Source organism: Myotis daubentonii, chromosome 5 (assembly GCF_963259705.1).
Source record: "Myotis daubentonii chromosome 5, mMyoDau2.1, whole genome shotgun sequence".
Taxonomy (NCBI): Eukaryota; Metazoa; Chordata; class Mammalia; order Chiroptera; family Vespertilionidae; genus Myotis; species Myotis daubentonii.
This window is the reverse complement of record NC_081844.1, coordinates 30,451,669-30,593,611: the sequence shown is the minus strand read 5'-3', so window position 1 is coordinate 30,593,611 and position 141,943 is coordinate 30,451,669. Positions and strand designations below refer to the sequence as shown.

At 54.9% G+C, this 141,943-nt stretch overlaps 1 protein-coding gene and 1 pseudogene across 19 annotated transcripts; both read right to left on the bottom strand.

The window, feature by feature from the left end:
* Positions 1–26,127: 26,127 nt before the first annotated feature.
* On the bottom strand, positions 26,128–27,189 carry LOC132236080 (ERBB receptor feedback inhibitor 1-like; annotated as a pseudogene).
* Positions 27,190–31,756: 4,567 nt separating this feature from the next.
* On the bottom strand, positions 31,757–132,637 carry PTPRS (protein tyrosine phosphatase receptor type S). 19 transcript variants are annotated; one of them, XM_059697055.1, is made up of 35 exons: positions 132,407–132,637; positions 92,736–92,932; positions 86,638–86,783; positions 85,955–86,096; positions 82,988–83,176; positions 77,425–77,547; positions 66,305–66,574; positions 64,003–64,584; positions 62,926–63,059; positions 62,310–62,454; positions 54,779–55,084; positions 53,425–53,618; positions 53,244–53,270; positions 51,064–51,181; positions 48,971–49,579; positions 48,459–48,556; positions 47,852–48,105; positions 47,176–47,269; positions 46,653–46,868; positions 46,041–46,198; positions 45,573–45,584; positions 45,251–45,363; positions 43,409–43,456; positions 42,309–42,406; positions 42,105–42,228; positions 41,358–41,533; positions 41,154–41,273; positions 38,145–38,299; positions 37,746–38,031; positions 37,425–37,603; positions 36,332–36,458; positions 36,028–36,153; positions 33,758–33,912; positions 33,467–33,602; positions 31,757–32,920 (listed from the first exon to the last, which is right to left on the bottom strand). In XM_059697055.1, exons 2-35 carry the CDS (start codon positions 92,824–92,826, stop codon positions 32,852–32,854), a joined length of 5,820 nt encoding a protein of 1,939 aa, XP_059553038.1. In that variant the 5' UTR covers positions 92,827–92,932; positions 132,407–132,637; the 3' UTR covers positions 31,757–32,851. The 19 variants fall into 19 exon arrangements, with proteins under 19 accessions (XP_059553038.1, XP_059553040.1, XP_059553039.1 ...); XM_059697057.1 differs by having other exon boundaries at positions 77,437–77,547; XM_059697056.1 differs by lacking the exon at positions 132,407–132,637 and adding an exon at positions 100,007–100,155.
* Between the last annotated feature and the right edge of the window lie 9,306 nt (positions 132,638–141,943).

The window sequence follows — 141,943 nt, the reverse complement described above, 5'->3', positions numbered from 1 at the left end:
TAGAGTATTGTGACCACCCAGATCAAGACACACAATGTAGCGGCATCAGAGGCTCCCTGAAGTCCCCTCCCAGCTGTTTCCCTCTCCTCGCAGTAACCAGCGATCTGATTCAGTGTTTCAGTGTATGCGGAATGAGCCCCTCCCCCCCCCGCAGATGTCTACAGCCTGGTCCCCGAACCTGTGACTGTGTTAGGTTATGTGGCAAAGGGCAATTAGGTTTCAGATGGACTGAAGGTTGCTAGTCAGCTGACCTTAAAATAGAGAGATTGTCGTGGAATATCCAGGTAGACGTAAGGTGATCACCAAGGTTCTTACAGTGGGAAAGGGAGGCAGAGAGAGAGATGAGATTTGAGAAGCACCGGACCCGCCATTGCTGGGTGTGAGGATGGAGGACGGGGCCGTCACCAAGGGATCTGGAGCCCCGAGAAGCCAGAAAAGGCAGGACCCAGAGACTCCCTGAGGGAACCAGCCCTGCAGACACTGTGATTTTAGCTCTGTGAGACCCTCTGACCCTCTGACCCCCAGAATTGTGAAAGAATACATCTGTGCTGTTTTAAGCCACTAAATTTTGGGTAACACATTACAGCAGCAATGAGAAACAAATACAGTGCTACGGCTGAGTTTGTTCTGTTCTTGAACGTTATATAAATGCAATCACAAAGACTGTCACCTTTGGCATCTAGCTTCTTTTAACATAATATTTTGGAAATTCATCCATGTTATGTGAATATTTCATTCCTTTTTATTGAAAGGCGGTGGCTGGAGTGGGGCCACGGTGGGAGGGGCTGGGCAGGGGCGTGGAGGATGGGCTGAGACCTGCCCCTGTGCCTACCATAGCCTTGCAGCCCACAGTTCCTTTCAAGGTGCACAAATTCATGCACTGGGCCCCTAGTTATAAATAAGGCCACTGTAAATACTTGTCTGTTGGTTTTCGTGTAAACACAGGCTTTCATTTCTCTTGGGTAAATACCTAGGAATAGGGTGTCTAGGTCCTAACTAAGCAAATCATGAACTTTATAAGTCTGCTAAGCCAGTTCCAAAGTGGTTTCACCACATTTTGCATATTAGCCTTGTATTATATAGGATTAACCAATGTCACCCCAATATATTCAATAAAAATTTAAACCCCCCAACATATGCAACAAAGATGAGAATAACTGCAAAAAAGAAAGACTATATTTCCCTGTCTCCTCTGCAAGTAGATGTGAACTTTTCACTATATTCTGGCCAACGAGAGCCTAGCAAAAGTTTTGTGTGGGGTTTCTACAAAGTCTCCTGTAAAGGAACCTGTTTCAGCCCTGACCGGTTTGGCTCAGTGGATAGAGAGTTGGCCTGCGGGCTGAAGGGTCCCAGGTTCGACTCCGGTCAGGGGTTAAAAAAAAAAAAAAAAGGAACCTGATTCAGATGAAACACACACCATTTTTATCCTTCCCTCCCTTCTCCTCCTGCTGTCTGGAATGGGGGTGTGATGGCTGGAGCTCTGGCAGCCACCTTGGGTCCTGAGGTGACTCTGAAACCGGCGGAGAGAAGCGGCCTGGGACCCGAATGCCAGCGATGTGCTGACCCTCAGATATGTTGTTTATCTTGTTTGAAGCACCGTTACTTCGACATCTACTGTTTATCTCAGTTTGGGTTCCCCAGAAGGAGATCCTGAAACAAGGACTTGGGGCAAGTGGCTTACATGAGAGGCGATCCTAGGAAGCCATGGGGCAGGGGCGGGGCAAGGCGAGTTGGGAAGGAACGGAGCCGACACAGAATGCGTTTATGAGCAGGTGTGGGTCGTGGGGGCTCAGTCCACCGGGGACAGTGCAAGCACAGCCTGGTGGTCCCACCTGAAGGGTGAGAGCTGGGGTATTTCATCTACCAAATCCTGCCGCCCCGAGTGAGGGGTAAGTGGGCTTCAGGTTGCGGCCAGCAAACCCCCAGCACCCCTGGCTCACTCTGCACAGGCCTGAGCTTGCTCCCGCGGCCAGAAAAAAATCCTCAAGACAGGAGCTGGGGGTTGGCAATCAGCAGCTTGTGGTGTTGAGAGGAGCGTGAGGGTGTGAGCTGTATCTCCTCACTGAACAGTGGCTGAGGCGTCTCCCAGGGCGTCCCCCGGCTCTCAGGACAACCTCTTCACTGCGGGCCTGCGGCCCTTGCTTCCACATCCTGGACCTCACCTCACGCTCCACTTCCCACCCCCACATCCTTAGCATGACCAAGCCCTTCCGCCCACAGGCCCTGCTCAGGCTGCTCCCTAGGCCTAGAGCACCTTTCACCCCTCCTCCTCCTGGCCAACTCCTATTTGTCACACGACCTCCTCCAGGAAGCCTCCCCGGGTGCCATCATGCAGTTTGATGGCTTCCATCGCTCTCCGATTCCCGCCTTTCTGTGCTCACCTTTGGAGAACTCTTCACAGTCAGGTTTATACGATGATTTGTAGAGGATTTAGAGTTTTGTCTCATCCACCTGCTCCCCTAAGGACAGACCACCCACCTGGCTGCATCTAAGGCACCCAGCCAGGGACCCGGCACACAGCCGGTGCTCAGTATCTACCGGGAAACTCAGACTGCAGGCCCCGATCACACAGCACAGCCCTCGCGCGTCCCTCCCGAGGCTTCCACAGCGCCCCCTAGGGGCCGCCTTCGCCCTCTGCCCGGGAACGCCGGTCACTGAAAGCAAATGTTCCTTCCAGAAGTTTCCCCTATCTGTGCTCATCTTCTGTGCGGGCTAATTTTATTAAAGTTCCCCAAAGAGAGAACTGTAAATTCATTAGCACGCATCTTGGACCAGACCGTCCTGTACGCCGGGCAAAAAGAGATTAGAAGTCAGCTGGGCCCGACGATAATGAAACAGAAGACGCCGAGACATAATTCTTAATTAAACTGTAATGAGATAAGAAGTTGTCGCCGGCTTGCGGCCTGGCCCGAGTTGCCCGTGTTCTCGCCATAATGCTGTGATTTACGATTCTCCTCCCTCCAAGATGTAATTAGTTTTTTCTTCCTCCTTAAAAAAAAAAAAAAAAAATCCTAAACATTATTTAGATTATAAAACAACAACAACCAGAAAACCTGGGCAGCTATTGGGGATTGTTTTCATCCTAGTGGAATATTAACTTCGATTTAGAAAAAAATGAGTGTGGGAGGTGGAGGTTCAAGACAAGAAACCAGAAGGCGGTGGCAGGAGACGGTCCGGTTCTGGCCCAAGCCAGCCCACTGCACCTGGGTCATTCAAGGGACCTGCCTCCCTCGGAGCCTCCAGACCAGCCTGGGTTGAGGCCCGTGTTGCACTGAGGCAGGTCTTGGGCCCCGTATTTGGGGTGCAGCTGAGTTCTGTCTCCCGGTCACGGTACCCTGTGCTCAGGACTCGCTTGTATCTCATGGGATTTTCCATTCATTCTCTCACTCACTCCTTCACTTGCTTATTCCTTTGCTTATTCGACAAGTATTTACTGAGCACCTACTATGTGGCCAGGCCTGTGTTGGAAAGTCAGGGGTGACAGAAACGACTTCTAGCTGTCTTGGAGGGGAAGGGATTAAGCGGGAGGATCTGAGGGGTGATGTACAGAATGGAAATGGGGGGACAGTTCGCTTGACGCATGGCCTCCTGCCATCTCCCTCCCCTCATGTCACTTCTATCAGCTTCAAAGCCAGTCTAAAGAGTGACCCAGACTCACCCCTGACTGCCCCTCATGCTGACGGGCATGAGATGAGGGGAGGACCCGTCTCTTCACTAACAGAGGGTGCCATGATACCCCCAAAGCCGCATGCAGTAAGAGCCTCCCTAAAACAGAACCCACATGCGATTGGATGTGTGCTTGGACTCCAAATGGTGGTTGTCTGCTGTAGGACTTAATGTCTGTTTGAAGACAAGGGTGCGTGTGGGGTCTGGGTCCCCCCTAGGACATCTCATTCCTCTGGAGGTGACTCATAACGTCCATCTGGACAGCCTACCCCATGTTAGGAGTGATCAAAACAACTAACATTTGCCAAGCCCCTCTATGCCCCCAACACAGTGGTCAAGCATTGTATCAGTCAGCTATTGCTGCATAACAAGTAATTCCAAAAATGTAACAGCGTCAAACAACAACATTTATTCTTTCACAATTCCTGGGGGCCTGAACTCTGGGTGCAGCTTTGGTGGGCCCCCTGCTTGAAGGTCTCTCAGGCCATAACAAGGTTTTGGCAGGGGCTGCGCCCTCCTTTGAAGGCTCATCTGCTCCCAAGCACACTCCTGTGGCCGTGGGCAGGATTTAGTCCTTGTTGGCTGTTGGCTGGGGTGGGGTGGGGGTACCCTCTTTCCTTATGACATGAACATTCCATGTGGTTGTTTACGAGTGGGCCAGAGAGTGTGAACCAGACAGAAGTCCTAGAAATTTATAACCTCATCTCAGGGTGACATCTCATCACTTTTGTCTTATTCTGTTTGTTTGAAGTCAGTCACCAGGTCTCATCCACACACAAGGGATGGGGATCACATAAAGGCGTGACCAGTAGGAGGCAGAGATGAGGGGCCATGTCGGAAGCTGCCCAGCCATACTACACTGTCCTCTGTGCCGGTACTGTTCACTGCTGTGCCCTCATACCTCGCACAGTGCCTGGCACACATTGGGTGCTCAGTGAACACGTGTTTGTCAAGTCAATGAATGGTCACCAGACTTCCAGATTCACTTACTCCTTCATTTTCCATTTGTTTATTCAACGAATATTTACTGAGCGACAGCTGTGTGCCAGGCCTGTGCTGCGGACTCGGGGGTGACCAAGAGGGAACAGATCCCTGCCTTTGGGGACCTTACAATTAGTGGAAAGAAACCGACATTTAATAAACAACCGCACACGATACAAAACCACAACTGTGATCAACGTTGAGATGGAACAGGGGGCAAGGAGGATGTTTTCAGGGGGCTTGACCCGGGTTGCGGGGGAGGAAGTGCAGTCCCTGAAGACTTCTGGGAGGAGTTTGAGCTGGGACCTGAGGATGGTGGGAAATGCAGGGCCGGGCAGGGCAGGGAAGGTGCTCCTGGCAGAGGGAACAGCCTGGGCACAGGCTGAGCAGTGGGACAGCAGGAGGGGGAGTGGGAGGCAGGCAGTGAGGAGCTTGCCTGGGGAGGCCCTGAAAGGTTAGAAAAGGTTTTAAAATTGAGATAATTTACATAGAATAAAATTCACTACTTTAAAGAATACCGTTCAGTGGCTTGTAGTACATTCACAGGGTTGTGCAACCGTCATTAGTATCTAATTTCAGAACATTCTCATCACCCCACAAGAAACCCCATCCCCCCATTAGCAGTCACCCCCAATTCTCCCCTCCCCAGCCCCTGACACCCACTAACCCACTTCCTGCCCCTGTAGCTGTGCCTGTCCCGGACTTTCACGTGAACGGAATCGCACACCGTGTGGCCTTTGTGTCTGGCTTCTCTCTCTGAGCGTCACGTGTCCAAGGTCCATCCGCCTTGTAGCGAGTGTCAGTGTTCACTCCTTTTCACGGCTGAGCGCTGTCCGGTGTGTGGGTGGGCACATCTGTGTGCACTCGACCTTGATGGACGTTTGGGCTGTTTCCCCGTGCGGGCTATTGCCAGTCGTGCTGCTGTGAGCGTTTGCATACAAGTTCTTGCGCAAACAGGTTTTCAAGGCCCAGGAGTGGCGTTGCCGGTTATGAGTTAATTCTACGGTTAACCCTTTGAGGACCTTTCCAACGGTCCCGAAGCGGCTGCACAGTTTAAACCCTCCAGCAGCAAGCGAGGGCGCAGCGCTCCCGCGTCCCGGTCGGCGCTTGCGGTGGCATTTCTTTCGTAGGTGAGCCGTCCGACTGCACTGAGTGTGCAGGCGCTCGCTGGGGTTCTTGCCGCTTACAAACCTGGAGGGACACGGGTCGGCTCATAGGAAGTCACTGCGGAGAGAGCTCAGACCTGGTGATAGCGAGGGGGCGCCCGCCCGCCCGGGGGGTGCGGCTGACCAGTGCCCAGCTCTCCCACTCTCCTGCCCAGGGCGGGAGGGAGGGGGTTAAGCCAACCCAGTCACTCCAGAACTGGGAACCTTCAGCAGGGCCGCAAGGGAGCAAGGCTGGCTATTCACAGGGTTTATTCAACCGTAGCCCCTCCCACCCCTTCCCAAAGGGCCGCCAAAGAGCTTGGAAGCCGGGGCGCCACTCGGGAACAAAGCTCCCAGACGCGGGGCCCTCCGTAGGGCGGGAGGCCCTGTGGCTTCAGCTGCCCATTGTCTGCCCTGATTGAAATGCAAAGAGAAGATTAGAATTCACCGGCTTCCTCTCTCCTCTTTCTTCTGGATTTTAATGAATTCCGTGGTTACAGGCTGAGCAGGTGAAGAAATGGCTTTTGAGATGTTTTATAAAAGAAGATTTTTCCATTCCAGGCTGGTCCCCCCCCCCCCCCCCCAGGTTGCGCCGTCTGGAGGCTCCCTCTCCACTTCTGGCCGTCCTGCCAGCGTCCTCCACCAGCTCGCTTCCCCTTTGGATCGTCAAGGAGACTTTATAGAGCCACACGTGTCACTTGTGTCCCAGACAGATCGTCAGGAAAGTAAATATCTGGGAGAAGATGTTTGCAAAAGATACACCTGACAAAGGACCGTCGTCCCAAATACACAAAGAACGCGCAAAACTCAACAGCCAGCTCACGTCTGACTCCACCGTGAGACGCTAACGCAGGGCCGCCTCTTCCTGTGGCCAACAGAACAGCAGGCCCACACTCGCCACCTCTATTCAGCGGAGTCCCAGGCTTCCCAGCCGGAGCAGCCAGGCAGGAAGGGAAGTAAAAGCCACCCTCGCCGGAAGGGAAGAAGGAAAACTGTCCGTTTGCCAATGACCTTGATACTCCGATTGGCAAGCTCGGACTCTCCTCACAGGCGCTTGTCCTACGAAGTCCGAAGAATAAAATTCAAGGACTAAAAGATTTTCAGCAAAAGTGTGGAAGTTAATTGTAAGCGTATACACCCCCACCCCCGCCCCCGCCCCCGGAGAGGGGCCCCATAATGGGAGAGCTCTCTCTCCTCTCTAAAAATGGGGGCGGGGTGGGGGAGGGGAGAGTTTCCTTGTCTCCGGGTTTGTAAATGCTGGTAGTTTCTTTGTCTGTTCGTCCCACTTGTAACTGGACCCTTCCTCATCTAATGTCCCCCGTGCTTTCCTAATTGGCTGCTTTCTCCCTTTTCCCTTCGTGGTATCAGTGTCAAAGTTTCCAAGCTCACCTGGTGCCCCCTCTTCTTCTCCCCCTTATTTTTTTTTAAATTACTAGTATTTTCATTGATTTCAGAGAGGAAGGGAGAGGGAGAGATAGATAGAAACATCAATGATGAGAGAGAACCATTGATTGGCTGCCTCCTGCACACCCCCTACCGGGGATTGAGCCCACAACCCAGGCATGTGCCCTTGACTGGAATCGAACCCGGGACCCTTCAGTCCGCAGGCCGACGCTCTAGCCACTGAGCCAATCCAGCTGGGGCTCTTCCCCTCGTCCTGTAAGCTTCTTGTAAACAGTTGGCGGCTTGGCGCTGCCTCTGCCGGCATGTGTGCGCTCCTCTCCACGGACCCTTTCCCTGAAACGACCTCTCCTGTTTCTAAAAATCCTTTCAACACGATACTATACGGTAAAACCCCAAGACCCACCAACATAACCGTTAAAGCTGATGACAAGCGAATGCAGTGCCGCTGTAGGACACAAGCATCAAGATACAGAATCCGTTGTGCTTCTGCACTAGAACACTGCCAATGGGCGCTCTGAATAAGAAGTTGAGAAAACATCCCATTTGCAGTAGCACCAAAAAGAATGAACCGCTTAAGAATAAACTTAACCAAGAAGGTGAAAGACGTGTTCACCGAAAACTATAAACCACTGATGAAAAAACTGAAGAAGACACAAGTCAATGGGAAGATATTTTGTGTTCATGACTTGGGAGAATTAACGTTACTTATATGTCCGTATAACCCAAACTGACCTATAGATTCAAGGCAACGCCTATCCAAATTTCAATGGTGCTTCTCAGAGAAATAGAAAAAAAATCCTAAAATTCATAGGGAGCCAGGACAGACCCTGCTCTGGCTGGTGTGCTCAGTGTTTAGAGAGCCAGCCCCCACACACCCCAAAGGGTTGCAGGTTCGATTCCCAGTCAACAGGGCGTGGCCTCGATTGCAGGTTCGATCCTTGGCCCCAGTCAGGGCATGTGCAGGAGGCAGCCAATCGATGTGTCTCACATGGGTGGTGTGTGGTTGTTTTATTATCTCTCTCTCCCTCCTCCTCTATGCCTCCCTCCCTTCCACTCTCTCTAAAAGGCAATGGGAAAAATATCGTCAGGTGAGGGTTAGCAAAACAACAGAAGACCCTGGATAGTCCAAGCAATCTTGAACAAGAACAAAGCTAAAGCTGTCATCTTCATGATTTCAAACCATATTACAAAGCTACAGTCATCAAAACACCATGGCACGGGCATAGAAACGGCCGGGGGATTTGCTGAGAGAGTAGGTCTTAAGTGTTCTCTCCGCGCGCGCACACAAGGGAGCTGTGTGAGGTGCTGGGTGTGTTCATTTGCTCGACTGCTGTGACTGCTTCGCAGCGTAAGGCATGTCAACCCCAGGTGGCGGCCCTCCGCTGTGTACAGCCTGGATGTGTCCGTTACATCTCAGTCAGGGCGGGGGGACAGTAAGAACACAAACAGCCGACGACCAGACCAGGCCTCCCCACGGAGGGTACACGGGTGGCAAATAAGCACGCGGAGGAGGCCCCACGTCATTCGTCACCAGGGAAAGAGACGCCAACGAAACCGCACTGAGCTTCCACCACGCGCCGTCAGAGCGGCCAGAATCCCCAACCCCCACAGCAGCCAATACCGCGAGGGCTGGAGCCACAGGGACTCGCACTCGTGGCTGCAGGAGGGTGCAGCCCCTTTGGAAGACAGTTTGGTAATTTCTTACAAAACAATCATACTTTCACCAAACGTTCCAGCAGCCGGGCCCGTGGTATTCACCCGGGGGAGTTGAAAACCATGTCCGCGCAAAACCTGCGCATCCACATTCACGGCAGCTCTGCTCGCCATTGTCCACGCCGCGAAGCAACCCCGCGTCCTTCGGCAGGTGGTGGATGGACAGACGGTGGGACCTTCAGACAAAGGGATGTTACTCGGTGCCACGAAGACATGAGCCGAGAGCCGCCAAAAGACATGGAGGAAACTTGTAACTGAGTGAGGCAGCCAGTGTGGAAAAGCTACAGGTTACGTGATTCCAACTCTATGACATTCGGGAAAAGGAGAAGCTATGGAGACAGCAAAGGGATCAGTGCTTGCCAGAGGGAGGGCGGGTGCACAGGCGGAGCACAGAGGAACTTTAGGGCAGAAAAGCTACTCTGTGTGACACTGTCATGGTGGTCACATCACTACACACTTGTCCAAACCCACAGAGTGTACACCACCAAGCGTGAGCCCTGATGTCAGCTACGGACTCTGGGTGATGGCGTGTCTGTGTTCGCTCATCGACTGGAACGAACGCCTCTCTGGTGGGACATGTCAGTTATGGGGGGAGGCTGTGCATGTCTGGGGACAGGGAGCTGGGGGAAATCTGTACCTTCTACTCAATTTTGCTGTGAACCTAAAACTTCTCTAAAAAATCAAATTTATTTAAAAATATATAAAGGAGCCTGGCCAGGGTGGCTCAGTTGGTTGAGCATCGTCCTGTATACTGTTCGATTCCCAGTCAGGGCACAGATCCAGGTTGCAGATCCGATTCCCCATCAGGGCGTGGACAGAAGGCAACAATCGAGGTTTCTCTCTCACATAGATGTTCTTCTCTCTCTATCTTTCCCTTCCTCTCCCTTAAGCATGTCCTATTTTTTCATATGTATATGAAAAAATTACGTTAATAACATTTTTCCCACCCAAGGACTTGACTACCAGAGCTGATGTCCTTAAAAAAAAATAATAAGAGATTGGAGGATACAACAGTCCCACTCCTGGCGGCTCTTTTTCACTGCTGTGTAGTATTCCATCATCTTATGGAGTCCATATTACATGATATTCCACATCTGTGTACAAGAGTGCTCACAGCAGCTTTGGTCCTAAACCAGAGGCAGCCCAATGCTCAGAACAGCAGAGTGGATAATCCAGCCACAGAATATCACGCACGCAGCAACGAGAAAGAGGGAAGCATGTAACAGAAGCGGCACATACCACGTGCGTGAGGGAAGCCCGACCCCAAAGAGAACATGCTTCATGATTTCATTCCTATGAAGCTCAGGAAGAGGGAAGATTGCTGTATCCGGTTTGGCTCAGGGGATAGAGCATCGGCCTGCAGACTGAAGGGTCCCAGGTTTGATTCCGGTCAAGGGCACATGCTGGGGTTGCGGGCTCGGTCCCCAATAGGGGATGTGCAGGAGGCAGCCAATCAGTGATTCTCTTTCGTCATTGATGTTTCTATGTCTCCCTTCCTCTCCCTTCCTCTCTGAAATCAATAAAAATATACTTAAAAAAATAAGAGGGAAGATTAATTTATGGTGATGGAAATCAGAGCTGTGGTTCTCCCTGGGGGGGGGGGGAGGGAGGGGGGCGGCGATGACAACATGGACTAGAAGGGGCACCAGCGAGCTTTTGAGGGGGGCTGCTGTGACAGAATGAGATGAGGAGGCTTATAGACAGCAGACATTAGTTCCCAGAGTTCTGGAGGCTGGAGGCCCAAGATCAAGGTGCAGCAGAGTCCACGTGTGGTTTATAGACGGCACCTTCCCGCCGTGTCCGCACGCGGCAGAGGGGCGAGGGCACCTTCCCGCCGTGTCCGCACGCGGCAGAGGGGCGAGGGCACCTTCCCGCCGTGTCCGCACGCGGCAGAGGGGCGAGGGCACCTTCCCGCCGTGTCCGCACGCGGCAGAGGGGCGAGGGAGTCGCTGGGGTCTTTTATAAGGACACTCCGCCCACTCAAGGGGCTCCACCCTGGCGACCTAATCACCCCCAAACGTGCTACCCCCTGACCAAGCACAGTGGGAAGTGGGGTTTCAATGCACAGTTGGCCCTTGAACGACATGGGTTTGAACTGCGTGAATCCACTCAGACATGTATTCCCCCCCAGTAAACACTCATAAATGTATTTTCTCTGCCTTGTCATTTTCTTTCTTTCTTTTCTTTTCTTTTTTTAAATATATTTTATTGAGTTTTTACAGAGAGGAAAGGAGAGAGATAGAGAGCTAGAAACATCGATGAGAGAGAAACATCAACCAGCTGCCTCCTGCACACTCCCCACTGGGGATGTGCCCGCAACCAAGGTACATGCCCTTGACCGGAATCGAACCCGGGACCTTTCAGTCCGCAGGCCGACGCTCTATCCACTGAGCCAAACCGGTTTCGGCTGCCTTGTCATTTTCTTAATAACGTTTTCTTTTCTCTAGCTCACTTTGTTGTAAGAATACAGTACATAATACATAGAACATACGAAATATGTGTTCACTGACTGTTTATATTATAGGTAACGCTTCCGGTCAACTGTAGGCTATCAGTTTTTGGAGGAGTCAAACGCTATATGTGGGTCTGTGACTGTGCAGGGGTCAGCACCCCAATGCCTGGGCTGTCCAGGGTCCACTGTATACATTTTGGGGAGACACATTCATGGCGTCGCAGGCTGGGAACATGCTATCATCTTCATCCAGTGGGTGAGCAGATGTGAAAGTTCATCCGATTGTTCACAGATATTCGGGCTTTGATGACATGTAAATTATACCTCAATTTTTTTTCAAAGGGGAGGGAGGTTGGCAAGGGTTAGGTGGTTATGAGTTAACACATGACTGAGTCTTTGCGCTGGGCCCACACAGGAGAGTTCTGAGAGATTTGAACGGAACGTCCTCACGTGTGATCCGGAGTTGTCTGGGGCCATCCCTGTGCCGTCTGAAATCATCGACTCCATTTGTCTCCGGTGGTTGGTCCCCAAACTTGGGAAACCCTGTGTGTCGGCTGCCCGGCTGCTGTAAGCAGGGCCACAGGCTGGGCTTGAACAGCAGGCACGTGTCGGCTCCCGTCCAGGAGGCTGGAGGCCACGGTCGGGTGAAGGCAGGGCTGGCTCCCCGTGAGGCCTCCTGGGCGTGGGACGGCCGTCCCCTCCTGTGTCCTCACATGTCGTCCCTCTGCGAGTCCGTGTCCTGGTCCCCTCTTCTAAGAAGGGCACCGGTCGCACTGGGTCAGGACCCCCCTCATGGCCTCCTTTTCACTGGTCACCGTGGCCCAGACCCGATCCCCAAACCCAGTCACCCTCTGAGGTCCTGGGGTTAGGGCTTCAACAGGCGGACTTGGGAGGATACTCAGCCCGTGAGGCCGGGTTAACTCAGTGTAGAACCAGAAGGAAAACTCAGCTCCCGGGCCAAGTCCTGGGCAGGGGGACGTCTCCATGTGGGCGGACGCACTGCGCTGCAGATCTGCCCTCACTGCGGCGCAGTTCATGCAGCAGCCCTCCCCGCAGGTTCGCTTTCTGTGGTGGTAGCCATCCATGGTCGCCGTGGTCCGAAAATATTAAATGGAAAGTTCCAGAAAGAAACAGTTCATGAATTTTTAAAAAATATATTTTTTTATTGATTTTGAGAGAGAGAGAGAGAGAGAAACATCGATGTGAGAGCACAACATCCATTGGCTGCCTCCCGAGACCTTCTGGTGCCTGGGATGTCGCCCAACCAACTGAGGCACATCGGCCAGGGCAGCAGGCGGTCAGCGTTAGGTGGCACACCATCCTGAGTTACGTGATGAAAGCAGTTCCGCCCCAGGCCGGAAGTGAACCTTCCCTTTGTCTGGCGTCTCCACGTGGTGACGCTCCTGGTCCATGAGCCACCGAGTAGCATCTAGGTGACCAGATGGCCCGTTCCGGTGTCGCAGGCTTGTGCTCGAGTCACCCCTATTTTACTCGGTCAGCCACGGTCACATCACGTATAGAACAATCATAGCAGCACCCTGTGATTTTATCATCATTGTTAATATCTCACTGCGCCTCCTTTATACATTAAACCCGCACATAGGTATTATCTGCAGGGAAAACACAGCCTGTACAGCAGTGGTTCTCAACCTTCCGAATGCCGCGACCCTTTAATACAGTTCCTCGTGTTGTGGTGACCCCCAATTTCATTGTTACAAATTGAACATAATTAAAGCATAGTGATTAATCACAAAACAATATGTAATTACATATGTGTTTTCCGATGGTCTTAGGCGACCCCTGTGAAAGGGTCGTTCGACCCCCAGAGGGGTGGCGACCCACAGGTTGAGAACCGCTGCTCTACAGGGTTCAGTACTGTCCATAGTTTCAGGCGTCCACGTGGGTCTTGGGACTTGGGAGAGAGGCGGGCCCCACGGCTCCCCCTTCTCCCAAGGATCAATGTGGTGGAAGAGCCGACCATTTGGGCGGAACAGGGTTGCCGGGACAACAGGTGCCAGCTGGGCACAGCCTGCAGCCTTCTGAGGCTCATGAGCCTCCCCATGTGCAGGGCCCAGCCCCCACTGTCCCACTCTGAGCTGCATGGACATCAAACTGCCCTTCGGAGGGGAGGGCCCACGCCAATCAACACAAGTGAGTTGAATGATGGGGCCAGCAGTTTGCATCTGTCCAGGGTGCCCTCAGGTGCTGGGCTCTCGCTGATCTTTACAGGCACACCCTTCCCCCTCCCCCTCTCCCACCAGGAAGAAATGAAAACCTTAAAATCCTACTTACCCCTCACATGGCTGGGCAGCTTTTCCTGACACCCTTCAGTCTATGTGCCCATGATCCCTTGGGTTCCACCCAGCAGAACAGGGTAGAAATTTCCTGCTTACAGTTCTGTCTCCCCCACTCGTCACAAACCCCATGAGGTGGGGGTGGGCTACGTGTTGTTCGTTCTTGAACATCCAGTGCCTGGCACGGTGCTCACTCAATATTGTGGACACTCTGGGGCCAGAAGGCCCAGGTTCAAATCTTGGCTCTGTCGTTTTCTGGCTGTGTGACCCTGGGCAAGTTACTAAACGTCTCTGTGCTTCACTTTTCTCATTTGCAAAATGAGGATGATAATATTATGTTATCACAGTGTGTGCAATACCACAATGCCCCTCAACCAGCGGGAGGAAGGAAGAGGGAGGGAGAGATAGAAACATCAATGATGAGCCCTAACCAGTTTGGCTCAGTGGATAGAGCAGGGGTGGGCAAACTTTTTGACTCGAGGGCCACAATGGGTTCTTAAACTGGACCAGAGGGCCGGAACAAAAGCATGGATGGAGTGTTTGTGTGAACTAATATAAATTCAAAGTAAACATCAACACTAATAAAAGAGAAAAATGGTAATTGGAGTACGAGCTACCCTTTTCATTGGCTAATCAGGGCTATATGCAAATTAACTGCCAACTAAGATTGGCAGTTAACTGCCAACAAGATGGCGGTTAATTTGCATATGTAGGCACAATGCAGGGAGGCGAAAGGGAAAGCAGGAAGAAGCCCCCTGCCACTGACAGTGATTGGAAACCCAGGGGGGAGCTAAGAGCTGGGGGGCAGGGCAAAGGCGGCCCTGGGGCCGCCTTTGCCCTGCCCCCCAGCCATGATCAGAGAATCAGGTGCCTTTTCTGCCCTGGCCAGTGATAGCAGGAAGTAGGGGTGGAGCCAGTGATGGGAGCTGGGCACGGTAGAAGCTGGCAGTCCCGGGAGCTAGGGGTCCCTTGCCTGGGCCTAAAGCGAAGCCCACGATCGTGGGGCCGCTGCAGCTGCGGGTCCCCGATGCCCGGGCCGAACGCCTCAGCCAGAGGCGTCAGGCCTGGGCAAGGGGCCGATCCTGCGATTGGAGGGTGATGGGGGTCAACGCCTGAGGGCTCCCAGTATGTGAGAGGGGGCAGGCTGGGCTGAGGGACACTCCCCCACACACACACCCAGTGCACGAATTTCGTGCACCGGGCCCCTAGTCATTACATAAAAGGGTATGGTCTTTTTTTTTTTTTTAGTTTTATTCATTTCAAATGGGCCGGATCCGGCCCGCGGGCTGTAGTTTGCCCACGGCTGGGATAGAGCATCGGCCTATGGACTGAAGGGTCCCAGGTTCGATTCCGGTCAAGGGCATGTACCTTGGTTGCGGGCACATCCCCAGTGGGGAGTGTGCAGGAGGCAGCTGGTCGATGTTTCTCTCTCATCAATGTTTCTAACTCTCTATCCCTCTCCCTTCCTCTCTGTAAAAAAATCAATAAAATATATATTTTTAAAAAACACACAAAAATCAATGATGAGAGAGAATCACTGATCAGCTGCCTCCAGCACACCCCACACGGGGGATCGAGCCCGCAACCCAGGCACGTGACTAGGAATCAAACTGTGACCTCCTGGTTCATGGGTCAACGCTCAACCACTGAGCCATGCTGGTTGGGCAAAGAAGCAGCTGTTTTTTTGTGTTTTGTTTTTTTTTTTTATAGTGACAGGGCTCCGGGGAGGTGACATGGCACGATTTACTGTGCCCTCATTTTTGAGGGCTGCTGCTCTCTGCTCACCATGAGCTGATAATGGATGAAAGGGCTTTGTTTTTTAAAATTCATTTTTAATCACACCATTGCTGCATAAATGCATTTCCCATCATACAAACAGAAGAATTACTGTAAGAACGGAAGTTCAGTCATTTCTCATCCTGGTCTCATCTTCGCCCTCTGTCCTAGTGTCCGTTCCACACAACCTTCCCCCAGATTTCAAGCTGTGAGCCCGATCATTTTGTTACGCTCACTCGTGGGCACTGACCCAGCGAGTCGGCACTGGGACCAGGTGCGGTGGGGACACCTGTTTCCATGGGGCGTCAGTGAGGAAGCAGGGACTGCAGACCAGGGCACCGGTGTGTGGCCTCTCCATGTGGCTGGGGCTTCCTCCCCGTATGGCTGGGGCCTGGGAGAGCATCCTGAGGAAGCTGACAGCCTTTTACGACCTCTCCTGGGAGTCACTTAGCTCCACTTCCCCCACTCCTGTGGGTCCTGACAGTCACAGGCCTGCCCAGGTTCAAGGGGAGGGGACACCCCACCTCTCAATGACAGAGTATCAAAGAGTTTGTGGTCAGGTTTTTAAATGGCCATATCTTACCCTGTCTGGGTAGCTCAGTGGGTTGGAACATCATCCCGATATGCCAAGGTTGCAGTTCAATTCCCGGTCAGGGCGCGTATAAGAATGAACCAATGAATGCATGAATAAGTGGAAGAACAAATCTCTCTTTCTCTCTCTTTCCTTCTCTCTCCATGTTTCCCTCTCCCTGTTCCCCCATCTCACCTCCTCTCTCAAATTAATCAGTCAATACAAAAATTAAATAAAAAAATAAATTGGCCATATCTCTCTCACAAGAGGTGTGCTATCAGCTTAGATGTATAGCTTTCCAATATCTTTGTCTTACCTATATATATATAAAAGCCTAAGCAACAGTTAAGACCGGTTGACTGAGCAACTGGTTGCTATGACGTGCACTGACCACTCAGTGCAAGAGATGCTCAATGTGGTCATTGCTCTTCCGCAGCCAACCCCCCATAGCCAGCCAACCTCCGGCGGTCCTTTCTCCTGGCCGGCTGGCCCCAGTCAGCACTGATCGGGGCTGGGCAAGATGGCCCTGATCAGCTTCAATCACCGGCCAGGCAGAGGGACCCCACCTGTGTACGAATTCGTGCACTGTGCCTCTAGTGTGTTTATAATCACACATGTCCCCAAGAAAAGACGTAGTGTCTTTTTTTTTAGGTGGATACTCTTATCATCTTTTTTTGTCTTCTTTTATTGTAAAATACACATAACATTTACCATCTTAACCATTTAAAAAATATATATTGTTATTGATTTCAGAGAGGAAAAGAGAGGGAGAGAGAAACATCAATGATGAGAGAGAATCATTGATCAGCTGCCTCCTGCACACCCCCTACTGGGGATCGAGCCTGCAACCCAAGCATGTGCCCTTGACCGGGAATTGAACCTGGGACCCTTCAGTCTGCAGGCTGACACTCTTATCTACTAAGCCAAACCAGGTAGGGCACCATCATAACCATTTTTAAGTGTATAGTTCAGTGGCATTCAGTACATTCACATTGTTATGCAACCATCACCACCATCCATCCATAGCCCTTTTCATCTTGTCAATCTGGACCCCTCACCCCATTAAGCACCTCTTCCCACCGTCCCCTCCTCCCAGCCCCTGGCCCCCACTATTAGGACCTAGTGTCCTTTATATTTACAGTTTCTCACTGGTTATTGTTGTTACAATGAGCTGATGACTTTAAAAATAATTATAACTTCCTATTTTGAAACCACTTTAGACCCACAGAGAAATTACAAAAATAATACAGAGAGACCCTCATCCAGCCGCTCCCCAGGTGAGCGTCCTGCCTGCACAGGCCCTTCCTGGAGCAGGACTCCGACGTGGTGCCGCACCAGCCACTCACCGACAGGGCTGCCTCCACTCTGGCCCAGGATCCAATCCAGGACCCCCCATCCCAATTCCTCATCACGGTTCCTCCGTCTCCTCTGGTCTGTGACAGAGTCTCATTCTTTGTCCTTTATGGTCTTGACCCCCTAAAGGGCACTGGCCAGTTCAACGTCCCTCAACTTGAGTTTGGTGTTGACTCACAATGAGATTGAGATTGTGCATTTTGTGGCAAGAGAGTCACAGAAGTGAGGCTGTCGTCCTCAGGGCTGTGTCCCAGGAGGCAGGTGCCATTGACATGTGTCACCCCTCCCTGGGGGCGTGTCTCCCTGTACGTTACTACTTTTCTCTTGTAAAAGAAAGAGTACCTTGTGTGGAGAAACCCCAAGGCTGCCAATATCCCATTCTTCCATCCTTTTTTCTATTTTTTTCCTCTACCCCAACCCCTCCCCTCTGGCAGCCATCAGCTTGTTCATATCGATGGGTTTGCTTCTGTTCTGTCTGTTCATTTGTTGTGTTTTAGATTCCACAGAGAAGTAAAACCACACGGTATCTGTCTTTCTCTGAGTAACTATTTTCACTTAGCGTAACACCAGGACCCTCTTGGTCTATGCAGGTTGTTACGAATTCAGATCTCATTCTTTTTCATTGCTGCGTAATATTCCATTGCGTGCATGCTCCACATCTTTACCCATTCATGTGTCAGTGGACGTCTAGATTGCTTTGGTATCTTGGCTAGTGGTGCTGCAAGGAACACAGGGGTGCATATATCCTTTTGAAGTCGTGTTTTTGTTTTCTTCAGATAAATACCCAGACTTGGAATGGCGGGGTCATAGGGCAGTTCCATGTTTAATTTTTTTAGGAACCTCCATACTGTTCTCCACAGTGGCTGCACCAGCTTGCACTCCACCAGCAGTGCACGAGGGTTCCCTCTTCCCCGCATCCTCGCCAGCACTTGCTTGTGGATTTGTTGCTGGTAGCTACTCTGACGCGTGTGGAATGGGCGCTCATGGTGGTTTTATTTTGCTTCTCTCTGATGTTTAATGACACTGCCTATCCTTTCATGTCTGTGGGCCATTTGCGTCTTCCCATTTTCTAATCGATTTGTTTTTATTTTTTTAGTGGTAAGTTATATGAGCTCCTTATATGTTTTGGATATTAACCCCTTATTGCATGTGTCATTGGTGAACATCTCCTCCCACTCAGTAGTTCGTCTTTTAGTTTCGTTGGTGGTTTCCTTCGCTGTATAAGAGCTTTTCTGTGTGATGTGGTCTCATTTGTTTATTTTGTTATCTGTTGCCCTTGCCCAAGGAGACACGTCCAAAAACATGTTGCTAAGGGCAGTGTCAGAGGTTTTACTGCCTATGTTTTCTTCTAGGAGTTTTATGCCTTAAATTTAAATCTTTAATCCATTTTGAGTTTATTTTTGTATATGGGATGAAAAAGTGGTCCAATTGTCTTATTTTTCTCACCTACTAATTTTACTACTATTACTATCAACATCATCATCTCCTTCCTTCTTTACTTATGTCTTTCTTTTATAAAAAAAGATATTTTGTATTGATTTTAGAGAGAGAGGAAGGGAGAAGAAAGGAGAAAGAAACATAGATGTGAGAGAGAAACATCGATCGGTTGCCTCCTGTATGCACCCCAAGTGGGGATCAAACCCGAAACGTGGGTATGTGCCCTGGCTGGGAATCGAACTGGCCAGGGCTTGCTTCGGTCCTCGCTGACACGTTATAGTTCACAGTACCTTGTACCAGGCAACACTGTGCATGTCCTAGTGATACAAACAGTGACTTTCAAAAAAGTCCCTTCTCTTAACTAAGTAATTGAACTCAGAGAGAGAATCACTGCACAGGGGGGTGGGGAAGAGCCAGTGAATGGGGCCCGGCGTTGCCTGGACAGTGAGAGTTGGGATCAAATGCAGTGTGGAAGGGTGGGGGCCTCTCTTTTAGGTGGAAAATTGCATTCTTGTCTGGCCTGTGAGTCCATGATCATAAATCTGAGTGTGCCGAGTGCTTGACAAGAAATTGGATCAGAGCTTTCCATGGCTGGAAATGTTCTCTGTTGAGCTGCTCCAGCTTCAGAAATAGGCCAATGACTTTTTATGGCGGCTTTGCAGCCTATTATATTGGGTTTTCTTATCTCCAGTGCAACTGAAGACAATGCCAGTTGTCTGGGTAGGCACTCGCAGCTTCTGCGACAATGGAAGTTTTGTCTAACTAGTCCAGCTGACTGTTTGCAAGAGACTTGCTGGCCTGCAAAGCCTAAAATACTTACATCTGGTTCTTTGTAGAAAATGTTTGCCAACTTCTAAAGTTCCTGCAGTATCAAGGTAATTTATCAAGCTATGGAACAGTTTATTTTTTTTAATCAAATGCTTTGGAGTGATATTTCTCCCCTTTTCCATTGATAGACATATTATTTTATTCCTCCAGATATGCAAAAGTGGTATAATGGACACCAGGTCCTTCACACCCAACCTAATGAGTAAAACACTGCCCATCTCATTGGATTTAGCTGTGTACTCCTTGCTGATGCATCCCCGCTTCCTCCTGCCCAGAGGAAACACTACCCTGCATTTGTTTGACATAAGTTTTTTTTAGTTTTTTGGTGTTTTTTTTTTTAGAAATAAAAGACAAAGATTTATTCATGGTTCTTAGAATTGGCAAACTGAAAACACATCTGGGAAAAACCCATAAATGTTCCAAAGAAGAAAGAAAATTTAAGAGTTATTATACCATTGCACCAAAAAAAAAAAAATAAGATACCTAGGAATAAACTTAACTAAGGAAGTAAAAGACCTGTACTCAGAAAACTACAGGACACTGAAAAAAGGGATAGAGGAAGACATAAACAAATGGAAGAATATACCGTGTTCATGGATTGGTAGAATCAACATCATTAAAATGTCCATACTATCGAAAGCAATCTACAGATTCAATGCAATCCCCATTAAAATACCAATGGCATATTTCACAGACCTAGAATGAATTCTCCAAAAATTCATCTGGAATAAAAAAAAGACCCTGAATAGCTGCAGCAATCCTGAGAAAGAAGAACAAAGTAGGAGAGATCTCAATACCAGATTTTAAGCTGTATTACAAAGCCACTGTTTTCAAAACTGCCTGGTACTGGCACAAGAACCAATGGAATAAAATAGAGAACCCAGAAATTGACTCAAACCGCTATGCTCAATTAATATTTGACAAAGGAGGCAAGAGCCTACAATGGAATCAAGACGGTCTCTTCAATAAATGGTGTTGGGAAAATTGGACAGATACATGCAAAAAAATGAAACTAGACCACCAACTTACACCATACACAAAACCAAACTCAAAATGGCTAAAGGACTTAAACTTAAGATGGGAAACCATAGAAATCTTAGAGGAATCGACAGGCAGCAAAATCTCAGACATATGCCGAAGCAATGTCTTCTGATACAGCTCCTAGGGCAATGGAAACTAAAGAGAAAATAAACAGATGGGACTACATCAAAATAAAAAGCTTCTGCACAGTAAAAGAAACCATCAACAAAACAACAAGTTCCTATCTCAGTGATGTGTTTTCAGCATAAAACTCACGCTGGACTAGGACTCCTGATAGACTGAAAACTGAGCCAACGGAAGAAAGCACAGCATTTAGAATCATAAAGAATTACTTTTCCCACTGCATGGGAGAACATATTGCCAATGATGTTTCAGATGAGGGTTTAATCTCCAACATTTACAGAGAACTCATACAACTTAACAAAAGGAAGATGAATGATCCAATCAAAAAATGGGCAAAGGAACTAGACACTTTTCGAAAGAGGACATACAGAAGGCAGAGAGACATATGAAACATGCTCAAAGTCACTAAGTATCAGAGACATGCAAATCAAAATGACAATGAGGTACCATCTCACACCTGTCAGAATGGCTGTCATCAACAAATCAAACAACACGTGCTGGTGAGGATGCAGAGAAAAAGGGACCTTCGTGCACTGCTGGTGGGAATGCAGACTGGTGCAGCCACTGTGGAAAACAGTATGGAGTTTCCTCAAAAAGTTAAAAATGGAACTCACATTTGACCCAGTGATCCCACTTCTAGGAATATATCCCAAGAAACTAGAAACACCAATCAGAAAGGATATACGCACCCCTATGCTCATAGCAGCACAATTCACCATAGCTAAGATTTGGAAACAGCCTAAGTGCCCATCAGCAGATGAGTGGATTAGAAAACTGTGGTACATCTACACAGTGGAATACTACGCTGCTGCAAAAAGGAAGGAACTCCTACCATTTGCAACAGCATGGATGGTTCTGGAGAGCATTATGCTAAGCGAAATAAGTCTGCCAGAGAAAGATAAATATCACATGATCACACTCATTTGTGGATTATAATGAACAACATAAACTGATGAACAAAAACAGATCCAGAGACAGAGAAGCATTGATCAGATGCTCAAACCTCAGAGGGAAGGTAGGGGAGGGTGGGGGTAAGGGGGAGAGATCAACCAAAGGACTTGTATGTTTACATATAAGCCTAACCAATGGACACAGACACCAGGGGTGTGAGGGCATGAGCTGGGGGCGAGGGAGGGGGGGGCAATGAGAGGATAAGGACACATATGTAATACCTTAATCAATAAAGAAAGAAAAAAAGTTATTATAGTAAAAAATGCACTCTTGAGAATAATCAGTTCTGTGTTCTTAGCCCTAAGATTGGTCCAGGATGGCTACTAGCCAGCTGTCAGGTGGTCTGGAGGACAGGTGCCAAGCGGTCTGGTCACCTGAGTCCTTTAGGGGGTGGTCAGAGGGTTGTAGGTAAATAGCTGTTCAGGCATTGACAGTACTGGATAGTTCAAAAGCTTAAGTTCCGAGGCTAGTCTGAGACAAGAACAAGAATTGTTTTCTGATGTCTCCGCCGTCCTAATGTTAATAACTTAGCAGCTTGGTTAAAGTCACTCCATTTTGTGTTTTCCCTGTCTTCACTCTTTTACCTCTGAATCAAACATCAACTATTTATTCTCTCACAGTTTATGCAGATCAGGAATCTGAGAACAATTTAGCTGTCTATTCTGGTTCTGTCCTAGGTTTCAGCCAGGAATGGAAGGCTTGGCTGGGGGCTGGGAGACCCACTTCTGAACCCACTCGCATGGCTGTTGGGGGGTGGGGGTGGGGCTTCCACTCCCTGCCAGGTGGGCCACGCCTTGCAGCAGGGCAGCTGGCTTCCCCCAGAGCAGCGGTAGGCAAACTCATTAGTCAACAGAGCCAAGTATCAACAGTACAACGATTGAAATTTCTTTTGAGAGCCAAATTTTTTAAACTTTAACTATATAGGTAGGTACATTGTTATTAACTTAATTAGGGTACTCCTAAGGCTTAGGAAGAGCCACACTCAAGAGGCCAAAGAGCCACATGTGGCTCGGGAGCCGCAGTTTGCCAACCACGGCCCCAGAGTGAGTGATGTGAAGTCCAAGTGAAGAGGGAGCAGATTCTATTGCTCTCAACTTTTGTGTAGAAAGTTGAATTTCTACACAAAAACTTTCCCTTTTTTTAAGTTTAAAAAGGCATTTAGTTATTTGCATTCTTCGTATTGTGAAGCAGCTGATCCATATGTTTATGTCACCACATGTGGGTCCGTTCAGTGAAGACCTCCCTCCCCCGCAGTGACAGGCCTCGAGGCGCCGCCTGGGCCGGCCGCTGAGCTTTCCTGGTCTACAATTTAGCTCTGACGTGTAGGTCTCCGACCCATGTTGAGTTGATTCTCGTAGATGATGTGAGGCAGGGTCCACGTTCATCCTGTGGCCTGTGGTTGTCTGGCAGTCCCAGCGCCATTTGTTGAAGGGACCATTCTGTCTTCATCGAATGGTCGTGGCTCCTGGTAGAAAAATCACTGGTCATGGACGTATGTGTTTGTTTCTGGACTTGCAGTCCTGTTCCATCGACCTGTCTGCCTACCCTTATGCCCATACCACAGTGTTTTTCATTACTGCAAGTTTTGTAATTGGGAAGCGTGAGTCCTCCAACGTTGTTGTTCAGTTTAAAGATTGTACTGTCTGTCCTGGGCCCCTCGCAGTGCCATTTGAACTTGAGGATCAGCTTGACCACTACTGAGAAAAAGATGGTTGTGATTTTTTTTAAAATTATAAATAGGTATTGTAACTTTATTAAAATGAAAATACTCAAAATAATGCAACAAAAATGAATAAAATCCTTTGTCCAATCCTGTACACGTAATGCAGAAATCCGTGCATTTTCCTAAAGCATGTTCTAACCTGCCTTTAGTTCGGACGAGCACATCAGCGTTAAGTAGCTCCATCACTCAGCAGTGGAACTGTAAGCGGCTGGTTTCACTGTTGCGAGGACATCGCGGCCACGCACGGCGCAGGGAGCACCTTCTCCTGGGGGCCTCGCTGCGGGGGGAGCACGCGGAGGCTGGGGGGCAGTGTGAGTGAGGAGCGGCGCGCGGTGGGACTGAAAGCAGCCGGTGCTGATGCGACTCTCCTATAAGACATAGTTGCTCTTGGTCAGAAGGCTTTCCTTCAACAGCAAGCAACGCCTGGAAATACTGGGTGGGAACCAGCAGCACAAGGCCAGCGTGTGTTGTATGTGATTATTAATCGTCTAAAAAAAACCCAAAACACATGTTCCCACACAGTAACTCCAATCACACAGCTGTGTTTCATTCTTGCTTAAAAGGAACCGTTTGCGTTGGGCCTACCACGGCCGCTGTTCCTGTGAGGCAGCGCGACAGTGGCCGTTGTGTGGGTGGGATGAAGCAGGAACTGTAAGGAAAATGTTCTACTACCTCCTTGTTTTTCAAGAAGTGAGACACGTACAGGTGGAAGTATAACTGCTAGTAAACTGCTAGTCCTCCCCGCAGCGAAGGAAGTGAAATCTGCACGTCTTCAGGTCTCGGGCGATTTTTACACCAGGCAGGTACAGCCACAGTAAGGACACACTCCCCACTCCCCATGGAAAAGGCTGCAAAAATGCATCAAACAAAATATAACGACCAAAGAGCCAGGAATCTTCAAACTTACTCAGCAAAATTATTATTTTTTTTATTGCCTAAAGTTTTACATATGTCTCCTTTTTCCCCAAGTGATCCCCCCTGCCGCCCAGCCATTCCCACCCCAGGCAAGCCCCCACTGCTCCAGTGTCTGTGTCCACTGGTTATGCTAATATGCATACAAGTCCTTCGGTTGCTCTCTAACCACACACCCCCGCTCCCCCCGCCATTTGTCTCTGGATCTATTCTTTCTTTTTTTTTTTTTTTTTTTTACTATATTTTATTGATTCTTTACAGAGAGGAAGGGAGAGAGAGAGAGAGTTAGAAACATCGATGAGAGAGAAATATTGATCAGCTGCCTCCTGCACATCTCCTACTGGGGATGTGCCCGCAACCCAGGTACATGCCCTTGACCGGAATCGAACCTGGGACCTTTCAGTCCTCAGGCCAACGCTCTATCCACTGAGCCAAACCGGTTTCGGCTCTGGATCTATTCTTGTTCATCAAATTATGTTGATCATTATATACCACATATGAGTGAGATCATGTGATATTTACCTTTCTCTGACTGGCTTATTTCACTTAGCATAATGCTCTCCAGGACCATCCATGCTGTTGCAAATGGTAAAAATTCCTTCTTTTTTACAGCAGTGTAGTATTCCATTATGTAGATGTACCACAGTTTTCTAATCCATTCATCTGTTTCCAAATCTTAGCTATGGTGAATTGTGCTGCTATGAACATAGGGGTGCATATGTCTTCTCTGATTGGTGTTTCTACTTTCTTGGGATATATTCCTAGAAGTGGGTTCACTGGGTCAAATGGGAGTTCCGTTTTTAGTTTTTTGAGGAAGCTCCATACTGTCTTCCATAGTGGCTGCACCAGTCTGCATTCCCACCAGCAGTGCACAAGGGTTCCTTTTTCTCTGCATCCTCTCCAGCACTTGTCATTTGTTGATTTGTTGATGATAGCCATTCTTACAGGTGTGAGATGGTACCTCATTGTTGTTTTGATTTGCATGTCCCGGATGATTAGTGACTTTGAGCATGTTTTCATATGTCTCTCCACCTTCTGTATGTCCTCTTTTGAAAAGTGTCTATTTAGGTCCTTTGCCCATTGTTTTTAGGATCAGTTATCTTCCTTTTGTTAAGTTGTATGAGTTCTCTGTAAATGTTGGAGATTAAACCCTCATTTGAAACATCATTGGCAATGTGTTCTCCCATGCAGTGGGAAAAGTAATTCTTTATGATTCTAAATGCTGTGCTTTCTTCTGTTGGCTCAGTTTTCAGTCTATCAGGAGTCCTAGTCCAGCGTGAGTTTTATGCTGAAAACACATCACTGAGATAGGAACTACAGTGGGGCTTTGACTTACGAGTGTCCCGACTAATGAGTTTTTCGAGATACGAGCCGTCTCTCGGCCGATTTTTTGCTTTGAGTTGCGAGCTAAAATTCGGGTTACGAGCCAGCTTCAGATACCCCACCGCTAGTTGGCTCAGCGAATGTCACAGTGAGCGCCACAACATCAGCCCAGCATCACGTGTCTCACTCGTTCACTGATTTGACATACGAGTTATTTGAGTTATGAGCTCCTTCATGGAAGGAATTAAACTCGTAAGTCAAGGCCCCACTGTAACTGGTTAACCGCCTACTGCTAGACCGCGAGTTTACCTATCGGTCTATGATGTGGGTCTGTGATGTGGGCGTATATAACTGCGTCCCCCTCACATCTTTATAGACTTGGACAGACTTTTCTCCAGGCCAAGGACATCGGGGGTCCTCCGCATGACAGCACCTCTCACCCTCTCTCTTCAGAGTTCAAGTTTATTCTGCACCTGAAACATTTCCCGCGAACCTCAGCCAAACTGGAAAACTGCTTGAGAACCATTTGCTCCCGTGGACCCTCTGCCGACCGGTGGCCCGCGCTGTGGAGAAACCACTAGGACAAGTGCTTACGCTGCACGAGGCCGCCCACATCCACTTGGTCCCAGGTCCAGCTTCTCTGTGGCCTGGCGATCCTGCCGCCAGCAGGTAAGGGCTGTATTTGGGTGCTGGCCTTCGCTTCCTCTGCTTCCGTGAAAATGTTTCCTATCTGCCCAGGTGCGGCCGTCTCTCAGGGAGTAGGTACCAGTGTGTCGAGCGGACCTGCTGCCCATGCTCAGTGATGGGCAGGATGCCGGGGGCGGGCTGGCAGGGCCTTCGCTGGGCTGTCTTTGCAGAGCTTTGCTGCTGACGTACTTGGGTCCCGGGTAAAGCTCTGCGTGGGGGGCATGACCCCGTGGAGGTAAGAAAGGCTTGCGGGACTCCAGGTGTGGGAGTTGCTCCTTGACAAGGGCTCCCTGGGTGGCACTTCGGGGGACCTGTCTCCGTCGCCGTAGGTGCTGGGAGTGACCTGCGCCGACCACCTTCTGTAATCGGGCTTCCGGGGCGCGGAGGGATGGGGGCCCCGGGGGGACCTCGGGCTTGTCTGCGCCGGGGTGTGGGGAAGCTCTGTGGACGGTGCTGTGCACCTTTATGGCGGCTGTGGGAGGAGCCTCCGTGGCTCTGCGGCGGACGAGGGTCTGAGGGCTGCCCCCCGCGTCCTGCCGGGGTGCGTGGGGTGGGGGTTGGGTGGCTGAGGTTCACCACAGAGACAGTCGGGTTTCGAAATAGGCGGAGTTGATCTGCCTGCATCCACGACGCTGAAGTCGGAGGGCGCATCTCCGGACAGCGAGTCCCTGTCTGTGCAGGTGAGCTCCACCTGCCGTCCGCGCCGTCCAGGCTGGCTCCACCCGGCTGGGGTCCACCGCGCAGGCGCCCGGCTGCACCGCTGCTCCTGCCGGCACTGGGCCTCGGTTGTGATTTTGATGGGTTTGCATCGAATCTGTAGATTGCTCTTGGTAATATTGCCATATAGCTGAGTTACTGTATATTGACTGCTTATCTGTCTAGTCCTCACTCCTACGTATTTGCTTTATGTGTTTGAAGGTATTCTATAACGAAACCACACGACCTTTTCTCCTTGCTGCCTGCTTATTTTGGTCCTTGTTTGAGATCCACTCATGTAGGGCAGAGTCCTAATGGCCTCATGTTCACGGCTGTATAGTATTCCATCACACTGAATTCTTTATACATTTTCCTGCTGGTGGATATTTAAGTTGGTTCCAATTTTTATAAAATTGGTTCCAATTAAAAATTGTTTATTATAAAAATATATTATACTTATATCTTTTTTAAAAAATATATTTTATTGATTTTTTACAGAGAGGAAGGGAGAGGGATAGAGAGTTAGAAACATCGATGAGAGAGAAACATCGACCAGCTGCCTCCTGCACACTCCCTATTGGGGATGTGCCTGCAACCAAGGTACATGCCCTTGACGGGAATCGAACCTGGGACCCTTGAGCCCGCAGGCCGACGCTCTATCCTCTGAGCCAAACCAGTTAGGGCATATACTTATATCTTTTTTAAAAAAAACAACAAATACTCCTACTCTAGATGCACCTGTACGTCTCCTTGGGCATCTGCAAGAGTCCACAGAGTGAGGCAAAGCTTATATACATCTTCAACTTACTAGCTGCTCTCCAGTGTAGCAGTTTAAGTCTCACTTGAGTAGGTTTTCTAATGTTACACTGTTCTTGCATTCCAGAATTCCTTCCCTAGTGTGTTATAACATCCTGTTCTTTTAAGATGCTGGATTTGCATAGTGGGTATTTTCGAAGCCTTTTCGCACCTTGACACGGAAGAGGGATGTGCTACTCGCACCGCAGGTTGTCCCCGTACAGAGTCCTACCTATTTCCCCCCCATAAGCCGACAGTTTATAAAAGATGCAAATCATTTCTTCATTGAAGATTTGGCAAAACTCACCTGGAAAACCATCTGTGAAGGTGTTTTGTGTGGGGGATGAATCCTTGACCATCATTTCAATAATTTCTAAGATTATTCACTTTTTAATGACTTAATTTTGATTTCTTAAATTTTTCTATTTTATCCTTTTACAGCTTTAATGGTATACACACCCTTTAAAATCTCTCCTCTGTAAGAGTAGTTGGTCCCCTCATCCCTAATATTGTTTGTGTCTTCTTTCTTCCGGCCAAAGGTCTGCCTCTTTTATGGGTGTTCCTAAAGATTCAGCTTTTTATGTTATTTTCTTGTGGCTGCCATAGTTTCCCATCTATTGATTTCTGGCTGTCTTACTAATATTTTCCCTTGACTTACCTTGGGTTTGTTCTTTTTGTATACGTTTAGTTGAAAGCTTTAGTTTATTTTCAGGTATTTTCCTCGTAAATTCACATAAGGCTATATATTTGCCTCTGAGTACTTCTGTGGCTGCTTATTTCATTTATATTCTGTGACCTTCCTCCCCCCATAAAAGCAGTTGACTTTATACCTCTGAGTACATCTTTGGTTGCATCGCACTGGTTTTTATTGGCAGCAGACTCCTCATTCAGCTTTAAATACTTTATAACTTACATAATTCATTACTTATTTTAATACTTACAATTATGTGGATTCCAGGAGCTAGATGTCATTGATTTATAATTTTACTAGAGGCCCGATGCAAGAAACTCATGCAAGGGGCTCAGCCCTCGCAGCCCCGGCTGCCTCACGGCCCCGCCCACTGGCCAATCTGCTGTCAAGTCTAATTAGCATATTAGCTCTTTATTATATAGGATTGCATTGTGGCTATTAAGTCTGACTGTTGAGTTTCCCTTTATGACCTAATATATGTTCTGTTTTCATGATGGCTCTGTGTTTGGGCAGAATGTACATTATTTATTTGTTGGGCATAAAGTCCTGTACATACCTGTTTGATCAGGTTTGCTATTACATTATTCATCAAGGTCCTTATTTTGAGGACTTGATCTTTCTGTTCCTGAGTTAGGTTCCATCTCTAGCACCACTGTGACTCTTTCCATTCCTCCTTGTGGATGTTTTTACTTTAAACATTTTTAATTGTTGTTGTTAAAGTGTGTATTTAGGGCATTTGCACCTAACAGAGCACTACAGCGCTGTGGCCCCTGCCAGATCCATGGCGATGGGAGGTGGGCTCCATCCCTCCCAGCCTGGGGCTGTGGTGTGTGTGGCTGATACTGACCGTGGGCAGGCAGAGCTCATAGATGCCTTGAACTCCTTCACTATGACCATGGCAAAAGGGCACACCTTGACCCATGTCCAATTCTACTACTTACCATCTGCATCCTCTTGGGTAAGAGACCTGACCTCTTAGCGCCTGTTTTCTTATCTGTCCATTATCAGAAGGATTTATAACTTTATTGCATAAAGTTATATTGTGGCCAGTATACAATCAGTGCTCAATAAATGGGGATGTATGTTATGGTCTCCTGTGGCAGGGCCAAGATATCTGGAGATATTGTCTTGGTGATTATGCCTGTAGGTTAAGACAATTTCCAAGGGTCCTCCTCTTCCAGGAAGCCCTCAGATAGATTCCTGCCCGCCACCACCTACTTCCAACCGCAGCCATGAGCATCTCAAGGGCTGAACCAGAGAACTGAGGGTCACACACATTAATTTTCCCTGAAGATCCTCTTCGTCCAGTTTCCAGTAAGGAGGGCGAGGTATCTCCTATTTAGACACTTCAGAGTCGTGGGCTCAGGAGACCAGAGGGGCTTTTAAAATGGGGCTTTGAGGATGGAGTGGGAGTTATCTGGGCAGAGTAATCATCTCAGATGATTCGGCTGGGACCAAACTTAGGTTAAGAGTCTGACTTTCCTGTCCATTTTGCCCCACAATCTGTCACTAAGAAGAGTGAATTCAGAAGTCAGGAGCTAAATGTTTTTTGTTAATACAAAAGTACCTCAAAAATTCCCAGTTAATTTTCACTTTTACTTTTATTTTTTTATTAGGATTTTTTTCTATTACTCCCTAGTTATTTGAATTGAAAGCTTGGAACACTGGTTTTTTAAGTTCACTAAGTTTCTGAATTTATTGTTTTCTGAACCATGTGTTCAAGGCTATACATTTTCCTCTGGGCACCTCTTTGGCTGCACTCCAAAGGTTTCATTACATAATACACTCCTTTATGTTCTTTCCTTAAGCCCATGCTTCATTTAGAAATGTTTTAAGATTTCCCACACTGTGTCTTTTGGGGGAGGCAGACTTTAGTTACATAATCTGCTCCTTGGTGCCAAGATCAGGTTATCTTATTTAATATTTGTTTCTTGGAATTTGTAAAGATGTCCACTGTTGCCCTGGCCAGGTGGCTCAGTTGGTTGGAGCACTGTCCGGTATATTGAAAGGTTGCAGGTTCAGATTCCCGGTCAGGGCACATGTCCAGGTTGTGGATTCGATCCCCTGTCGGGGTGCATGCAGGAGGCAGCTAATTGATGTCTCTCTCTCACACTAATATTTCTCTCTTCTTTCCTATCTCTAAAAATATCCTTACCCATGTCCTTGGGCAGTGGTCGGCAAACTTGCGGCTCGGCAAACCTCAGCTCACAAGCCACATGCGGCTCTTCGGCCCCTTGAGTGTGGCGGTATTTTGTGGAAGAGCCACACTCAGGGGGCCAAAGAGCCGCATGTGGCTCGCAAGCTGTGGTTTGCTGACCACGGTCCTTGGGTAAGGATAAAAAAAAAAAAAAGAGTCCACTGCTGGTTTTTCTAAATGCTGATTTTTCATAGATGGTCCATGAATATTTGAGAATTTGGGGAATATAGAATTTGATCCATCTATTCGACTAATTTTATGAATGGTGCTGTCACATCTTTTATATACGTATTTTTGAATACTGGACCTGATGGTTTCTTGAAGGGATGACCCACCCTTTCCTAGCCTGGGCCCGTCCTCACTAAGACCACCCTTCTCATCCCTGGAGCCTGTGTGTGACCAGAGGGGGGAGCGTGTCTTTCATCCCATCTCTGGCTTCTAGTCAAGGTATAGACAGGAAATGGTTCCCCCTGCATCCCCCGGGCCTGACCCTGGCTCTGAGGATGGGCCCACTCACCGGCTAAGAATAGTGCTCCTAACCCAGTGCTGCCTTCCGTGGGCACCGGCCCTTCTGGAGAGGGCAGCGTGGCTGCAGGTGGGACTGACCAGACCCCGGACCCCAGCTCCAGCTTCTGTGTGTGTGACTCTGGGTGAGTGCCTGCCCCTCTCTGAACCTCAGTCTCCCCATCTGTAAACTGGGCTGATGATGCCGATCTCAGAGAACTGGCTCCTGGTAGGTGCTCAATGGTCACACTATAATCAACAAGAATAACTATTATCAAGGAGGCCGCCCTGTAAGACCAGAACGTGGGTTCTAGGTTCAAATCCCAGCCCCTTAGCCACTGTGTCATCTTGGACCAGCAACACCACCTCTCTGGGCCCCGCCCCTCCTTGGACTGTCACACGACGGAATGAGGACACAGCTTCCCAGGCCCCGGCCAGCCCCGGGACAAGGTGGGACAGACCGGGCACGACAGAGATGCCACCCACGGCCAAGTTCAGACGATCTTCCTTTAATACAAAGTCGGTATATCTACATACACAGAGGCGGGAAAACCACCCCGCTGCTTCCGTTTGAATGGACAGCGTCGAGAGCGGCGGCCGATCTGCTCTTGTACAAAGAGGAAAGCTCACCTGCTCAGGGGTGGGGGATACCGTCCTTTCTGCCTTTGCCCCAGAACTGCCCCGTAGTCCCGGGGGGGAAGGCTCCCTGAACGGGGGCAGCACGCAGCCTCCCTGTCCCCGAAAAGGCAGGACCTCCCGTGCTGTTCGTGCCTCCTCCTCAGGGGGAGGGGTGGGAGGTTCGGGCTGCAGTGCCCTCCCCTCCACCGCCCACCCTCAGAACTGTCCTTGATATGTCTGAGAATTTAATCATTAAACAAAAAGAGAGGAAAAAAACGGGAAAAAAACCAGGAGCAAAAGGCCGTCCTATTCTCGAGTGAGGCAGGGCTCCTGATGGCAGGAAAGAGGAAGAAGCCGCCGAGGCCAGCTGTCGGGCGCGCGCTGGCGGACGCAGCCGCCACACAAGAACGTTTCCTACCGTGAAAAAACAGACTGTGACGGTAACAGGAATAAGCAAGGTTTTTCTTTTTAAATTCACTGACTGCGAGTCACTTTTTTTTTTTTTTCAGTTTGTTTCTTCTTTTTAAAAAAAATGGGAAAAAAATACGCTATTTAAAAAAAAAGAAAATGTCGCTGGGTAGTTACACGGAGAAAAGAAAGCTGAATTCTGCCCTCCCGGCCCGGCACCCCCGGAGCGCAGGGCTGGAAGGCTACCTGGGGGGGACGAGGGGTCAAGTTCGTGGCCCCTGCCCTCCTCTGGTTCTGGGGAGAACCCCCATTTGCTTACCACCCCCACCCCCCACCCCGGGACTGCTCATTTTGGAATCGGAAGGAACGAGGAATGTGGCAAGTATCTGAAGGCCGCGGCCGGTGCCAGGGAGGTTGCTGGGGCCGCACGGGGGCTCGAGGGGCCGCGGCGTGCCCAGAGACCGTGTGGAAACGCTGCCGCCGGGGTCCAGGCCTCCCGGGCCCCACCCGGCCCCGGCAGAGGCGTCTGGAGCCGCTGGAGTTCGGCCGGGCGACCATGGCTTTAGGTTGCATAGTGGTCAAAGCTTCCCAGGTACTCCAGGGCGGCCTGGTAACAGAACTGGTACTCGTCCTGCGGGGGGAACGGGCTCAGTCAGGGCTCTCCTGCTCCGACGCCTCCCCGGGCGCCCCAGGGCCGCCACCCTCCTCAGCCTGGCGTGTGTCCCTTGTATGGGCTGACTCTCCACCCGAACGCCCTTCCCCGTCTCCGCCTGAAGGTCATGTACATCCTTTAAGACTTGGTTGCTCAGCTTCCCCCGCCCGTCTCTCCAGAAAGGTTTGGGGACTTTGTGAAAAGGCCCAACGGGAGTGCGGTCACAGGGAAGACCTCCCACTCGGGGCTCAGTCTCCCGGTCGGGAAATGGTGGGATCTCAGAATCCGTGGCCGTCCTGGGGTCCTGGCTGAGCCATAAACTCGCTGCGACTCTGGGACTCGAATGGGCCCCTCTGCGTCCACTCCAGGGGACACTTCTTGGCTCTGGACTTCAATCTGCTCTTGTGTCGAGAGCTGACTAGCCCCTTCCAGCCCAAAGCAGGAGGCACTGAGGGCCGCCCATTCACAACGAGCCCACCTCACAGAGGAGGAAACTGAGGCCTGTCTCCCCCGCCCCTGCCTCACCTCCGTCTGCACCATGGCCGGCCTCTGGGTCCGCAGCATCTTCACCGTCTGGAAGATGTCCACGACGCCCTCGTACCGCATCCGCTCCAGCACGATGCTGAGCGTGATGAAGACGCCGGTCCTGCCCACGCCGGCACTGTGGGGGGAAGGCGGCTCAGCGGCTGGGGCGTGGGGCCCCCGCTCCCCAGGCATGGACATAGCTCAGACTGGACCGCCCGAGGCTGACGGTTACCCTCCTCGGGCCTCAGTTTCCCCGGCCAGAAAGTGGGCTGGGCTCGGGGAGCAGCGCACCTGCAGTGGACGGAGATGGGGCCGTCCTGGCCGAACTGCTCCTTGGTCTTGTGCACTTGGCCGATGAAGTCAATGAAGCCCTCCCCCGACTTGGGCACGCCCTGCTCCGGCCAGTCCGTGAACTGGAACTGCCGGACGGTCCGCGACTGGCCGTCCTGGAAAGGAGAAGAGCCCCACCTCGCTACTGAGGTGCGTGGAGGCAGGGCTGCTTCCCGTCCCATCCCCCACCCGGCCCCGCCCGCCCTGAGGACTCACTCAGGCACCATCTTCCACCGAGATGCTCCAGTCTCATTGCCAGCAACACCTTCCTCCCATCTATGTCACCATCTCCCATGGACACTGTCCACTCCCCACCGCCATCCCAGCCTCCACAACCAGGACATCCAGCACCTCCCCACCCGGCCATCCCCCCTCCCGCACCACCCACCCCCATGTCCTCTGGCTCTGAGCACCTCCCCACACCATCGTCTTTCATCCTTCACCACCCAACGGCGCCTTCCACCATCCACGCTCCAACTCCTCACTTCCTGCCCGAGCCGCCCCCCCCCCCCCCCCCCGGCCCCCACAGATGACAGCAGCCCCTCCCTTATCTGCAGTTTCGGTTTCCACACTTTCAGTTACCCGCAGTCAACTAGGCTCCAAAATAGGAATTGCTTATTTCTGGCATTTCCCAGTTGGTAAGTTTTAGATGGTGTGACACTGAGGAGTGTGACGGAACCTCACGCCCTGCTCTGTCCTGCCTGGTACGGGGCATCCCTTTGCCCGGTGTAGGGGCGCTATATACGCTCCCGCCCGTCAGTCGCTTAGCGGCCGTCTTGGCCATCAGATCGACTGTGGCGACACCGCAGAGCTCACGTTCCAGTGACCCAAGTCTCACTTCACATGGCCCCAAAGCCACTCAATAGCTTTTGTCACAATATCTTGTTATAGCTGTTCTACTTTATCACTAGTGTTTGTTAGCTACTGTTAATCTCTTACTGTGTGTAGCTGGTATGTATGTATAAGGAAACCGTCGTATATCCAGGGCTCAGTACTAGCTACAGGCTCAGGCTTCCACTGTGGTCTTGGAGCACATCCCCCGCAGGTCAGTGGGGCCCCCGTGCTCCCCACCCTCTATCACCTAAGAGCACCACCAACCCCTCCTGTCTTACCCCCACAGGCGACTGTCCATCCCTGACACCAGTGACGTCCCCTTCCACTGCCGTTCCCTCCCCACCCCCAATCCTCCTTCCCTCCAACCGGGCCTCCCCACACCCAGCAGCGCCGTCCGCGTCTTCACTCTCCCAACAGCACCACTTCCCACAGCCCACCCTTCGCGGGGTCACCCTGGAGGGGACCACCTTCCTCTGACCTTCTCTCACCTCCTCACCTGGCACCGGCCTTCTCCAGCCCCGTCCTCCTCCGTCTGTACCCCGCACAGCACTGTCTGCTGCACTGAGCGCTCATCATTCTTGACTTTTAGAGCCATTTCCCATCGATTTTCTTCTCCATCACCACCCGCCCCCAGGCCGGCTGTTCTCCGCTCTCCCTCCGTCCGGTGCTGATAACACGTCACCCTCACGTTCCATCCTCCGGTCCCCTCTTCCTCCCAGCACTGTCCTTGCCTGCCCTCCTCCCCGTCCAACAGTACAACCTTCCACTGACTCTCCAACCACATCCCAGCAACCCACTGGCCCCATCTTCACCACCAGCAGCACCAGCACCAGCACCACGACCAGCGATGCCGCTCCTTCAGTCCGGCTTCGCCAGCCACTGGCAGCCCCCGCCTGCCCTTTCCCAGCCCCCACCCCCACCCCCCACCCCTGCCAACATCCCCTCCGCCTTGTCATTTCTCCCTGCCCGGTGGTGCCAACTCCCAGCACCGAGTCCCGTGGTTCCCCACCCTTCCCCATCCCACAGCCCATTTCCACCCCAGCACCAGCTATGGCAGATCCCCCACCCGGCTCCCAGCCCCTCACTCTCCACAGGCTGCTGCTTCCGGGGGACACCCCCTCCCCCCTTTCACATGACCCCCTGGGCTGTGTTCCCTAGTGAGCGGGTCCCACAGGCTCAAATGGGGACACGATGGGGCCAGCGCAGGGGCACGGTCCTCTTCCACCCTCCTGGCGACAGAAGCGACTGGTCAGCGCACTTTTCCTCCCGCCCCCCGTGCTGACTCCTGTCCCGGGCCTTCGCTTCTACCCCCAACTGGGACGCCGTCTCCAGACCAACCGGGAAACAGTGAGCTCGGCCCGGGGCTGGTCCCTGCCGCCCACCCGTCCCGCACTCACCCGGGCGTCCGTGACCTTGAATTCCCGCAGGATGTACTGTGGCATGTTGTACTCCGCCATCGGGTCCACCACAAAGTACTGGTAGCGGGCGGAGCGCTCGGCCGGCCAGTACTGGTGACACTTTTCCTGCCGAGGGGATGGCGTCCGTGGTCAGCCCTGCCCGGTGCCGCCGGCCCCGCCCGCCCCCCGCGCCCCCCGCCCGCCCCCCGCGCCCCCCGCCCGCCCCCCGCGTACCCGGCCCGCCCCCCGCGCCCCCCCGCGTCCCCCGCCCGCCCCCCGCCCGCCCCCCGCGCCCCCCGCGTACCCGGCCCATCTCCCGCAGCTTGGTGAGCATCACCACGATGGTGGAGTTGTTCTCCCACAGCATGCGCCAGAAGTCCTCCGTGGTCTCCGCCAGCGGCCCCTGCGTGGCGATGTAGGCCTTCTGCTGCCTGTGGGGTCGGGGGGCGGGGGCGGTGAGTCCCGGCTGGTGGGGCCCCGGGCCGAGGCCTGGCACCGGCTTGATGCTCCCGGTGGGTCAGGAGCAAAGCAGGACCTCGGCAGCCGCACCTGCCACGTGCCCGCCTCCTTGGGACGGGCTGACCAGGGGCCGCCTCCCCGTCTGACTCGGCCCTCCCAGTCACCCCGTTTCACACACAGGAAAGCCATCAGCCTCGGGATACATTCCCGCTCGCAGAACTGCCCACGCCACCTCCCTCAAGTGCCAGTAAACTACTTGGGTCGTTGACACAGGCCAAGTCCTCTCTCCCAGCCAGGCCGTGGCACAGTGGTACCTTCTGCCCAGACAACCTCCTTTGGCCACGGTTTCTCAGCGTCAGCGGGACTGACCTTCAAGGCCGGCTCACTCTGTGATGGGCACTCTTCTGGGCAAAATCCCTGGCCCCCACCCACTATATGCCAGTGGTAGCCACCTCTCCCCTCCACACATACTCAAATCATGACAATCAAAAACGTCCTTAGCCCAGCCCGTGTGGCTCAGTGGCTGACCCTCGACCTATGAACCAAGGAGGTCAGGGTTCGATTCCTGGTCAGGGCACATGCCCAGGTTGCAGCTGTGGGCTGGATCCCTGGTGGGGGGCATGCAGGGGGCAGCCAATCAATGATCCTCTCTCATCATCGACGTTTCTCTCTCTCCTAAATCCATACAAGTTTACATGTTTTTAAAAAGTCCCTAGACTTGGCCACATTTCCCCTGGGGGACAGAATTGCTCAGACAGAACCACGGGTGTAAAGGGGAAGACGGACCCCATTATGGACGGCAGCCCTCCCTCCGCCTCAGCTGTGCCTGGCGAGGCAGGCAGTGTCTGTGCCGCTTCGACTCCCAAGCGAGGACGGAGGCCCCTCGGGACCAGGCTGGGACCCTCCGGGGCCCGGTGTCGCCGGGCACAGGCGGGTACCTGTAGCCGTCGATGAAGCTGGCGTTGATGTAGTCGGAGCCCTCCACGCCCCGGATGGGCTGCAGGCAGACCCGCGTGCTCTCGTACGGCATGATGTTGACCAGGCGGTTCTTGAACTTGTTACAAGGCAGATTGGCACTGATGAAGCGGGATGTGTGGGCTTTGGAGTTGGCCAGCCGCTGGGGGGCAAGGAGGCGGGGCTGGCATCAGAACAGCCTCCAGCCCGAGCCCCGAGGGTACCACGGTCGCAGGGATCACCCCCCACACCCTGTCCCCATCGCTGGGGGTGACGTCAGTCTCCGCGCCTCGGCCCTTTCCCACCTTGAACTCGAGCTCCATGCCGGTGACGTGCTCGCCGGGCTCCACCTGGGCCAGCTTCTGGATGTAGGCGTAGAGGCTGCGGGCGGGCACCTCCGTGTTGCCGCAGCCCACGGCCTCCAGCAGGGCCTCGTGGATGAAGCTGTACTGGTCCTCGGTCTGCACCATGTAGTTGCGCTGGGACCGCATGAGCGTCACGTGGCCGTACACGTCCACCGTCTTCTCCGGCTTGATGCGCTCCAGCATGGCGTCGATGACGATGAAGCAGCCCGTGCGGCCCACCCCGGCGCTGCGGGGACAGGGCGGCGACCGGGATCCTCAGGAGGGGGGAGAGCGAGCGGGGCGCGCAGGTGGGAACAGGACACAGGCGGGAGCGGGACGCAGAGACGGGGACCCGCCTACCTGCAGTGGACCACCACGGGGCCGGCATCGGGGGGGTTGCAGGTCTTGACTCTCCGTAGGAAAGCCAGGAATGGGGTGGGGTACTCGGGCACCCCGTGGTCCGGCCACGCCGTGAACTGGAACTGGCGGACTTCACGCTTCTCGCTGGAGCCGTTCTGGGAGCCACAGGGACACACCTGTCACCGCAGCCCACCACCCACACGCCTCCGACCCCTGCGCCCATGTCTGACTCGGGGGGCCAGCTGCCCCGACACAGAGGGGTCCCCACAAGAAAGCTTCATGTCTGTCTCACACGACTGGGCCAACATTGTGCCCCCACTTTCTCCCTCCACCTGCTCCCGCCATCTCAGCTGGTGGTGGTCCCATCCTTCCAGGGGCTGACCACAACTTCAATGTCACCCTCGGCGTGACTCCCTTTCTACACCCAACATACCGGCCAACACTATCACTGCCTTCAAAGTCTATCCCACACCCGCCCACTTCTCACCCCCTCTTGGCAATCACCACAGTCCTCCCCATCGCCATCCTGGACCCTCCAGTCTGCCGGTGCCACCCCCCCAGAAGCCAGAGAGCGCCTGTGAGCATGGGTCAGGTCCCGCACCTCCTGTGCCGACAGCCCTCCAGAGCTCCCCCTCCCTGGGGGTAAAAGCCCAAGCCCTCCCCATGGCCCACAGGCCCTGCACAGCCTGCCCATCCCTCCCTGTCCCCAACTCCTCTCCCCTGTTCACTCAGCCCCATGGCCTTCTCACTGTTCCCCCAATGCACCAGCCATGGTCCTGCCCCAGGGCCTTTGCACTAGCTGTGCCCTCTGCCTGGAATGCTAGTTCCCCACATCTCATGGCTCCCTCCTCACTTCCTCCAGGTCCCCCAGTACACATTCTATTCCTCTCCTCTCCTTTATTTTAACCCTACACATGAGATTTTGTCGTGTTTGGACCTTGGCCTCAGAGGGGTTTTTGTGAACTTGACCTCCCCTCCCCCCAAGGCAAGAGAAGTAAAAGAAAAAAATAAATGAATGGGACTGCGTCAAGCGAAAAAGCTTCGGCACAGCAAGAGAAACCATCAACAAAACAAACAGGCAACCAACTAAATGGGAGAAACACATTTGCAAGTGATATTCCAATACAGGGCTAATATCCAAAATATATAAAGAATTCATACAACTCAACAACCACAAAACAACCTGATTAAAATATGGGCAGAGGACCTGAACAATTTCCCAGGACATACAGATGCCCAACCTCACTAGCTACCAGGGGAGTATCAATCCAAACCACAAGGAGGTACCACCTCACCCCTGTCAAAATGGCTATTACCAACAAGACAAGTCATAAGTGCTGGAGAGGCTGTGGAGAAAAGGGAACCCTCACTCACAGCCGGTGGGAACGTCAACTGGCACAGCCACTACGGAAACACGATGGAGGCTCCTCAAAAAATTAACAATAACCCACATGGCCCAGCAATCCCTCTCCTGGGGATCTACCTGAAAAGCTTGAACACACACAAAGATCTGTGTACCCCTACGTTCACCGCGACATTATTCACGGCGGCCAAGGCACGGAGACAACCGCAGTGCCCTCCGAAGGATGAGCGGGCGCTGAGGACGCGGTCCGTACACACAGTGGAATGCTATCGGCCAAAAGCGAAGACCAAATACTGCCATTGGTGACAACGTGAGTGGACCTTGAGAATATTATGCTGCGTGAAGTCAGTCAGACAGGAAAGCACAGGAAGCAACACATGAACAAACTCTTAAGTACAGACAACAGGATGGTGGTTCCCAAAGGGGAAAGGGGGTGGGGGACAAGGATAAAGGGGGTCAAATACACAGCGACAGGAGGCGACTGGACTCGGTGGTGAGCGCACAATGGAGTAAGAGATGTCATGTTACCCAGACAGACGCCCTAACCCAGTGGTTCTCAACCTTCCTAATGCCGTGACCCTTTCCTACAGTTCCTTATGTTGTGGAGACCCCCAACCATAAAATTATCTTCGTTGCTCCTTCATAACTGTAATTTTGCTACTGTTATGAATCGTCATGTAAATATCTGATATGCAGGATGTATTTTCATTGTTACAAATTGAACATAATTAAAGCATAGTGATTCATCACAAAAACAATATGTAATTACATATGTGTTTTCTGATGGTCTTAGGCGACTCCTGTGAAAGGGTCGTTCGACCCCCAAAGGGGTCGCGACCCACAGGTGGAGAACCTCTGCCCTAAACGTATTATCAACCAACGGCAATACATTTAATAAGAAAAGATCTATTATTTGCATGTCTTTGGTCTGTGTCTTGTCCACTAGACTAAGCCCCACAAGGTCAGGATATTCCGTCTGTCGTGGTCCCTGCTGTGTCCTGGTGCCGGGTCAGGGCCTGACACACAGCAAGTGCTGGGCGTGTGTGAATGAGCTAAGAATCCTCACTGCCTCCTCCGGCTCATCCTCTCAGCTTTCTGGTGCTCGGGCCGGGCCTGTGCTCAGTGCTGAGAGAGGACCTGACTGCGTGGAGGGAGGATCGTGGTGTGGTAAGCACCTCTACTCCGCGTCACGACAATCTCCCTCCGGATGGCAGGCTGCTGCAATGGCGAACCGCCGATGTAGGACAGGGGAGCCGCGTTATGGCGAGCAGCCTTCAGGTAAGTACTTATCTAAGATTACCTCTGGCCCAGCCCCGACTGCCCAAGGCCTGCAGGGTCCCTCCAGCTCGGCTCCACCCCAGACTTAAGCTCCCATAAGGGCAGGGCTTAGCGGCCTCTGCCAGGACCCGTCCCAGGCCCAGGAGGGTAACAGATTCACTGCTCAACTGGGTTCTGCTGGTTTTGTCCTCTTGCTGTGGCCAGGGACACGAGGTGCCCCACTCCGGGCCTCAGTTTCCCCATCCATAAAATGGGCTTCATGAGAATGTGGTCAGCCTGGGTCAATGGGCAGAAGCTGGGCCCATCTTCCTCCTCTGCCTCCCCGCCCCCCCATCCTCCCTCTGCAGCCTCCAGCCTGGCCTGCCCACCTTGTGCAGGGAGAAGGTCCGCACGCAGAACGTGGCCAGCTCGATGGTGTCCAGCAGCGTTACCTGGATGAAGCCGTAGGTCTCCGTGCCCCTGTTGGGCCAGTACTGATCACATTTGATCTGTGCCGGAAAGGAGAATGGAGGTGAGTGTGAGCCTGGGCTGGCTGGGGACTCTGGGGGTGGGGGGCGGGGCCCAGGCCTCACCCGTGATTTCTCCTCTAGCCGGGTCATCATGACGATGGTGGCCGAGCGCTGCTCCCACACCATGCGCCAGAAGTCCCCGAAGGTCTCGGGCAGCGGCCCCTGCGTGGCGATGTACGCGTTCTGCCGTCGGTAGCCGTCCACATAGTTGGCATTGATGTAGTCGCTGCCCACGATGCCTACGGCCCGGGCGAGAAGCCGGAGATCAGTGGGGGTGCCCCGTCCTTTCAGCCTGGCTCCATGAGCCCAACTGGAAGCCCTCTCGGAGCACCCCGATCTGTCCCCCAGCAAATCGTGGGCACGGACGTCGGGATCCCACAGCACTGCTGCCACGTGGGGCGCTCTGTGGGGCCGTCCTGGGCACGGCAGGGCGTGGAGCAGCATCCCCGGCCCCCCTCTAGCTGTCACGAGCAGCCCCTCCTCCAACCTGGGACCACAGAAATGCCCCAGACCCTGCCCTCCGTCCCTGGGTGGCAGAGCGGCTCCAGTTGAGTGGAGCGGTGTGGAGTGGCTGGTGGAAACACGTAAGGGATAGCAGCCATCACTTAAATATACAGCTAACAGTCCCCAGCGGTTTCTGGTGCTGGACCAGGCCTGAGCCCAGAATCAGGCTTCTTCCCCCGTTGCCCTCCCCCCCCATCCTCCGACCCCCAGCTTGTCTACGCTGGCCTGCCCCATGGCCTGGAGGCGGGGCAGGGACGGTGGGCACTCGGGGGGAGGAGGGCAGGATGGCCCGGGACCGCGTGCTACCTTCGATGGGCTGGAGGATGACGCGGGAGTGGTCGTAGGCAATGACGTTGGCGTAGCGGTTCTTGGGCTTGTTCACTTCCAGGTTGGAATGCTCCCACGTGAACTGCTGGCCTGGGTCAATGGACTGCGGGATGGGGAGGTGGGGGTGTCAGGTGGCCATCGGAGGGCCTGGGGGGGGGTGACTGGGGGGAGGGTTCAGCTCACCTCGTACTCCTGGGAGAGCTTGAGGCTGTCATTAGCCTTGAGGCGCTCCGTGTGCTCGGCCATGTCTGAGATGGGGATCGGCGGGTGGCTAAGCATGCCTGTGGGGAGAGCAGACCCCGCGGGGCGGCCGGTCATGGGGGGCCAGCCCGAGGCCGGGGGTGGGGTGCTCTACAGTGTGAGTCTGCGATGGACGAGCCGTGGTTAGAGGGCCTGGCGGGTGCGGGGACCCTGGCCCGAGGGTCTGAGTGGAGCAGCAGGGGCTGCAGGCCCGGCCACGCCCGCACCCCTGCTCACACGGTCCTCCCGCTCCGTCCCCACCCAGCCGGGGGAGGGGTGCCCTGGAGGACTTCCAGCTCCTGATGCCTCGTGGCAGGAAGCAGGCGGGTGACACAGAAATGGAGAAGCGATGGCAGCTGGCTGGGCCTCACTGTTCCCCGGGGTGGGAGACACTCCTTTCTGCCAGTTAGGGTCCGGGGGCCGACCGGTCCTCTGCCAGGAGAGCTGAGGGCCTGCAGGCAGTGTCTCCGCCGGCCGGGGCAGGCACTGCGCCCCGTGTCCTCATCCTGTACATGGATGGGTGACAGCCCTGATCTTCGCGCCCCTGGGGGTGGGTGGTGCCTGGAGGGAGTGGGGTGGGCCTGGCTCTTTCTTCCTGGTATCTGGGTCTGCCAGACCCGTCTCCACGCCCCGGCCAGTGCTCCCTGTGCGCTCACACTCGCACTCTGCAGCTACGTCAAACGGGTCAAGCGTTGCCAGGCCGGCTGGTGAACACCTGCTGTTCTGGTGGGGGCCCCCAGGGGTCTCCAAGAGCCCCCCCTATGGAGTGTGAGGCTGGTGTCCACTTGCCTGGTGGCTCTCCCTGCCTGCCACAGGGGTGGGCTCCTGTTCTTCCGTTCGTATGTGTCTCACCTACGTCCCTGTCCCCACCCCCGCACACAGTCAGCACCAGCACGCTAAGGGCGCAGTGGGCCAGACCCCTTTCCCCTGAAGCCAGCGCAGGACAGGTGGGCAGAGCGGTGGCGGGATGGAGAGACCAACGCTGAAAACAAACGAGGGGCGGTGGGGAAGGGAGCCGAGGACAGAAAGACACAGGAACTAACTTTCAAAGCGAAACCCCGGCTCCCTGAGGGGGCTGCTGAGGCCCGAATCTGCAGAAACAGCAAACAATAAATGAATGAAAACACGCGGGGCGCTGCCTCCCCCACCCCGTGCTGGGTGCACGCACACGGCTGCCGACAGACGCAGGGCCGGGCACGTCAGCCGCGAGGGGCCCGGAGCAGCGGCTGCTTCCGCTGCCCGGTGTTGAGCCACGGCTCTGGGAGGAGCCCACAGTTTTAGTTTCTTCCGTCAACGTCACCCACACCCCTCTGGCCCTGGGTCCCTGTGTGGGTCATGGCGGGGTTTGGAGAAGGCAGGATGGTGAGGGAGAACTGAGGGTGTTGGAAGGACAGGGGCCGACGCCATGAACTTTAAGAGGACGTCAGCTGTCAGTTAAACACACAAGTTTGAAACCCTCATTTAAATGGAAACAGCTGCCACAGGAGAGATAAGAGAAGGGAGTACATTAGAGGTGCCCCATGAGACCTTCCGTGATTCCTACGAGGACGGCAGCCATCAGTTAAATATGTTTAAAATCCCTATTTGGTTGGAAACCGAGTTAATATGGACCAGTCAGAAACAGAAAGCAGATTCCAGAGCGCAGGTAGCGGGAACGAGGGAACCACGTTAGGAACAGCCACCGTCAGTTACACGAAAAGCCCCTTGTTTGGTTAGAAGCAGCTGGCACGAGCCGGTCAGAGGGAGGAGGCGGGAGTGCGTGGTTCCTGTTCGTGAAGATGATCACGGACAAGACTGATTCAGTTCCCCACCTGGCGTGGAGGTGACCTAAGCTGCATATTACTCATCTACAGGGAGCTGTTCGGAGGCAGACGGCGCGCGAGCATCTGTGGCGTGGAGGGGAGATGCGGGCCGTGTGGGAGGTGTAATTAGTGCCTTGCTAGGGGCACATCCCAGGGAGTATGGGAAAAGGCCAAGTGGTCTTCAGACTAGAGGTGTGAACAGAAGCATAGCTCTTTCTGCCAGAAGAAAGGAGGAGGGCTTTGTGGTTTAACGCGTCCTTTAACACTAGAAAGACTGAAATTTAGTATATACCTATATTGCCCAAAAGCAGTCAAAATGACTGCATCGTGAAAGAATAATATCGGAGCACTCTTCACTTATTTCCTTAGCTTTTCCAATAACTCACTTCTATTCGACATTTCTTTCATGAATTTAGGGCACAAAAGAAATAAAATAAACAACTTATTAGAACAAGTATCACTGCATAAAGATTCGAATAACAAGTACTAGTTTAGCTTATTGAGCAACTGCAACTTATCAAGTATCGACAATTTATCATGTACTTGTATGTTATCATGTGACGGTAATCGAAAAAAAATGAAAACTGTTATTTCAATACAGAGCCGAACTGTTATTACTCAATTCAATAATAACAGTCATTTGATTATTTAAAATTTCCCAAGCAGTCAAAATGACTGCTTTTGGGCAATATAGGTATAACACATATATATATACACCGGAAATGAAGGAGGGGGAGGTAACTACAATTATTAATAAACGCATTTATACGTTGTACAAAAAGTCACAAAATTCTAAGACACTGTGTCCTTATATACGTAATTGTTTTTCTAATTGAAATTAAAAAGCAGTCAAAATGACTTCCTTGGGCAATCTAGTGTTAAGCTCCCCACAGAAGACAGCAAAAGCCTCGTTTGGTTGTAAAGCGGAACCGACCCGTGAGAGTTCCAAGCCTGGCACAGGCAGGAAGCTGGGAATCGGGACGGGGCTGCACTGAGCACAGTGTGGCGAGGCCGGGGAGGGTCGCCGCAGGCAGCTCCCTCTCCCCGGGCAGTGCTGTGCCTGGCACCTGGGTAAGCACATACCTGGTGTCTGGAAGTTAATGCGCCTCATTTCCACGGGGTCCTTGGGGTGGTGGGGGGCGAGGTCGGCGTTGTTCAGCAGGCATTTGGTGCGGGGCTCCGAGTCCTTGCGTTTACTTTGGAGGAGAGAGAAGAATCGGCGAGTGCCAGCATGTGCCCACAGACGTGTATGCACGTGTGAACACACTCCAGGCCCTGTGTATACACACGACTGGGGTTCCCAGGGTCATGTGTACACACGTGTGCAACTATAGGAGCAGCCAGGCCCTCCCCAACCCCCCTCCTCAGCCTCCCTGGGCCTCTAGAAGGGAGGGCCAGTTCTTACCTGTCAGGTTTGCTGCTCCCAAAAGCAGGCACAGGAGAGGAGGGAAAGAAGACAGGTGAGGGTGTGCTGGCCACATGGGCCTGCTCGGGAATGGTGGGTGGCTTTCCTAACCTCTCTGAGCCTCGGTCTCACCCGGGAAACAGGGCTCATCCTGGTTGCGGGCCCACCACCCTCCCTGTCCAAGCTGAGACCGGGCCCACGCAGCCGCTATTGTCACTAAACTGGACTGACAGCCTCTGCCCCACACCTTCCCCCTCAGGGGACTGTGGGCCTAAAGGAGCCAAGCCTCTGGCCGCTGTGGACCCGTCCTGCCGGGAGGCGTGACTTTGATCAAGCAGCTTAACCTCTGGGCTCGGGCTCCCCATCGATACCATCGAGGGCTCCCGTGATGATCTTCTGAGATGAGGCCTCCCAGACACCCCCCTTTTCCGGGAACCCCCTTCTGTCCAGGGGAGGGCGGGGCCTCACTTCTTGTAGAGCAGGATGGCAATAACGATGCAGATGATGAAGACCACGGCCAGCACGGGCCCGATCACCCAGATGAGCCCCTCCTCGCCGTCCACGATGGGCTGGGGGTCCGGGTTGTCCAACTGGAAGGGGTCTGAGAAGGGACTGGCGGCGAACGTCTGCGCACACAGGTGGAGAGAACCTCCATCAGCGTCCCTCCTCCTCAGAGCCAGACGTGCCTTCCTCCACACACCCCGATGCCCCTCCCAGGCTCCCCACCCGCCTGTGGCTCCTGAGAACCCTGGCCCTGGCCAATCTGGCACCCCCACCCCCGCCTGCCACGCTCAACTCCTTTCCGTTCCTCTTGCGCCTCCAGACCTTTGCACATGCAGATCCTGCAGTGCCCTTTCTGGTTGAACTCCTACCCATCCAGCCAAAGCCCCGATTCCCAAGTTCCTTCCTCTAAAACGCCTTCCTCTTGGCATCCCCCCGACTTCAAGTCCTTCCCTGGGCCCAGGAAGCTGGGAGGATCGGTGTCTGGCTCCGAGGTCAGGGCCTGGGGGCTGAGGCCGCGTTGGGGCCGGCCTCACTCAGCGGGCGTGGCTGGGAGGGGCGGACACCGTGGGGACTCACGGGCTCGCTCTTCTGCAGCACGGCGAGCACGAAGAGAACGTAGCGGTGGCCGGGCTCCAGGCCTCTGTTGTCAAAGCCGCCGTACTGCTTCTGGTCCCCGGGCTGGAAGGTGGGGGGCAGCACGGAGAAGCGAGCCGCGATGTAGGGCCGGGGCGCCTCGAGCTGGCGCGAGTGCCGCAGGCTGCGCCTCTGCAGCCGGGAGATGTCCTGGATGAGCTACGGAAACAGAGGCTCGGGCTGCTCAGGGCGGCTGGGACCCCCGGGGCTCAGGGCGGCTGGGACCCCCCGGGGCTCAGGGCGGCTGGGACCCCTGGGGCTCAGGGCGGCTGGGACCCCCGGGGCTCAGGGGCGGCTGGGACCCCCCGGGGCTCAGGGCGGCTGGGACCCCCGGGGCTCAGGGGCGGCTGGGACCCCCCGGGGCTCAGGGCGGCTGGGACCCCCGGGGCTCAGGGCGGCTGGGACCCCCGGGGCTCAGGGCGGCTGGGACGTGTCCGCCCGGGGCAGGCTGGGCCCTGGCCCTCACCTCCTCCAGGTCCATGTCCTCCGGGCTGCCCAGTGGGGTCAGGAACTGGCCACCGCGAGACTTGCGCAGCGGCACCATCACAATGAAGTAGTTCCTGTCACGAGAGGAGCGTCAGAGGGGCGCCGCCCACAGGCCGGCCTGCTGGACAGAGCTGCCCTCCGGGGGCAGAGTGGGGAGTCTCCCTTCTGCTCCTACAGTGGGGTCTACTGCCCTACAGCCCCAGCCATGTTTGACCCTCCAGGCCATCGATCACACTGACTTCTGCCTACAAAGCCTTCCCCGCGCAGTTGTATTTCTTGAATTCCTACGCACCCGTCAAAGCCCCAGCTTCCACGCCCGCACACTTATGGAGCCCTTACGTCTCCTCTGCCCCTTACCGCCACACCCAGGAGCCGAGAGTCTGTGCAGAGTGGCCTCCCCACCAATCTGGGAACCCAAAACCAGTAGGTCAGGCACACAGGGTGTCAGAAGACGTTGGAGAAGCAGACACAGGCCACAGTTAGTGACGCTTCCCGTGAGCAGCACGGGACCTCCGTGGGGACCACACAGGCGGGGCTGGCGGAACCCCCATCTTATAAACACCACCCCGACACGCCTCGGCTCCAGCCTAGCCCCAACCCTGGCTGAGGAACGGAGGCTGGCTAATGGGGCGAGGGGCCCTGGGACGTCGGCGTACTGGACGGGCACGGGGCTCTGGCCGTCGGGAAGATACACCATGATGAAGCCGTCGGTGTTGGGCTTGGGGGCCACGCTGGGCTTGCCGCTGAGCAGGTTGAAGGCAGTCCAGGCCGTGACCGTCTGCTGGAGGCCGCCCAGGCTGCTGCCGCGGTTGGTCAGCACGAAGTTGTAGAAGGTGTTGGGCTTGAGGTGCGTGATGAGCTTTTTGGTGGTGCGGCCATCCACGTCCAGGGTGAGCCCGTTGTACTGGATCTGTGGGCCGGGGCTGGCTCAGTGGGGTCTGGGCTGACCTCCGACCCTGACTAAACCTAGATCCCAGCTGAGCCCTCACCCCAGGCTGAGCCCCCACTCTCACTGGGGCCCCCATCCTTACTGAGCCCTAATCCCAGATTAAACTTCAATCCCAGCTGAGTCCCACCTTTGAGACCTAATCCCAGAGTGAACCCCAACCCCAGACGGAGCCTCAATCCCCAGTGAAGCCCAATCCCACTCAGCCCCGAGTCCAGCTGAACCCCAACACCACCCCAACAAGCCCCAACTCCAGACCTAGCCCTCACCCTGGCCACGCTCCACACCGGACCCGCCACCCGCCTGCGGGGCCGCACCTTGTAGGGGGTGGGCGAGTTGTAGTTGTCGGGGAACTCCCAGCTGAGCAGGACCGCCGTCTTCATGATCATCTTCACCTTGAAGTTCTTGGGCGAGACTGCCGGGCAGCGGTCCAGCGGGAGAGAGCAGAAGAAAAGCCCAGTAAGTGCCAGGCCGGGCGGGCGGGCGGGCGGGGGGGGTGGGGCGGCCCAGGCGTTCCCTGTTGTCCGCTGTGCCCGAGCCTTCCTGCCTGGCCCTGGCCTGGCCCTGCCTGGCCCTGTCCCAAGACCCTGCTGGGGGAGACGGCGCGGCTGCAGAGAGAAGGCGGAGGAGAAGAGGGGTGGGGGATGGTGGTGCCACCGAGGCACGTCCCACCTTTGCCAACGCCAGAGCCTCGGGGTCCAGACTCGCCTCGAGCATCACGAGGAAGCAGAAAAGTGACCACTTACCTGGCGGGGGAGAGGGAGGGGGCTGGGGCGGGGGTGGGCGCAAGGCCCGGTCCGGCTCTGGTGCGGGGTCTCCGCGCGCCTACCTTGGTCCCGCAGGAACGTCCGGTAGCGGACAGGGGGGCTGTATGGGCCGGGGCCCCGGCGCGTGTGGGCCCGCACTTGGAGGTCATAGGCCGTGTCGGGCTTGAGGCCCTGCAGCGTGAGCACGTTCTCAGCGCCCGGCTCGGCCGCTGCCAGCAGCTCAGTCTCGCGGGCGGGGCCCGGGGCGCCGGCCTCCCGGACCGCCACCGTGTACTTGACGATGGCCCCGTTGCGCTCCGCGGGCACGGGCGGCAGCCAGCGCAGCAGGACGGTGCCGGCCGAGGCGTTGCCGGCCGCCTCGAGGATCTGCGGGTGGCCGCGGGGCGTGTCCTCCGGGATGCTCAGGGCCTCCGCCGCCTCCTCGCCCAGGCCACCTCGGCTGCGGGCTGCCAGCCGGAACACGTACGTGGCCCCCTTGTGCACGCCCGACGCCGTGTAGTGGTCCTCGGTGGGCGGGAACTCCAGCGTGGCCAGGGGTGACGAGTCCTCTCGGCCGAACTGCAGGCGGTAGCCCAGCACCTGGTCCTCGGTGGTGCCAGCTGGGGGCTCCCAGCGTGCCAGCAGGCTGCCCTCGGGGGTCTGCTGCACCGACAGGGTGGGGCGGCCCAGCACTGTGGGGACACAGGGCCAGCATCAGTGGCCGCCTGCCCGCCAGGGAGCACGGGGTAGGGTTGCAGTTTTAAAAAATGGGTCTCAGAGAGGCCTCCCTGAGAAACGACGAGGTGAAGAAGGCAGGTAGGGAGCCGCAGGGAGGTCTAGAAGGAACAGTGTTCCAGGCAGAGGGAACGGCAGTGCAAAGGCCCTGAGGCAGGCCTGTGCTGGGTGAGCGTAAGGAACAGCAAGGAGACCCCAATAAAGGAAAACACCCACAGACGTCACAGTGGCCTTATCTATGTATCTCCTCCTTTAGTCAGGAAGCCAGACATTTCTTGCCTTGTTTACTTGCCCCTCGCTGGTACCTGATTAATACCCATGGGACACAGCAGTGCCCAAATCCTGCACATGCCTTATGGTTTTCACAGTCTGAGTAGCAATGAATGAGCCAAGAGAGGTTTTGGGGTCAGGCAGAGAAGGGGAAAGGCTGGGCTCTGCAAAGGAAACCAGGCTTCCCCACTGCAGGACTTATCAGGACCTTTAATGGACTGTGCTATGAGCAGTCACAGTGTCTGTGGTAGGCTCGGCTTAGCAAGCACAGCTCTAATGCAATGTCCCTGAGAGACCATAGGAGGCTCCTCAGAGGAGGTGACATGGGCACTGGACCCTGGAGGATACACAGACTAACCAGGTTCAGGAAACAGCATGCGCAGGGCTGGCAGCAATGCAGAGAGGGGCTGTGTCCAGCCTGAATGTCAGACTGTGTGGTCAGAGGTGTACGAGTGTCCCGGAGAGAGGAAGGGTGTGGGGAGTGGGATGGAGGCCTTTCTACTGTTTCTCAAACACACTCCGAGCCTTTGCCTGGGCTGTGCCCTCTGCCTGGGACATCTCCCCCTTACATTTTCACAGCTACGGCTCTCTCCTCACTCAGCTCAATGGTGGCTGGGGCAAAAACAGAACCTTGGGACTGATGGGAGGAGCCAGAAGGGGAAACTGAGGCAGGGCTGCCAGGAGAGGCGGCTTCCTGGAGCGATGAGGACACCACCCCCAAATGACAGGGGATCAGAGCCATGACAGAGGCATGACAGGGTGCTGGGGGCCCCAGAAGAGGCATCAGACCAAGACTGTGGGATAGGGGTGGGGTGGGGAAGGCTTCCGGGTGAGGTAGAAACGAAGCAACGACCTAAAGGAGGGGGAGGAGACAGCCAGGAAGAGAGGGAGTCTGAGCAGAGGGAGCAGCGGGGTAAAGCCAGGAGGATGAGGGCATTAGCGGTGGCTGTTAACCATCTGCATCTGGGTGGAGCCAAGTAGCTAAGGAAGAGAGTGATGACGAGGAGATGGGATTGGGCCTTGCTGGGCCCCGAATGCCCCCTTGAGCAGCCCCCACCCCGTTTGCTCTGGCGGCTCCCCCTGCCCAGCACACCCTTTCCCCACATGGGCTCAAGAACGCTCGCTGCGGGAACTCCAGGGGCAAAGGAGCCAGGGGGCAGGGGCCTCATACCTGCTCCCTTGGTGACGACCACCTTGGGTTTGCTGCGAGCGCCATCGCCTTTCATAGTGTAGGCGGCTACAGTGATGGAGTAGGTGGTCTCAGGCTGCAGGTTTGTGATGACCATCTCCTGCAGGCAGGGGGGGCGTCAGTGAGGCAAGCAGGGTGAGACCAGCCCTGTCCACCCTCCTTCCAGGGCTGGGCTCAAACAAGGTGGACGCGGGGCCTGGTCCTCAGACAAAGACGTGCACACAACCTCATGCAGAGACCCCGACGGGGCAGGTCCATGCTGAGATGAGCACACGCAGCCTCACTGAACAGGGAGCTGCCCCTGCCCTAGGCTCCCACCGCAGAGTCTGGCATTGCAGCAGCCACCGGAGGGCGCCCGTGAGCATCTGAGTTGGTCCCATCCCTCCTCTGCCCACAGCTCTCTAGGTTTCCCACCTCCCTTGGGGTAAAATCCCAAGTCTTCCCCATGGCCTAGAAGGCCCTGCAATCCCTGCCATATCTCCTCCCCGCTCTCACCTCCTTCTGTTCCCCTCACCCACTCCGCTCCAGCTACAAGGACCTCCTTACTGCTCCCCCAACACGCCAACCCCCAGTCCTGCCACAGGACCTTTGCACAGGCTCTCCCCTGCCTCCACTACGACCATTGGTGTGATGGAATTTCCTATACCAGCTCACGAGAGCCAATATTCAAATGTTCAGGAATTTTGTGAGCCAGTTATTAAACACAACCAATATTAAAAAGTAAACTATGTAAACTTACAATTAAATAAAAATAAAAATTTTAAAAGCACAAAGGTATTAAATACTCAATACCCCCGTCCTAACTATTCTACTATGTTCACCACTACGCTATTGGATCACTTGTCCCTTGTGGTAGAAAACTATACAACCATGAGAGCTCCTGCACACCTAGCTGTAGCTTGAAACTGACATGGTGGGAGTATTTACGCTAAATGCTACAGATCAGGGCGGCCCCACCCACCCATCTGGAGAGCTAACATTTACACCAGTCTACTGCCTCCGCCAGCGCTGTAACGATACACATATTTGTATCTCTTTCCCATGACACCCCTCTCCCACACTGGACTGTGACCCCAGGGAGGGCAGGCTCAGAGCTGTCATTTCTGCAGCACCTCTCTCAGGAGCTAGCCTACAGTAGGTGCTCCGTCAATGACTGCTTGTTCAACCAATGCCAGAGCACCCTGCTTGCACACACACCCACGAACACCATCACACACGTGTCCATGTCCCCACACATGCACACCACAAACATGTCCAGCATGCCTGGGAGTTCAGGGGGGTCCCCAGGTCAAGAGCATGAGAGGGGGGACAGGGATGCATGAACAGAGGGTCTCCTGCCCCTGAGCCTCACATTTAGACCCTCCCAGGGCCTTGTGGGGGGCGGGGGGTGGGGTGGGCGGCTGAAACTTCCCTATGGAAGGAGGTAGGGCCAGTGTCAATTTAGCATCAGACCTGGGGCTCTCAAAAGAGCCTGTGGCCTCTGTATGAAAGGCAGAAAGACAGCCCAGGGAGGCAGCGACTGGCCCAGAGTCACAGCAACCCCAGCCGGGCCCAGGGCCTCCGGAACAAGCTTGGAAGGATGAAGACGGTGGCGCTACAGGCCTCCTTTCTAACCCCGGGCCCCTGCCTCCGCCCTCACTCAAGGGCCAGAATGAAATGGACACTCTGAACAGAGAGAGAAATTTCTAGGTCAGGGAAGCCTGCGGCAGGTGACAGAAGGGTCAGGCCAGGCTGGAAAGGGACCAGCTCTGGTCTGGGTCCGACAGGGAGGTGGTGGGTGGCGGAGTGGGTGGCACCGTAGGAAAGGCATCCCAGGCCTCAGAACGGCTTGTGCAAATGGAGAGGACTGCAAGTGGTGTGTGTGTGTGTGTGTATGTGTGTGTGTGTGTAACTGGGATCTAGGGGCCACCCAGGTAAGAAGGATAAGGGATGACCTCTGTCTTGTGTCCAGGTCACCCCTCTGGGGTCCCCCGCAGGTGCCCCTGGGGCTGCTGGGCCCATTTGCCTGATGTGAAAACTGAGACTGCTGGCTCCAAGAGGGGTGCATCGGGGACCCAGGGGAGGAGACCCTTTGACAAGGGGCGTGCAGGGGTGGGTGTCACAGAACAGCAAGGCACGGCCCGCGGGGAAGAGCACGCCAGTGGCCAGAGGGCACTACTTACATATTCGGCCGTGTCATCCGTCTCCCACTGAGCGTGGGAGGAGGCGGCAGGGGAGAGAGGAGGAGATGAGCGGGGCGGCCAGAGAGAGAGAAGCAGCGAGAGGGCAGGAGCACAGGGGTGGGGCCCATCCCCACCCCCTGGAACGCCGCCCTCCCAGGCCCCGCCCCAGGGCCCCGCCCACCTGGGCATCGGCCAGCATGACGTCCTTGATGCGCGGCGGCCCCCGGGCCTCGGCGCCCTCCATGCGCACGTAGTGGACCTGGTAGCCGCGGATCTGGCCATGCTGCCGGCCTGGCAAGGGTGAGCGCCACAGCACGCGGATGGCCGTGGCGTTGAGCGCCTCCGCCTCCACCTTCCGCGGCGGCGCGCTGGGCACTGGCAGGGCGAGGAGGGAAGCAGGAACGAAGGGGAGGGTGGGGGGTGCCGTTACTGGGGCGCCCGGCCCTGCCCCGGGCAGCTGCCCGATGCCGGGGTGACAAGTGGCTGCTGATTAACTGGGAGCCCGAAGCGCACACCACCATTTACAGACGGGCAACTGCGCAGCCCCAGTGCCCACGCTACCTCCCAGGCCACACGACACGAGAGGGCACCCACGCCTTGTGCTAAGGACCTAGGCACACGCCGCCGTGCTCACGGCCTGCCTCCACATAGCGGCTCTTTCCTCATTTAGAGATGGGGAGCCTGAGGCCCAGAAAGTGGATGCCATGGTCACAGGCTTAGAAAGAGGCCAAGCAGGGTCTGAACCAGGCAGCGCGGCCGCCCACTGGGCACCGGGGCTCCTTCTCAGCCAGCCCCCAGGTCGGAGCCTGACCGCCCCCGCCCCCCCCCCCCCCCCCCCCCCATGAAGAGCTGCTTCGTCTCTTCCCCAAGCTTCCGACACAATGCGGCCCGAGGCTCGGAAAGCAAACTGGGTTCAAAGGGGCTCGGTGTTCCTGGGGAAGCTCCTCGCCTCATCGAGCCCCAGGCCCTTGGCATCCATCTCACTCTGCAGCTTAAAACTTTCCACCTCGCAACTGGCCGCGGCAGGATACTGACAGACACCCCAGAATTTGACCAACGGCACAGATCAGTCTCTCTGTCTCCCAGTAGTTGCTGGTTAAATGTTATCAGCACACAGTCAGCCTACACTTAGGTAGGATGGGTCAGACCCAGGAAGCCGCAGATCCTGGTTCATCCCAAGAGAAGTCTAAACGGTGGGTATTTGGGGCGAGGGGACCATAGATGTTTTGCAAGTGCTACTTGCTGCTTCTTACACTTGGGTTCCACGGTTTCGACCACTGGACCAAGTGGCGGGGGTGCCAGCTCAACTCTCCAGGCACAAGGCTCAGGGAGCCAATGGTGCCCAGAGGTCTAGCGCAGAGAATTCCCAGCCAAGGAGCCCGGGGTTTCTCGGGGTGAGAGCTCGCTTCGCGTCTCCCTCTCATGACAGCGGCTTCTACCTCTTGGCCACCAGCCAGCCCCGTTTTCCAGACAGGAGGCTCCCGGGCGGGGTGGACTGGGGCCTGCAGGGGTCCCCAGGCCAGGGCGGTGCTTACCGTCCTCGTCGGTGCGGATGACCACGGGCGAGCTCTCGGGCCCTGGTCCCACCTCTGTGTGAGCGACAGTCGTGATGCGGTACTCCGTCCACTTGTCCAGTGCCTCCAGCAGGATCTGAGTGGTGGTCGGGGGGATGCCGTTCACCTCCTTGGGTTGCGGGTCCTCCGAGCCCAGCGGTCGGTAGCGGACGCTATAGCTCACCAGGGCCCCGTTGTGTGTTTCCGGCGGTGGCGGGCGCCAACTTACCAAAATGGCCGTGGAGCGTGTGCTGACACACTTAACATCTTGAGGGGGGGCAGACGGTTCTATTGGAGGGGGAAGAACGTCGGGGTGGGGCAGGGAGGGGACGGGGAAACAAAAGATGGGAAAGAGAAAATAAAAAAGAAGATGATAACAAACAAAACAGGACCAAAGCAAAGAGAAGTCGAACCCAAAAGAGGCGGGTGTCAACCAAAGGTGAGATGGGTGGGTGGGGGTGGGGCTGGGAGGGCTGGCCAAGAACACTGCACTCACTCACGTGACTGAACCCATCTGACACATAGTAGGTCTTAGGTAGTGGGCCGCCACAGTCCCTGCGGAGCACACATGTGTGTGCCAGGCATGTGATGAGAGGAGCAGCAATAAAAGCCCCATTTATTTACTGGGTACACACTATGTGTCAGGCACCATGCCAAGTAGAATAGCAATAAAAGCCCCATTTCCTAGGCACCTACTGTGTGCCAGGCATGGTGCCAAGGGCTTCACAGAATAACAGCAAAAGCATCTATTTATTGCCTCGGCCAGGTGGCTCAATTGGTTGGAACGCTGTACACCAAAAAGGTTGTGGGTTTGATTCCCAGTTAGGACATATACCTAGGTTGCAGGTTCGATTGATGCTTCTCTCTCACCGCCCCCCCCCCCCCGCCCCCCGCCCGCCTTCCTTTCTCTCTAAAATCAATAAAAACATATCCTTGGATGAGGATTTTAAAAAAACAACCTATTTACTGAATCCCCATATTATACCAAGCTCCATGCCAAGTGCTTCATAGAATAGTAAATGTACTTTTTGAAAATATGTTTTTATTGATTTCAGAGAGAGGAAAGGAGAGGAAGAGACAGAAACATCAATGACGAGAATCATCAATTGGCTGCCTCCTGCACGTCCCCTCCTGGGGATCCATCCAGCCCACAACCTACTGTATGTCAGGCACTATGCTGCAGGCTTTATCCATGTGCCCTGACTGGGAATCGAACCGTGACCCCCTGGTTCATGGGTCAATGCTAAACCACTCAGCCACACTGGCCAGGCTAAATGTACTTTTTAATCAAACACCGACTGTGTGCTAGATATTGTGCCAGAGGAACAGCAATAAAAGTCCCATTTTCTGAGCACCTACTATGCGCCAGCCACCATACCAAGTGGAAAAGCAATAAAGTCCCATTTATTAGGTAACTACTATGTGCCAAGGGCTTCAGAGAATAACGGTAAAATGTTTATTGAACACCTACTGTGTTGCTAGGCACTGTGCCAGAAGAATAGCAAAAGCTCCATTTACTGGGTACCTATTGTGTGCCAGGGATGGGATAACAGTAAACACATTAATTTACCGAACACCTACTGTGTGTCAGAGGAACAGCAATAAAAGCCCCATGTATTAGACACCAACTGTGTGCTAGGCACATATGGTGCTAAGAGCTTCATCAGATAACAGTAAATGCATTAATTTACTGAATACTAACTGTGTGCCAGGGGGATACCACTGCCAGGGAATAACAATAAAAGCCCTATTTATTGAGCACTCACAGTGTGGCAGCCATTGTGACAAGTGGAAAAGCAATAAAAGCCCTATTAAGGGCCTTGGCCAGTATGGCTCAGTTGGCTGGAGTGTCGTCCCATACACCAAAAGGTCTCAGGTTCGATTCCCAATCAGGGCACATGCCCAGGCTACAGTTCAATCCTTGGTCAGGGTGCACGTGGGAGGCAAACTATCAATGCCTCACTCTCACATCCATGTTTCTTTCTCTCTTTCTCCCTTCTCCTTTCCTCTCTCCCTAAAATCAATCAGAGCATGTCCTCGAGTGAGAATAAAAAAAAAAGATCCATTAGGTAATTACTATGTGCCAAGCACCATGCCACGGGCTTCAGAGTGATAGTAAAATACTTATTTATTGAACACCTACTGTGCGCCAGGTACTATGCTAGGTAATAGCAATAAAAGCCACATTTATTGGGCATCCACCATGTGCTAGGCTAGAGCTTCATGGGGTAATAGTAAGCACATTTATTTACTGAACACCTACTGTATGCCAGGAGAATAATACTGCCAGGGAACAGCAGTAAAAGCCCCATTTCCATTTATTGGGTACCTACTATGTGCTAGGCATGGTGCTAAAGTCAGGGGTGGGCAAACTTTTTGACTCGAGGGCCACAATGGGTTCTTAAACTGGACCAGAGGGCCGGAACAAAAGCATGGATGGAGTGTTTGTGTGAACTAATATAAATTCAAAGTAAACATCATTACATAAAAGGGTATGGTCTTTTTTTTCAATAGTTTTATTCATTTCAAACGGGCCGGATCAGGCCCGCAGGCTGTAGTTTGCCCACGGCTGTGCTAAGTGCTTCATAGGTTAACAGTAAAAGCATCTATTTACTCAACACCTGTTCTACCAGAGACTCTAGAGCAGCGGTTCTCAACCTGTGGGTCACCACCCCTTTGGGGGTCGAACGACCCTTTCACAGGGGTCACCTAAGACCATCAGAAAACACATATAATTACATGTTGTTTTTGTGATTAATCACTATGCTTTAATTATGTTCAATTTGTAACAATGAAAATATATCCTGCATATCAGATATTTACATTACGATTCATAACAGTAGCAAAATTACAGTTATGAAGTAGCAAGGAAAATAATTTTATGGTTGGGGGTCACTACAACATGAAGAACTGTATTAAAGGGTCGCGACATTAGGAAGGTTGAGAACCACTGCTCTAGAGGCTACCCCATGGCTTACATCAACCAATGATGCCAATATCTTGAGCAAACTATTGCCAATTAGTATGCCAAGGACTATACCAGAGTAATGCAAGTGCCTACTGTGTTGGTCCTAGGTTCAGGGTTTTATAGAGAACACAGCCCATATTTAGCACCTACAGTGTGCTACAGTCTTTATAGGTCAGAGTTCTGTTTTGAGCCCCTACTGTGCATCTGGCACTACACCAAGCATTACAGATCAACAGTAAGTCTTATTTACTGAGCAGCTACTATGGGCTGGACATCATAATAGCCCTCTAAAGATAAAAATAGCAGTTGCCTTTTATGCAGCACCTACTGTGTGCCAGGCATTGTGCTAGGAGGTTAATTGAAAAACAGTACAATTCCCTTATATTAAACACTTACCATGTGCTAGGCACTGTACTAAGGGCCTTGTAAAACAATAGTTCTCACTTCTTAGGCACTTACTGTGTGCCAAGAACTGTGTTAATGCAGTAACAGTAGTAGTCCCCATACATAAAGTACCTACTGTATGCTGAGGGCTTTATTGGATAACAGTAGTTCCCATGTATTAAGCACACCTACTATGTGCCAGACACTATGCGAAGGGCCTTATATAAAAACTAGAGGCCCAGTGCATGAAATTCATGCACTGGGGGCGGGGGGGGGGGGGTGTCCTCAGCCCAGCCTGCACCTTCTCCAATCTGGGACCCCTTGGGGGATGTCCGACTGTCGGTTTAGGCCCAATCCCTTTCGGACATCCTTCTCACAATCCGGGACTGCTGGCTCCCAACCACTCGCCTGCCTGCCTGCCCCTAAGTGCTTCTGCCTGCCTGCCTGCCTGATCACCCCCTAACCACTCCCCTGCCAGCCTGATCGACACCTAACTGCTCCCCTGCTGGCCCAGTTGCCCCAACTGGCCTCCCCTGCCGGCCATTTTGTGGCTGTGGGTGCCGCCATCTTTGAGGGCGGAGCAGTCAATTAGCATATTCCCTCCTTATTGGCTGTTGGTGTCGCCATATTTAAGGGCAGGGGACAGTCAATTAGCATATTTCCTCCTTATTGGCTGTGGGCACTGCCATCTTTATGATGGCATGAAGGTCAATTAGCATATTCCCTCTTTATTAGATAGGATGGTAATAGTTCTTATTGAGCGTCATCTATTTGTACACATGATGCCAAGGGTTTTGCAGATAATAACTGCATGTTTTGAGCAAAATCTGTGCATCAGCACCATGTTAGACCCTTTCAGACTGACAATGGCTCCCATCTGAGCATCTACTTTGTGCCTAGTGCCAGGCCAACCTCTTTTAAGAAAGTACCACTTATTGAGCACTGATTGTATGCCAGACATTGTGTCAAACAAAGGCTTTGCAGAATAGTCGCCTCCATGTTTTGAGTACCTATTGTGCACCTGGCATGAGATTAACCTGGTGACAAACTGCTAATACCATCCATTCATTGAATGCCAACTATATGCCAGCACTGTGACAATCCGTGTTTAGATTAAAAACAGCAGCTGCATATATGAAGCATCTACTGTGTGCTAGGCAATGTACTAACAATGACAGTTCCCACATATAAAGCACCTACTGTGTGTTAAAAGGCTTTATGAAATAACAGTAATAGTATCCATGGGTTGAGCACCTACAATGGGCCAGGCCCTGTGTTATGGGCATTACTGATAATAAAACTCAAGTTCTATGCACCTATTTTGCACACCCAGCACCCTAAGTCTTTTATAGACTCAAAATGCACCCCACTGATCATACTTCATTTAATACTCATGACTCTCCTAGGGAGCTAGATCTATCATCCCTACTACCTAACACATTAATTTACTGAACACCTACTGTGTGTTAGAGGAACAGCAATAATTTAGCCCTACCCCATGTTACAGATGGGGAAAGCAGGTTCAAAACACAGCTGCTTGGTTCTCTATTATCACTGAGTACCTACTGTGTGCCAGGCCCCCACCCATACTGGTGCTTTTTATATATCACCTCCCATTTTGCAGATGAAAAAACTGAGACCAGGAAATGGCAAGTTGCCTGCCCAAGGGCACGTGGCAAGGATCTGAATCTGGGCTCAGCTGTTCTCCACGGACTCTCTCAGCTTGAGGCTGGGAAAACTGACTCAGCCTGGACCTTCTATCGGCTCAGGCCAGTTGAGGGTGGCTGGAGCCACACTCCCTCAGCTGCCCAGGACTCAAGAGTCAGCCTTGCTAGAGGGAGGCCCAGAAAGTCACTGGCCTTGCCTGATGTACTGGCCTTGCACCGAGTACCTTCACCATCACGCCAGCCTCTCTGTTCACGGAACACGTGTTTATAGAGTATCTCCTACGTGCACACCCTGTGCTGGCCCTGGGGATCCAGGGATGAACTGGAAGCCCCATCTTCAAAGCCATCAGGCCGTGAGAGAACCCAGGGCTTCAACTAGAATCGCCCTCCAGCCTCCCTTCAAGTGAAAGACCAGAACTAGACACTTGGGGGTCCCTCCTTCAAAAACAGACACTTAGGGTCCCCTCCCCCATTTCTTGACCAGCCACCCCAACCAAAAATGCCCAACGGAATCAGGCAGGAGCAAAAAAACCACTCAGGGAATGTGCCGGAAGGAATGGATTCGCTGAGAAAGGGGGAGGAAAAATAAAACCAAAACCATAATAAAATACAAAACAACAGTGAACGTGATGATGATGAGGAAAACCATAACAAAAGAAGGACGCCTTCCAGAGCACTCCCAGTCTGGTTACCTACCTTCCACTCCAACTGCTAATCTATGAGACTTTCTTACGAGGGAGGGAATGGCGGACGCTGAGCTACAAGGCCAGACCCAGCTCTGGGTGGGTCTCCAGACGCCAGCGGGCCTACAGCCCTGCTCCGGCCCCAGTGCGGCCGCGGCAGCTCCGGACAGGCGCCGACGAGGCGGGCGGGCGGGACGGTGTCTGGGGAGACCCACGGCTGAGCGGTCTGGCCTCCACCTACCCTTGAGTTCAGCCTAAGCAGCCCGCAGCCCCCGGGACACGCCTGGCCCTGAGTCTTGGCTGTCGTTTTCTCAGGCCCCACCCGTCTCAGGGCCAGAAGTGGAGAGTCCCTTCTCCCCCAGCCCCTGGTCCCTGTCCTGGGCCGCCCCCGAGGTCCGCATGGCTGGGCCAAAGCTGCGTTGTTGACGACCCTGGAGGCCGCCTCCTTCACAATCCGGCCCAACCTGCACAGCATCTTGGGAGGGGGTGGGTGTGGACAGAAATACAAACACGGGACTCGAGGCATCGTCAAGATGAAAGCAGTTGCCTTTCACGCAGCATCCACTGTGTGCTAGGCATTGTGCTGGGGGGTGGGGGGTAATGAAAAACAGTAAGATTTCCGAGCAGGCGTGCTTCTTGGTTGTGGGGTGGATTGGGGGGGGGGGGGGGGAGGTGTGTGAATTTGGGCTCTGGGCTGTCTGTGCAGCCCAGAGCTGCTGGGCAGGGGGGGAGCACACAGGGTGGGCCGTCTTTGTGAACCTGCTTGAGACCAGCGTGTACTCACCTTCGCGGCACCCGTGCCAGTCTCTCACGTGGCCACCCGAGCCACAGGACACCCTCACTGATCGCCTCACGCACAAACACGCCCAGACGCCTGTGACCTGCAGAGCGCTCAGCTCGGCATGGGGGGGGGGGGGGAGAGGGAGGGCTGGGGGGAGGGGGTGGTTCATCTCCAAGGCCCCTGATCCCAGCAGCTGACACCCTGGCCCCAGATGCTGTCGTTCTCGACTGACCCGAGACCCCCTAGGTGCACACACCCAGGCGGGGCTGGAACGTGTGAACAGGGAGGCCGCTTCCAGTGCGAGGCCTGGGTGACTAAAGCGACTGACTGAGAAGTGGGAGGGGAGGAGGGCCACTGCGACGAAGGCCACACCAGAGGCCACACCAGAGGCCACACCAGGCTGCGCTGAGCAGAGAGGAGAGAGCAGAGGAGAGAGGGAGGCAGGGACACAGCAGGAGGGGCTTGTGTAGGTCCTGGGTTCGGAGGAGGCGGGGAGGGCGGTGCCGGGGGCCACGCTGTGGCCCAGAGCCAGCTCCCGGCTGCAGGGTCCTGGCCAAAAGGGAACCTGCTTGTGACAGGAAGGCCGGGCAGGCACAGCAAAGAACTCTAGGAATCTGGGAGCCCTGTACTGGGCCGTGCTCTCCCTGGCTCTGGTTCCCGCCACCCGTCCTTGGTCATGAAGACCCTGTGTTGGGGGAAGGGCCACCTGGGGTGCGAGCTGTTACAGCCACATGTACCCCTCTAATGAGTCCCACATCAGGGAGAGGAAGGGAAAGAGGTGCAGTCAGCAACTCCTCCCAAACTAAGGGCAAAACCACAAAACTGGTCCCAGAGCCTGTAGGACCCATTGCCCTGGTGGGGAAAGCGAGGCAGCGCCGTGGACATCTCTGAGGTCGAGGAGCCAGGAGGGGACGAGCCAGAGGCGCCCCCCACCCCCTACAGCAGGCTCCTCCTGGGTCAATGCGCAGAGGCCATCTGCGGCGGCCGAGGTCCCCCCAGAAGATGAGGGTGGGGTCCGCGAGACACCTACTGGACTGCAGCGTGCGCTGCCGCACCACCGAGGTGAAGGCGCCCAGGCCCTGAGGGGAGCGTGCCGCCAGGCGGAAGGCATACTCCGTGTTGGGCTTGAGGTCGTCCACCACGAACGCTGTGGCCGGGTCGAAGGTCCTCCCGACCTGGGGGCAGGGGCAGGGGCCGGGGAGAGAGACACAGGAGAAATGGAGACATACACAGAGAGACACAGGGAATCAGACAAAGAAATGCCAAGAGACATAAACGGACACACACAGAGAAACAGGGAGAGGGAAACAGGCATAACAGACAGAGATTATGAATAAGACAGAAACACAAAAAGACACAAAAAAGGGAAATGGAGAGGCACAGAGACAGACACCGATGCATCATGTAGAGAGTGAGACACAGGAGAGAAGAGAGAGAGAAAGGGGGGCAGAGGGGAGGGGGGAAGAGACAGGGACACGGAGAGATGGAGAAACAGAAAGGAGAGGGAGGTGGGACATTAGCAACACGGGGGGCAAAGGGCGGGGGGAAGAGAGACACCCAGACGTCAGGGGGACATGGGAGGAAGCGCAAGCAGGCGAGGGGCCCAGTGAGCGCCCTGCCGCCCCGCCCCCCACGGCCCCCGGTACCTCTCTGCCGTGGTCGCCTTCCCGGAACAGGAGCTCGTACTTGACGATGCTCTCCTGCCGTGGGGGGCTCCACGAGAGCCCGATGCTCGTCTCAGACTTGGCCTCGGCCCGGAAGTTCATGGGCTGGCCGGGCACTGGGGAGGCAGAGGAACAGAGATGGGGAGGCGGGGAGGGTTCACCCCTGGGGCACCTAACCTGCCCGGTGGCCGCCTTCTCCTGAGTCCCGTGGAGCTCGGCTGCTTGTCTCCGAGGCTTCCGGAATGTTCTCCCACTGTTCTCACTACTCCTATTTTCCCAGGGGACCCCCATTGCCCTCTTGTTGTCAGTTGTCCACCTCAATTCGCCCCGCTCTCTGCGTCCAATGGAAAAACATTTACAAACCCCCCTTTTCAAATCACCCCAGCGCCTTCCCCATCCTGCAAATTAAGTGACAGAGAAAGTGGTGGGGATGCCACTGGGAATGTGCAGCTCCATCCTTTCCTCCCTGTGGGGGCAGAGTCCCCACCCTCCTGTCCCTTTGCGTGGGTTGCCTCAGTCTTCCCGGACTTGGGGTTCAGAAAGCCTGAGCCCATGAGGAAAGGATCAGAAACCTGCAGAGAGCTGGGGTCCCACACATCTAGGTGCCCCCCTACTCCCTACACCCCCCCTGCCCCGCCCCCGCCCAGTCCTTCTATCTGAGTGGCCGGAACCCAGCCCACTGCCTTTGGGGTATTTCGAGATGGGCGGCATGCAGCTCTCAGACCCCCACGGGCCCAGCCGTGAAGACCGTGTGGAAACGGCACCCCTTTGTTCAGACGCAGCCGTGGGGCGCTATCGGGTGTCTGACTGCAGCCCGGTGGGCTAAGCCAAACTAGATTTTTCCAAGGGCAGCCAGAAATGTGGGTTTTCTGGGACAACTTCCTGCTTTGAAACGCCGGCATGAAGGTATTTTAAAGAGCCGCGTGGGACCAACTAACCGCCCTGTGGCTTCCAGGCGCGACCAGCCAGCAGCTGCCTGTCGGAAGGCTGCCTCTCCCTCCGCGGGGACCCCGAATCCTGCTGCCCCCCCAGGAGCCACACCTCCTGCAGGCACCTCACCTCCCTGCTGCGTCTTGACCTGGATGGGGTCCGAGAGGGGCCCGTCGCCCACGGAGGTGAAGGCCAGCACGCGCACGGTGTAGGTCTCGTCCTCCAGCAGGCTGCCCACCGTGGTCAGCAGGCTGTCGTCCACGTTGTGCTTCTGCCAGTTGCCCACGGGGTGCTCGGGCTCCATGGTGTAGTAGATCCTGTAGCCCCGGATCAGCCCGTTGGGCTCCACGGGCTCCTCCCACTGGATGATCATGGTGGTGGCGCTCAGCATGCGGGCCTGCACGTTCCGCGGCGCGCTGGCCGGGGCCTGCTCGCCCGTCCGGGTGACGACCGACTCACTGGGGGGGCCCTGGCCGATGGAGTTGACGGCGGACACCCAGATCTCGTACTCGGAGTTGGGGCTCAGGCCCCCGATGCTGTACCGCGTCGTGGTGATGTCCTCCTTGATCTGGTACGGCCCGTCCTGGCTCTTGGATTTATACTCAATGACGTAGTAGGACACGGGGTCTGGGTTGCCCGAGTCCCACGTGATGGTGATGCTGGTAGCTGTGTTCTCCGTCACCACGGGAGTCCCGGGGGCTTTGGGGAGAGCTGCGGGTGGGGGGCATGGTCACGTGTTGGGTGTGCTGCCTCCAGGCCCGGAAAGCTGTGTGACGCTCAGCGACACGACTGCTCTCTCTGAGCCTGGGTCTCCCTGGCAGTGACGTTGGGCCTAAGGACCCCTATCCCGTCAGCTATAGCCAGGGTCAGCAAACGCCGGTCCAAAGGCTGGCACCTGCTTTTGTAAATACCGTTTTATTGGAGCAGCGCTGACCAAGGGCCGCTATTCCACTCTGATGGGAGAAATGAGTGGCTGCAGCAGAGGCTCGATGGCCCATAAAGTAGAAAATATTTACTTCCAAAGAATATCTGCTGCCGAAACCGGTTTGGCTCAGTGGATAGAGCGTCGGCCTGCGGACTGAAAGGTCCCAGGTTTGATTCTGGTCAAGGGCATGTATCTTGGTTGCGGGCACATCCCCAGTAGGAGATGTGCAGGAGGCAGCTGATCAATGTTTCTCTCTCGTCGATGTTTCTAACTCTCTATCTCTCTCTCCCTTCCTCTCTGTAAAGAATCAATAAAATATATTTTTTTTTAAAAAAAAGAATACTTGCTGTTTAAGAAAAATATTCACGTCTGAAGGAAACACAGGCGGCCCCGAGTCCACAGCCCTCTCTGTGGTTCACTCTGCGCAGTCACAGGGCCCTTCTGTCTGTTCCCATTCACACTTGCTGTTCCAGTGCCTGGAAAGCCCAGACGGCCACATGGCCAGCTCCTTCTAAAACCATTCCTTAAGCCTTCACTCACCACCGAGGCTAGAAGCTACCTTGCCCAGTTCCTACCACCACACAGGTTATCTCACTTTCACATGTGTCTGTCCTCCTCACCAGTAGGGCCCAAGTATTGTTGACAGCTGTGTCTCAGCACCTGGATAACTGTGGCTTTCTCTCCCACTTGTCCCAAGATGGCACACCACACCGGCCTCAGGACGCATTCATCAAGAGTTCAATCCCTCGGCAAAATGACCAACAAACCAGCTGACCTAGGTAGGGCTCATTCAACTTTTCCTGCAAACGCTCAGACAGGAAATACTTTTAGCTTTGCAGGCCTCTGTTGAGACTAAGCTCTGCTTTTGTAGCCAGAAAGCTTTCATAGGCAAGGCATGAACAAATGGGTGTGTACCAATAAAACTTTATTCATAAAAACAAGTTGAGGGCCAGATTCAGCCTGAGGGCTGCAGTTTGCTGGCCCCTGTTCTAAAGCTAGAAAAATATTTGTGGGTACCTTCCTCTGAATCTCACCACAAACCTGAGACACAGGGAGAATCTGCAGTCCTCACACCTGACCCTCCCGTTCCCTCTGAGGCTCTGTGTAAGCTATTCCTTTTCTTAAAACGATGCTCTGTCTCCTTTGGCTTATTCCCTTTCAACTTAAAGTCTTTCCCTGACCTAACTTTCCTGGGAAATGGGGCCCTTACTCTGGGGGTGTGAATGGCACTAGGTGGCCCCCATCACAGCCCTGATCAGTCCGTATCAGAGCTACATGGATACACAGGTGTCTCCTACTTTGGACTGTGAGGTCAGCAGAGCAAGACCATGCCTCACTCCATGGGGGCAGGCCCAGAATAATTTACAAGCAATAAACATCTGACCACAGAACTCTCCCCTTCAAAGCCACGAAGGCCCAAAGCCAAAACTCAGAGGTGTTCTACCTGCACCCTATCACCTGCACCAGCCTCAGGGGGCCACCTGCCTCCCCCTGCCCCCCGCTTACATTTCACCGTGATCTGGGCCACAGCCTCGATGACGCCCAGGCTGGACATGGCCACACACGTGTAGTTGGCGGAGTCCTTGACATCCGTGAGTTCCAGCACGTTCCGACCCACGGGCATGTCATCTTCGGGTGTCAGGTCCTCAGCCCCCTGCATCCACTTGACATATGGCATGGGCGAGCCCACGGCTACACAGGTGATGTTCACGTTGCCCCCTGGCATGATCTCGTGGCTCATGGGCAAGATGGAGAATCGAGGAGCCACACGGCGGACTGGGGGCAGGAGGGAGATGCGTGGGGTTGGGTGTTGGGGGGGAGACAGAATGCAGAGGGAAAAAGAAAGAAAAGCAAGAAGAAAGATAGAAAGGAAGGAAGACGGAAAGAAAGAAAAAAAAAGGGGGAAAAAGTGGAAAACAATTTAAATATAAACAGGGCTGTTTCCTTTTCCCCAGTTGAATTTTTTTTAAAATTCCAAATGAAAAGAAAACAAAGAAACCAAATTAAAAAACCAAATTCCAACACAAAGAAACCAAAACTTCAAAGGAAGGTACTTCACAAACAAGAGAGATATATCGATATATAATCAGAGACATGAAGCATTATTTCATAGCAACAGGGTTTCAGAGACCAGAGGGACTGGTCACAGCACAGTTACGAACACAAAAATTTATCAGCTGTTTCTCATCTTTGATGACAGATGTGGCTTCAGGGAGTAGACCCTCAACTCGCTCTCCCAAGTGGGGAGCTTCGGAGGGTCCTGGCTGCACACGGGGGGCTCTGGGAAGGACAGAGTGAAGAGGGGGGGTCAGGGGAAGAGTTGGAACCAGGTGGCACAGGCCAGGAATCTCAGTCCCCCACCCCCCTTCCCTCTGGTGACTGGGACCCCACCCACTTCCCCGGGGGGGCCCTCCAGGAAAAGATGAGAAACTCTAATGAAATTTTTGTGGTTTTTGGGTATAGAAACCCTTCTAAAAGCTTCTGTCGGATCTCACAAGTTTCCATTGATAAATGCAGCTCTCAGAGTCACAAACAGCATGCAAAAGAGATTGGTTGAGAGAAGGAGAAAGAGAGAAAAAGAGAGAGAGAGGCAAGAAGAGGAACGGAGAGAGAGCGAATGCATGGGAGAGGCCTGGATCTCAGGGGCCTGAGTGCATACTCATGTGGGTGCCAGAGAGAAGAGACGGGGGAGGCCAGAGAAAGAGAGAACACAGGGAGAGGGACAGAGAGAGGGCGGGAGAGACAGAGAACGGAGGAGGAGGGAGGGGGCCCACTTCAATGCTGCATGTTAATTCTAGCGGATGTGACCCAATGTGACCTGCCACATTGTCACATCACAGCCCTGGCAGAATACAACAACAACGATAATAATAATAATAATAATAATAATAATAATAATAATAATAATAAATGTGGGGAATGAGCTTGAACGCTGAGGAAAACGGGGACACGTCCTGTGCATTTCTTAGCGGGGAAGCGGGTGCGGCCTTCGGTCCCCATCTCGCAGACCAGGAAGGCAGCAGGACGCGTTTCGGGGGCTCCATTTTCAGAAGTTGGACAGGTCCCTGGGTTGGGGTGCGGGGAAAGGGGTTCGTGCTCACAGGCACCTGAACTTCTGAACGGCGGGCACACGCCGTGGGAAGGACTGAGGGCAGCCTGGTAAAGCCTTCCAGCCGGAAAGAGCTTACTCCTGGCTCAGACCCGGGCCTTCAGGAAGCCCCGTGGGCAGGTCCCCAGCCCTGGGTGGGCCCCGGAGTCTGGTCTCTCACTGTGAAGAGGGCAGAACGGAGTCTCAAAAGGCAACCCAGGGCCTCGTGACTTTCGGCGTGCCAACCTGCCTCTAATTTTCACATGGTAAAGGGGTACAGTTGCACCCTAAGAGGGTGTGGGTAGGGGTGTGGCCTGCCGCTGCAGGGGATAAAGGGAGGCAGCCTGGCTCCTCCTCTTGCAGCCTGGGTTCCCAGTGGAAACCCCAACCCCTGTTTTCCGAATCCCTGAATGGAGGCGGAGAGAAGGGGGAGCTCTGTGGGGAGGAGGGGGTGGGCCAAGATTCTGGCAGCCCTTCGGAAAAGGAAGCCCCACGAAAAGTCCAGAGTCACACTGGAGACAGGATGGAGGACGTGGAAGGCATCCCTGAGGGAAGGCGTGGGGGCAGGGCAGGGAGGGGAGACAGAGGGGCCATGCCGACAGACTGGGGGTGTGATGGGTGGGGGCTCTGAGATGGGGGGCAGCTTTCTGGCAGGGCTGGGTGGAGGGTGAGGGGAGTTGGAGGAAGAAAATGGGGTCCGGCCAGCCAGCGGACGTGGTCCAGGCCAGCCACCGCCACCAGCATCCACAGCGAGGCATACGAGTGGGATGCCCGACGCTGCGTTGTCATGGAAACGGAACACGATGGGGGATGAGCGCGGGGAGCTAATTAATCAAGGACAGAAAACAGCATCGACGTCCAAACCAGGAGACACAAATGAAGAAACAAAGCGGAAAAAAGGAGAAATCCAAAACACCAACCCAACAAAAAATTCTTCCAAAACAAAACACCCAAAAGCAAGAAGAAAAATAACAACAACAACAACATGGAATGGGTGTGGGGCTGAAAATCGGGGTCTGAAAGGAGGAGGGCTGTGGCTTCCCCCGGGAGGTGCCCCCCACCCCTGGCAGAACACAGGGTCTGGCCCCCCTACCCAGCACCCGAGAGCCTCGGCGGCCACAGAGGCGACATCCTCGCAGAGAAAGAACCTTCGGGGCAAACCAGCCCGGCCCCACCGGAGCCCCCTCGATAAAGCCCCTCGAGGCCCACTTCTCATTTAGGGCTGCACAAACCGGACCAGAACTAACTGCACAATAAGTCCAGCTCCTCGAGGCCTGTAGGGCAGAGGTGGGGGCACGGCAGCGGCTGAATGAGCCCTGGGGCCTTGGGAAGGCCCCTCATCTTCCTGGAGCCTCAGTTTCCCCATCTGCAACATGGAGACATCAGTGACATCCTGAGGCCACGAGGCTGCTAGGGCGGTGCCTAGGACAGAGCTCAGCAGGCCGCTGGGAAGACCCATTCGATCCTCTGCTTTAGGAGAGTCTGGGGATGGGTTAGAATTAAAGCACTTAAAAAAGGAAAGAGCAAGAATTTCTATTGGATCCCTATCTCGCTCGATCCCCAGCAACACTGAGAGGCAAATGTTCTGATGCTCGGTTGTGGATGAGGGAGTGGGGGCTCGGAGAGGGGCCAGGGCCGGCTGGGAGACACAGAGGAAGTGGCGGGCCGGAGAGCAGCGCCAGGAACGCCAGCCCCTGCCGCGGATAAAGCGATACAGCGAGCCTCCTCTCCTGTCACCGTGGAAAGTAGCAGAACCATAGCCAGGTGTCCCTTTTTGGCATCTGGCTCTTGGAACCTTGTGTGTCCTTACCCACTGAGGACACCAACGAGGGCACAAGTCCCCATCCCCCATGCACCGCTGTCGGCGGAATAGTGCCCAGCGACCACCAGTTGGATAATAACCAGCCACCACCACAATAAACGCCCAGGGCCGTCAGCGAAAGGCTTACACGGAAAGGGATTGCTGGAACATCAAAGGGCGCTAAGCGCCGGCTTTCGAATTTAAAGATTAAACCTGAGCCCAATTTATCCCTCGGTAAGGCTCAACAGCCCGCCCAAGCGACCCTGTTCACATCTGATCTTAAAATATCTTCCCTCATGTCCGGCCGGCGTGGCTTAGTGGTTGAGCATCGACCTATGAACCAGGACACGGTTCGATTCCCGGTCGCGGCACATGCCCAGGTTGAGGGCTCGATCCCCAGTCGGGGGCATACAGGAGGCAGCCGGTCAATGATTCTCTCTCAACATTGATGTTTCTATCTCTCTCTCCCTGTCCTTTCCTCCCTGAAATCAATACCAAAAAAAAAAAAAAAAAATTTTTTTTTAAATCTTCCTTCAGGAAATACCACAATTTGGAAAGTACCTTTTTTTTTTTTTCCCCCAGAAGTAGAGACAAGGCATACATCTTGAATATGTAAAACACTGGTTGTGTGAGGTTGTTAACTGTAAGTCGGTGAAATGTGGGAGGGCATTTATCAACCACAGTAATTTTAGTGCTTAGAATCCCCGACATGGCCGGCAGCCATCGGCTAAACGGATCTGCCAATAGCTCTCAGAGCTGACGCCTAAGACACTTTGCCCACTTGCTTTCTCACCACCCCATCCTCTCCTCAGGGGGGGCTGGTTTGCCACGAGTTTGGGGAGGACTCTGCCCTGTGGCACCAGGTGACACAGACCCCCCGTGGGGGTCTCGCAAGGTTCCCGGGCATCCTCCCCGCTGCAAGGACGGGCGGCTGACCCTGTGTTCTGCCCAGTTTGGTGCTGACACCCACCCACGTCATCTCTCCACCCCCGGCTGCGAGTCTGAGGTGCGGGTGAGAAAGTAAGGTGGGCGCGGAGCCCATGGGACAGGGCGGCCCCGCGGGACCCCCGCCCCCAATTACCGACCTGAATGGAGGGTCCAGGCGGGTTATAAGGGGACCACACCAGCCTTGGTCCTCAGCACGCTCCAGCTGGCTCTCGATTCCAGCTCTTCTCATCACCGAGTAGCCGGGGGGTCCCAGCGGGGGGACCCGCGTGGGTGAGGGGTCAGGAAGGTGGGCGGTGGGGGGGTGGCGGGTTTGGGAGGGGGTGGGTCGCTTCAAACCCCGATTCACATGGAAAAACAACTCAAAAACCATCAAAGCAACCGGGAGACGACCCCTCCCCCAAGCAGGAAGAGGCAGAAACTCAAAAACCAAAAGTGGGGTTCAGGGGAGAAGGGTGGGGGAGAGGGGAAGGGGAAACTCAAAAGTGAGGTGATCTGGTTGAAGCACCAGGTAGGGAACTCGACAGTGTCAGACATCTCCATGGTTCAGCAAGCCGCAGCTCCGAGGGGGTGGGGGTGGGGGGCTCTGCTGGGCATTTTGGGGTGAGAGAAGCTACTGGATGCTCCTCTGGACTCCAAAATGAGGGTGAGGGTGGGGAGGGCAGGGGAGAGACGCCACAAGTTCTGCAGCCTCCGCGGGTTGAAGCTTAGATTACACCTGTCAGGAGGGAGGGGCTCCAAGGCCTCATGTCCAGTCCCGCTTCTCAGCCCCTCCACTGAACCTCAGCCTGCAGCCCCGGGAGGGGGGTACGGCCTGCCCTAGGCATCTGCCCCCTAGCCCCCCACCATCCTGCCTCCCTCCTCCCTCCACCAGCTCCCTCCGCCATCAGGTAGCATGCGAGGCCTGGAGGGACCTGGCTGGACCCTTGGCCCACGGGCTGACCAGCGGCCTTGGCAAGTTGGCGTTTTGAGCGGACGTTTTGCTGCACTATCGATTTTTCTATTGGTGTTTGTTCTTTCATGCCCTCTCTCCCCCCGTGCTTTTCGCTGCTGTGTTCTAGCAGAAAACGGGGTGAGATCTGGCCAATCGACGGGCTCCCCTGGCCCCCTTTGCTGCAGCTGGGACGCGAGCTTTCCGGATGACAAGGTGTAATCTAATGGTCCCCTCACCCCCACCAAAAACAGAGGAAACAGCAATGCAAAGAGTGTGAGGCAGGCAGCAGGCGAGAGGGGTCTAGAGCTCAGTGTTCCTGCAGAGCGCCTCCCTCCCGCCGCCCGCCAAGCCCACCCTGGAGCCCCCTCTCTCCTAGGGGTAGGGTGGGATGAGGAGAAGGGCTGGGGCCTGATCTGCCATCACCTACCCCCCCAGGGTCAAGTCCAGGCCTTTGGGGGCAGCGTGGCTGGGTATAATCGGCAGGACTGGGGAGCTGGCCAGCACTCCCCACGGGAAGTCTTTCTGGAGATAGAGGAGGGGAGAGGGGTTCCAGGCCCAATATCTTTGGACCAATACCTTCAACTACTCCTGTTTCGGGGGGCCAAGAGGTAAGGAGAGCACTCAGAGGTCATGTCCACTAATTATATGGCTTGAGTGCCAGGAATTTAATTTTAAAAACAATCTGTCCTATAAAATTCCATAATATGAGTTCATATGAAAAGACCGGGGGACGGGTCTCAAATGAAAGGTTCTGAGGAACACCTCGGCACTGGGCAATCTAGATCTCCCTCTGGTGACGGGCATCGAGCCCCAGGTTCTCAGCTCGGCATTCGAGACCGGCGGTAAGTGAGGCCAGCCCCACAAGGCCTCCTCCAAAACCCTAATCCTAAGTCCCTGGAAAGTGAAAGTTATTCCCCAGGTCTCCCTCCAGCTGCTCTGCGTTCTCCCTGCGTGTCCCCACCACAGGGCTGTGTGGCATTCCATTTCCTGGGTCCTGTGCATCGTGGTTCAATGAAGCTCCGTCGCTAGACCAAGCGGGAAAGACACCATCTTTGGCCACTAATTCACACCTTCGCGGCTTACGATTTTCAAGAGAAAAAACAACTTTAACAGCCAGGGAGCATAGAGTCTGGCATCTTCCCAGCTTGTCAAAAGCCTTGGCTGCACCTCCCCAGGGGAGTTCTGGGAGTACAGCTGCCAGCTGAATTACAAAATGGGCCTGGTTTTGACTCTGGGCATTTGGATCTCAGAGATGAAGTTCAGGAGAAGGGCAAGTCTGAATAGTCCACCCCCTAAGCAACCCAGGATCAGCAAAGCTGGAGATTGTGAATTGAAAAAAAAAATAGTTAGATCTGGAAATTCTTTGCAATTAACTCCCAGGGCTGGCTGCTCTGGCAACAATGTAAATGCTTGTAGCCTTGAGGGCAGAATGTGCCAGGTGGCCCACATCTCGTGGGGTGGGCTGGGTCTTATCTGCAAGGGTAGCCTAGCACCCACACTGGGCCTTTTTTTTTTTTTTTTTTGCCCCCTTCTGATACTGTGGCCACAGAACTGCCTGGGGGAACGACAGGGCCCAGGAGGCGAGACGTGCTCTGGAGAGGCCACTGATCTCACGGGAACGGGTTTGGAGCCAGGAGAAAATGAGATCATGAAATGGCCTCAGAAAAGCACTAGCAAAAAATGAGATCTGAGCGAATGAGTTAGCTTCTGCCCTCCTCAAAGCACTTTCCCATAAGCCCTCTTATGCAAACGGGGGATCTGCGAAGGACGTGACAGGGAAACTGCGGTCCCCAAACAAGGCCAGTGCCTGGTCCAGATCATCTGCTTGAACTCTTTACTTCCCTGTTCTACCACAACCCACCAGCCTTTTCTTCTGTGCCATGCACTACACAGGGCACTCGAGGAGCGTTAATTAGCTGGATGGAATCCTCCCAACTACCCAGTGAGCTAGGCATACTAATGATCCTTACTGTTCAGATGAGGAAATGGTGACTAGCCCAAACCACACAGCCAGGAAGCAGAGGCAGGGTTTGAACCCGGGTCTGCTGGAGCACAGAGTCTGTGCTCTCACCACTAGGCAATACTGCCCCCAAAGTCCAAGTGGCCTTCAGAGACCCTCAGCTCCAACTCACTGGGACATGATTTTGGTAGAGGGGCTGGGAGACCCCTCTCGTCCATCTTTTGGAACTTCCTTGAGGGTCAGCCTGATGCTCTCACCGTGGATTAAAAAAGACAAGAGAAATACATCTCCTCTTTTTGCATCTAAACTCCTCTTGCCAACTTGGACCTAGGCTTAATAATTGGGAGTTAAGTGAAGGGACAAGAGGGGGGGAAAGGGGACCCCAGAGAGGCTGCCTCTGCCCTCAGTGATCATCTGTGCTGGGGCATGGCTGGGGCTGGAGATTAGGAATCTAAGTGGATATTACTGGAGGCTGGTTTGGGGGTTGGAGTGGGACTCTCGAGGGCTTGCCATTATTCAAGGGAGGGAGCAAATGATGGGAGCATGCATCGCGGAAGGTTTGCGAGTGAGAGAGACAGAGAGAAAGAGAGCTGACAGAGAGAAAGGCAGAGAGAATCGGGGAGGCAGAGAGAGGGGCGGAGAGGCTGTGTCCAAAGTTCCCTTGGGTTTTCTCCAGAATTCCACAGTTCTGACGCTCAGGGCTCAGAAAGTGACCGTGCTCTACATCTGGACAAAAGACCCCTGCGACTAGACCCAGAGCCTGCGAGTGGCGGGGGAGTCAGCGGACGCTGCCGGGGAGGCGACGGCCGGGAATGCTGGCGAAGTACTCCCCCAGCCCGTCAGGCTACACCTTCTGAGGGGCGGTCCGTGTTGGTGCCCAGCCAGGCCCCACGAAGCCACACACCAGCCGCCGTTCTGAATGCTGCCTGTGTCAAGCATGCATCATTCGGGGAGGATGGTCCCGTTTAAGGGAGCCACGCCCCACATTTGAACAAGAACTCAAAATGCCGACAGCCCATTCAGCTGTACTGCCAGTGCCTGTTTTTTGGGGGGCTGTTTGGGAGAGTGGGAGGTGGTCTCATGCCGAGGCAGACGACGGGAACCTGCCTGCTTAAGTCCCCTTCCCACACTGCTGCCTGGCAAGGCTGAGGTGCCAGGCCTGGGTAAAGGGGGCTGGCTGGGGAGGGTCAGGCAAATTGGGCTGCTCATCCCACACACCCCACCAACTGATGGCCACCTCCCATCATCTGTCTATGCCCCCACCCCCTGAACCCCGGCGGTCACTTTCTGCCCAGCATCCCAGCTGTGGGACGTCCACCCTCCCAGATGGTAGTTGGGACAGGAACACTGGCTTGTAAATCACAATGCGTTTGGAGAACAACCACAGAACAGCTCAGCCCAAGAAACCGAAATCAAATAGCACAGAAACACAAGACAGAACCAAAGGCAAAACGCTTCGGAGGAGGAGGGGGCTGGGTGAAAGGGATGGGAGGGGGGGGGAAATAACGATTCCCCCCACCCCAAAATGAAACAAAACAAAACAAAAAACCTCATAATTAAACAAAAGGAACAAAGAAAGAAAAATGAAGAAAACCAAAAGAGAAAAACGGAACGGAAGACGAGAAACACTCCAACAGAAGGCGTTGGGAATTCACCAAACCGAACCGACAAGAGTGGCATGCAGAGAAATTTTTACATTCTCCCAGCATGCATCAGGCCCAAGTTACCATGACGACGAGGAGTGCAAAAAACTTAGCAACAACATTACCAACAGGATGCATAGAGGCGACCACAATGCAAGCATCGCATGTGTGCGGCCTGCCCTAGGCCGGGCTGGGCGCGGCTGAGATTTTCGTGTCTTTCTGGATTTTTGCTCACGCTTGGCGGTTTTTTGTTTTGTTTTGTTTGCTTTGCGCTTATTATTCGCATTCCGTTCTTTTTTTTTTTTTTTAGTTCATTTCTCTATCATTTTTCCATGTGCGTGTCTGTGTGTCCATGTGTGTGTCTGTGTGTATTTCGTGTGTGTGCGTGTGTGTGTGTGTCACTTTCAGAATGTAAAAATGTGGGTAAAGAAAGTAAAAAAGAAAAAAACACACCAACCTTCTCGAAGCTCTGAGGGATGTAAAGGGGGTTTGATGCAGAACACAATGACATGGGGAGGAGAGAAAAAATAGGGGAGATACAGAGAGTAAAAAGAGGACTTCCCAAGGCTAAAAGCTGCAATCGTTTGTTGTTTTCTTTTCTTTAAACCAAAAAATAAAAATAAAATTAAAAAATAAAGAAGAACAGCAATGACCTTTTTCCTTTTCCTCCACTCCTTCCTTGACAAACACGATCTATACTTGCCTTCCATAATTCTTTTTTTAAGTTCAATTATGGAGCATCTGAGACCCAGGCAAAGACTGGGAGGCTGGATACCCCCCCAAAGGAAGGAGGCACATGCCGGGGACCCCACCTCTGGGGGGCTGAGGACACAAGGGCCCCTCTTCCTCGGCATAGCCTGGCTAGAGGCCCGCCCCCACCCTGCTTGAGCTCTGCCAGACTGCTACACCCCATCCCAGGTGTTTGCAGAAAAATAAGCAGGTTAGACAAAGACCAGTCAGTTGGAGCCATGGACGCACTAGAACTCACCAGAGGGGCTGTGGCAGCAGATCAAATGCGTGCCCCCTGCCCGCCCGCCCACCCGCCCGCGTCCCCGTCCCCTCCCTCCATGCAGCCTCCTCCTCAGAGAGCAGATGCAAAACCCAAGGTGCAGAACCAAGGAGCGGCTTCCGGGCGGTGGGCTGTGTGCTGGGTGGGGCTGTGCTTGGTGGGCTGTGGGTGAGGGAGGAGCCGCCCGCCTCCCCTCCCGGGTGAAGCATGGCAGGGGCCTGGTGTGTTGAATGGGGAACTGAGGCCTGGAGGAGGGCCGTGCTGGCGTCAAGGGTACAGAGCCAGCTGGGACAGCCCTGAGTCTGAACGGCAGGCAGGCAGAAGCTGTTTCTACCACAAATCTGATCAGAAACATCCATGGGAGGCAGGAGGTAGAGGAACGGAAACAGTGGAGGAGGCGGATTAAAATTTCTGAAAGGACCGAAGAGAAGCAGCACAGGGATAAGGGGGTCGCAGACACATCTGGGGGCAGGGGAGCCCCCAGGGTCTTTGAGGGGACCAAGGGACCCCAAAGGAAGTATGTGTAGATGCTTCCAGGGACTTCCTGGGGGGTGGGGGGGGGGCAGGGCTGGGGCAAGAGCCCCGTGCCTCAGGCGGGAGAAGCCTGGCTGGCTTGACAGAACCCGGCGCTGGGGGCAGGTGCCTGCTGTGCCCTGGTCTCGCTCTGGCCCCCACAAGTCCTTTCTGAGGGTGACTGGGAGAGAGCACTGGGCTCTAGGAAGGCTGAGGGCCAGCATGGGGGGGGGCACCCTCGAAGACCCCTCCCCAACTCTTAGATGGAGGGCGCTGGAGGGGGGGCAGTGAGGCGCGTTACGAGGTCACGGGTTTTGGAGAAGCGAAGCGAGCACATGACAAGGGAGGCACGCACGACACACCACAGAAGAAGCTGACTGGGGCGGGCGGGCGGGTTGGGGCAGAGGCCTGCAGACTCCCCCGGCCCTGTAGGCTCAAGGCTGACCCGACCCCCCCTACCAGGCCCTGCCCTGTTCCCTCCTGCTACCCCCCTCCAAGGCCGGTACCCCACTCGGGCGTCCATCACAAGGCACGGGGGTGGGGACTTAACTGCCCCATTTTATAGGCAAGGAAACTGGGATCCGGAGAGGGGCGCCGCCTGCCCAGGGTGCTGCCTCGACTGGGCACGGGTGCCCTCCTGCTCAGGTCTGCAGGGGACAGGGGAGCCCAGAGGCTGCAAGCCCCAGGAGGAGGAGGATGGGATGGGGCGGGTCCCTGCCTTCGACCTGGATACGGCGTTCCCTACCTCGCACGTAGAGGTTGGCAGGCGAGGAGTAGCGCACGCCGGCGCTGTTGGTGGCCACACACTCATATTTGCCCTGGTCGGTCTCCTCGCTGCTCTCAATCTGCAGGGCCCCTGTGGGGAGAGGGGAGAGAGTTTGCCCAGTCAGGGGAGGCCCAGGGGTGCTCGGAGGGCTCTCCCAGAGCCCCACCTGGCCCGGCTCTTGTTCTGGCTGGGCCGGAGAGGCAGACGAAAGAGTTGCGTTAGCCGGCGCCCCCCTGGCTTGTCTCCCCCCGCCCCTCAACCCCGTGCCTAGCCCCATACCATCCCGAACACACCACTGTCACCGTAAAAGCGGCTGGTCATGGGGTTGGGGCTTCATAAACGGCCGCCAACATGAACTACGAGCCGGGGGAGCGTGTGCCATGAAGGTGTGTTTGCAGAGGCAGGGAGTGATGCTGCCCAGGCACAGGGAGAGACGGGTTAGCATTTGCAACCCGCAGCGGTCATTCCGAGACGCTGGGGACCCGGCGGGCCACCCTGGTGATGTGGGAACCGGGAGCTGGGGTGCTGTGCTGGTTGTACCCAGTGCCCGTGTGTAGGGGAACCTACTAGTAGGTCTGGGTTCCTCACGTGTGTGTGCAACACGGGCCCCGGAGTCAACAGAGGCAGGGCTGTCATTCTTTAAGGTGTCTGAACAAAACTTCAGGACTGGGTCACCCCTGCCGATAGGTCAGCGGTTCTCAACCTGTGGGTCGCGACCCCTTTGGGGGTCGAACGACCCTTTCGCAGGGGTCGCCTAAGACCATCGGAAGACACATATATAATTACATATTGTTTTTGTGATTAATCACTATGCTTTAATTACATGCAATTTGTAACAATGAAAATACATCCTGCATATCAGATATTTACATTACGGTTCATAACAGTAGCAAAATTACAGTTATGAAGGAGCAACGAAAATCATTTTATGGCTGGGGTCACCACAACATGAGGAGCTGTATTAAAGGGTCTCGGCATTAGGAAGGTTGAGACCACTGAGCCTGACTCAAAGGATTTGTTGGCCATGAGCGGATAGAAACTGAAACAGGCCAGTTCTCTCAAGCATATTTAAAACCACAGGCCCAAATCACAGCTCCGCGTGCCCTCGAGGCCAGTGAAAACAGGGCCGAGTTCCCCTCAGCATGTTAGAAATCACAGGCCCAAAGCAGACGTCGCTTCCCACGAACACAGGAGAATGAATGAAACTTCTCAAGAATACTTGAAAGCACAGGCTGCGATCGAGCACCGCAGTGCCCGTGAGTGAATGGAAAAGCGCCCAGCGCTTCCCCGAGGAATCCTGAAACCAAACCCGAGGGCACACCCTCACGTTCACAATAATGAGTGAACCCTCTGAGCGGGTCTGAATCACAGGCCTGGACCCCAGTGCTCAGTGACCTGTAAAGGAAGGCGGGTGAGTATCTCCAAGTGGGTGAGAATCGCAGGCTTCGATCTGGGTCCCTGGCACCAAGAGTCCGGAAATCCAGTCCAAGCTCCCAGCAGACCCCGCCTCCTAGCTTTGTTCGTGGCTGTCCCAGGGGAGTGACACGGGACACGTCACTTGGGAAGCAGAGGAGGGTCTGCCCCGTTAACATTCCTACTTTCCCCAACCTCAAGGCTCTGGGGAAGCAGGAAGGCAAGTATTACCACAGAGGCCCAGAGAGGGCACAGAGGCTGCCCCAGCTCACATTGCATTTCGTAGAAACACCGAATTAGACACGGACTCCTTCCTAGGGCTCCTATCCAGGCCCATTCTAGTCTATTCTCTGGGGCTAAAGTCAGGCCGTTGAGACGGCCTGTCTCCCCGATCCCTCAGGCTGCAACCCCCAGATCCAAGCTGCAGAGCTGGGAGACCCCTTCTGTGCTGGTACACTCACTCTACCGATGGGAAGGGCTGCATACAGAGCAATGGCCTCAATCTGGCTTCTCCCACTCTGGGTGGGCATGGGAGGCGCCTGAGCAGGAGGCGGCCCCACGCCCGCAGCCAGGTGGCCTGAGGAGCCACCATGGCCGGACTCAGCCCTCGAGCCACAGACAGCAACATAGACACAGAGAATGGAAGAACTCTGGGCAGGGTGTCGAGGAGGAGACATGTGGAGGGGGGCCTGTGGCAGCCCCCCATGGAGCCTGGGGGGCGGGGTGGGCAGCGAGAGAGCATGAGTGGGTGGGTGGGTGAGTAGAGAGCCTCTTACCTCGGATCGGAGTGCTTTCTGTAAGGGAAGCAGAGAGAGTCAGGTGAACGACAGGCCGGGGGCCCCAGGGAGGCCAGGCCGGGCCACGAGCCGAGCCAGCCTGGGCCTAAGGACCTTGCAGACCCCGCCGAGGGGAGGGGCAAGGCTCCCAGGAGCGGGGTGGGTTTGAGGGCTTGTCAGTCAGGAGGGCTTCCCGCAGGCAGGCAGGCAGGCACTCCTGGGGAAGGAGGGCGTCGAGGCCCCGGAGGTCTGTGCCGGGCAGGCCTGCTGGCCGCCTTCCTTCTGGGTGGAGGGAGGGCGGTCAATGACCTCCTCCCTTTTTTCCTTCTTGGGAGAGGTAGGGAGCAGTAGGGGTCTCGGGAATCGTGTTAGAGACGGTGGGAGACGGGTTAGTGCCCCAGGGCCGGGCATTCATAAAGCAAAGGGAAGGTGTTACAGACAGGCCAAGTAGGAAAGACAGGGAGGGTAGTGAAGGGGGTCCAAGGGAGAGGGAGGGCCTGCAGTCCCCTTTACTTCCAAACGGAAAAGAGGAAAAAAGGGCTGTGTGTGTGTGTCCACGTGGGTACGGGGGCAGACAACTCGGGAGACAGGAAAAGGAGGTCCCGGACTAGAGCGTCCCACCCTCTGCTCATCTTCCGGGGGGGAAGGGGTAGGGTATCTCCCCAACTCCCCCGATGACAGCTCCCCCTGCTGAGGACAAGGGGACCCCAAGGCCAGGGCAGAGATGTTGAGGGTGAAAAAAAAACAAGCCCAGGCCCATTTTACAGGTAGGCAAACTGAGGCCCAGAAGGGCCAGGGAATTGTCACACTATGAGTCAAAGGCAGGAGTGGGCCTTGAACTCAGCTATCCAGCCTATCAGGTTGGGGGCTCTCTAGCCTAAACTTTTTGGAACCACCCTGTTCTCTCTTACAAAATCCTCAACCTGACAAGGCCACTCTCTCCTCTTTACAGAGAAGAAATGAGAATTTGCCTAAGGCTGCAATGTGGAGAACTAGAATCTAGGGCAGTTGGGAGTCTGGGTCAGCCCTTGCTTTGGGCTATTTCACGACACATAGATTACGATGGTAGAAGCTAGAGGCTAGCGAACAGGACTTCTTCCCAAGATGCCCAAACAGACCATGGCCACTGTAGTGAGAGGAAAAAGATGTAGCCAAAGAAACATAAGAAGGAAAAATCATGGGCCGCTACCAGTCATTCTCAACTTAGTAAGAATTAGCCCAGCAACCGATTTCAGGGAATTCAGGCTAGATGCTGGGAAAAGAGGATGAGCAGTGCCCATGATCAGCCCAGTTGGAAAACCCCCGTCTCACTGCAGCCCCGGCCCCCGGGGCTTCTGTCACTTCGCCTTTTTCCAGCAGTGCCAAGGCCCAGAATGGGGCAGGTGGGTTGTTGTATGCAAAGCTCCTGATTTCCCCTCAGCACCCAACCTGGGGATGGAATGGCCCCGTGTGGCCTTTTTTCCTCTTTCCCCTTTGGGCTCCTCTCTCTGCAGCTCCCTGGCGCCTGGCGGGGGAGGGCTGGGTTAGTAAACATGCCACGCGGAGTGGGTCACAGTTACGGTCACGGTGGCTGTTAGTCTGAGGGGAAGGGACGGGGGACACAGAGGGAATGTTAGTTGTTGACATGGTGAAGAAATGAGACTTACCAAAGGTTTCTGAACGTTTACAACAGAGGGACAAGAAAGAGAGAACAGGATCATTAACGGGTGGTTGTGCAGACGCCTGTAAACTCGTGGGTGCGGGTGCGGAGGGAGAGGCAGAGTAATCAGATTTATTAGGATTCATAAGGCAGCGTATGTTCACTGAGCACCTACTATGTGCCAGGCGTTCCATCCTGGGCCGCTCACAATAGCGCCAGGGACCGAGACTCAGAGAGGACCTGCTCTAGGACACAGCTGACACCTGACCCCGGCATCAGGTCCTGAGGTCCATGCTCTTAATCACTTCACTCTATAGGGGAGACGATGGTGGAAGCCAGCAGGGAAGCAACTGGATTCCCAAGGTTGCCATCACTCCCCCAGCTGAACCCCCAAAGCTGCAATATCTCTGGACAGGTCGGGGGTGGGGGGGTGGCGGGTCAGGCTATCTCTCTCCCAGGTGCAGAAATTCTGGTCTTAATGTCCGCCCTTCTTCAGGGCCTGGGTCTTCCCTGGGGAGGGAAACAGAAAGCAGAGGGTGGGCGGACAGGCTCCTGGGAAGATGTGGCCGGGCAGTGAGTAAGGGGCACTGAGAACGATGGGGAGGCCTTAGGCACGGGTGGCTCCCAGGTGGAGTCCTCAGAGGAAAGGGAGAGAAAGCAAAAAGAGGCGTGTTCCAACGTGTGTACCCACAACGGACTGAAACATGTGTGAGTGCACATGGGCACAGCCCTACCACCCGCGTCTGCACGCACAAGGACTAGGGGGCTGTGGCCCGAGATGCGTGCACGTGGGGGGACTGCACTGGGTACAGGTGCACGGAAGGGACTGTCACATGGGTACACGTGTGGCTGAGATGTGCACAGACAAGCTCTGCCCTGGGAGGGAGAAGGCGAACCATGTGCTGATGACATGGCTGCGTGTGCCACACGTCAGATCACACAGTGAGCCCAGACAAACACATGGACAAGTCATGAAGCAGGGGAAAACGGACACAAGACACACACAGCCCCCAGACACGTGGACTCACAGATGGGGCACGTGGGTGCTAAGCCGAGACGACTGTGCTGCATCCCTGAGGTGACCGAGGCCTGTGCTCTGCCCCAAGGTCCCCTAGCCCAGCCCGGGCCTAGACAAGCAGGCTAGGCTGCCTGTCTGTGCCCCATAAAGACAGACCTCACCACCATCCTCTGCCTGCCTTTGCCCATAGCTTCCTTACTGCTTCCGCTTGGAGACACTGTGCCTGCAGCTCCCCATGGTTCCCCACACCTTACCTGCCTATGCCTCACTCTGTCCTCTGGAGACGCCTACTACTTTAGCACAGAAGACCCTCTCCCTAGGCCACCTCCCGTGGCTCCCATCCTCTCTGCCTGTCTGCCCCCCTGTGTCCTCACTGCTGGGCACTGCAGACAGCCACCATCCTCTGTGCCTCGCTGGGAACTCACTGTGCAAAACGGCCCATTATGTGCCCACTCAGCAATAAAGAACTCTCCTCCTATCATCTGCCACAGCTCTACCACGCCTGCCAATCTGTGCCCCATTATATCCCCACTGGAAGACACACCTATCGTCAATGCCCCCCACGGCTGCCCCCCATCTCCGCCTTTCTACCTCCCATCAGCCCACAGGGCCCGGGCCCTGGAGATGCTGCCCTCCCCCTGCTGCCCTGTATAGCTCCCAGATCCTCCTGCCACCTGCACTCACCTGATCTCAGCTGCTTGATGCGCCCGTTGCTGGCACTGGGGTCCACGGGCAGGAAGTCCTTGAACCAGGTGATCTCGGGGTCAGGGTTGCCGCTGGCAGCACACAGCATCGTCGCTGTCCGCGTCCTCTCCACCACCTTCAGCTGGGGGCCCATGTCGATGTTGGGGAAACCGGGGGGCAGCTGGTCCTCTGAGGACAGAGATGGGAAAACAGGGCAAAGGCCCAGTCATCACACGCCACCCCTCCAGGGTAGGGCTTGGCACAGCCACCCTGGATGGAGCCACGGCACCCTATTCCCTCCGTGGAACAGAGGGCTGTGGTTGCGGCCCATGCAGGGGGCGCTGCAGGGAGGGCAAGTGGCCCCGGTCCCAAGTCCTGAACGCTAACTACGTGCCAGTCTCTGTGTAGGTGCCTCCCTTTGCCCTCCTCAGAGAGCGGGCCTATTTCATAGGGGGAAACCGAGGCTCAGACAGACACGCACCTGGGCCAGGTCAGACAGGCAGGACACAGCCAGGCCGGGGTGAGCCCGGAGGAGGCTGGGATGGCAGCTGCAGAACCCCCAAACCAGGCCTGGAGCTATCGGGAGCAGGAGGACCCTGTCTGAGGTGGTTCAGGCCCCAGAGGTGGTTCTCATTAGTACCGAGAACAGCACGAGGCTGATGCCCAAACAACAGGGCCGCAATGCCTGGCTCGGGGAGCTGGCCTGCGCATGAGGGAGGCTGGTCTGCCTGCAGCCCTCTGTGCTCCTGTTTCCATAGGTGTGCATGCATGTTCACACATGTAGGCAGCCGTACCCACACATGTTAGCACTTCCCATGTGCACGCAGCTCTGCTGGGGTCCCCCTGAGCATGAGTGGGTGGCAGCCAGCCAGGGTGGGAGCAGGCACGTGGGTGCCGGGGAAGGCCGCGGCCGCCTGACGTTACTGCGAGCTCCTAATTAAACAAAATTGTTCATCACGCACCACATTGTGCCCTATTCCTCGGAGTTTAATTAAAACAACAGCGTGGGAGGCGTGAGTGGAGTCCACAATGAGATGGCGGGCGGGAGGGAGGGAGAGGCAGGGGATGCCGGCCCAGCAGCTCAGATGTTCCACGCTCAGAAAGGGGGCGGAGGGTGGGGGCGCTCAGGGCCTGGGGCCGGGGAGGCCAGGCTCCTGGGTCAAATACCTGGGCCGCGTGCCCAGCCAAGCTCGCGTCCTTCTAGCAGCTGGAGCACAGAGAGCCAGGGAGGCCTTGACGGGGGCGGGGAGCAGAGACCAGAGACGTAGCCTTCCCAGACGCCCGGGGCACTTAATAGATTCGCAGCTTGTTCTCTTAACTCTCTGAGAGCTTACAATGGAGGCCGGCACTGGGCACGGGGAGGCAGGCTGTTCCCGCTATGCCCGGGAAAGGTCAGGGCAAAAATATCTGCTGGGAGGAGCAAGGCGGGCCAGGCCTGGGACGCCTCCCTCCCTCCTTCCCCCTCTCCCCTCCTTCCTCCCCCATCCCCCCGCCCCTCTCCCTCCTCCCTCTTCTCTCCTCCCCTGCAGGACAGGCTCCAGGACCCAGGCCACATGAAGGGATGAGGCCTCTAGTTTAAAAGTTATTAAGGGTTTCCGGATGGTCACAGCAGAGCTTCTGAGCGCGGGACCCTGCAGAGGCCACACACCAGGGTCAGGGACAAAGTGCCCTGGGCCAATGGGATGCCTCCTCCCAGGGCTCCAAGCTGACCATAGCGCTACCGCCCTGGAGGGCGCTGGAAGAGCCACATGTGGGGCCACCTCCCACTTAACTGCCGACTGTGGCTCATACTTGTGAGGGTCAGGGTGTCCCTGCAGGTGACAGGAGCAACCCACCCACCTGAGAGCTGCAGAATGGCTGGTGGCCAAGCTGGCTTGTTCAAACGAGAATAATAACAATGACAATAATAATAATAATATCAGACAGACAGACTTGGTCAAGTGCTCATTCCCCGAGTAGCACTGCATGAGCCTCTCACTTGTAGCGACCGCTCATCTCATCCATGAAACCATCCCTTGTGCTGAGCATCATTATTATCCCACTCTGGAGAGAAGGAAACTGCAGCCCAGAGAGGTTCATTAACTTATGCAAGGTCACACAGCCTCAGAGTGGCAGCGCCAGGATTTGAACTCAAGCTGCAGCCCCTGGGCTAAAACCACCTTGCGAGAGAGAAGGCAGTAGAGAGCAGCTGGGCAGGGATTTGTGGCAAGGCTGTCTGAATGCTGCTGGTTTATAATGAGGAAGCCATTTTCTTGTGCCCCACCCCCAGCCCACCTGAAAGACCAGCAAACAGCCTACTGAAGGAGTGTTACCAAAGGATTCGTGTGAGTGTATGAGGAAGTGTGTGTGTGTGTGGGGGGGGGGGGTGCAGCTGTTTCTGCCCTAAGGGACTGTGTCTAAGGGACTGGCACACCCTCGACTCCAGGGAGAGCTCTGCCCTTCGGAGTCCTCTGTTCCTCCAGCCATAGTCACTGGCTCAGGCATGGGCAAGCTGGGCCAGGTGCACCCGTCCTGGGCTATTTGGTCCTCCCTTTTGGGTGGGGGCTTGGAAGCCTGGAGTTACTGAGGCATCTGGGGATATATGTAGAAGAAAATCAGCCCGGAGGCAGAGGGTGAGCTCTGAGAACCCTTGTATGAGCTCCTGGATCCAGCTGAACCTGAAGCTGGACACATACATTTTCATGACATGAACCAATGAACTCTTTTTCTTACTTGACCCATTTGGGTTCAGTCAGCCTCTTGTAACCAGAAGAGCATGACTGATATAAAAAATGAGGATGGCTCTAGTCTCTGAAGGCGCCTCTTTGCTGCAAATGCTTACTAAAGCCCATCAGCAGGCTCTGGGCTCAGTGGTATTCGGGGCTAGAGAAGAGAGAAGCCAAAGCAAGACTTTCGCAGATGCTTTTGGTGTTTGTCCCCAAAGCCTCGGGCCCAGTGCCTCCCCGCCGACACGGGGGAACCCAATACCTCGGAGGACAGTGAGCTTGGCGTGGACCGTGATCTCCCCAACGGAGTTCTGGGCCACGCACTCATACACGTTCTCATCCCGAGGCGTCCGCAGCGGCTGGATCCTCAGCACGGCCCCCGCACTCCCGTCAAACTCGATCGTCTGCCGTGGGCAGGGAAGAGAGGTCAGGGCCAGGCTGGGGTCCCAGGGGTCCAGGGAGGGGAGCTGGGGGCTGTACACACCTGTGTGAGGATGTCCTACGTGTATACACTGCAGGCAGAAAACTGGGCCGGGGTATGTACAAGTAAAGAGGGTTATGTGTACATGGGTGTGTGCCATGCACATTGAGCATGTGTGACTGGCATGTGAAGGTGTGTTGGATGTGCCTGTGTCCAGATTCCTTTCTGTGAGCAGTGGTGTTGGCTGTGAGTCTGAGTGTCAGATAAGACTCAGAGAGGGCAAGGCCCTGCTCGGGGCCACACAGCACAAGGGGGCAGAGCAAGCCAGCCTGGCAGGGCCCTTACTGGGCAGGTGGGGGGACCACATGGCGGGAGTGAGTGGGAGAAGGGTCCCGCTGGACAGGGTGCCCAGCCCGGCTTGCCCGGCCCTGGCTGCCCACGTTACGTCTGGGGGACATTTCTGTGACAACTTCCATGACTGAGCCGCTGCGGCCCCAGGCTACCTCCCCACACCCCCGACTCACCTCAAAGCGCTGCGAGTTGACTTTTTTCCCCTTCTTGTTCCAGGTCACCCGTGGCTTGGGGTCACCCGTGGCCTGACACACAAAGGAGGCCACACCTCCCGACACGCCTATCTGGTCTTTGGGCTCTTTGATGAACCTGGGGGGCTCTGGGGATAGAGCAGGAAAAAGAGGGGCTCCAGTGGGCCCAGGTAAGTGGCCAGGACCTCATGGGGCCACACAAACATGCCCCCTCAGCCCCCCTGCCTGGCCACGGAGTTACCACATGAGCTCAACAGGAGGCCTGGAGAGGAGGACGGTGAAGAAACGCTGCCATTGATTGCTCCTCCCCCCGCCCCCACCCCCACCCCTGCAAGGTACCTGTGGGTACCCCGGGGTCTGCACAGCCCTGCCTCACCAACCACCACCTGGAACAGCAGCCACACACACACTTGTATGTGGACACAGCCTCATGTGGGTTTACCCGCTCAGTGCACAGGGGAGGGTGGAAGGGGAGACCCCCCGAGATTCTGAGGTCCCCAAATTCAGCACCTGGAGGCCACCCAGTGGTGACTGGCCAAACCCTGAAGGGTCTTTAGTCTGGAAAAGACTTGGCAGGAAATAACTTGGTCTAATCCCCTAGTGAGACATGTGGGTAAACTGAGGCACCAAGCAGGTTAGTAACATCTAAGATGAGTGCCACCTAATCCTTCTGACAGTGCTGAGGGGCAAGGCCATCATAATTCCCATTTCACACATCAGAAAACCGAGGCACTGACCACACAAGACACTTGCTTCAGACACACGCAGCTGAGGAGGGGTCTGAAGCAGGCTGGCGCTGTGCCCACGCTGTCTGCCCCTCACAATGATCTGACATCGTCTCTCCACGAAAGTGTCACCTGGGAGCTACTATGTCTGTAACATCCTTAGAAGCCTCAACTCTGTACCCAGGACAGGTGGCAGCACCCAGCCAGAGTTTAATAACATTGTTTCCTTTTTATTGACTTTTCACGGTAACCTCTGAATTGCCCGAAGGGGTACTGAATTTCCATTCACAGTCCAACTACAAGGTATCTCATAAAACGAATTCAGTTACTGCTGAGATTTTTACCGGCAGACTCAAGGACTGCACATACGAGGGCCTGAGGGGAGTAATCTATATTCCCAACCAAAGGGGAGTGATTAAGTGAATACTGGGCTCAGCATGAAGTGAAATACTATGCAGCTGTAAAAAAAGAAACAAGGATGCTTTTCAAATGAACTGTTAGGGGAAAAAACAGCCAGACATATCATGAAATGAAAAAAAAAAGGGCTAAAAAAGTGCAGTGAATGCTATCATTTGTGTGAGAAGAAAAATGAAAAGGGGAAGAGAGAGAGAGAGAGAGAATGAATTTAGAAATAGTGGCTTCCTCCAGGGACAAAAGCCATGTGGCTAGACACAGGAGGAAGGAGGTACCATTTTTAGATTTAGAACTATTTAAAGAGAATTTTAAAAAATTTTAAAGGATTGAATAAAAAGGTAAGCTAATTAAAGAAAACTATTAAGTAAAAGTTTGGGGTCTGAGGAGAGGCAGAAAGGGGCTAAACAACTCCAACTACAGCAATACTGGGCCTCAAAACCGGCGGAGAGAGCAGCGGGCCACCAGGTTTCCGCTGGAAACATCTAGCTGCTCAGAAGCACCAAAAAGCACAAGGAAGCTTCCGGTTCCACGTCCGGGCGCCCAGTTTACCCCTCTCACCGCTCCGGCTGGGCTTGGGCAAAACAGAGTGCCCAGCAGTGACCTGACGGGCCTCACCTCCCTCGTTCAAGGCTCGGCTCCCACTGATGCGACATGTGTCCATGCTGGCATCTCCCCTGAAAATGGGCAGACCCACCGCGTGTGGCCAGTGTGACCTCATCCGACTCCTGTGTATCCCTCCGAGGCAGTGACAGGCAATCCCGTTGTACAGACGGGACTACACAGATTCAGGACGGTTAACAGCCCTGCACAAGGTCACCCCGCTCAGAAAGGGGAGCACCTGGATTTGAACCGGGGCCTCTCTGTCCCCCAGACATCTTACGCTCCTCTCACCTCCAGCCTTGAGCCTGACGTAGATGTTTTGCTCCGCACTGAGCCCTGGGCTGGGCCTGAGCCTGGGCTGGGCCGCCTCCCTGGCCCTGGCTGCTGGCTGCCCCTCCTCTGAGCCTCAGGAATGGTGACTAGGGCCGTAGGGGTCCCTCAGCCAAGTCACGGGGAAAATCACTGCGGCCAGGTCAGGAGTCTCACTTCTGGGAAAATGCTCCCTCAGAGCCACTGGACGGAAGGGCAGAGCAGCTGCGGGAGGCACAGCTGTTTATCGGAGCTGGGACACCCCCAACACCCACCAATCCGGGGAAGCGGACCGAGGGGGAGCACTGCTCCTCCTCTCCCCTGGAGTCCCTTCCTCCTCTCCTCCCTTCGTCTGGCAGCTCCAACCTCAGCTGGGCCAGCACCTACCCTGAGAGCCTTCTCAGATTGCAGCAGGCTGGGTCAAGAACCCCTTTGGCGTGGCCACCACTGCCTGGTGTCCCCATCACGGCCCTGATGCCACTGGGCTGAAATACCCGGCTATGTGCCACAGGGCAGGGTGGGTACGGGCAGCCCACTCTCCGGGACCCCATCATACCCCCTCTCTGTGCCCAGTGACCCCTGAGAAAAGGGGGCTCTTGACTTGGATGCGTATTAACGCCAGGCCCGATGAAGCTGCCTACTCGCCCCTGGGCTCCCCCTCCCTGCCCGACGCCTTCTCGGCCTCTCCCGGTGGCGCCAAGATCCCGGCCAGCCCAGGAGAGCTCTCTAGCCACTGCATCCACCACTAGAAAATTCCTGTGGGCGCTCGGATACTCTCCTTCTCTCCCCTCCTCTTCTTGGCAAAGGAGCCCGGGACCCAAGAAATATGCACTGGGTATAGCTGCAGTTTGTGCCAGCAAGCGCTGATCTTGTGCTAGGCCTGGTGGGGCTGAGCACTATTCTTCTACCCGTGTCACAGACGGGAAAAACGGAGGCCCAGAAAGGATGAGTGACCCTCCTGGGGTCACCCAGCTGGTGATGGGCAAAGAGCTGGGATTCCAACCCGGCTCTCTCTGGCTCCCAAGCCCTGCCAACAGCAGGCTTGATAACTGGGGCTGTGGGTCTTCATTGCTGAGAGCACTCCAGATGCCCCGTTTCTTAGAGGAAGAGACTGAGGTTCCGAGTGGTGATGCCAGCAGCACGGAGGCTGGGAAAGCCTGATTTCTGTTTTTCCACTTCAGATTCCGCAGAGAAGAATCCGGCGCCAGATCCAGAGACCCACCCACTGTCCTCTTCAGCTCTGCTGGGCCGGCTCACAGCATCCTGGGAAGGCCCCCAGGACCAGGAGCCATTTCCACAGCCGAAATCCCTCGTCCCGGCGCTGGCTGCTCCCCCGGCTCTGTGCAGCCTGACAGCCCCCACCTCAAATCTCTCCCCGAGGACCTCGGCCAATCCCTGAAGCCGGCAGTGCCAATCTTGGTGCCCATCGCCCCCCTGCCGGGCCCCAGATGGCAGGGCTCCTGCTAAACAGACCCAGCTACTGGGGTCACGGTGTCCCAGCCCTGAAGACGGAGACCTGGGTTTGCATCTAGCCCACTACCAACGCCTAAAGTCACACAGTAATAATAACTCACAAAGGGAACACCCACTGAGCCAGCTCCTGCTACACGCCAGATGCTGACATCCTGGGTCACACCCATATCGCCCACCTGGTCCCTCAGCTCCTAAGGTGGCTCACAAAGGTCTGTCCTCCCCACAGGAGCCACCAGAGGGTGCCAGTGAGTCAGCTGCAGCCCCTCCTCTACCCACAGCCCTCCAGCTCACCTCCCTAGAGATAAAGCCCAGGCCCACACAGCTCTGCACAGCCTACCCCTCCCCTCCCTGCCCTCACTTCCTCTCCCTGCTCCAGCCACGCAGACCTCTTGGCTGTTTCTCCAACAAACCAGGCCGGGTCCTGCCTCAGGCCTTTGCACAGGCTATTCCCTCTGCTTGGGGCACTTCCCCAGGTCCCTGTGAGTGGCACTCCTCAGCTCCTTCAAGCCTCTGCACAGATGACACCCACTCACTGTGACCTCCCCCCCGCCCCCCCCGCCCCCCCCATGCCCTCATCTCCCCGCTGGGCATGTCCACCACCCTCCCTCCCAGGCCAGATCAGCCGCTCCCTAAGGGGTGAGATGTTTGCTTTTTCTCGGTGTCTAACCCGGTGCCTGACACAGGGTAGGTGCTTATGTGAATGAGAACACAGTCCCTCCCAGGTCACATGATCGAGCCAGGATTGGAGCCCAGGACTAGAAGTCTGTGATCTCCATCCCTCATCACAATGGCCACTTTGTGGCCTCAGTTTCCCCACCTGAAAACGGGGCTGAGGCCAAAGCTGGCAATTATCAGTGGAGCAAAATGGCGAGCAGTAAATACGTATTAATCCAACCAGTGTACTTAAATCAGTGGTTCTCAACTGGGGGAGGGGGCGTTTTTGTCGGCAGACATCTGTAGTTGTCACATTGGGGGTGCTCCTGGCATCGAGTGGGTAGGGCCAGGAATGGTGCTCAACCCCCCACAGTAGCCAGGACGGCCCCCTCCCAAAGAATGACCAGGCCTCAATGTCAGCAGTGCCCACAGGGAGAAACCCTGTTAAATAATGAATGAAAAACTAAAAATTCTTAGGGCCTTTGGGTGATGACTAGGTCATGAGGGTGGAGCCCTCCTGAATGGAATTAGTGCCCTGATAACAGAGGCCATTCCCACTGCAGGGAATAGAGCCCAGGAAGGCGCAGGCCCTGCCCTGGTGGGGACTGCACACATCACAGCCCAGCCATGCCTGGACTTTGGACTGGAGGCAGTTTCATACCAAGGTGGGGAACTCAGGCTCTGGGGCCAGGCAGCCCAGGTTCAATTCTGAGCATGGCCACTTCTGGGCTGTACTGTAACCTGGCTGTGCCTCAGTTTCCCCATCTGTACAACCGGGATGGTGATAACAGCATTCATTTCATCAGATTATGGTGGTTGATCTGATGTGTTAGGCACTTAATTAAAAACAATGTGAAAACGAGAAAAAGCACCAATGGACGAGACAGCTGTGTGTGTCTCTGGTGTTCTTACCTAGCAGCAATAACTACTATGCTTGTGGTAACGTGGGACTGTGGGCCTACTATGTGCCACGCAGCATAGAGGGCTTATCATGTGTCTTTGTCACAAGAATGCTGGTGGGACAGGGATAATGTTATGAGTCTCATTCAATCAAGGAGGAAACGGCAGCTGAGTCACTAGCCCAAGGTCACACAGCAGGTCTTCAGCAAAACCAGCCTGATCAAAGATCCGTTTCTTTCCCTCTGGCCTGACACTGTGTCCCCATGGGTCTGAGTGATGCCTCCTCTAGACCCTTCATAGTGGGTCAGATCTTGGTGCTAGGCCCACAACTGACTCTCATCCTATTCATGTTACTGCCAGAAACACAGCCTTGCCCATCTCCAAACTGCACCTACCTCTTTCCTCACCTCCATGTGTTAACACCTTCACCAGGAATGCCCTTTCCACCAGCAAACTCCTACAAACCCACAAAGCCCCACTTCCAATGCCCTCTCTTTCCTAAGAAGCCTCCCCTGGCTCTGCCTGGAAAGGTTTGGATGCCTGTGTGTCTGCCACCTGGGTGCTGGTGTTTCTACCTGCAGCAAGGGAAGGTAACTCTTTGGCTCACTCAGGAGTGAGGGACTTCAATTAAGTCCCTGCCTACTCTGAGCCTTAGGTTTCCCTCATGGGAAAATATGGAAGGTAATAGAATTGACATGCTGGGTTTTGAGAGGCTGGAGGGAGATGAAGCTGGTAAGTCTGTATTTAGCTCTGGCCTTGGTACAGAGTCGATGCTGGGGAAGCAGACATTATCATCATTACTGTTATTGCTTTAATAACACCATCGTTATTAGTTACCTCTGAATCTCTCAGGACTCAGTGCATAGTAGGCATTTTACTCAGTAACATTCATGGAGCACAGAGGCTCCACTTGCCAAAACCAGGAGCCCCGGGGAGGACAAGCGTTCCCACAGGCACACATAAATGCGTGCTCAGACACCCGCACACCCTGCGCCGGGCTCTTACCTTCTGCTGTGCAGCCTCCGACCAGCAAGACCACAAGGAGGCCCACGGTACCAATCACAGACGCCACACCAGGGCCCCAGGCAGGCGCCATGCTTGGCAGTGACCTGCAACCTCCACCCTCCACCCTGGAGGGGGGGATGGCCCCAGTCCCTCACAGAGAGGAGTCGAGCCGAGCCAATCGTCAGATGAGGCAGCGTCTGCAGAAACAAGGGAGGGGTCATGAGAGGGGAGCAGGGGAATCCGGGAGGCCTTCCTGGAGGAGGCGGCAGGAGGAAGGGGTCAGCAGAAGGGTCACAGGATGGGGAAGACAGGATTACAGACGATAGGGGAGGGACCTAGGGTGATGACGGGTGGAGAGAAAGTGCTGAGCCCCGACTACAGACGGAACGTTTGTGTCCCTGCCCCAAAGGCATGCTGGAATCCTAACCCGCAATGTGATGGTATTAGGAGGCGGGGCCTTTGGGTGAAGATTAGGTCATGAGGGTGGAGCCCTCCTGAATGGGATTAGTGCCCTGATGACAGAGGCCCCAGAGAGCTCCCTCACCCCTTCCACTCTGCGAGGGCACAGCAAGAAGACAATGTCTCTCACCAGACACCAGACCTGCCCGCACGTTGACTTTGCACTTCCAGCTCGCAGAACGGTGAGAAATAAATGTCTGTTGTTTATAAGCCACCCAGTCTCTGGTATTGTTACAGCAGCCCCCACACCCCGCGGAGTCCCAACACCAGACTGAACCCCAGATCTGGACAGAAGCCCTGACTCCAGCCAAGCCCCACACCAGAATTGAACAACAGCTCTAGCATGTGCTCTGAACACCCAATTTCTCCCCCACATAGCCTGGAACTCCGGAAGGATGAGGTTCCAGCTAACCCTGCCCACTGTCCTATGACCCAGCCCGTTCGGCCACGTCAGATCCTCCAAGCACACACCTGTTGGTCCTGCCCTGCTTTCCCACCTGCTGTGGCTCCCGCCACCCCTGGAGGAAGCCGCTCCTGCTGACAGCCACACCGCCTGAGCCCAGTCTCCCCTACAAGCCTTTGCCCCTGCTGTGCCCTCGGCCAGAAATGCTGTCCCCTCCCTCCCAACACATGACAAGTCTCAGCTCAGTTGTCACTTCCCCTGGAACCCTCTTTGCCCCCCGAAGGTCAGCCCCCCACCCCATTCCACATCCCACGGCCTCAGAAATGACTAAGACCATCCTCCACAACATATACCCTAGTTGGTAAATTAAATGGAATGGTAATCACTCAGCGTCTGTTTCTCCCACAAGAACCTAAACTCTTCTAAAGGCAGAAGGATCCCTTGTTGCAAGAGCAGAACCCTGGCTGGCCCCCTCCCCAGTCTCCACTTTGGCCAGAGTCACGGCAGAGGGCTGGGGGGGCAGGGAGAGACCCAAGGATAAGGCCCTTTGGCCAGGGCAACCCTGCACCCACCCCAGGCCGCACCCTGGGTGTGTCTGGGCCATGGCCACAGGGTCGAGTGCCACATAATGATGGGGCAGCCCCTATCATCTGGCTCCCAAAATACCCTGCTGCGGTCACCTCGCCCAGCCATGGAGCGGCCCCAGGGGAGACTGGGTGGTGGCAGGTCATGACCCAGGGTAGAGGGTGAGGAAGCTGGGATGGGGGGTGGAGGTAGAGGGGCTCAAGCTGCACACAGTCAGACTAGTAACTGACGTGCAGTCAGAACACACTCAAAGAAGGAATCTACCCAGTCAAACCATAGACAGGCACTCAGTCAGACCACAGACAGACAGGGAGACCAGAAACAGCCACAGATGGCTGCACAGTCAGGCAACAGAGATGGGGCCACACGCAAAGTCAGGCAAATAAAATGTGCGCATAGTCAGACCACGAACACAGGCAGGCACAAAATTAGGTCTCAGGCACACACAGTCAGATAACATACACACACAGCATCACAGTGGGGCAGGGACTACGCGTACATGGCCAGGCTGCCAGCACAGGCAGATCAGAGATGCACAGGTCCACACAGAGGCCACAGACACACAGCAGACAAGAAACTCACACAGGGTCACAGGCAGGCAAAGAACACTTGCACACAGTCAGACCACAAACACAGACAGGAACAAAATCAGGCCTCAGACAAACACAGTCAGACAAAATACACAGGTAGGGTCACGGTGGGGCAGACAATACACATCCACAGTCAGACCACTAGCACAGTCAGATCAGAGACACAGCCAGACAACAGACACACACAGGCAGTCAGGCAAGCAATACAGGTATATGATTGGGCTGCAGCGAAATAGAAATATGGAATCAGGTCAGAGATCTGCGGTACACGGGAAGGTAAACTAACACACGGACCCCAGGCTGAGATGCGTGCACACAGTCAGGCTACAGAGACAGGTCACACAGCACACCACGCTTCCACACAGCCAGACAGTAATCCAGACATACAGAGCCAGATCCCCTGACCCACACATACGTGCAGACAGGCATGTACACAGACTATAATACGCACTCAGACACAACCCGTCGGGGACTGGGCAGCTGGAGAAACTGGAACTCGAGCACAGCCCCTTGCTCTGTACCCCAGCCATGGGACCTTTAAGAGTAAAAGTGGCCGATGAGGAAGGTGGAGGCCCCGCTGAGGCCAGACCGACCAGAGCAGCTGGCCCCACCCACAGATGCACATCTGCTTGACCACATCTGGGGAGAGGGCTTAGGCCCAGACCGCTTTGGTTAGCTGGGTGGGCCCTCAGCAAGCCTCTGGGGAAACCAAGGCAGCGCAGCAAGCCTGCAGCACGGAGGGGCTCGAATGCAGGGCTGCCCGGCCTATGATGGGCCCCCAGGGGAGTCACATCCTATTCCAGCCTCCGTCTCCCCACCTAGAATACCAGCTGGCAAGGGCAGGGGCCACCTGCAGGAAAGGCCCGGTGTAGGGGCCCGAGCTACAGCTGCTTCCCCCACTCTCCACAGCCCACGGGAGCCAGGGGTAGCGCCTCCTAAACAGGCAGCTCCCATTACCCCCTGGCTCCTGCAGCCCCGGCCTCGCTGGGCCCGTGCCTTCTGATGTCCCGGCAGGATGGGCTAATCCAGGTGCAGGCGGGCGGGGCCGGGAGCTCCCGACTCCCTCTAACCCAGCCTGCTGGGGTCGGGTGTGGGGAGGGAGAGGGCACAGCGTGGGGAGCTTTCGAGGCCTGGATGATGAAGCAGGAATGAGGGTGGGCACCCAGGACAGAATCGGAGAGGAGAGGGTCAGTCACCCCTCGGGAGATAGAAAGTGACAGTGCCTCTTCAGCCCCCGTGAACTCGGGAGGAACTCGCTATGACAGAGGTTAAGACCCTGCAAAGCCACAACCCTCCTGCTTCCTAAGAGTCCCCGAGTGTGGGGTCATCTGCAAGGGACCTGGGGAGAATATAACAAGTCCTGTCGGCTCTGCCTTCAAAACCTATCCCCAATATGCCCACGGTTACTTCTGCGTCTTCCTGGTCCAGCTCCATCATCACCCACCTGAGCCAACGCACTGCCACCCTCACCCCCCATAGTCTGTCCTCACCCCAAGGCCAAAGGACCCCTGTGAGAACCTGGGTCACATCCCATCCCTCCTCTGTCCACAGCCCTTCTGGGCTACCCACCTCCCTTGGGATAAAAGCCCAAGTCTTCCCCCAACCCAGAAGGTCCTGCAGGACCTGCCCCTGTCCCTCCCTGCCCTCTCCCCACTCGCTCACCTACTCCAACCACAATGGCCTCCTCACTGTTTCTCCAACAAACAGGTATGCTCCTGCCCCAGGACCTTTGCACTGGCTGTTCCCTTGCCTGGATCTCTCTGCCTCCAGGTTTAATGTTAATATTATTACTTGGCTAAGAACTAAAAGGTGAATGGAAATGGGGGTGGGTGTCATCCAACAAGAAACAGCAAGAAGCAGTACCTAGAGGCCCTAGGAGAGAGATGGGAAGAGATTAGGGCAGAAACACAGGACAGCAAGGAGCCCCAGGCAGCTCTGGGCAGGAAGAGACGTGGCCAGGTTGGCATCCAGCCAAGTCTCCCTGCGCCTCCTTCAGGAAAGCAGCCTGGGGCACCAGCCCTGCCACTGTCAAGAAAGGGAAACCGAGGTAGGCGCGTTGGGGCTGCGGGATACCACAGTGCCCGAGTTCCCGGAAGATGGTGTGGCTGTGAAGACGGGAATAGCCTCTGGTGGGAGCTGTAGGGAATAACAGGCAGCAAATGAGGCTCGGCCAGGGCTGGAGAGGAAGGAAAGGAGCAGCCCCGGGACCTGGAACCAGGGTCCAGGGAGGGTCCTGCCCAGCCGTCAGCTGAGAGCTTTCTCTGTGCCAGGTGCTGAGCTGTCCACCACCCAGCAGCCAGTTTTGGGGGGGAGGGGTATGCCCCCTTTCAAAGATGAGGAAACTGAGGCTCACAGAGGAGGCCCTAGGCCAGCCGTGGGCAAACTACGGCCAGCGGGCCGGATCTGGCCCGTTTGAAATGAATAAAACTATTGAAAAAAAAAGACCGTACCCTTTTATGTAATGATGTTTACTTTGAATTTATATTAGTTCACACAAACACTCCATCCATGCTTTTGTTCCGGCCCTCCAGTCCAGTTTAAGAACCCATTGTGGCCCTCGAGTCAAAAAGTTTGCCCACCCCTGCCCTAGGCACTTGCCCCAGGTCCCCAGCTGGGTCCTGGCTCCTCTGGACCTTGAGTCCAGAGCCCATATTTAATCACATGACTGTCCTTCCTTGGCCACTGGGATCTCAGGAAAGTGAACGACCCTCTCAGGGCCTCATACAGTCTGCTGGGCAGCCACTGGGGGACCCCAGCCTGTGCTAATGGGGGACGAGTGGGCGCCCATTCCAGCCAGGCGCCGGGGCGTGGGTCACGCGATCCATGAGCCAGCCTTGTGTACCCACGCAGAGCAGGGAGCATAAAGGGGTGATTATGACCCAGGACTGCGAAGCGCACAGGCCGAGGCGGGGTCTCCTGGGGCCTGAGGCTGCCCAGGGCCTCTCTCTGCCCTGCCCCACCTGAGTGTTCATCCTGCGCAACTCTGACCCTCAGGAGACCTCCCGCGGCCTTGGCCCGGGGAAGGGAAGCTGGTGATGCTGGCAGTGGGCAGTGGGGCCGAGGACACCTGGTGCTGGACCACCTCTCCGCCCTCACACTCACCCCTACGCTCTCCCTCCCCACCGCCTCCCTTCTGGGCCAGGAGACCTTCCTCAGGACAAAGCCCCAAAGCCCCTCAAGGGCAGGAGCCGGGCCTCGCTGGGTAACTGTGCCCCCAAAGTGCCCAGCAGGGTCCAAGCTCTAGCTCTGAGTCACTGGTGGGCCTCCACGCCCCCCACTGCGAACCGCTCAGAGTTAGGCCGGCCCCACCACCTTCCAGAACTCAGGCGAGGGAGCTGCCTTTGACTATCGGTTTGTCTCAGGGGCTGTCCCAGGATCAGGAGTGGAAGGGCGAGCCCCAGAGCAGGGGAATCAGTAACCCCAGCTAGGTGTCCCCGTGTGCCAAGCCCTCTGGCATGCTCCGTGAGCTTCCTTCTGTTTGACATTTGAGGAACTGAAGCTCAGAGAGGGGCTGCTGCTGCCAAGGGTCACCCAGCATGGAAGGGGCTGGGCTGGGATTCGAAGTCAGAGACTGGTTCTCATTCGAACCCAGAGCCTGAACTCCCCGAGTGCCCAGGCTGCCAGGCTCGCTCCTACCAGCATGTCCCCTGGCTTCGTAGAGGAGCTTGAGATACCAAGATCTTGGTGCACCCCTACCCTCCAGGAGTCCCCAGCTCCTCCGCTCAGCGTACTGGGACCTTCCCAAAGGTTCCCACTGTTCCCACAATGCAGTGGTCTGCCTGGGGCCTCTGGGCCTTTTTTAACTGAGTCCATCTCACAGGTACACCCTTCCCCAGCTGGCCCACCTGTCAACTCATCCTTCAAGCCGAAGCCACAGGACCCACCCTCAGCTCCGCTCTGACCTACACCCCTGCAGCTGGGAGTGGCTGTGTCTGCTATAAAACCTCCCATGAGTCTCATCTACGTCCATTAAAATCCAGATCTGCTGACCCCAGTGCCTTGCTTGCCCCACTGGCCTCTGGTTCACACAGGGGTATTTGTGTATGCTGTTCCTTTCCCCAGCACATCCTTCCTCCTTCCCCCATCAAACCTCAGCCTTCACACTTATCATGTCACCTCCTCCAGGAAGCCCTCCTGAATGCCCCAGGCTGGATCAGGACCCACTCTGGGCTTCTCCAGCACCCTGTGTCTCCCCGCACAGCTCTGCTCCCGTCATGGGCCTGTCATCCTCCAGGATGGGCGCCTTCTCCCCACCCTGAGAACATGGCAAGGCCCCAGCATGTACTGGATGCCTACTGCATGCCTGGCCCACCTGGCACTTTACCCACATCATTCTTGTGGTCACATCCATTGCAGAAGTGGAAACTGAGGTAAGAGGGAGACACTGCAGGCAGGGGCGGCCGGCACAAACACCGCCAGCTGCAACTTCCATCTGCTCTGTCAGCTTGGGCCTTAAGGGGTAGGAGTGAGACTCGGGGAGGGGCAGGCAGGCCATGGGGGGCTTGGCCCGGCGGGAGAGTTGAGGAAGTTCCTCTGAAGAGCGGCCCAGGACTAAGGAGAATCTTGTGAGGCAGGACTCTGGGGCAATAAAAGGGGTTGCTGAGGCAGAGGTTTGGTCGGCCGATAGCGGGAGGTACACAGGCATGGAGCTTGGAGTCGGAACGGGAGGTGAGAAGGTGGGTGCTGATGTGCTTGCCCTGACCCCCTCAGTTTATTAAAGCCCCAAGAGACACAGCGTCAACCTGGGATCCACAGGCCAGAAGGGCGCAGAGACAGATGGAGAAACTTTCCGTGAGTTTTAGGGGTGACTAAGAGCAGAGATCTCAGTCACATACCCCCCACCCCCACCCCCCATGGTCCAGGTCCCGGAGGAAGGAGGCAGAAGCCCCCCAGCAGAGAGCCGTGGGCTGGCAGCTCAGGCTGCCCAGCCTGGCTCCGCCCCCAGGAGGTGGGGGAGGAGAAGGGCTGGGGGCCAGTCGGGGGAGGGGACCCCGCGGAGCATAACGGTCAGGAGTTTCCCAAAGTGAGGGGGACAGGCCTGAACGGGGCGCACCGGGCAGTGCGGGCTGGCGCCGACTCTGGAGCCTGGCTGGGCCAGGCCCGAGCGGGAGGGGGTGAGTGGGGAACGCGGGATACCCCCTCCCCTCCCGGGAGCCCAGAGGGGGGACAAGGAGGGAAACAAAGCCCAGCGCAGACTGGCCCTAGAGGAGCAAGAGAACCCCAGGTGCACTCACCCCGCGGCTCAGCTCAGAGATCGGGGTGCCCCGCTGCAGCCGGTCCCCCGGTCCCGCGGCCACTCTGAGCGGCGTCCACTCTGAGCGCTAGCGCCGCGCGCGCAGGGAGAGGCCGCAGCCCTAAGAGCTCGGCCTGGGGGCGGGGCCGGGGGTGGGGCTCCGGACGGAAGTGGGGCGGGGGACCAGCGGGGGAGCCCCATCAGGGGGCCCTGGAAGCCTCCAGGGGGTTCCTGTGGGGGAAAGCCTTCCAGAGGGTACGATGCACCCCACATGCACATGCATGAGAGAACACCCTGAGACACCCCCCGCCCCCCGTTGGGAACCTGATGACAGAGGGAACCCCTATCCTGCTCCCCCTCCCCTTCCAGGTGCTGATCGTGGCCATGGCAACGGATGGAGGGACTGGAAGCCCGAAACAGCAGAGGGCTCCCCAAACACACCCAAATACTGGAGGTCGGATAAGGGGCAGAAGCAGCCCCACCCAGTCTGAGCTGGATGGCAGAGGCCGCGCCCCCACATTCACAGAGAGCCCCAGAGGGTGGGGGAGGGGTGCAGCCGCAAAGAGGCTGCCCCGCTTGGTTGGGGTCTGGGGGGGATGAATGGGGACACGGTGGCAGAGGCCCCCACCTTAGGCACAACCCTGAGGAAGGGGCGGAGAGCGCAGGCCCAGATTGGAAACAGATGGGGCCACCGTGCCAGGCCGGAGACACCCGATCCACAGGGAGGGGTGGGTGGGAAGGAGGGGGAGAGGGAGGGGCGGCCCCGCCCAGGCAGCCAATCCCGGCCGTGCTGCTGCCCCGGTGCGGGTTTGAAAACTCCAGGGCTGAGACAGGGAACGCAGAGGCCCCTGGGGTTCTGGGAGCTTGGAGAGGCGTTTGGGGAGGGGCGGAGACCCTAACGGAGAGCGGAGGGCACCGCAGGGGGCTGGCTCCCCATCTGCTCCCACCCTGGCCCCGTCCCACCATTAGTGCTCGGGAGGACTCCCCTAGCTCACAGGTACGGAGCTCCCGGTGTGAACTAAGCGCTGTGCCTGCTCACCTCACCTACCATCACCCCCATTTCCAAAGCGGTTGGCGGAGGAATAGAGAGGTTCACTGTCCAAGGTCAAAAAGAGCAGGGACTGGAACCAAGGTTTGGGTCCAGAGGATGAGCCCTTACCCACAATGCTGCAGGAGGCCTGGAGTGGCGCAAGGTTGGGGGAGGAGAAATGGACAAGTTGCTACAAATTTAAAGCGTCCAGGGACACAGCGGGGTTGGACAGAGGCCCCACCCTCAATAAGCGCACTGCACAGTGGGGCAAAGGACGGGCTTGCCGGGACAGCAGGCAGCTGTGGGAGCTCAGAGGAGGCCCTGATAAGGGTTCAGGGACAATTCACTTCCCAAGGTGGCTATCCATGCCCTGCTACGGCTGCCAGGGAGGGCCTATTCCCCACCTCTCCCGGGCAATCTGCCCCTTTCCCAACCTGTGCCTCAGTTCTCCCCTCTGCAAAACAGAGTGTATGATGCCACCTCCCCTAGCACTGGGAAGGCCTGCCCTGGAGTTCCCAAAGCCCCAAGCGCACAGTAGGTTCTCTGTGAATGGATGTGGACCATACAGAACACATAGTAGGTGCTGCTAAACACAAGATACTCCAATATCTCCCCTCTCCACAGCCCAACTATGAAATGCACACAGTAGGTACTTTATGGGGTGCTACACTTGGCACCCCAGCACCACATGGCACACACGGGAGGTGCTCTGTGTTAACATGGATGTGAAATCAAGCAGTGTAACCTCCTCCTGCTTGGCAGGGAACACAGTGGGCCCTCAGGAAATGCCACCAGGAGCACAGTGGGTGCTTTGCTTGCATTTGCAGGCTGATGGCCCAGGCACAGGGCTCATTCATTCACTCAGGAATGAATCCAAGCTCTCCCATGTGACCTCAAGGAAGAACCTGTTTTCCCAACTTTATTAAGAGCCAGGCCCACAACAGGCACTCAATGAATCGAGATGTCAGGGCGCCTGGGGCAGAAGCGCTGGTCTCTGGGTTGGCCAGGCCCCAGGGGATGGTGGCTGAAGACCTGCCACGCCCTCTCCAGCCAGTCCTGCCCTCTCTGGGCCTCTTGCCCATGTCTCCCTGGCGATGACCTCTTGCCTCCATGCATGGCAGTGAGCACATGGGCTGGGAACACAGCCACCTTCTAGGTAAGGGTGGAGAGATCTGGGCGAGGAACAAGGCCTGCATCTATCTAGTCGACCCCAGCTGGGTGACTCCATCCACACAGTAACCTGAATGTCCCCAATCACAGCTCTAATCACCCCATTATTTAACTGCCTGGTCCCGGGCCTGCCTCTGCCACCAGACTGACCTCCGAGGGCAGGGCGGGGTCTCTGTCTTGATCTGAGCACACCCCCTGTACTGGGTCCCAGCACCCAGCAGAGGGCATGCGTGGAACACAGCGGGTTCTCAGCAAACCTTCACATGAACAGCCAGGACCTCCGCACCAACCTTATTCTCCGCAGGGGCCACAGCGCACGGCACCCTCGTCACAAAGCAGGCATCTTCACCCACTTTTCTTTTTCCTTTTTTTTTTTTCCACCCACCCCTTTAAAATAACAATTTCTGAGCACCTACTGTAATGAGCCATGACTGGTTTGAGGCACTAGGGGCATAGCAGTGACTAAGTCTGACAAAGATCCCTGCCCTCATGGAGCTGATGTTCTAGCGAGGGCATGGAAGGGAAACAGAAGAAATAAAATAACCAAGGATCAGTTAGCAATAAGTGCTATGAAGACGGACAAACTGGGGGAGGAGGGGGAAGCAGGGGTGGGGGCGGGGGGGAGGGGATTTCAGTCTTAAACAAGGTCAGGGAGTAAGGAAGTGACATTTTACCAAAGACCTGAAGGAAGTGAGAGAACGTGAAAGAGGTATGGATGCTTGGAGGAAGTGCGATCGGGGAGGGCACAGCACATGCAAAGGTCCTGGGACAGGACCATGCTTGGATGGTGGAAGAACAGGGGGGAGGCCTGTGTGGCTGGAGCAGAGTGAGTGAGGGGGGATAGAGGGAGGAGGTGAGGGCAGGGAGGGGACAGGGGCAGGTATACAGGGCCTTGTAGGCCCCCAGGAAGGACTTGGGCTTTTACCCCTTGGGAGGAGGGAGCCCTGGAGGGATATGGGCAGAGGAAGAGCAGGACCTGACTCAAGTGCTCACAGGAGCCCTCTGTCCACGGCAAAGGCATATACTGTAGGAGGTTAGGGGGGTCCAGAGGGCAGGTGACTACGCATATTCAGGCCAGCAATGAGGGGGCTGAATCAGCTGGGAGCGCAGGAAGGGAGCAGGGCAGAAGTGGGCACATTCTGGATAGACTGAGAAGGCAGAGCCAACAGAATTTCCTAAAGGACTATGGGGCACAGATTAAAGCAGGGGCGCAAGGACAACTCCAGGGTTTGGGCCTGAGACCATGAAGGCGAAGAGCTGCCACCTCAGGGAAGCCCTCCCTGACTGTTTTGCCCTCCCAGTGCTCTTGAGGGCTGACCCCAGGAGCTCCCGAGCGTGCAGTTATGTCCTCTATATGCACCAGGAGGAACTGTCCTTGGGGAGAAGCATGGGGCTCGATCACGTCAGCCCCTGCAGCTGCATTTGGGGGGTAATTTTTTTTTTCAAAATAACTTTTCTTCTAATTATAAAATAGGCGCGCGCAGCAGAAAATTTAGAGAAAATCAGCATAAAGAAGAATATAAAAATTGCCCATATTGCAGCCTCTCCTGGAGAGAAAATGTGAGCATGTGGTCATTTTCATTCATTCTTTCCACAAACATTTATTGAGTACCTACTGTGTGCCAAGCCAGTGGGGACACAGCAGTGGGCATGACAGCCAGCACCCCTGCCCTCAAGGCAAGTGAGGAAGACAGACACTCATAGGGAAACCAACACTGTCAGTAGCACAATGCTGGTCAGTGCTAAGAGATCCCAACCACAACAAATGCACAGTGGGCTCCAGAAGCCCGGAGGGGCCCAGGGGCCTTCTCAGAGGACCTGGTGAAGTCAGCAAATCAGACATACAGGCACCTATGGAACAGACTCTCGGGCAGGAGAAACAGCAAGTGCAAAGGTCCTGAGGCCAACCGTGTCCTTCTCGGCTTCTATGTGTGCACATTGGCACTTCCTTTTGAAAATGGAGATCACCATCGTAAGACCATTTCTCTGTGTCCAACCCACGGAGTTCAATCAGTTCCTACTTGTTCTACATTACAAACAACACAGGGAGGGGCATCCACATACAAACCAGTGGCCTGTCACTTCCTGCACAAAAGTTCCGACCAATTAAGTATCTCTGTTGGGATGTCCTACAGCCTTTGACACCCACCCTGATGTGGGGCCCCCTCAGCCAAAACCACACACACCGAGGTAGGACACCCCCCCCCACACACACACACACATGCTATCCCTCTCCCAATCTGTCCCATTGTCCTCACATTTGGGGCCAAAATCCCTCCAACTTTCATTTACAGGCAGCCGCCCAACTGCACACCCTTGGGATCCAGAGCGAGGGAGAAACTGGTTGGACAGCTTCCTTCCCCAGCACAGTATTCATGACCTGGGGCAGTGGGCGTGTGCCAACCGGCCAGGAGCCTACTTCACCCACACTCACATCACGGTCCTGGCGCCACATCTGCCTGCTAGCTACACCACAGTGGGCACACTGCCCACTGCAGGCAGGTCCCAGCTCCTCACCTGCCTTTTTCACCTGCAGGTTCCCCCGGCCCAGCCACCTTCCTCTCCTCCCAGAGAAATCCAGGTGCCTTCAGGTGCAGCTGGACCCAGATGCACCTTCTCTTCCCATGTTCTCCCCTCTCAGCTGATGGCAGCTCCATCCTTCCAGCAGCTCGGGCTAGAACCCAGGGGCCAGCCCTGACTCTTCTCCCCTCATCTGCTCTGCCCACCCTGCTGGTCTGGAAATACTACTCCCAAGTCTCCCTCTTAAATTCCTTACGAACTTGTCCCTCTTTCTCCATGTGCCTTCTTTGTCTAGTCCCATTACTGCCTGCCTGGACCTAAGTCACCTCCACCTCCAGCTTTTGCCCCACTCCCCAGTCTGTCCTCCCCACAATAGCCAGAGGGTGCTGAGTCAGGTCCTGGATCCTGTCCCTCCTCTGCCCACAGCCCACAAAACCCTGAACCATCTGCCCCATCCCCTCCCCGCTCACCCTTTCCCCTTTGCTCACTCCACTCCAGCCACACGGCCTCCTCTCTGCTCCTCCAACACGCCAGCCACAGTCCTGCCTCAGGGCCACTGTGCAGGCTATTCCCTCTGCCTGGAACACCCTTCCTCCACATTTTCATGGCTATCTCCTTCTCACCGTTCAGGCCGCCCTCAAACATCACCTCCTCACAGGCACCCCGACTGACCTCACTACAATCCGGGTAGCACCCCCATCACCCTTTATCACACCTTCCTCTATTTCTTCCCTTTTTTGGCACTGGCTTTCATCTGAAATTACAGGGTGGGGCAAAGGTAGATTTAGAGTTGTGAGTACGTGAGACAGTTTTTATATATTATTATTTATTAATTATTGCATTGTTCTCCGTATGAACAACTGTAAACCTACTCTTGCCCCACCCTGTACTTGCTCCTTGTTTATTGTCCAGATCAGCACTCTCCTTGAGGGGACCAGGTATGACTAGTTAAATAAAGTTAAACAAAATTCAAAATTTAGTTCCTCAGTCACACTGGCTGAGCTTCCTGCATCTGAGGCCAGGGGCCAAGGTACTGGTGCAGATCTGGTGCACTTCTGTTTAAACATATATACACGTTTTTATTTATTTTCGAGAGAGAGGAAGGGAGAAGGGGAGAGCGAGAGGAACACTGAGGGGCTGCCTCTGGCACCAGCCCCGCTGGGGATCAAGTCTGAAACCAGAGCACGTGCCCTGGACCGTGGCCTTTCAGTGATGGTACGGCGCTCACTCACTGAGCCACACTGGCCGGCCCAGGGGACACAGTGCATTTCTATCATCACAGAAAGCTCTGCGGACGGCTCTCCTGGAGACTGGGAGCCAGGAAAGTGGGGCTGGGTCGCAGGGCCTGGCAGAGTAGGTGCTCAATAAATGCTCTCTGAACCAGCGGTTCTCAACCTGTGGGTCGCGAACAATGAAAATACATCCTGCATGTCAGATATTTACATTACGATTCATAACAGTAGCAACATTACAGTTATGAAGGAGCAACGAAAATCATTTTATGGCTGGGGGTCACCACACCATGAGGAGCTGTATGAAAGGGTCGCAGCATGAGGAAGGTTGAGAACCACTGCTAACAAATGAATGAACAACTGAATGGCTAAGAGGCTTTGCAAAGCTGGAGGCGCCGATTTGCAGGACAGGCCACCTGCAGCCACAGGTCCACAAGCTGGATTAGCACCGGGGTCTATCTGAGTTGCAACCCAGGTACTCTCTGGGGGCTGCTACTCCAGGCCCAAGGGCAGAAATTTATAAAAAGCTGCCCTGGCCAGCGGCAGGCTCCTTGTTGCAGCCCAGCGCCAACATACTGACCCCTCAAGAAGCAAGGGGACGGGTGTGGGGGGTGGGGTCGGGGGGGGGGGCGTGAGCAGAAGGGCCAGGGCCCCTGCTAGGCATGGTCCTCTAGGTTGGGGCCCCCACCAGGCCCACTACTATTTCCCACGTTGAGCCACCGGTGGCCGCTTCCATGGCTCTGGCCACATGCTCCCTGCAACGTGCCTCTACGATCAGCAGCTCCCCAGTGAGTAGCTGGAGCGCTCTAAACCAGCCCCCTCCTTGCTCAGGACTTCTACCACAGCCCAGTCCCCTCCATCTTACATTCAGCTGGCCCATGCCTTTCCCTGAAGCCCGTGATGTTCAGCTAATGTGCCGCAGCTCACTGGTGCGCCCCAAGAATTTTGAAAACATGCAATACCTGACTAATTTACTCAGGGGCACTGACCTCTTTCCCGTAGATTATTAAATGAAAAAAACGACAGCAGGCAAAACAACAATAGGTGGGGGTGTGAACAGCCTGTCCTGAACCATAGATATGTAGGTCACACACCAGAGCCGCATCTTAAGGGTCACATCTCATAATAAGGTTATGTCCAATTGGTTAACGCTTGGTACCAGAAATCCTTAAATACAAGTATAGGCGCCTGATTTTTTTAAGTCACTTTGGAGTAATAAAAGGTAGGCAATTTTTTATTTTTTTTTTGGTAAATCAATCAAAATTATACCTGTTTTTTTGTCAGACCAACAAAAATATATATATTTTGGTGTGCTGCAGAATTTTAGTAATTAGTAATTAGTGCCACGAGATGAAAAGGGTTGGAAATCACAGCCTTAACCTAATTTACTTTAGAATCCAGTAAAACTAGGAACCACTCCATAATGCATGGCTCTACCTGCCTAGCCTCGAAATTGACCAGAAAAACTGTTACAATGAAAATACATACACAGTTCTTCCATTTTTCCTGGATACTGTTGCCAAAGGCAGCAGCCTGGAAGGATTTGGTTATAGAGGTTGGATGGGCAGGTGTTGGTGTTAAAGATGGCCCTACACCTGACTCTTCCTCCTTGACCTGTTACAGATGAACCCCAAAGGGAGTCACTGCTAGTCTGTGCAGCTCTGTGCCACCGGACACCTGCTCCCCGGGTCACCCCAAAACAGCCTTGTTCTGGGGCAGCCCCACACTTTAGAAATCATTGTCCACAGGAGGCAGGAGGATAAGGTTCTTTTCCCAGCTCCGTCCCCGGTGAGCTACGTGGCCCTGAGCTAGTTCTTGCCACACTCTGGGCCTCAGTTTCCCTACCTGTAGAGAGGAGAGGAAGATTGGGGGTTTTTTTAGTGCCTGAAGCTGATTTTGTAGGTTCAAGGTCTTTGAAGATCAGGGAAACTGAGGAAAAGGCCAGTGAGGTTCCAGAGGCAGGGTGAGGTGGGACCCGGCCTTGGTCACTCACTACTCAAACCTCAGCATCTCCCCTGCACCAGGTGCTATCCTGAGTTCAGGGGACACAGCTGGGACCAAAGCCGACAACCGCCTAGGGCTTCTCTCCTAGGGAGGAAGAGTGACAGACCCAGACAGCCAGGCAAAGACAGGGGTAAGGAGCGAGTTCTGGGCAGAGGGCACAGCATACGCAAAGGCCCTGAGGCGGGACTGAACACACTAAGTTCCAGGGAAAGAGAGGTGGCTGGTAGCTGCGAAACGGGGTGAGAGGGGTAAGGGATTAGAGAGCGTTTCTCTTGAGAAATGAATACACGAGAGGCATGAACAATCATCACACCCGATAACAATTTCCTTCCACACCCCACCTGCATTAATAGAGCCCCTGTACCCCAGGCTGAGCAGTAGGACACAGAATGGCCCAGGCAGCCCCAGCCCAGCTTAAGGAGTTCACCGGCCTGTGGGGGTGGACACAGGGGCCCCAGCAGTTAAAGATCAGATCTGTGATGGGGGATTCCTCTGGCCCGAGAGTGGGGCAGGCTTCCAGGAGGAGGTGATATTTAAAAGATGTGAAGAAAGGGAAACGGGGAGAGGAGACCTAAGTAGCACTGGACAGAATGGAAGAGGTGAGAACAGGAACCTTGGGCCTAGTCCCTGTCACATCCCACAGGTGAGAAGACAGGGACTAGGGAGCTAGCTGCTAGGGGGGGGGGGGGGGGGGGACCTGCTGTGTGAGCCCAGGTGCAGGTCCAAAAACGACAGGTGAGCTCTCAAGCCCAGGGCGCTGCAGCCCAGCGCCAACATACTGACCCCTCAAGAAGCAAGGGGATGGGTGTGGGGGGTGGGGTCAGGGGGGCGTGAGCAGAAGGGCCAGGGCCCCTGCTGGGCATGGTCCTCTAGGTTGGGGCCCCCACCAGGCCCACCACCATTTCCCACGTTGAGCCACCGGTGGCCGCTTCCATGGCTCTGGCCACATGCTCCCTGCAACGTGCCTCTACGATCAGCAGCTCCCCAGTGAGTAGCTGGAGCGCTCTAAACCAGCCCCCTCCTTGCTCAGGACTTCTACCACAGCCCAGCCCCCTCGATCTTACACCTCCCAGAGCTCTCAAGCCCAGGGAGAAGGTGACATCTTTAGACAGGAGTTTGGATTTGAACCCAAGCCCATCTCCCCCAAACCTAAAAATGTTCTTTAAGCACTTAGTACGGGCAAAGCACTCAAAACTGAGGCAGGCACACAGTAGGTGCTCAAGGATCACTGGCTATTATTTCTCTCTCTTCCCCAAAGCCAGGCATAACACAAACAGCTCATTGAATCCCCCAATGAATAGTACCCCTCCACACACACACACTTTTCAGTTGGGGAAACTGAGGCACAGAGGTTGAGCCCAAATTCTCACCACTGGTAAGTGACAGAGCAGGGATTGGTTCTTAACTCCTCCCCCAGCCACTCATCTGAGCCTCCGTTTCCCATCCCCAGCCTTCACCCCCGCTTCACTTGGAGGTAACAGTCCCAGAATTTGTGGCACCTCATACCGAGCCCATCTGCGACTCGCAGCTGCACATGGTCAGGGGCTGGCAGCCACCTAGAGGCATAAGGACGGACCACTGTCTCCCAAATGTATTTTATTATTATTATTGTTATTGTTATTATTTATTAATTATTCCCTAGCAGCTGCCCCGGCACTGGGAGCCACAGGAGGCACAGCACGGTGAGGACAGTGGCTCAGGTGCGGGCAGTGACGAGGCCTCAGCAATTACCCCAGGAGGACTCAGCGCCAGGCTTTGCACATCCCCGACAGGACCGCCTGCTCCCCAGACGCCACCGGCTCCTCCCTCCCTCCCCACCTCTGTCCAAATGTTACCCTTCCCACCAAGGCTGCCAGGCCCCCTATTCAAACTCTGCGCTCCATGCTAGCATTTCCCTTCCCCTTCTCTGATTTTTCTTTCCTAGAGCAGCGTTCCGCCCTGACATGGGACGTGGTTTTTCTTCTGTGCTTGTTCATTCTCCATTCCCCCAACTAAACTGCAAGCTGCAAGAAGACAGAGTATTTGTTTTTTTAAATTACTCGTGCCTGCCTGGCCAGGGTGGCTTAGTTGGCTGGGTGTTGTCCCCCATGCACCAAAAGGCTGCCAAGGTCAGGGCACATGCCCGGGTTGGGGGCTTGATCCCCAGTAGGGGGCGTGCAAGAGGCAGCCGATCAATGATTCTCATCATTGATGTTTCTCTATCTTGCTCTCCCTCTCCCTTCCTCTCTGAAATAAATGAATAAATATATGTGGTCCAGCCTGTCATATATATATATATATATATATATATATAGAGAGAGAGAGAGAGAGAGAGAGAGAGAGAGAGAGAGAGAGAGAGAGACTGGACCCATTTATTAGGATCACCCGTTGCCCACCCGAGGCCATGCTGAATCTCTGCCTCCCTGCCTCCCGGGCCCCTGGGGAAGCACTTGTCTCTCTCTCAATGCTGAGAGGGGTAGGGATGTCTTCACATTCCCTTTGAGCCCGCAAACAACACCTCCGGAAATGTATCTGATAGACACGTTCTCCTGAAATGACACACTAGACAGTCCTCGCCCCTGAAATGACACATGTAGAACAGTCCTCACAGCAAGACTTGAAATAGCGTAAGTGCCCATTAATAATGGGCCGGTTAAATGTGCAGCAGTCCAAGGGGCCAAATAATGCCGCAAAACATTCGCGTTTCTTAGTGTGATGAGCTTAGCGGCACAGCTGTGAAAAGGAATGGGGTCCCTCCGTGGTTAGAGCATCAGCCCTCGGACTGACTCGGTCAAGAGCACATACCTCGGTTGCAGGCCCAATCCCTGGCCCCGGTTGGGGTGCCTGCGGGAGGCAACCAATCAATGTGTCTCTCTCACATCAATGTTTCTCTCTCTCGTCTTCCCCTTCCTTTCTCTCTCTCCAAAAACCAATGGGGTGGGGGGGGGGGGGGGGCAGAGAATATCCTTGGAAGGGGGAAGCTAGATGTACAATTATGAAATTACTTTTTAAGGCACGGTATTTTTAAGTGGGGGAAGAAAACACCAAGGCACAGAACGGCATGTAAAGGATGCTACCCTTTGGCTAAACAGAGGAGTATAAATCTACCCGCCCACCGAGTGTTCGCAGAAGAGCTCTACATAACCGCACCGTCCAAAACGGTAGCCATGACTGCACGCGTCTGCTTCTATTTAAATGAAATAAAACGGAATACAATTTAAAATCCAAGTCCTCAGTTGCACTGGCCACATTTCCAACGCGTAAGAGGACATCTGGCTAGTGGCTACTTTATTAGGAAGTACAGGTAGAGAGCATTCCTATCACGGCACCAAAGTAATACGGGACCGGTGCAGAACCAGGTGCAAGCCACACCCCGCAGGCCAAACAGAGCTTTCCTGGCACCGGGCCACGCCCATTCACCTGGCTACTGTCTCTGGCTGCCTTCTTGCTACAGTGGCAGAGTTGAGTGGTAGAGATGGACTCTCCATCGCGTAAGGCTGAGAAGATGTACTATCTGGCCCTTCGCAGAAAAAAAATGTTCCGACTTCTGTTTCTGGGGAAGGAGAGAGGGGGGAACTGAGGACCTGGGGGGACAGCAGAGGCATTCCACTGTGCACTCGTCTGCATCTCAACTGTGCCCCATGCGTCCGCACTATCCGGCCAGAAACATAAATTAAAAATTAAAGATGTTGCGAAGTGGAGATGCTTATTTATTTTCCTGCCGGTGGCATTCTGGATGTTACCAAGCTCCAGACAATTTTGCCAAGAGGATGGGCAAAAAAATGGTTATCTCGTTGTTTTAATTTGCATCGCCTGGGAATCTTTAAACACAGATAAATGTCCAAGCCCGGACTCCTAAGGAACCTGGGCCCCCACCCATCTCATCTGCCGCAGTGTCCCCAGCATCCGTGCAGGGTCAAGCCAACAGTTGAAGCCCAGTAGGTGGGCATGAAGGACGGAGGAAACTGGGCCCAGGGAGAGGGCCGCATTGCAAGGCCTGGGATTGCTGGGGCTGGCGGTGGGCATGGACTGCCAAGCCACACTTCCCCGAGGCCGTGTCACCAATGGACAGGGGGCCAGCCTGGCTCCTGGAGGGCAGGAGCCTGTGTACAACCCTCCTGGGGGAGTGCTCAGCAGAGGGGGTGGTGGGCAGGGTGGCCAGGGACCTGCAGCCGCTGCGGAGGAAGGAACCTCAGGCTCCAGACCTGGAGAGAAATTATATATTCATCAGAATCTTAAACAAAAGCCCCACGGCCGCCTGTCAGCCAGGCTCTGGCTTTTATGGTAATCGGCGATGAATTACCCACAATGCCCGGCCAAGCGCAAGTGGTTCTTGGCCCAGATCCTAAACTAATTTTTATATGTCCGTGTGTATATAATTTCCCTCCCTCTCTCACATTCCTCTTCCATCATTAGTGGGATTGTGGGGGGAGAGGGGGACACAGAGGGAACCCTGGGTGTAAGGCAGAGGGTGCTCAAGTCCCTCAGGCCCACCTGGCACCAGCCCCTGGGCCCAGAGCGCATGGAGGTGGGAGTGGAGTGCCCAGCTGGGGCCAAGGGGAGCCTGAAGCCACCAAGAGCTGAACTGGGAACCCAGGGAGTGGAAGACACACAGAAAAGAAGGAAAAAGAGGAGCCAAGAGGGGAAGGGCGGGAGTGCAGGCCCATGAGTGGGGTCAAACCCCTGCCACGTGCTGTGTGGCCTAGGGCCAGTGCCTTAACCTCTCTGGGCTTCAGCCTCCTGGTCTGCAAACCAGGACCCCCCTATATCCCCAAGTGGGGGCCTCCGTGAATCTCTGAGTTTCTGCCCCAAGAGCCCCAGCAGAGCTTGGAGTTGGCAAAGCCCCAACCCAAGCCCCATCCTACCCCAAAGGTACAGCTGGGCGCTATTTGTGCATAGGCTGAGGAAAGAATGTGCCTTGCCGAGGGCGCTGGCCTGTGTGCAGCCCAGGGACACAGGCCCCATCACACCCACCCCTGCAGGAGGCCCACACCAAGCCTCCTCAGCCCCTCCACCCTCTGGTGGCTGTCCTGCACCAGCGGGGTCCCCATGCCGGCCCCTCTTGTCCTCGCAGATGCTCAGGTCTAAGATCGAAGGCATCCTTATTCCTTTCAATCCCGCCCTCCCCCAAACATTTGGCCGAGCCCACTGGCTTTTGTGAAAAATCCTTCCAGAATCCACCCACTTAACTCCCCCTCCTCTGCCTCCATCTGGTTCAGCCCCCATCATCTCCCACTTGGACCAGTGCAGTCACCCCCACGCTAGTCCCCCCCCCGATTCTGCCCTTGCCCCCCGCCCCCCAGTCTGTCCTCCCTGCAGTGGTAAAAATACACCTGAGGACACCTGAGCCCAGTCCCATCCCTTCTCTGCCCATAGCCATCCAGGGCTCCTCCCTCCCTCAAGCTACAAGCCCATCCAGCCCTCAGACCACCAGGCCCTGCACGACCTGCCCCACCTTCTCCTCCTCCCTCTGCCTCACTCGCTCTGCTCCAGTTGCTGTTCTTCTTATGACCCAGGCAAAGGGCAGCCTCGGAAACACCTTCCCTCCCGACTCCGCATCGTCAACTCCCTCACCTCCTGCTGGTCTTTACTCAAACGTCACCTCCTCAGAGAGGCCTGCCCTGATTCAGTGGCTACAACAGCCCCTCCATACCCCCCACCCCTCTCCCCGGCTTCATTCTCCTTAAAAGCATGGCATGCAGTAGGCCCTTAACAAATGCTTCGCCCATTTATCGGGGCATTGTCCGTCTCCCGGCTACACGCCAGGAGGAATGGATTTTCCCCTCTGTCTTCTGCACCACCCTGTTCTCAGGGGCTGGCACACAGGAGGCGCTCACTCAGCCTCCACTGGTGAATCTGGACCCCCAGCCGGGGCCTGGGCCCAGAAAAAGCACGACGATTGCTTTTGCAACACTCAAGAGGCTTTTCTCAGGGTCCAAAAGAAAAATTTAGAACTGAACCGTCCCTGGAGGGAGGGGGGGGGGGGCAGGGCAGCGGCACTGGCTCGGTGGGAGCAGCCAAAGAAAGAAGAAAAACATGCCGGTCCCACAAAGGTGCCACGGGAGGCCTGCACTGGCTCACTGGTGACCGAGCGGAGGCTGTAAACACTCTTTGTAGATGACCAGGCGGGATCCGGCGAATGCTAATGTGGGCGAAGGACATGTGGAAACGGGAGAAGAACAGAGCGACGTTTGCTAGTGCTAAAGTAACAGCAGCAGTGATAACACTTGCTCATACTTAAGGCCATGCATCACGTGCGAGGCGCTGTTCGAAGTGCTTTACGCATAAAACCTCACCTAATTCTCTCCATTTTACAGGCAGGAAACAGAGGTTCAGAGAGGCCAGGACACTTGCTCGAGATCACAGAGCTGGGATGTGGCCGAGCGGGATATGTGGTGGCAATGCCCACCAGCAGCCAAGCTCCATGCTTGGCACGTAGTAGGTGCCCTATAAATGCCATGGATGCCCAAGGGCGAAGTGAGCTGAGGTGGAGACGGTGGGAGTTGTTGAGCAGTCAGTCGGGCGCTTGCTGGGGAGGGGAGGGAGGGCTCGAGCAAGCAATGCAAACACGGAGGGAATTGGGCCGCGGGGAGCAAGGCCTGGCTCGGAGGATCACAATTGGCTGCCAGTCTCATTTCCTCCTGTGACTGCGATGGGCAGGCCTGGCCAGGGCCCGCGGCTGGCGTGGAGCCAGAGCCAGCGGGGACCTCCCCGCCTGTCACCCGTGATGTGTTCATCAAGAGCAAAGGAAATGTCATAACCATCTGGGGTGGGTGGCGGGAGTGGGCCTGAGGGGGCGATTCCTGGGTGGGGAGAGGCGAGCCTGGCCCCTCGCAAACCTGTTTCCCTCGCTGCCTCCGTGGGACCAACCTACCATTTAACCTGTGTCTGCGGAGAACCGTGTGGTGAGAGGTTCCAGACCACAGGCTTGATGAGAGCTCAGTTCCAGGCCCTGCTCCTTCCTTACTGGGTGACCTTCAGCAAATCACTTCCCACCTAGGAACCTCGGTTTCCCCCTCTGTAAAATGGAGCTGTCGCCCGCTGGCCTGGGACAGCCTTCCCAAGACACAGACTTTACATTCGCAGCAACTGAGTCTGAATTTTGGCCTAACGTCCTCCTAGTTCTATGGCAGTGGTTCTCAACCTGCCTAATGCCGCGGCCCTTTAATACAGCTCCTCATGTTGTGGTGACCCCAACCATAAAATTGTTTTCATTGCTACTTCATAACTGTAATTTTGCTACTGTTATGAATGGTTGTGTAAATATCTGATATGCAGGATGTATTTTCATTGTTACAAATGGAACATAATTAAAGCATAGTGATTAATCACAAAAACAATATGTAATTATCTATGTGTTTTCCGATGGTCTTAGGCGACCCCTGTGAAAGGGTCGTTCGACCCCCAAAGGGGTCGCGACCCACAGGTTGAGAACCGCTGTTCTATGGCCTCAGGCAAGTGGCTTAAGCAATCTGGGTCTGCTTTTCTTCTGTTTGCACCCCTGGATTGAGCTATGCCTAAAGGTGGTATCTTCTAACACAAGCCTTCTCAGTTATAAGAGCCAGTCAATTCATCTGCTGTTGTTGTTTAATTGACAAAAAAGACAGAGAGAGAGAGAGAGACAGAGAGAGACAGAGAGACAGAGAGAAGAAACACTGATTTGTTGTTCCACTTATTTGTACATTCATTAGCATTAATTGATTCTTGTATGTGCCCTGACCGGGGATCAAACCCATAACCCTGGGGTATCGGGATGACACCCTAACCAACTGAGCTACCTGGCCAGGGCCCAATTCATCTGCTTTTATACTAAAGTCAGTTTGATCTGGGTGTCTTCCTTTCAGGCTGCAGGCCCACTGTGTGCCTGAGACGGAAGCCTCATTAGCAGTGGGGTAGGGACAGAGGGCGTGAACCCTAGAAGGCTACCCCTGCTCAACGGTCAGCTTGTTGAAGGACTTCAGTCAGCCCCAAACCTCTGGGTCTCGGGTCTTTCAAAACACAGTCACCGGAAAGCACCCCCACGTGGGTGTCATCCTCCAGATCTGGGGCAGAGAGCATCAACCACTTACATCCACTCTGTGCTGGGCCCAGTGCAGGACGCAAGGTTAAACAACTTCATCTTGCGGGCTCCACTTTGTACAGGAAGGGAAGTCTGCCAGCACTGTTCCCTCTTCCTTAAACACCCTCCCTTCCCCACTACCCAGCTAACTCCTACTCAACTTCCACATCTTAGATCAGCAGCCACCTCCTCCAGGAAGCCTTCCCTGACCTTCCCTCCCATCCTTTATTCCCCTTCCCCATCCCAGTTCCAGGCCTGGCAATTGCCATGCTTCATTGAATTTAAGGTGCACGGTTATAGTACTTACCAACAAGAGAAAGAAAAAAAAAACACTGCCAATTAAATTGGACACGACTTCCTTATCACAGAGAATTATCATTTGATAGCTGCTAAAAGAGCTTTTTAAACTTCTTTGAACAGAGATTTTGAGGACTTTTCCTTCCTGAACTAGGTACAAAATGGAAACTGTAAGTAAACTAGAAGGTTCAAGTCTCCCTAAAACTCCTCTGAACTGCTTGTCAACCCAGACTTGCCATTTTGGGGTTTTGTGCACGGCACCAATCCCTGTGTTGCCAGGCCCCAGCAACCTAGCATCTCCCATGGGCAGCTGCCCTGGGGCTTCCCTCCGAGCTGCCGACACCCCCTTGAAGGGATCCACGGTAGGTACCAGCGCTGGCTGGGGCTCCTGCCCGCATCACGTGACCTGGGCACTGTGGTTTGTCAGCTGACACTTTGGAGGCCACAGTGATCAAGGCAGGAATAACCTCTCCGATTAAAACTGCCTGGTGCATAGCAGGCGCTCAAAAAATATTACTGCGCGAACAAACAAATGTCACAGAAAATGAGAGTTCAGCGAGGCTTGGCACTGGCCACAAGTCACACAGCTAAGCAAGAGCTCAGGGAGGGCAGACTGTGAACTGAGGTCTAACAGAAGAGCCAGTTCTGCACTATTCTGCATGGCTCATAGCACTTACGATGTATTTTCCTACAACAGGACAGGGTGTGACACCCGGCAAACCCCTCCACTAAGAAAACAAAACTCATACAGCCTTTAAGTGCACGTGGTTAATCTATAAGTCAGGGGGAAGTGATGGCCGTTAAATACTTGGGGAGCAAGCTGCACCCCAGCCAGACCCAGCAGCGGTCGGCTTGCCTGGCTACCCTGTCACTGTGCAGCGTCTGTGTGACACTTGTCAAATGACTTCACTTCTCTGGGCCACGGCGTTTTCATCTGTCAAATGGGTCTGAGTCTCTCCCTCAAAGCTCCTATGAAGATTAGACTCACAAAAAGTCCGCCTTCAAATTCTATCCCAAATCTTACCACTTCTTTCTCCACCTGGTCCAGTTCCATCATCTCCCACCTGGAGCAGTGCAGTCTCTTCTGCCCGTGTCCCTGCCCCTCTGCCCTCAGCCCCCAAAGGCTGTCCTCCCCGAAGCAGCCACCAGGGGGCGCACGTGAGCATCTGAGTCAGGTCCCAACACTCCTCTGACCATATCCCTCCAGGGCTCCCACCTCCCCAGGGTTAAAAGCTCAAGCCCCCCCCCCCCCCCCCCCCACAGTCCACAAGGCCCTGCACAACCTGCCCGCTCCCTCTCACTCACTCTGCTCCAGCCACACGGGCCTCCTTACTGCTCCTCCAACATGCCAGGCATGGCCCTGCCCGGGATTTCTCATGGGCTATACCCTCTGCCCAGAACACTCTTCCCCTACATATCCACGAGAGACAGTGCTGGGATGCAAACTCAGGGCTTCCCAACCGGTCTTTAGGACTGTGAGCCACATGGTCACGCTGGAGCTGCATGAGCCTATGGCAGAAGCTCTTGGCTCTACAAACCAGACACCCCTCAGTGGCCATGCCTCGATGGAACAGTCACAGGGACACACAGAGCAAAACCTACATGACAAGTATCAGGAATGGGAATGACAAGTATCACCCCGCTCTGGCCTTTACTCAAACTGTCACCTCCTCAATGAAGCCGTCCCGACCATCCCATTTAAAATGACAACCCTCATCCCTCCACTCCCAAATCCCTTTTTCTCCTTTCTTGCTTCCTCTTATCACATCTAACATGACACATATTTTATTTTGCTTACTGTCTCTGTGATCAGAATACGAGCCCCACAACAGCAAGCACTTCCTCGCCAGCTGGGTCCCGCAGAGAGCCCAGCACACAGTAGGTGTCTGCGAGACTCGCCGGATGACTGAAGGCACAGCTGCGGGGGAGGCAGTGGCAGCAGCTGAACCAGCCGCTAGGCTGGCATCGGAAACATCCACGCCTCCTCCAGTGGGCCCTTCCTGTCCCCGTTGCTGAGCCATCCCTGGACCCTGCCCTCTGCCCCCTCTCCTGAGCCTCCAGCTCCAGTCCGAGCCATCCGGTGGCCCAGCACCTGCTGAGCACACACAGGAAGCAGAGGCCCCTGCACAGTGCCTGTGGCCAGGGCTGGGCATGTCCCTCCCGCCAGTTTAATCCCTGTCCTGGTGGGAGAGGAGGACCTTGAGGTTGAGCCAGGACCTGGAAGTCAAACCAACAGCTGGACTGGAGAAGCGTACATCTCCCTGATCCTGCTTCCAGGAAGAGATGGCCCACAGAAGTTCCCTGATAAATATTTAGCAAATAAACATATTACTTACCAGCGCCATCTCACCCTCGCTCTGAGCCCAGCGCTGCTCTAAGGAGTTCACCCCTAGTAGCTCATTGGATCCTGCCAAGGACCCTGGCAGGCTGGGGTCATCAGTATCCCCATTTTACAAATGGGGACAGTGAGGCCAGGAGAGGTGAAATCACAGCAAATAAGGACTAGAGCTGGGACTTGAACCCAGGCCACCTGGTGCTAGAGTCCAGTTCTTAACCACTCATTTACACAGTCTCAATAAATGCCAAGAATAAAACATAAGAAAATGCCTATAACTTCTACAGAGTGTTAGCTGTGTTTGAGGCCCAGAGAACTTTAGCCATTTGCCTAAGTCCTGAGATGCCCCCATTTTACAGACAGGTAAACTGAGGCTCAGAGAAGTTCTGGCACTTGTCCAAAGTCAAACAGCCAGCAAGAGACAGTGCTGGGACGCAAACTCAGGGCTTCCCAACCGGTCTTTAGGACTGTGGGCCACATGGTCACGCTGGAGCTGGCATGAGCCTATGGCAGAAGCTCTTGGCTCTACAAACCAGGCACCCCTCAGTGGCCATGCCTCGATGGAACAGTCACAGGGACACACAAAGCAAAACCTACATGACAAGTATCAGGAATGGGAAAGCAGCCCTGTGAATGGCAGGGCTTCTTCAGGCATAAAAGAGGGGTGAAAAAGAAAAAAAAAAACCCACCTCACACCAACTATATTTTTAAAAATCCCACAGCAGTAAAGAGACTGGCCCGTCAGCAAGGCGTCACATCCGTGGGCAGGCAGAGGCCCCGGAAGGCTCGCAGGGACACGGCTATTTTAAAGGGGCTATTTCTGGAGGCTGAGGTGAGAACATGGGGGCGAGAGAAAGGATCAGGAGCAGCCACTGGGACTGACTCGGCCGCCTGGACCGGCCAACTGGCTGGGGGCAGGGTGAAAAGGGAGAACTCGGGAGCCACGCTTGGTGCAAGTGTGGGCGCGCCCGCCAGGCAGGTGGAAGACCTCAGACCTCATGTCTTCCCCTGTGACCAGAGCTCTGTTTGTGCAAAATATAGGCACTGAGCCCTACTGTGCACAGGCGCTGCTGTGGACACGCAGAGAAGACAGGCAACAGCGCCTCCCTGGGGAGCCCCAGCCAGAGCAGGAGACAGATGATAAGATGCAGACAACATGGAGGTGGTGACAAATGCTTCCAGTAAAAGCAGAGCTGGAGGTGGGGGCTGGGGAGCTGGGGAGAGAGGCCAATTTTGCAAATCTTAATAGGGAGGTGAGGGGAGGCCTCACTTAAAAGTGAGCAGAGCCCTAGCCGGTTTGGCTCAGTGGATAGAGCGTCAGCCTGTGGACTGAGGGGCCCCAGGTTCAATTCTGGTCAAGGGCACATAACTAGGTTGTGGGCTCGATCCCCACGGGAGGGGTGTACTGGAGGCAGCCGATCAATGATTCTCTCTCATCACTGATGTTTCTCTCTCTGAAATCAATAAAAATATATATTTTTTTTAAATGTGAGCAGAGCCCTGGCCAGTGTTGCTCAGTGGTTTGGGCGTCATCCTGTGCACCCAAAGGTTGCCAGTTCGATTCCTGGTCAGGGCACGTACCTGGGTTTCAGGCTCCATCCCTGGTATGGGCATGGAGGAGGCAGCCAATTAATGCTTCGCTCTCACATTAATGTTTCTCTCTCTCTCTCGCTCTCCCTTCCTCTCTAAAACTCAATTTAAAAAAAAAAAAAAAAAAAGGAACTCTGAAGAGAAGAGACCTGAAGGAGATAAGAAAAGCACCGTTTACTGAGGCGCACTGTACTGCTACTGGTAGATCAAGTTGAGCTGCGAGTGCCAAAAAACTCACAGGAGAGGCGGACCTCTCTTTACATCAAGTAAGCTCCTAGGCTGGCCTTTCAGGGCTATTGTGCCCACCCCACAACCCTAGGGGCCCGGGCTCCTTCCATCTCTTTCATTCCCTCATTCTTATCCATGATACCTGCCTCATGGTCCAAAAGGGCTGCCTGGGTGCCTACTATCACCTCCATATTCCAGCTGGGGAGTAAAAGGGAGCATGCACCACCTCCCTTTGAAGGCATTTCCCGGAACTCCTGCTTATTTAGCCCGCTGCTCAGAATTGAATCATAGAGCACAGATAGCTTCAAGTACAATGGAAAATGTTTCTTTTCACCAGGTGCCCATGTGCCCAGATAAGTCATAGGATTCAACTGCTTTGGGGACGAGAAGGGATCCTGGGACTCCCTGCCACAATCATATGGCCCAGTGGGGTCAGGGCTTAGGTTCCAAACCAGTGCATCTGGGACACTTGGGCCTGGAAAGTGAAGATGGAGGTCACTGGGGCCAGCCGCCGCCTCCACGCCCACCCCGGGATCCACCTCCCCAAACACTCCAAGGTCAGGAACAGTGCCCGCAGCCGAGTTCAGGCTCTGCGTTTTGGAGGCCCCCCGAAGGCAGCACCCCATGCGTCGTCTGCACTCCCCAAGCACCAGCGCCCAAGGCACCAGGCATCCCCGTCCTCCCTCCTGCCTGCCTGGCGAGGAGGACGCCTGACCAATTCATCTCCTTCTCCACAGTAAACAACTGTCAGGGAAAATAAATAGTTTTTAATAGGCTCATTAATTGAATTCAGGGAGAAATAACCTTCTCCCCAGGCCGCTGAGAAGGAATACTCAGATGCAAACAAGAAAGTCCAAGCAGCTCAGTCGGAAGGCAGGAGGGGACCTGGCCTCCCTGCGCGGCTGGGAGACCCCCAAACGGTTCTAGCGGGTGGTTCTAGCGGGTTCTAGCTGCCGAACCGCCGCATTTGGCAACCATGACTCAACCGGCAGGGGGGCGGCTCCCCTCCCAGGCGTTTCACAGCCTCCGGAGGTGGGAAGTCTCCGGTGCGTCTGATGTGGCTTTAATGTCTCGGTAGCCCTCGGCCTCTGCTCTAAGCCTGTGGTAGCAGCTAAATGATTTAATGTCTTTTTCTCCTCCCATCACATTTTTTGTAAAGCTCCACCTACCTATGTCAAGGGTATTCCAGTTTCCCATCCACGAGTTAAGACAAAGAATTGTCTTTTAAGTTTTTAAAGAGAATGGGTTTAAAGAAAACTACTCAGTCATTAGGAGGACCAGGCAGCCAGGGCAAGAGGCACATGTCATAGTGAGTGACTGAAATCTGGGTGGTGTCCGGCAGAGCACTGGACAGGGAGTCCAGAGGTCTCGATGCAGCCTGCAGGGTGACCTCAGCACAGATCTAGAAGGTCAGAACTGACCCCGCCCCCATACCTCCCAAGACTCTGGCCACACTAGTGTGACTTAGTTTCCCCACCATGGCTCAGGTGGTTCTGGGGTAGGCCCCCTGCCAGCGTCAATCGCAGTGTCAGCCTGGCCTGTGGTTTTATCTGCCCAGGGCTTGCTGTTGGCTCCTGCCAGCCTGCTCTTGGCACTGCAGGAGGCTCTAGGCATGACTCCACACCCTTGAGAGAAGTCAGACTTGGCCCAACAGCTCCCCAGCTCCCCCAAACCCTATCTTCCAAAACCCTATACCCAGGTCTCCCAATTTGCTCTCAAAGGCCTTAACCATCACATGGTACTGCACAATGTTTGTGCCAGTACTTTCCAGGCATCCATGCTATGGATCCTTCTAACCACCCAAGAGAGTCTCACACCCATTTTAGAGACCAGCAGACTGAGGCCCTAGCAGGTGGATCCACTGGCTCAGTGTTTCACCGCACATGAGGCCAAGTCAAGACTCCAATGTGGGTTCTTCAAATGTCAAAAGTGATCCCCCAAAGAAAGCCTGACCCATTCCTGGGGGCCTCCTTGGTGTCCTCTCCAGAAATCTGGCTAGACATAAAAGGTATCAAATTGAGTCTTAAAATCACCTCGCCTGGCTGCTATGCACTTTTTGGAGTCTCGGATCATTTGGGCCTCTCCCAGATGGAAATCTCTTGGACTATTTTGAGGTTCCCTGGCCCCCATCCTCAAAATCCCTAGCTCTCAATGGCCACTCATCACTGCTTCTGTGCCAGACACCTCAGACATGCAGAGGCTCAGAGACGGCTAGTGAGTAGCCAAAGTCACACAGCACTTCCACTCCCGGTCTCCTAGCCTCCCTGCCAAGGGCAGAGTGAGCTGAGCAGGGTTGTTTGAGCTACTGAGGTGGGGCTGGGACAATTAGTATGGGATGGTGGTGGCTGCAGAATGAGCAGGAGGGGGAGAGGGAGAGGGAGAGGGTAGGGAGGCCGGCAGGGACTTTGTTGCCAAGGGGGATGTTTGGGTGTGCCATCCAGAGAAGTAAAGCAACTTCCCTAAAGGCACACAGCTTGTGAGAGGCAAAAACAGATTTGGAACCCAGACCTGGCCAACAACATCCTTCCCTCTGCTCTGCTCCCAACCGCCATGGGAAGCAGCCTTCTGGCTCGCGCCATAATTGCGGGGCCCACTGCAACATGAAACCGCAGGCAACCGAAAATTATTAAGAATTTCAGTAACAGCAAAGCAGTAAACCAAGTGCAGACCCTCCTGAACCTCCACAAGCACAGAAATGACACCTCGGTTTGGTTTGGGCAGGGGCAGCCCCGACACAAGGCTGCAGCCATTCCAGTTTCTCACCCGCACTGTGTGCCTCCATGTCCCTATCCACAAGCGGGGCCACCGCCGCCCTCTCAGGGCCGTTCTAAGGATGAAAAGAGAAAATGCCAAGAAGCTGAAGCCAGAGGGAGGCCAGGGATGCAGGGTGGGCGCCATGACAGGGGCTCGTGTCGGCCGAGGCGATCTCCCTTCCCTGTAATGGTTGGGAAGCCGTGGGTTTGGGGCTCGTCCTCAGCCCCCTAGCTCAGCGGTTCTCCACCTGTGGGTCGCGACCCCTTTGGGAGTCGAACGACCCTTTCACAGGGGTTGCCTAAGACCATCAGAAAACACATATACAATTACATATTGTTTTTGTGATTAATCACTATGCTTTAATTATGTCCAATTTGTAACAATGAAAATACATCCTGCATAGCAGATATTTACATGACGATTCATAACATTAGCAACATTACAGTTATGAAGTAGCAACGAAAATAATTTTATGGTTGGGGGTCACCACAACATGAGGAACTGAATTAAAGGGTCGCGGCATGAGGAAGGTTGAGAACCACTGCCCTAGCTGTTCATGAAGATGGGGGGCGGGGGAGGGGGACACAGTCATTCAGCCCCGAAGTGTGCACCCCAGGTGCCTGGCACCATATCAGCATCACACCACTTAGTCCCCAGTGACCCAGCAGCCAAGCTTTGTCCCCATTTCACGGATGGGAAAATCAAGGCCTGGTGGTCAGAACCACAGGTTGCCTCACACAGCGTGGGAAGGTCAGTGTCAGAATTTGAAATCAGAGTCTCACGTTTCCACAAGCCCCTCCCCAGTGGGGACGGAGTCCAGGCTCCCAGGACCAGGTGGGACGAAAGGGAAAGAAACAAAAACCTGGACATGACAGCCCCTCCACGTTCCAGATGCAGCGCCATCGCCAGACACCTCCGCCGCTCCCCATTTCTAGATCACACGTCACGGCAATTACACGCTTCTGACAAGCACCCGGGCCATGGGGCCAGGACAGGTGCACAGGGAACCCATCAGCAATCTCAGCGTTCAAGTCCAACAGGACCCTGCGAAGCGTGGGAGGTGGACATCCACGGACAAGCCCACAGCCTGATTTCTCAGGCTGCTACAGAACTTGAGCATGAATCAGGGTCTGTCTCCTCATCAGCACTGATGACACTGGGGCCGGGCCATTCCCTATGGGGGGTGCTGAGCAGCCTCCCTGCCCCCCCCCCCCCACCACCACTCGATGCCAGAAGCATCCCAGATGTCCCCATGCCGCGTGCCGCCCAGGGAGCAAAATCACCCCTGGTTGCAAACCGCTCCAATAAATGCTACAAATGACGCTGGTGACCCCCATGCCCCGGCCTTTAGAGCAAACAGGTATGTTCCGGAAAAGACGAGAGTGTGAGGAACGGGTCCTGCAGCCAGGAGATAATTCACAGCCCTGCCCCATGGGACCAGCCGGCTTCCTTCTGCTCAGCATTTAATTTAAGTCAAGTTTATCGTTATGACCAATATTAATATAATCAGAGCCAACGTTTATCGAGCGCGGACGTTGGCCCAGGCCCTATTCTCGGCCCTCCCAGGAGTTATCGGGCCGGTGCCTCTAAAGAACCCATCGAAGTGATTTCCAATCTTAAACCCATTTTACAGCCCAGGAAACAGAGGCTCAGCGATGGCAAGTGAGGTGGTTCAAGGTACCACAATCAGCAAATGGAGGAGCTTTAAGAAAGAGAACCAGCCCTAGCTGGTTTGGCTCAGTGGACAGAGAGTCGGCCTGTGGAGTGAAGGGTCCCGGGTTCGATTCCAGTCAAGGGCATATGGTCAGGTGTGGGCTCAATCCCCAGTAGGGGGCGTGCAGGAGGCAGCCAATCAATGATTCTCTCTCATCATTGATGTTTCCATTTCTCTCTCCCTCTCCCTTCCTCTCTGAAATCAATAAAAATATAATTTAAAAAAGGAAAAGATCCAAAGATGTAAAATAGGGCAATTTCATGTAAAATCTAGATTCCTGGTTTTTCTCAGAAAAACTGGCAGATCTGGCTATTGAGCCATTCGGGGCTGCCCCAAGGGGCTGGGGGAGCCTGCCTGGCCCACACCACCCACTGGCATTACCTGCTGGGCCCTGATGGGCAGTGTGTTTGAGAATGATGCTCCTGCTGCCTTTCTGCCGCAGTTTTCCCTTCCAGACGGTGTGAGGGGACCCAGCCCACCTTCCAGTGGGGCCCTCCACCTTTCACTTCTGCTTCCCTCACCTCCAGCCACACAAGTGGGTGCCCCCAGCCCCAGGTTTGTCCTTGCTGCCCCAACTTCAACTCAGAGAGGCTCTCCATGTGCCCCCAGACGAGAAACAGTGGCCAGGTGAAGTACTAGGTGCCACCGGATTTCAGCCTCAGAACCCTATTTATGGCTCACTATCGCCCCCAAAATACCGCAGCGTCCGAGGGACCCAGCTTGCTTTGTTCACTGTTGTAGTCCCAGAACTTCGTTTTTATTTGCTATTATTTTAAAAAAAAGAACAAGTACTTACATAGTGCCTTCCTGCCAGGCTTAGTTCATATGCCTCTCACAATACCCCTATCCTGAGTGAAGCAATGCCAAAGCACCCATTTAACAGATGAGGAACTGAGGCACAGATGGCTTATGTAACTAGCCCAAGGCCCATAGCCAGTGAGCAGCAGAGCTGGAATTTGAACCCAGAGTCTGGCTCTCAAGTTCTCTGGCAGCTGGTATTCCCTCAAATACTGACTGGTTGAAGGAATGAATCGACAAATGAATGAACGGATGAACGCTTGCACATCAAGCTTGTAAACTGACCCTCTCCTGAGCACCCCTCAGAGGGGCCGTGGTCAAAGCTAAGACCTTACAGCTGTGATGTGTCCCTGACCGCCCCTACCCCCGCCCCCCCCCGCCCTTGCTCAAAGCCACCCTGGATCCGGCCGGTCGGAGGCCACCGCCTGGGGTCTCAGGAGCACCCACAGCCTCGGAAGCAGCCGCCTGCCCTCCACATCAGCCTCCCCTGGCCTCCCGCGGCTCGGATCCTGCCAGGCGCCCGGCCCGGTCCTGCTACAGAAGTGGGGCAGCCTTGATTAGGCAGCCAGCGACGGGGAACGCCCCAGTTTGCAGTGGCTGAGTCATCCTGACATTTCTACCGTGCTGAACCCCAGGGACGGGCGGGGGGCCGCCAGGGAGCCCCCGCAAGGCAGGTCCCCACTAAGTCACAATGCATTGCTTTATACATATTAGCTCATGTAAGCCTCCCAATAACCTGCTTGGTGGGTACTATTACTCTCCATTCTTCAGATGTGAAAATGGAACCACAGAGACGGTGAGCAACTTGCCTCGGGTCACACAGCCAGCGAGTGGCCAAGCTGGGATTTGAACCCAGGCAGCCTTGGCCCAGCATCCAAGCTCTTCTCTGACCCTCTGAGGAAGGCAGCTGGGAGCCCAGAGCCTCCAGAGTCATTCTCAGGTGCCCCCAGCAGGTGAAATGTCATTAAAATGACTTCTTTGACAACTGGGCAGAGCACCTGACTCTGCAGCAGTTAAGACTTCAGATTCTGGCATCCCTTGGCCCTGGGTACGATTTCTCACTCTGCCACTTACAAGCTGTGCAACCCCAGGCTGGGGAAGACCCCTCTCTGTGTCTTCGTTTCCCTGAGAAATTGGGCTCCCAGCACAGCCACTGCGCTCACAGGGGGTGTGAAGGTTAAGGACATGAGGACCTGCTTCGTGTACTTACTCAGCACAGGGCCTGACACGGGCGCCAACTCCAAATACGACGGCGCAGCCATTATTATGCCCCCGACACCCCCTCATTTGCCGATCACAGGGTTAATTGTAAGCGGCACTAAATTATACACACAGATGTGCCGACCTTGCTTCCCCGGAACCCCTAAATTTCCACCAACACTCAATTACCCACAGAACAGCGGGACAACAGAGCATCTTCCCTAGCCCTCTCTGCCCCATCCCCCTACCCCTTCCGCCAGCCTCCCTCCAGGGGTCCCACGCCTCGGGCTACGTCAGACACACAGCATCTCACGTACAAGCTCGCCAAGAAACAGGCTGTGACTGCCCTGATCTTGGAGATGAAGCAACACAGAGGTCAGCTAACCAGCCCTAGTGTGCACAGAAGAAGCAGGGTGTGGGGTAGAAGTCAGGGCTCTGACCCCGAAGCCAGAGGCCTAACCTCATTTTGCAAGCGAGAAGGTTTCCGCACAAAGAGGTGACAGGGCAGATGCGAGGCCATACGGCGAGGGAGAGAGGAAGGAGAGAATCGGGAAAGAAATGGGGATTTTCAGTTCCCCCAGTAGGAAGACCGGGGACTCCCAACCTTACTGCAAGGGGCTAACAGCAAAGATTAAAAAAAAAAAATCTCAAAAGTCGCAGGGACCACCCAGGGCGTTCTGAACAAAATCTGCCCGTTGGAAAGAAAAATGACATTTTGCGATTCAGCTCCAGTTCAGACGTTTTCGGGGGAGGAGGGTCATCGCAACCCAGAAACCTCCCCAGAGTGGAATCCATGGGACCAAGAAGGAACCAAAAGGGATCCTAGACAAAAAACTGGAAGGATTTTCAGGTCTGGGACCCCTTTGGCCTCGGCAACTCTGGGGGGGCGGGGGGGTGCCTTGATTCCAGGAAAGAAAAGCGGGGACTCCGAGGCCAGGCCAAACACACCAGCCCCAAGGTCCAGCCCGGACAGGCCTGGGGAGGGGCAAGGGGGATCGGCAGCTCCTTGGAGAAGGGGGTGGGGGCGGGGGGACAAGGAGACAAAAATAAAGCAATGAAAAGTCCAGGCCCTATCCGTGAGTCACTCCCACCCGCTCGCTAATTTTCGCCTTTGCAGAAGTGTAAGCCAATTGATTTTTTCATATTCCCCATGCACCCCCTACACACACACAACACTTCAGAAATATCAGCCAGAGACAAGACAGAAATGGTACCTCGGGACTCCCCCCCCCCTTTTTTTTGGAGTGTCTTTTATTTCCTTAAAGCAAAAAAGAAAGGGAAAAAATAAACCCACATATTATCCTCCGTACCCTTGAGCTTCTGAAAGGCAGAGGAGGTGACGAACTGAACCACAGGGCTAGGAGACCCAGGTGTCACTACCTCCTGCGTATCTCAGCACTAAGACCTGCTGGACTGTCCGTCATCCTCGCAATAGGGTAGCATGCACTTGAACCTCAACTCCCCTCTTCCCCAACCTGCGACCCGGCAGCTTTCTGGTCCCAGACCAGGTGGAAATAGACAACATTTCAACACTGTCTGGAAGACCCTCGTACCCGGGTTCTCCCTCATACAGGAAATGATGTGCCTTTGTCCAAGCACCCATGGCGGGTTTCTGTTGGCTTGGCACGTGGATCCTGTACAGGCACAGCAGTTAAGCCATCATCGAGTCCCCTCCTGTCCCCACTGAAGACGGAGCCACCCTACCTGGTGAGCAGGTGTGTGGGGGGGAGTTCTCTCCAAATACCCCACCCCCGGCATCTTTCGCTGCACAGAAGGACAGGGCAAGGGCAGCCTGCACCCGCTTCCTTGCAAATTCTGGAAAAGGGGATGCCCACCACCAGAGGGTGTTCCGGGAGGCTGCCCTGGACGAAGAGAAGCCGGAGACTCTGGTTTCTCAGTGCCCTTGCCAAGCCCGCCCCCCCAGAAGCACGAGACCCCCCCAAACACAAAGAGAAGCCCGGCCTGCAAGGCGCCCGCCAAGCCCACCGCACTCTTCAAGAACCTTCAGCTGGCTCCGAGTGACTCCACAAATGGAGCCTAATGCAGTCGGGTGGGGGAAATTGCTCTCAGCTGAAAACATTAAGCTTCGTCAATTATTGCCCAAACCTGCTGGGTTTATAAATATCCATTTTTATTTTTAGGGTTTTCCTCCCCACCCGGAACTCTCTCCATGCTCCCGCTCTAATTCCCCACGCACGGTCGAGATAGGTACTAAAGTCACGGTTAGCAGGTGAACGCAGGGCAGAGGGCACCCGGGTGGAAACGTCACGCTGTGCCTCAGTCACGTCGTCCCTGCCCGTCCCTGCCCAGCCACCTCGCTCAGGCCATGTGGCAGCAGACATAATCAGCAGAGCCACAGGTCTCCTGGCGCCCGGATGCTGGAAGCGGCAGTTGGAAGTGTGTGCTGCGCTCTCACGCCTGTGAAATGAATGCTGCTCAATGCTGATCCCGAAGACAGGAGCGGAAACTGAGTCATCCTTGGGAGTCCCTCTGTCCAGCAAAGGTGGATCTGACTCCTTGACCGGGCTGGGGCCCGGGAAATGCCAGGCAGAGGCGCACACTCTGTGCGACCCAGATACAGAAGAAAATGGGTGGATAGTGATGGCTCCCAAATCTCCCCCCTGACACCCAGGGAGCGTCTCCCTTCCACCCGCTCCCTGGGCCGCGGTCCCCGTGCTGGGAGAACGCCTCGTGTCTCCAAGTGGATCCACAGACGTGTGGACATGCCCGGAATCCCCCGGGAAGCAGGGAAAAGGGCAGGGCTCTGAGGGGGAAGACAGAAGCATGGTCAACGGACGATGATTTCTGTGCAGCAGGCAGGCACCTGGTTTTCAGTGCCCCCCTCTTGGCACCCACCACAGGCCTAGATCAGGGGCTTGCAAGGACCTTGCAGAAAGAGGGTTCCCTGGGGAACCAGGCACACCACCCCAGCATTGCCCCCCAGTGCCAAGCCTGGGCCACACCGGAATGACCCATCCCCCATCTCCCAAAGCGGGTGGATCAGGCTATCAAAATCCACTGACATGACAGTTACCCCGTGGGGGGTCGATGTCACCAGCCCAGGTGGCAAGAATAGAAAAACGCATGAGCTCACCAGGCAGGCCAGGTCTCCCTCGGTGTTTTGTTTGCCTGAGCCCAATTATACCAAGTCTCAGTGTGACAGAGCATGGCGGGTGGCAGCCCCCAAGGGGCTGGGCCCCATGAAGAAGTGCAGAGTCATGGTGAAGGTGCCCCCGCCCCACCCCCACCCCGTGGCCCCGGGGACAGGGCAGAATAAAGCTTCCTGGAGAGGAAGAATGGAGACTTGGATGGACAGCAGGCAGCACAGGCAGCAAAAGATGCCCTGTGAAGGGCATCTTGGGGGGGTGGGGGGGGGGCAGGGGAGTCCAGCCAGAGACATCGGCCCAAATTGGTGGTCTCTGGGATTTGGGGGCACAGGACGCAGCCACCCCTAGCCCCAGCTGCCTACCATCCTCAGCCAAAGTATCAGCTGGCAGAGGAAGAAAAGCGCTGAAGGGCAGAAGGCAGGCGAGATTGGCAGGGGGAGGGGGTACAAAGGAAAGGGACCCTGGGAGGGGGAGGGGAGCTATGCAAATGGCAGAATCAACTGGGTTCCTCAGCCATTAATAAAAGCTTCAGCAGCAGCAGCTGGTATCATCGGAGTAGCGGGGAGGGCTGGCTTCCTCTCCTGGAAGGCGGCTGGTGGAGGGAAGCAGTGTGCCCCAAACAAAGAGGGGCCCTCGTCCCCTGCACCCCAGGGAAAACTACAATGGGGGACATGGAAAGAAAGCCAGAACCCCAGCAATCAAAGTCTGGATGAAGGCCACTGGGGGCCCAGAGCGGGCGGATCCCTATCCCGGGGGCCCTCCAGAACCCTCGGACTTTGTCCCACTTCGCACAGTCCTAGCGCCCAGCCTGGACACCAGCCCCCGGCTCCACCAGCCCCGCTCCCAGGCTGTCTGTCCAGGGGTTTGACTGGCGGCAGAGGGGCCCCATGCTCAGAGCGGGAACTCCCCCTGATGGAGACGGGGGAGCCGGGGAATCCCAGCTGAGCCCAGGCGAGGGAGGGGAGGTGCCCCTCAGAGGGAGGCGCTGGGGAGGCTCGTTCGTTTGAGGGACGGTCCCCAGGGCGGGTGGGGGGGCTACAGCTGAAAAAGGGCTGCAGAGCAAGGGCCTCTCAAACGCTGCATTCACGCAGCTACTCCAGGAGGCGTTGGAACCGGGAAAGGGTCACTTCGGAGGAGGTTCCACATTGGGGGGTGTGGCTAGAATATCCAGTTTGCGGGGTGTTCCCTGATTTGAAAATTTTGAAGAGAAAGCGGTTGACGGGGAGTTCCCTGATTTAGGGAGGTTCCGTGGGGGGGGGGGGGGTAAGTATCCTGGATTTGTGAGGGTAAGGACTAAGGGGGGGGGGGGTCCTGAATTTGAAAGGTTTCCATAAGGAGCAGTGAACTTGGCCGCGGCTTAGACGAAACCCTTGAGCCAGGGCGCGGACACTGGAACTCGGGGAGCCTCCCCTCGGGGCAACCCCCATCCCCCTCACGCCCCCTTCAACCCCGTTCCGACGACTCCGCCCCCCGGGATGACGTCACCGACCCTCTCCTCCCAGCCCCCAGGGGGCTCCAGCGGCGTGCAGAACCCCCGGGCAGGCGATGTAGGGGCGGCTTCTCCTCTCCCGGGACCCCCGGCGCCCAGGGGAGGTCGGGTGCCGGGCGCACGCTCGTCCGCCCGCCAGAGTCTCTGGGGCTGGGGGCTAAGCCTCGCCTCGCCCGGGGGGCTGGAAGGGGAAGCCAGGGCGGCAGAAGGGTGGGGCAAGGCCGGGGTGATGGAGGAGCGCTCTCCTTTCAAAGGAGAGACGAGGCCGGGAAGGCGGTCGAGGGAGACGGCATTGAGTCGGGGGTCTCCAGGGGATGGGGACTGGAGAGGGAAGGCGTTGCAAAGCAGCCAAGCTGGACGCAGCTGCGGGTCCTCCCTTGCTCCCACCTGGAGCCGCCAGTCCCGGGCTGGTCTCCACTCCGGGGCGCCCGCGCACCCGCATCCCCAGCCCCCAGCACAGCGCCCCCTGCCTTCAGGGCCCGCCCGGGGTCCCTCGCCGGTGCTTAGGGGGCCAGCACCCGCTCCACACACGCACGTACCCCTGCGCCCGCAGCCCGGGGTGATGCAGCCGGCGGCGCTGGGCAGCTTCCAACGCCGCGCTCCGGGCGAGTCCAGCCCAGCCCCCTCCCCCGCCGCGGCGAAGCCCCCCGCCCCGCCCGCGGAGCCTTCCCGTCGCCCCCGCCCAGTCCGGCCCTCGGGGGCATTGTTCGGACGCAGCTGGCCGGGCGCAGCGACTGGGCATGCAGCCGGCTGCAGCGGAGCGTCCTCCGAGCACAATGGCCGTGCAGGCTTCCCCAGCACAAAGCCGGCGCGCTGCCCACTCCGCTGCCTCCGAGACCCCCATTGGAGCGCCCGCAATTTTAGGGTAATTCGGGATTTTTGTTCCCCCCTTTACCTGGAGGCTGGCTGGGCTGGGCTCCCCCGGCTCTGCCCCGCTTCACATCCTGGCTGTTACAAGGGATCCGAGCGGAGCCCCAGCGCCAGCGGCTCGCGGCATGCGCGCGCCGGCCGGGCTGCCGGGCGGGCGGCGCGAGGACACTCACTGCGGCTCGCGCTCCCCTCGCGCCGGCTCGCGCGCCCCCCCTCCAGCCGGTGACGTCATCCCTTCCGCCAGCGCCGCCGCCACCGCCGGCGGCCGCGGGGCGGGGCCGGCCCGCGCGCGTCACTGCGCAGCCGCGCGGCCGCCACGCCCCCCAACCAATGAGGTCGCGGAGTTGAGCCACGTGGCCGCGGGCGTTTAAAGAGCCGCGGGAGCACGTGGGGCGCGGGGCTTCGTGTGACACGTGGGCGGCGGCGTTAGCGCGAGGGGCCGCTCTGATCACCGGTTGGCGCGTGAGCCCCAGGGCTATTGGCACAAAGGCCGTGGTGCTTGCCATGCCCTGCTGGAAACTCCGCCAAGGCTCCCCAGTGCTCTTCGAATAAAACCCAGCCATCTCTCCGCATTTGCACCCACGACTCTGTCCCTAGCGCTCCATGCTCCAGACAAGCTGGCTCCTTAAACTGCTCACTCCTGACTTAGGGACCTTGTCCGTGCTGTTCCTTTGTCTGAAATGGTTTTCCTCCAAGACCTCATTTTTGCTCAAATAGCAAGTCTTCGGAGAAGCCCTCCCTGACCTGGGCCACCAACCATCTCCCGCTCCATTCTCTATCCATCATCCTGGTTTTATTCTGGTCATACTAGGATGTGACTCCATGGACTCTGGGATCCCTGTGTATTGGTTGAATGAATGAGGGAATGGATGAGGGAGCATTTCCTGCAGAATAAACACTTTACAAACATTCTACCTAAGTATCATTGTCAGCTGCCTTCAAGTCAGGACAAACCACCACAGGAACCCCAGCTCAGGAACTTACTAGCTGTGTGGGACTCTGAGCCTGGGTTTTGCCACCTGCAAACTGGGTTTCCCTCTCTGGTTCTCAGTTGCCCATCTGTAAAATGGGCAAGGTAGCCCCCTGCTCACATGGAGAAAGTGTAAGGATGAATTGTGATAAGGTGCCTGCCTAGCCGTAGTTGATGCTTGAAAATGGGATAAGGAGACAACAAGACAAAAATAAAAATAAAAGGAAAGGATTACCATAGGAGATGTGAGTGCTCTGACACCAAACAAGATTGCACGTGGAGTCATTGTGTTTTGAACATGTTGAAAGAATTTTATTTCTTCAGGGTATGTATTTGGAGAGGGCCTCATACCCACAAAGGAACTCAAGTTTAGAATTTGAGGTTTTTTCTTCCAAAATCGTTGATTCATTCATTCCAGGCCAAAGATGCAGATATAAACAAGAGGCATTAACTGGGGAACAAAATGAGAAGGCGGAAGTCATAAATAGGAGGAGAGGAGAGAATGAATAATTAAACAAGGGACCTAAATTAAGCTTGGAGTTTCCCAGCGGCCAGTGCAGCGGCCAGGTTTGCAGAGCCTATTTTGTCCTTCTAAGCTCCAGGACCTAGCCATCGGCAATCTGGCCTCGGTTTTTGTCATCCGAGCAGTGGGGGACACAGCCCCATTTTGAAGGATCAAGTGGATGGTCCCACACACTCTGAGCATGGCTTCTCATACACAATGGGCGCTCGGGCCTTGCGTGCTCAGTGGAGGCAGAGTGAAATGAGACCGCAGGCTGATGGATGTGTCATGAGTCCCAGCTCTGCCTATTAAGAGGTGGAACCTTGAACAAGTCACTCTGAGCCTTACTCTTCCGGCCCCGGCTGATCTGGCTCAGTGGAATAGCGTGTCAGCCTGTGGTCTGAAGGGTCCCGGGTTTGATTCCCATCAAGGGCACTTGCCTGGGTTGCGGGCTCGGTCCCTAGTAGGGGGCGTGTAGGAGGCAGCCGATCAATGATTCTCTCTCATCATTGATGTTTCTATCTCTCTCTCCCTCTCCCTTCCTCTCTGAAATCAATAAAAATATTGAAGAAAAAAATAAAAGAGGACAACCACATCTACTTATTTCTTTCGAGCAACAACAAAAAACGGGTGTAAATACGGTACAGTGTGTGCCTGTGAAACCCATCCCTTCGGGCCATTAATCTGTACCAGGCTACTTTATGCTCTGGGACACAGAAGTAAACAAAACAGGTTACACAAATTCCTGCCCTCCAGGCACTAATAGTCCAGGGGAAGAGATAGACAAAATCTCTTCTTCTTCAATGTTCCTCGCAAACATCAGTCAATCCAGCCTCAGAGCCTTTGCACTGGCTGTTCCCTCTGCCTAGGATGCAGTTCCTCCTGCTCTTTCCAAGGCTGGATGCTCCTCACCCTTCATCTTGGGACCAGATTATTTATTATCATTTGGGATGATTTTGTATTTTGGCCAGTTTGCTTAGTTTCTGTCTGTCTCCCCACTCTAGCTGGGCCTCCGTTTGCCCATCTATAAATGGGGGATAGAAATAGTCTCTGTCTTCTAGGGTTGTTGGGGGGAGTGGAGTGAGCTGCATAACGCCACACACCTGGCACCAGGTATAGACTCAAGAAAGACTTGCTTGATAAATGTGGCCAGTGTCAGTGGGAAAGTCAGGATGGCTGGCCAGGTGACCATAAAGATCAATACAGGGAGAACAGAACATTTTAGTCTGATATTGTGCTAGCCTCCGGGCAGCTGCAGGAGGTCAACAAGTGTCAGAAAGGCATTAAGGATTCAGTCCCACCAAACCAAGACGTCCTGCAAGCCAGAGCTTGAAGAGAACCAAGGAGAGAATGTTCTCCCCGGAGGGCATGGCCGAACCTCAAAGTTCCACACTGCAAAACGCAGGGGTCGGGAGGGGGCTCTGGGTCTCAACCTCTGCCAGCAGTGGGTGTAACTCATTGTTCGTTGGGTGAAACGTTCAGTCACTGGACATTTCCATCTTCTGCTTGGGGTGGGGAACTCTCCCTGGCTCCCAGCCTCCTCCTCCTCCTCCTCCTCCTCCTCCTCCTCCTCTTCCTCCTCCTCCTCCTCCTCCTCCTCCTCCTCGCCAGCCTGCCCACCCCCAGTGACTCCCAGAACCTAGCCATTAGCTCCAGTGTGTTTTTGTTGAGACAACTCCAGGGAAGCCATCAGCTGCCCAGTACAAACAGGACTCCTCCTGCCAAGTTCAGGATTGTCTGCATAGAACCCAGCCTTACAGCCCTGTGGGACAGGTCTAAAACATCCCTGTGACTTTGGTGTGCCAGGGATGCCACCACCATTACACTTCCTTCAAATTAAAGACGGTTCTCTCCCCCTCCCCTCCCCTTCCCCTCCCCCTCCCCTCCCCTTCCCATCCCCCTCCCCCTCTCCCTCTCCTTCTCCCTCCAAGTTCACTTCAAATGCTAAAGAGAAAAGGGGCACATGGGAGCACCCCATTTGCTGAGTATCAGCTCTTTACTGGGTCCCATGGGCGGCTCCTTTGGGAGTCTGCTGATTTAGTGTAGCAGGTAAGGGCTGGGGCATTGGCAGCAGAGAAACATGGGTTCAAATTGTGACTATGGCCCTTGACAAAATTCAGCATCCCTTCATGATAAGGCACTCCACTAACTAGGCACAGAGGGCACTTCCTCAGCCTGACACTTCAAGGGCACGACAGCCGACATAATACTTAATGGTGAAAGACTAGATGTTGTCCCTCTAAGACCAAGAACAAGATAAGGATGTCTGCTCTCACCATTTCTGTTCAAAACTACTGGAAATTTTAACCCGGCATTTAGGCAAGAAAATGAAATAAAAGGCATCCAGATTGGAAAGGAAGAAATAAAACTATCTCTATTTGCACATGACATAATTGAGTGTGTAGACAATTCTAAGGAATCCACTAAAAAACTATTAAGACTAGGAAACAAGTTCAGCAAGGCTGCAGAATACAAGATCAATACACAAAAATCCATTTTATTTCCTATGCAGTGGCAATGAACAAACAAAATGAAATTAAGAAACCAATTCCATTTGCAATTGATCAAAAGAATAAAATACCTAGAAATGCATTTACCAAAAGAAGTGTATAACTTATACTAGGAAAACAGCAAAACATTGTTGAAAGAAAGCCTAACTAAATGGAAAGACAACCCATGTTCATGGATCAGGAGATGGAATATTGTTAAGACTTACAGATTCAGCTCAATCCCTATCAAAATCCCTATTGGCTTCTTTTGCAGTTGAAAAGCTGATCCTAAAATTCATACAGAAATTCAAAGGACCCAGAATAGCCAAACAATCTTACAAAAGAACAAAACTGAGGGGGTCGCACTTCCCAGTTTCAAAAATTATTACAAAGCTGTGGTCATCAAGACACCATGGTACTAGCATCAGAATAGACATATAGGTCAATAGAATAGAACTGAGAGTCCAGAATAAGCCCTCGCATCTTCGATCAATTGATTTCATCAAGGTTGTCGATGCAGTGGGGCAAGAATGGTCTTTTCAATATGTGGCACTGGGAAAACTGCATATTCACATGCAAAAGAATGAAATTGAACCCTTACCTCACACCATATATAAAAATGAACTCCAAATGGATCCTAAGCCTAAATGTAAGAGGTGAAACTATAACATTCTTGGATGAAAACAGGCATAAATCTTCATGATCGTAGATTGGGCAATGAGTCCTTTTAGGGTTTCTTTTGGGGTGATGAAATCTTCTAAAATTAGATTGTGGGTGGTTGATCATTTGGGAGTATACTATAAATATTGAATCGTACACTTTAAACGGGTGACCTGTATGCTGTGTAAGTTATAGCTCAAGCTGAGAGGCCCTGTGAGGTGACGTCACTGGCCCAGGGACAAGTCTGAAACAAAGACCAGCCTGACGACAGAAGAGGTCCCCTTTCCTTCTCCGGCGGTCCTGCCTCGGGACAGTTCCCAGGCTGTGCCTACTTCGGGCTTGCCCTTCTGTCGTTCCACATTTTCCCTGACTCCTACAAGCACCTGCAGGAGGCTCCACGGACCCTTCCAGCTGGAGCAGCCCCTGGTCTTAAGGCCCTGTGACAGCTGGGCTGGAGGCTGGGATGGGCAGGTAGCTTGGTAACCCATCCACTGAGCCAAGCTGCCAGGTGTGGGACCTTCCTGAGAGTGAAAAGGGTTAGCTCACTTCATTTGCATACTGTGCCCAGATGAGGTGCTTCTTGGGAATAGACTGCACCACAGCTGGGGGTGGGGGTGGGGTGGAGGGGAGTCCAGGCTGAAGGGGAACGGGCTTATTCTGGGCAGAGCTAGAAGGCTATGAGCTTGGGGGGAGGCATTGGGGGAAGCCAGGGTGAGGTCAGAGTCCTAATTGTGGGATCAAAGTGACATCTCTTCTCCCCATCACTAGACAACCACAAGGTGTGTATCCAAGAGGTGTGTATTTTACCCCAGGACGTTATAAAGTTGTCCTCAGTTTACCTATCTATAGTTTGTACACATGGTTCTCTCCCAAAATCCAATCAAGCAGCAGCCACTGCCAGGCACTGCTGCCCAGGCTGTGTTAACCACTGTGCACGTCACTAAGTCAGTTAACAAACATCCGAGAGCAGCTTCTAGTTGCCTTTAATCAAGTGCAATTATCGGAGACGTACCCGGCACGTAGTAGGCAATTACTAGATACTATAGTGTTACTTGACACCTCCAAAGGAAACCCAGCCTCAGGGAGGGGGCAGCTTGGCCAAGACATGGAGGGGGCAAGGATGCCCCCACATTGCTAGAGCCTAGCCCTCCACCTGCCACCCTCTGCGGCTCCCACCCAACCATGCGGCTGTGAGTGGGATCGTCCTGGCAGCGGAGATGTCGTGCAGGATAAAATGGGAAGTGCTAAATAAATCTGCTCGCCTTGCGTCCCAATTACCCATCAAGCTTCTCTCCGGGTGCCTGGCACTCTGGGGCCCTCAAGTGGGGGGGGGGTGCCTGTCCTGTGCCCCAGAGACTCACAGTGTTTCAGAAGCAGTGCACGGACCCCCCAACCTAGGGTCACTGTCCTTGTCCCCTAAGAGGACATAACCTTTCTTGGAACAGAGAGAAACCAAAACATGAGACCTGTTTCTGAGCTCTGAACAGGCTGCCGAAGGAAGGGGGAAGGTCAAGGACATAGCACAACAGAAACTTCCATCTGATGAGCACCTGCCGCGTGCTGGGTGGCAGGCTGAGAGCTTCCCAGGGAGCCGAGCAGCACGAATCCTCCCCAGGGTGATTTCTCCCTATTTTGCAGCCAAGCAAACTGAGGCTCAGAGTTGAAAAGGATGTACTGGCATTCGCATAGCTTGGGAGAGACAGGGCTGGGCTTCCGGCCCCAGGTCTGATTCAGCTCATTCTAAATTTATCCATGCATCCGTCAGACAATTACGGGCACCTAAGCTGCCTTCTTACCAGGAGAGATGGACGTGAAACCAGATGATAAACCTATGGTGAGAAGTGCTGGTGGGTGAAGAACACCCCAGGCAGCAGGAACAGTCCGTGCAAAGGTCCTGGGACAGGACGGTGCTTGGTGTGTTGGAGAAACAGCAAGGAGGCCTATGTGTGTGTGTGTGAGTGAGTGTGTGTGTGTGTGTGTGTGTGTGTGTGTGTGTGTAGCAGAGTTGGGGGGGAGGTGTAGAGGGATGAGGTGAGGGCAGGTTGTGCAAGGCCTTAGGAGCCACAGGGAGGACTTGGGCTTATCCAGGGGTGGGCAAATTTTGACTCGAGGGCCACAATGGGTTCTTAAACTGGACCGGAAGGCCGGAACAAAAGCATGGATGGAGTGTTTGTGTGAACTAATATAAATTCAAAGTAAACATCATTACATAAAAGGGTACGGTCTTTTTTTTAATAGTTTTATTCATTTCAAACGGGGCCGGATCCGGCCCGCGGGGCCGTAGTTTGCCCACGGCTGGGAGGGAGTGGGCAGAGGAGGAAGGGGACCTGACTAAAGTGCTCACCGGCGCCCTCTGGTGGCGGCCGCAGGGAGGACAGACCATGGTGGGCGAGGGTGGGAGCTAGGACACCAGGTTGGAGGTGACAGCGCTGCCCCGGCTGGGTGATGACAGGGTGGACCAGGATGCAAGCAGCTTAGGGGGGAAAGTAGCTAGACTGGGGACAGACTTGGGAGGCGAAGTGACCCTTGGCCTGGATGACCTGCAGGGACTAAATGGAGGCACATTTGAATCATTAACCCAGATGACGGAGTCCCAGGACTGGGCCCCCAGGCATGCACTCGTCAGCGGTGGACACACAGCCCCGAGTCCTCTGACTCCTGCGGCTGCTGCTCCAAGGGCTGTGTGATGAGGTTGAGGCGCGTGAGCCCCTCACCCACAGGCCGGGCAGCCTGTGCCCCCAATGCCCAGTAAACAAGAGCCCACTCCACCCTGAGCACTTGAGCAGGAGTCTGCAGAGGGCTGAGTTGGAAACACAGCGAGATTACTGCTGCCAGCCCTCCCCAGGTGTGCCAGATCCCAACCATCCCTTAGTAGCAGCCACAGCTCCTGATGACCGAAGCTGGAAGTGTCAGCAAAATCAGCATTTCCAGGGTGCACTCTCTGTTCCAGACACTGTCCCCAATGTTTTTCCTGGGAGGTCTGTGCTGTTTTGGCTCTGGTGAGGCGCAGAGAGGCTGAGGACCAGCCTAGACCCACACAGTGGAGCCTGGATTGGAAACCAGGACTCTAAGAATTGAGTCGCGCTCAGCCAAGGCTGCCCTGGAGTCTCAGGTCAGGGTCCCCTCTGCCCTTCCATCACAGGCTGTTAGAGGAGTGAGGGGCCTGGGAGGTAAGGGGATTTCTCAGAGTGGAAACCGCTCCCTGACACAGGCTGGCCTTGCACACTCATTCCCTGCATGGCAGAACCACCTTGGTTTGGGGTTATGCCAAGGGTTAGTTTTTCCTTTACTCTGTCTCCCTTTCACCTCCCTCCTCTGGCCCTGGTCCTACTCTCTGTAGGTTGCTCAGAAAGTCTCCACCTTTCTTCATTCCTCCTCCTTCCTTCTCTCCTTCCTCCCCTTACTACTTTCTCTCCTCCTCCAGGCAGCCCTCCAGCTTTCACTCTAGGGACCAGAATTGGGGGACAGATGACTCCCAAAGTTTAGAGTCAGATACTCCTGCCACTTGGCAGCTCTGTGGCCCTGGACAATCCATGTTGTCTATATGCTCTTTGGTTTCCTCACCAGGAAAAACAAGGGTCCTATCCCCTATCTTGGTTGCTCCTGTGGCCCCAGCGCCTAGCTGAGCCTGGCACACAGCAGATGCTCAATAAATGTTTACCCAATGGATGTTTTCCCTTTCTATTATTCGTCCAGTGATTACTCCTCATATGCTCCAAATCTGACGCTTCTCAGGGAACTCCCAGGACTCCCAGAGTAACACTCACCTCCTCACCAGGACCTGCAAGGCCCAGCCAACATCTCTCTGCTCCTCACCAAGGCCAGCTCCTTCCCAACTTACAGCCTTTGCGCATGCTGTTCCTTCTGCCAGAAATGCTCTTCCCACTCACCTGCTTTGCTTTTCGCCTTAATAGGACAGCTAAGAAGTTACATGAGGTTCCCCCTCTGTGCTCCCTCCCCTCCCATGTCCAGGGGTTTACATTTAAACTGTGGTGGCCCGGCTGGTATGGCTCAGTGGTTGAGTGCCAACCCATGAACCAAGAGGTCACCAGATTGATTCCCAGTCGGGACACAAGCCTGGGTTGCAGGCTCAATCCCCAGTAGGGGGTGTGCAGGAGGCAGCCAATTAATATTTCTCTCATTGATGTTTCTATCTCTCATTCCCTCTCCCTTCTTCTCTCTCTCTCAAATCAATTTAAAAAATTAAAAATAGCCCTGGCCTGTTGCTCAGTGGTTAGAGCGTTGGCCCATTGACCTGAGGGTTGCTGGTTCGAAATTGGGTCCAGGGCATGTGCCTGGGTTGTGGGTTTGCACCCCACCCCCCATTTAGGGCATCTCTCTCACATCGATGTTTCTCTCTCTTTTCCCCTCACCCCTCCCTTCCACTCTCTCTGAAAAACAATGGAAAAAATATTCTCGGGTGAGGATTAACAAAAATAAGTAAGTAAATAAATAAATAAACTGTGATGTTAATTATGTAATTGACTGCTTAACTCCTGTTCTCCCACACATTCTCCATGTCAGGGGGGCAGGGCTTGCTATCTGCTCTTTCTGCACCTCGGACTGCAACTGGCATGCATTAAGTCAGTGATGGTGAACCTATGACACGCGTGTCAGAGGTGACACGTGAACTCATTTTTTTGGTTGACTTTTCTTTGTTAAATGGCATTTAAAAATATAAAATAAATATCAAAAATATAAGTCTTTGTTTTACTATGGTTGCCAATATCAAAAAATTTCTATATGTGACACGGCACCAGAGTTAAGTTAGGGTTTTTCAAAATGCTGACACGCCAAACTCAGAAGGCTCGCCATCACTGCATTAAGTCCTCAATAAGTGCTTCTGAATGAAAAGAATGAAAGCCACATGTTACACACTATCCTACCTGCTTCCTCCCTGTGCTCCAGTTTATCAGAGTTTTCGAATTAAACCCACTCCTC

Coding starts and splice junctions, on each gene's coding strand:
- PTPRS (XM_059697055.1), bottom strand. CDS start 92,826: ATGGCGCCTGCCTGGGGCCCTGGTGTGGCGTCTGTGATTGGTACCGTG. Junction 55,085..62,309: donor GCAGCGCACGCTGCAGTCCA/GTAGGTGTCTCG, acceptor CCCCTCCAATAG/AACCGTCTGCCCCCCCTCAA. Junction 53,271..53,424: donor TCATGCTGGCCGATGCCCAG/GTGGGCGGGGCC, acceptor TCCCACGCTCAG/TGGGAGACGGATGACACGGC.